Genomic DNA, 127,715 nt, shown 5'->3' on the forward strand with positions numbered 1-127,715 from the left:
CGTATGAAAGAGCCCTGAGGGTGCCCACCCACTACCGTTTTTTTCCCGCTGCAATTTCGTTACTTTTTTCCCCCCAGATGTCTATGGGACTTACGATTTTAACATTAGAAAGTCCCATAGACATCTGGGGAAAAAAAGGCAGCGAAATTGCATCGGGAAAAAAACGGTAGAGGGTGGGCACCCTCAGGAGCGACTATGATGAGTGACTAGAGCGTAGGGCTCACTCACACGGACGGACGCAGTGAATGAAGACCATCGATTTCTATGGATTCATTCACATCCGCATATCTTGCAAAAAAATGCAGCATGTCTTATTTTGGCGCGCATTACGGACCAATCAGCCCACATGAATCATAATTGCCCATTGAAATCAATGGGAGCACTTGCGTAAAACAAATCCCAAATCCGCATGCGCCCGTCTGAATAACCCCCATAGGTGCTTTTACACGGAACGGTTCGCGTTAAAAAAAAAATCGCTGGATCGTTGGAATTTAAATGCTAAACACTAATTCCACGTAACATCATCATTGGCGCATTCGCTAATTGTTCGGTTTAATCACCATTCGTCCGGTCGTTCTCCGTCACCATTTATCGTTGCGTTTAAAATGATCGCCTGAGCGAAGCGGTAAACCGCGCCATCGTCTGCTCGTTCAGGCAAACACTTATCACTACATGTAAAGGACCCTCGGCTGCATTGTGCACCGGAGACTGAGGGAGTCGGAATATCACTCCCTGCTCCATCAGAGGCTGCTGCTCTGTGCTTCCCCCATGCTTTACACTGCAGCTCTGCTTGTTTAGTTCGGCTGCTCTAGAGATTCCATTAGTACATTACTGGTAGCATTACGGCATGTTACATTCATGGTATGGCAGTATTATCTGCGGTGCCATTATCTGAGCACATTGATGCTCTGTATCATTATACATTATATATCAGTGTAACATCTTGGCACTGTATGGCGCTATTATCCTGGCACCTCAGGGTATATTGTGGGCACTCTATTAACAGCGTATTGATCCTCTGTATCACAATATATTTTGGCACCGCATGGCGCTATTATTCTGGTCCTGTATTTGGAGTGCCGGGTGCAGACGGCTCCGCGCCCTTTACTTGTGCCGTGTTGTACAGTGTGCCCACCCCAGCAGCGGGTGACACATAATGGGGCCCCTGGTACATTCAGTGTGTCTCCAGCAATGTCTGACGTTCCACTAGCTATAATTAATCATGTGACGGCGCAGCGAGACACAGGTGCGTACCGTGTCCGATGTCACCGACCAGATCCATCCAGTCGTGTTCTGCGTAAATAATACTATTAGAAGCCTAACGGAAGGACAGCGAGCGGGCATCATTATAAGAGGGTCATTATAAGAGGGTCATTATAAGAGGGTCATTATAAGAGGGTCATTATACAGTGCAGCAGGTTATAAGATGGGTTACATTGTAACCGTATGATATACTGTCTGCTGAGCCGTGTATCTAATCCTATGCTGTGTGATACTGTCTGCTGAGCCGTGTATCTAATCCTATGCTGTGTGATACTGTCTGCTGAGCCGTGTATCTAATCCTATCATATGTGATACTGTCTGCTGAGCTGTGTATCTAATCCTATCCTGTGTGATACTGTCTGCTGAGCCGTGTATCTAATCCTATCATATGTGATACTGTCTGCTGAGCTGTGTATCTAATCCCATCATATGTGATACTGTCTGCTGAGCTGTGTATCTAATCCTACCATGTGTGATACTGTCTGCTGAGCCGTGTATCTAATCCTATCATATGTGATACTGTCTGCTGAGCTGTGTATCTAATCCTATCCTGTGTGATACTGTCTGCTGAGCCGTGTATCTAATCCTATCATATGTGATACTGTCTGCTGAGCTGTGTATCTAATCCCATCATATGTGATACTGTCGGCTGAGCTGTGTATCTAATCCTACCATGTGTGATACTGTCTGCTGAGCCGTGTATCTAATCCTATCCTGTGTGATACTGTCTGCTGAGCCGTGTATCTAATCCTATCCTGTGTGATACTGTCTGCTGAGCTGTATATCTAATCCTATCCTGTGTGATACTGTCTGCTGAGCACTGTATCTAATCCTACCCTGTGTGATACTGCCTGCTTAGCCGTGTATCTAATCCTATCCTGTGTGATACTGCCTGCTGAGCCGTGTATCTAATCCTATCCTGTGTGTATACTGTCTGCTGAGCTGTGTATCTAATCCTATCATGTGTGATACTGTTTGCTGAGCTGTGTATCTAATCCTATCATGTGTGATACTGTCTGCTGAGCTGTGTATCTAATCCTATCCTGTGTGATACTGTCTGCTGTCCCGTGTATCTAATCCTACCATGTGTGATACTGACTGCTGAGCCGCTGTATCTAATCCTATCCTGTGTGATACTGTCTGCTGAGCCGTGTATCTAATCCTATCCTGTGTGATACTGTCTGCTGAGCTGTGTATCTAATCCTACCATGTGTGATACTGCCTGCTGAGCCGTGTATCTAATCTTATCCTGTATGATACTGCCTGCTGAGCCGTGTATCTAATCCTATCCTGTGTGATACTGTCTGCTGAGCCGTGTATCTAATCCTATCCTGTGTGATACTGTCTGCTGAGCTGTGTATCTAATCCTATCCTGTGTGATACTGTCTGCTGAGCCGTGTATCTAATCCTATCATGTGTGATACTGTCTGCTGAGCTGTGTATCTAATCCTATCATGTGTGATACTGTCTGCAGAGCCGTGCATCTAATCTTATCATGTGTGATACTGCCTGCAGAGCCGTGTATCTAATCCTATCCTGTGTGATACTGCCTGCTGAGCTGTGTATCTAATCCTATCCTGTGTGATACTGTCTGCTGAGCCGTGTATCTAATCCTATCATGTATCACAGAATGTAGATCTGCGCCACCACACATAAATCCGAAATAACAAAATGGGGAGTTTTTTACTCACCTGGTGCAAAGCGGGATCCCCACGTTTGGGAAAATAACCCGCTTGCACCGATGATCCCCGTTCGCCTGTAGAACTATAGATGTTCCTTTTTGCAGGATAAGCAGAAATCCTCAAACAAGGAGATGCAGAAGTAGGAAAAACCCCAATGGGTATTGCACCAACAATGGGGGAGAGAGCAATAAAGAACAAACAAAAACTCCTTCTGCGCTCTTTCTTCGGGGTCTTGCGGTCCGAAAAGGGAAACTACCAGGTCTCCGCAATGTGCAGCAAAGTATATTTAATTGTACGAATTGTACACAAAAAAACATAAAAGGTTTTGCAACGCGTTTCGGCACTATTATCAGCGCCTTTTTCAAGCATCATGTGTGATACTGCCTGCAGAGCCGTGTATCTAATCCTATCCTGTGTGATACTGCCTGTTGAGCTATGTATCTAATCCTATCCTGTGTGATACTGTCTGCTGAGCCGTGTATCTAATCCTATCATGTCTGATACTGTCTGCTGAGCCGTGTATCTAATCCTACCATGTGTGATACTGTCTGCTGAGCCTTGTATCTAATCCTATCCTGTGTGATACTGTCTGCTGAGCCGTGTATCTAACCCTATCCTGTGTGATACTGTCTGCTGAGCCGTGTATCTAATCCTATCCTGTGTGATACTGTCTGCTGAGCCGTGTATCTAATCCTATCCTGTGTGATACTGTCTGCTGAGCTGTGTATCTAATCCTATCCTGTGTGATACGGTCTGCTGAGCTGCTGTATCTAATCCTAACATGTGTGATATTGTCTGCTGAGCAGTGTATTTAATCCTATCCTGTGTGATACTGCCTGCTGAGCTGTGTATCTAATCCCATCCTGTGTGATACTGTCTGACGAGCTGTGTATCTAATCCTATCCTGTGTGATACTGTCTGCTGAGCTGTGTATCTAATCCTATCATGTGTGATACTGCCTGCTGAGCCATGTATCTAATCCTATAATGTGTGATACTGTCTGCTGATCCATGTATCTAATCCTATAGTGTGTGATACTGTCTGCTGATCCATGTATCTAATCCTATCCTGTGTGATACTGTCCGCTGAGCCGTGTATCTAATCCTATCCTGTGTGATACTGCCTGCTGAGCCGTGTATCTAATCCTATCTTGTGTGATACTGTCTGCTGAGCTGCTGTATCTAATCCCTTCATGTGTGATACTGTCTGCTGAGCCGTGTATCTAATCCTATCCTGTGTGATACTGTCTGCTGAGCTGTGTATCTAATCCTATCCTGTGTGATACTGTCTGCTGAGCTGTGTATCTAATCCTATCCTGTGTGATTCTGTCTGCTGAGCCGTGTATCTAATCCTATCCTGTGTGATACTGTCTGCTGAGCCGTGTATCTAATCCTATCCTGTGTGATACTGTCCGCTGAGCCGTGTATCTAATCCTATCCTGTGTGATACTGTCTGCTGAGCTGTGTATCTAATCCTATCCTGTGTGATACTGCCTGCTGAGCCGTGTATCTAATCCTATCCTGTGTGATACTGTCTGCTGACCTGTGTATCTAATCCTATCCTGTGTGATATTGTCTGCTGACCCGTGTATCTAATCTTATCCCGTGTGATACTGTCTGCTGAGCCGTGTATCTAATCCTATCCTGTGTGATACTGTCTGCTGAGCTGTGTATCTAATCCTATCCTGTGTGATACGGTCTGCTGAGCTGCTGTATCTAATCCTAACATGTGTGATATTGTCTGCTGAGCTGTGTATTTAATCCCATCCTGTGTGATACTGCCTGCTGAGCTGTGTATCTAATCTTATCCTGTGTGATACTGTCTGACGAGCTGTGTATCTAATCCTATCCTGTGTGATACTGTCTGCTGAGCTGTGTATCTAATCCTATCATGTGTGATACTGCCTGCTGAGCCATGTATCTAATCCTATAATGTGTGATACTGTCTGCTGATCCATGTATCTAATCCTATAGTGTGTGATACTGTCTGCTGATCCATGTGTCTAATCCTATCCTGTGTGATACTGTCCGCTGAGCCGTGTATCTAATCCTATCCTGTGTGATACTGCCTGCTGAGCCGTGTATCTAATCCTATCTTGTGTGATACTGTCTGCTGAGCTGCTGTATCTAATCCCTTCATGTGTGATACTGTCTGCTGAGCCGTGTATCTAATCCTATCCTGTGTGATACTGTCTGCTGAGCTGTGTATCTAATCCTATCCTGTGTGATACTGTCTGCTGAGCTGTGTATCTAATCCTATCCTGTGTGATTCTGTCTGCTGAGCCGTGTATCTAATCCTATCCTGTGTGATACTGTCTGCTGAGCCGTGTATCTAATCCTATCCTGTGTGATACTGTCCGCTGAGCCGTGTATCTAATCCTATCCTGTGTGATACTGTCTGCTGAGCTGTGTATCTAATCCTATCCTGTGTGATACTGCCTGCTGAGCCGTGTATCTAATCCTATCCTGTGTGATACTGTCTGCTGACCTGTGTATCTAATCCTATCCTGTGTGATATTGTCTGCTGACCCGTGTATCTAATCTTATCCCGTGTGATACTGTCTGCTGAGCCGTGTATCTAATCCTATCCTGTGTGATACTGTTTGCTGACCCGTATATCTAATCCTATCATGTGTGATACTGTCTGCTGAGCCGTGTATCTAATCCTATCCTGTGTGATACTGTTTGCTGAGCTGTGTATCTAATCTTATCCCGTGTGATACTGTCTGCTGAGCTGTGTATCTAATCCTATAATGTGTGATACTGTCTGCTGATCCATGTATCTAATCCTATAGTGTGTGATACTGTCTGCTGATCCATGTATCTAATCCTATCCTGTGTGATACTGTCCGCTGAGCTGTGTATCTAATCCTATCCTGTGTGATACTGCCTGCTGAGCTGTGTATCTAATCCTATCCTGTGTGATACTGTCTGCTGACCTGTGTATCTAATCCTATCCTGTGTGATATTGTCTGCTGATCCATGTATCTAATCCTATCCTGTGTGATACTGTCCGCTGAGCTGTGTATCTAATCCTATCCTCTGTGATACTGTCTGCTGAGCTGTGTATCTAATTCTATCCTGTGTGATACTGTCTGCTGACCTGTGTATCTAATCCTATCCTGTGTGATATTGTCTGCTGACCCGTGTATCTAATCTTATCCCGTGTGATACTGTCCGCTGAGCCGTGTATCTAATCCTATCATGTGTGATACTGTCTGCTGAGCCATGTATCTAATCCTATCCTGTGTGATACTGTCTGCTGAGCTGTGTATCTAATCTTATCCCGTGTGATACTGTCTGCTGAGCCCTGTATCTAATCTTATTCCGTGTGATACTGTCTGCTGAGCCGTGTATCTAATCCTATCCTGTGTGATACTGTTTGCTGACCCGTGTATCTAATCCTATTCTGTGTGATGCTGTCTGCTGAGCCGTGTATCTAATCCTATCCTGTGTGATACTGTCTGCTGAGCCGTGTATCTAATCCTATTCTGTGTGATACTGTCTGCTGAGCCATGTATCTAATCCTATCCTGTGTGATACTGTCTGCTGAGCCGTGTATCTAATCTTACCATGTGTGATACTGTCTGTTATATAGTGTCAGCGTTAGAGGGACACTAAACAAAGTGAAGTTTCTTCCCGGCCTGATGAGATGTGAAGGGTTTGCTGACCCCCCAAGTTAGCGGTGGGCGGAGCTGTGACTACCTCCAAGGTTTCCTTTATTCATTCGTTTGCCACTGCCAGAATGTAATGAACCGTAATGAACGGGGTGCAGTGAGGCTTTAGTTCCCCCGGCCGGCTCCACACGGGGGTATTAGAAGCCATTGATGTCAGGGGGGTCATTCACATTTCTGTATTTTGAGCGCCTGCTGTATCCTTCTGCGTATTTGCACTCCACAGGTCCCCATAGAAGTCAATGGGGGTGCGTAAATGTACACTGAGAGGGATGCGGGAAGCACTGCGAACACATCAGTAATCAGCCATTCAATCGGTTTGTTTGTTTGCGGCTCGCAGGTGAATGCGCCTTCCTGGGGCAAAGAGTACAGGGAACTATACAAAAGAGCGTTGTTCATTCCGCAAGACCGCCGCGCTCCGGACTACTACTCTCAGCTGCTTCATGGCGTCTGAAGGGTTGTTCCTACGAAGCAGTAAGGAGCAGCGGATGTCTTGTGAGAAGCTTCGTGGATCTGAATTACGGATCAAGAATGCATTTAAGGATGATATTAGGAATGAATGACCGTAATGGCGTCTGTCTGTATGAATGGCGGCTGCATCCGGCTGTGGATGATAGGTGGAGTTGTCCTTTAAGCTATACCTGTTCCTAGAAGCCGGGCATTGGTGTTCTCATCTGTTTTCTCCCTTGTGATACTTGCTGACCTGGTAAGCAGATGTCCCGGAGCCGCTCATCAGCAACGTACAGGACATGGCGGTCCAGCGAAACGGGATTCCAGGAACGGCGTCCTCTCATCTAACACCGCGCCCACGGTGATACCAGAGAATAAAACCTGGCAGCATCAACTACGGATATCTGTATGTGGGGTGAAGGGTGGCATGTCATTCATGCCAGGGAATGTAGAGTGGTTCACTGATATTGTATCACACATGAAAGGCTTAGATACAGAGGCTCATTACATAGTATCACACATGATGGGATCAGATACACACCTCAGCAGACAGTATCACACATAATAAAATTAGATACATGGCTCAGCAGACAGTATCACACAGGACAGGATTAGATACACAGCTCAGCTGGCAGTATCACACAGGACAGGATTAGATACACAGCTCGTCAGACAGTATCACACATGATGGGATTAGATACATAGCTCAGTAGATAGTATCACACAGGATAGAATTAGATACACGGCTCAGCAGACAGTATCACACAGGACAGGATTAGATACACGGCTCAGCTGACAGTACCACACATGATAGGATTAGATACACAGCTCAGAAGACAGTATCACACAGGATAGGATTAGATACACAGCTCAGCAGACTATCACACAGGATAGGATTAGATACACGGCTCGGCAGACAATATCACACATGATAGGATTAGATACACAGCTCAGCAGGTTGTATCACACAGGACAGGATTAGATACAGAGCTCAGCAGACAGTATCACACAGGATAGGATTAGATACACGGCTCAGCGGAGAGTATCACACAGGATAGGATTAGATGCACAACTCAGCAGACAGTATCACACAGGATAGGATTAGATACAGCAGCTCATCAGACAGTATAGCACATGATGGGATTAGATACACAGCTCAGTAGACAGTATCACACAGGATAGGATTAGATACACGGCTCAGCAGACAGTATCAGACATGATAGGATTAGATACACGGCTCAGCAGACAGTATCAGACATGATAGGATTAGATACACAGCTCAGCTGACAGTAGCACACAGAATAGGATTAGATACACAGCTCAGCAGACAGTATCACACAGAATAGGATTAGATACACAGCGCAGCAGACAGTATCACACAGAATAGGATTAGATACACGGCTCAGCAGACAGTATCACACATGATAGGATTAGATACACAGCTCAGCAGACAGCATCACACAGGATAGGATTAGATACACAGCTCAGCAGACAGTATCACACAGGATAGGATTAGATACACAGCTCAGCAGACAGTATCACACATGACAGGCTTAGATACACAGCTCAGCAGACAGTATCACCCAGAATAGGATTAGATACACGGCTAAGCAGACAGTATCACACAGGATAGGATTATATACACGGCTCGGCAGACAGTATCACACATGCTAGGCTTAGATACATCACTTATACTGGACAAGGTCAGTAGGCTATCATTTTTATTTGTAAACTAGTAGTGCAGCGGATCGTTGAGTAAACAAGACACACATATTGTATGGAAGCATGGAATGGACCCCGACGCCGTCCTTCATGGGGTCTCCTGACGCGTTATTTCTGGCAGTGGAATTGGTCGTTCTGTTGGATGTTGCCAGTTGGTGTAATACCCCTTTAAGACTTATAGACGTCCAGGGATTTGGTTTCTACTTGTTCCCTTATAGCCTCCATCCGGGGGCAGAGTGGCAGTGATGTGGGGGTACACGGGCCGCGGTGCCACTCAGAGTGGCAGTAGCTCAACAGTAGGCAGTAGGTCTGATGGCTCCACCGTGAGCACCAGATAGGGGCCCACTGCCGATCCTGTACTCTACGGCCCTCTAGTGTCCGGGTCCTGTACTTCCAAGGGACCGTAGGAGCTACAATGCCGCCCTGTGCTGCTCCCTCCTGCCAATTCCATTATACTCTAGGACATTTCCTGGCACCCTGGATTACCAGAATACCACTAGCTCTACATAATGTACATTTCATCATCATCATCATCATCATCTCCTTTCCCTCTTGGACTTTGCCCCGTTTTATACCCAATGGCACAAGGCGTGGCATCTGTCCAGTTAATATTAGGTGCTAACGAAGCACATTCCAGTCAGTTAGAGACTGGCGGTTAATGGGCCACTTGTACAGTCTGCAGCGCCCGCCAAGCGAATGTAAGACTGCGAGTTTTCTGATCCCCTCCATATAATCCCCCGGATCCTGGTATCGCGCAGCCTTCACCCACTGGATCCGCCTACAACATGGCTGCCACATGGGTGGTCACCAGGAAGGATTCCTCTAGTGGATTGTGACCCCAAAATGTCACGGCTCTTTAATGGGGGTCTTCCCAGGAGCCATGCACCATCATCATCGCCCTCTTCAGCTGCTCATAGCTCACGAACATGACGATATTCCAGGAGCCAAGTCTGAGAAATGCCGGGACGAACCTGCGGAAAGGAACCCCAAAATTAAAAGACAATTCACCCCTGAAATCTTCCATATAGTCAGTTCTGTTTCTGTGTTTCAATATAGAGGAAAGCCAGGGCAACCGGATCATGAGGCGATCTGAGCCTGCTGCCTCAGGTGGCTGTCTGCAGGACCTCAGAGGCGGCGGCCGTCTGCAGGACCTCAGAGGGGGCGGCCGTCTGCAGGACCTCAGTGGGGGCGGCCGTCTGCAGGACCTCAGAGGCGGTGCGCGTGTGCAGGACATCAGAGGCGGCGGTCGTCTGCAGGACCTCAGAGGCGGCAGCCGTCTGCAGGACCTCTGAGGCGGCGGCCGTCTGCAGGATCTCAGAGGCGGCGGCCGTCTGCAGGACCTCAGAGGCGGGGGCCGTCTGCAGGACCTCAGAGGCAGGGGCCGTCTGCAGGACCTCAGAGGCGGGGGCCGTCTGCAGGACCTCAGAGGCGGGGGCCGTCTGCAGGACCTCAGAGGCGGCGGCCGTCTGCAGGACCTCTGAGGCGGCGGCCGTCTGCAGGATCTCAGAGGCGGCGGCCGTCTGCAGGACCTCAGAGGCGGCGGCCGTCTGCAGGATCTCAGAGGCGGCGGTGGGTTGCTGTTCGGCTGGGAATTATTTTTTAACGGCCATATTAGAGGCCGGTAAAAAGTAATATTTCACTCTACCTGCGAACTGGCTGGGCAGCAACCTGACAAGCATTCAACTCACTCTGACTGCAACGGCCGCTACTGTAGTCAGAATGTGACCCCTGACCTCTTCCCCCTTGCATCTGCGTTCCTGCATGCAGTCACCAGCCTGAATGCAGTGTAGATGCCCGGAGGGGATTAGGGGAAAGGTCGGAAATCACATTCTGGGACCACTATTATTAATGGAGCCACCATGGCGGTCACTATTACTACTAGGGCCACTATGGTGGTCACTATTACTACTAGGGTCACTATTACTACTGAGGCTACTATAGGGGTTACTATTACTACTAGGGCCACTATGGGGGGGGTCACTATTACTTCTGGAGCCACTATGGGAACCTCTATTACTACTGAGGCCCCCAACAGGGTCACTATAACTAATGGGACCATTAACCCCTTCCCTCACCATGACATAAGGGTACGTAATGATCTCGCGCTATCCAGCAGCGGGAGCTGTCTGTCAGTCATAGCTGGCCTCCCGCTGCAGCAGGGGTACATCGGAGATGCGCCCTCCGCTGTTAACCCCTTCCCTGCCGCAATCTATGTAGATCGCGGCATGGGAAGTGTTCACAGAGGGAGTGCACTCCCTCTGTGAAGTTGCCGGGCTCTCGCGATATAATCTCAGAGAGCCCGTCTGGTTGCCATGGCAACAGGATGCCAGATACCGGCGTCCTGTGTTGCAAGAGTCTATAATGGCTGTATAAGCGATAAGGCATGGCAGGACAGAAGTCCTGCAATGCCTTATCCCAGTGATCATCAGTGCTGTGCTTTAAGTCCCCCCAGAGGGACACAAATTGTGTAAAAAAAGATAATAAAAATGTAAAAAAAGGAAAAATGTAAAAAAACCCTTTTTTTTATGCTTTTTCTCATATTAGCATAAAAAAATGTAAAAAAAAAATAGCACATATTTGGTATCGACGTGTCCGTAACGACGCGTACAATAAGTTGCACATGCCTTTTATTCTGCACGGCAAAAAGCGCAAAGTAAAACGCTAAAAAACAGAGGCAAAATGCTAATTTTTAGCATTTTGCCTCCCAAAAAATGCAATAAAAGTGATCAAAGTCGTATATTCCCCAAAATGGTACCAATAAAAACTACAACTCGTCTGGCAAAAAATAAGCCCTCAAAGAGCTCCGTCTATTGTAAAATAAAAAAGTTACAGGACTTTGAATGCAGCGATTTAGAAAAAAAAGTAATTTCCAAAAAAAGGGTTTTTACTGCAGAAAAAGGGAAAAACCTAAAAAAAATGTAAGAATTTTGGTATCGTTGTAATTGTACCGACCCACAGAAAAAATGGATTGTGTAATTTATACTGCATGATTAACGCTGTAAAAAAAAACTAAAAATACTCCAAAAATTTATGGCAGAATTGATGCATTTTCTCTTCCTGTTATCATAAAAAAATAATAACAGTTTTACAATACAGTCAATGTACCCCAAAAATACTGATAAAAACTGCAGTTCGCCGCGCAAAAAACAAGCCCTTTAATGTCCGCGTCAACGGAAAAATGGAGATGAAAATCCGCCAAAAATCATTGCGTCCTTAAGCCCAATATAGGCCCTTAAGGGGTTAACTGGGTCTCCATTAATATTGTTGCTACTAATGGAGCACTTACTGTTTGGGTTACTATTACTCTGTGACTTCAGACAAGTCTCAATGGTTCAGATTTATGTTGGGTATCTTGTGCATTGGCGCATTAAATGCCTGTAAAAATGAGTGTTTTGGGCTTTTTTGTTTGTTTTTGCGCCATTTAACACATTGCCTTAGGCAGTATGAAGGCTTGGGGCAATCTTAAGTTAAATGACAACTTTTCATGTCATTTGTGCATCATGTAACCTTGCAGCCCAATGAAGTCGTGTTAAGTTAGCATGAGGTGCAGTCTTGCTGTTCCTATGATGCAACTACTGAATAGTGCCAGATCCTCTGCAATAGTTCGAGGAGGCTCACAGCACTGGCAGCTCATCCATTTTGCAGAGCAGCCTTAGGATGGCATTGCATAATTGCGCAATTTGCCCCTGGAGTTTAATTATGTGCTGATCCATTATTACAGCTTACCCCTTGTAAAATGCCAGGCTGCCCTCGTTAAACAGCATGGTGAAGGCACAGTTCAATGCATTCTTGTACTGCCCAGCTGAAGAGTTCATGTACCGAGTCTTCACCACATCCACTGGAGAGGCCACGATTGTTGTACAGAAGCCGGCGCCAAACGCAGCCACAAAATGACACGGCAGATTATCTGCAAATGATTCATCATATAGCAAGGGCTCAGTAATATTTCAATATTATCCTTCTACACCTCAATGCTAGACAAACCGATGGGTACAACCTGAGCTACAACTGACTGACTACTGAGTGACACCTACAGTTGGAGGAAGGTAATACACAGCAGAAAACTAAAATATTTATATATATACCCATAATTTCTGAATTATGAGTCTACTAGACATTAGATACTAGAATATAGCTACTATAATACTGCTCCCTATGTACTAGAATATAACTGCTATAATACTGCTCCTATGTACAAGAATATAACTACTATAATACTGCCCCCTATGTACAAGAATATAGCTACTATAATACTGCCCCCTATGTACTAGAATATAACTGCTATAATACTGCTCCTATGTACAAGAATATAACTACTATAATACTGCCCCCTATGTACTAGAATATAACTGCTACAATACTGCTCCTATGTACAAGAATATAACTACTATAATACTGCCCCCTATGTACAAGAATATAACTACTATAATACTGCCCCCTATGTACTAGAATATAACTGCTACAATACTGCTCCTATGTACAAGAATATAACTACTATAATACTGCCCCCTATGTACAAGAATATAGCTACTATAATACTGCCCCCTATGTACTAGAATATAACTGCTATAATACTGCTCCTATGTACAAGAATATAACTACTATAATACTGCCCCCTATGTACTAGAATATAACTGCTACAATACTGCTCCTATGTACAAGAATATAACTACTATAATACTGCCCCCTATGTACAAGAATATAACTACTATAATACTGCTCCCTATGTACAAGAATATAACTACTATAATACTGCCTCCTATGTACAAGAATATAACTACTATAATACTGCCTCCTATGTACAAGAATATAACTACTATAATACTGCCTCCTATGTACAAGAATATAACTACTATAATACTGCTCCCTATGTACTAGAATATAACTGCTATAATACTGCTCCAATGTACAAGAATATAACTACTATAATACTGCTCCCTATGTACAAGAATATAACCACTATAATACTGCCCCCTATGTACAAGAATATAACTACTATAATACTGCCCCCTATGTACAAGAATATAACTACTATAATACTGCCCCCTATGTACAAGAATATAGCTACTATAATACTGCCCCCTATGTACTAGAATATAACTGCTATAATACTGCTCCAATGTACAAGAATATAACTACAATAATACTGCCCCCCATGTACAAGAATATAACTACTATAATACTGCCCCCTATGTACAAGAATATAACTACTATAATACTGCCCCCTATGTACAAGAATATAACTACTATAATACTGCCCCCTATGTACAAGAATATAAATACTATAATACTGCCCCCTATGTACTAGAATATAACTGCTACAATACTGCTCCTATGTACAAGAATATAACTACTATAATACTGCCCCCTATGTACAAGAATATAACTACTATAATACTGCTCCCTATGTACAAGAATATAGCTACTATAATACTGCCCCCTATGTACTAGAATATAACTGCTATAATACTGCTCCAATGTACAAGAATATAACTACTATAATACTGCCCCCTATGTACAAGAATATAACTACTATAATACTGCCCCCTATGTACAAGAATATAGCTACTATAATACTGCCCCCTATGTACTAGAATATAACTGCTATAATACTGCTCCAATGTACAAGAATATAACTACTATAATACTGCCCCCATGTACAAGAATATAACTACTATAATACTGCCCCCTATGTACTAGAATATAACTGCTACAATACTGCTCCTATGTACAAGAATATAACTACTATAATACTGCCCCCTATGTACAAGAATATAACTACTATATTACTGCTCCCTATGTACAAGAATATAGCTACTATAATACTGCCCCCTATGTACTAGAATATAACTGCTATAATACTGCTCCAATGTACAAGAATATAACTACTATAATACTGCCCCCTATGTACAAGAATATAACTACTATAATACTGCCCCCTATGTACAAGAATATAGCTACTATAATACTGCCCCCTATGTACAAGAATATAACTACTATATTACTGCTCCCTATGTACAAGAATATAGCTACTATAATACTGCCCCCTATGTACTAGAATATAACTGCTACAATACTGCTCCTATGTACAAGAATATAACTACTATAATACTGCCCCCTATGTACAAGAATATAACTACTATAATACTGCCCCCTATGTACTAGAATATAACTGCTATAATACTGCTCCAATGTACAAGAATATAACTACTATAATACTGCCCCCTATGTACAAGAATATAACTACTATAATACTGCCCCCTATGTACAAGAATATAGCTACTATAATACTGCCCCCTATGTACTAGAATATAACTGCTATAATACTGCTCCAATGTACAAGAATATAACTACTATAATACTGCCCCCCATGTACAAGAATATAACTACTATAATACTGCCCCCTATGTACAAGAATATAACTACTATAATACTGCCCCCTATGTACAAGAATATAACTACTATAATACTGCCCCCTATGTGCAAGAATATAGCTACTATAATACTGCCCCCCTATGTACAAGAATATAACTACTATAATACTGCCCCCTATGTACAAGAATATAACTACTATAATACTGCCCCCTATGTACAAGAATATAGCTACTATAATACTGCCCCCTATGTACAAGAATATAACTACTATAACACTGCCCCCTATGTACAAGAATATAACTACTATAATACTGCCTCCTATGTACAAGAATAGAACTACTATAATACTGCCCCCTATGTACAAGAATATAACTACTATAATACTGCCTCCTATGTACAAGAATATAACTGCTATAATACTGCCTCCTATGTACAAGAATATAACTACTATAATACTGCCCCCTATGTACAAGAATATAACTACTATAATACTGCCTCCTATGTACAAGAATATAACTGCTATAACACTGCCCCCTATGTACAAGAATATAACTACTATAATACTGCCCCTATGTACTAGAATATAACTACTATAATACTGCCGCCTATGTACAAGAATATAACTACTATAATACTGCCCCCTATGTACAAGAATATAACTACTATAATACTGCCTCCTATGTACAAGAATATAACTACTATAATACTGCCTCCTATGTACAAGAATATATCTCCTATAATACTGCCCCCTATGTACAAGAATATAACTACTATAATACTGCCCCCTATGTGCAAGAATATAACTACTATGATACTGCCCCCTATGTACAAGAATATAACTACTATAATACTGCCTCCTATGTACAAGAATATAACTACTATAATACTGCCTCCTATGTACAAGAATATAACTACTATAATACTGCCCCTATGTACAAGAATATAACTACTATAATACTGCCTCCTATGTACAAGAATATAACTACTATAATACTGCCCCCTATGTACAAGAATATAACTACTATAATACTGCCTACTATGTACAAGAATATAACTACTATATTACTGCCTCCTATGTACAAGAATATAACTACTATAATACTGCTCCCTATGTACAAGAATATAACTACTATAATACTGCTCCCTATGTACAAGAATATAACTACTATAATACTGCCCCCCTGTGTACAAGAATATAACTACTATAATACTGGCACTATGTACAAGAATATAACTACTATAATACTGCTCCCTATGTACAAGAATATAACTACTATAATACTGCTCCCTATGTACAAGAATATAACTACTATAATACTGCCTCCTATGTACAAGAATATAACTACTATAATACTGCCCTCTATGTACAAGAATATAACTACTATAATACTGCTCCCTATGTACAAGAATATAAATACTATAATACTGATCCCTATGTACAAGAATATAACTACTATAATACTGCCCCTATGTACAAGAATATAACTACCATAATACTGTCCCCTATGTACAAGAATATAACTACTGTAATACTGCCCCCTATGTACAAGAATATAACTACTATAATACTGCCCCCTATGTACAAGAATATAACTACTATAATACTGCCCCCTCTGTGTTGTTGTTGTAGGTTGCGGCCAGGTGTAGGTGCACATGTTATCCTCTGCCTTATCTTGAGTACTTCTGCAGTGTACAGGTGAGTGCAGCAGAACTATACGTCTGTTATCACTGTTTATTTGTATCATGTAGTGTTTAGGTAGATAGTAGGTTCCAATGTCCTCACCTGTCATTAGGTGGCGGGTAAGGATGGCTTCCTTGATCAGGTCGTAGGTGACTAGTTCTGCGCAGTTTACAATGGCGTTGCGGGTGATATTGGGTATGGTCCCTGTGTAGAGGAGAAGAATGTTAATGTCCAGTTATAATCGGAATAGACTGAAGTTATAAAATGTATCTCCTGCATAAATGTTATGGTTGCACAGCGCTCCCTGGTGGTCATATATATGTGAAAATGTTGGAAAGTTTAGTTTGTAGAATGCGGAAAGTGGGTTCAGGATCATTGACCTTAGCAGCTGGGCTTCCCACCTTTCCACAGTCCTCGGACTCCTTCCTGTTTGGCAATGGTCTTGTAGGCGTCCACTGTCCCGTTGTACCTTCTGTTACCATCTATGACTCTGACGTCAGCCTGGAACCTCACTTTCACCACGTCCGTTGGCTGGGCGCAGGTGACGGCCAGGGCTCCGGTTGTGGATCCGGCGAGAAGGCGGCACACGATCCCGGAATCTACAAGGGGAAGAATACATTACTTCTTACAGGAAAGGCACTGTGATGACACCATTATGGCTGTACTGTGATGTCACTATTATGGAGGCACTGTGGTGTCACTAATATGGGTATACTGTCATGTTACTCTTATGGGTGTGCTGTGATGTCACTATTATGGGTGTACTGTGATGTCACTCTTATGAAGACACTGTGTTGTCACTATTATGGGAGTACTGTGATGTCGCTGTAATAAAGGCACTGTGATGTTACTGCTATGGGTGTACTATGATGTCACTCTTATGGGTGTACTGTCATGTTACTATTATGGGTGTGCTGTGATGTCACTAATATGGGTGTACTGTCATGTTACTATTATGGGTGTGCTGTGATGTCACTATTATAGGTGTACTGTGATGTTACTAATATGGGTGTACTGTGATGTCACTGCTATGGCTGTACTATGATGTCACTATTATGGATGTACTGTGATGTCACTCTTATGAAGGTACTGTGATGTCACCATTATGGATGTACTATGATGTCACTATTATGAAGGCACTGTGATGTCACTAATATGGGTGTACTGTCATGTTACTATTATGGGTGTGCTGTGATGTCACTAATATGGGTGTACTGTGATGTCACTAATATGGGTGTACTGTGATGTCACTATTATGAAGGCACTATGATGTCACTAATATGGGTGTACTATCATGTTACTATTATGGGTGTGCTGTGATGTCACTAATATGGGTGTACTATCATATTACTAATATGGGTGTGCTGTGATGTCACTAATATGGGTGTACTGTCATGTTACTATTATGGATGTACTGTGATGTCACTAATATGGGTGTACTGTGATGTTACTAATATGGGTGTGCTGTGATGTCACTGCTATGGCTGTACTATGATGTCACTATTATGGATGTACTGTGATGTCACTAATATGGGTGTACTGTCATGTTACTGATATGGGTGTGCTGTGATGTCACTGCTATGGCTGTACTATGATGTCACTGTTATGGATGTACTGTGGTGTCACTGTAATTTTACTAATGCTACTCACTTTCTGACTGACGGCAGTAGAACTGCTTCACTGAGTCGTACATCCCAATACGGATAGAAGCGAACGTCATCTGTCGCTGCAGCCCCGCCACCAGCCCGTTGTAGAGACTGGCCGCCCCCTCCATCCTCACCATGGTGGAGATAGTCCCCATCACACCCTTGTACTGGACGACTCGGACGCTGGACTCGGCCAGACCCTCCCCTTGGATCTGCAGATAGGACAGGGTGAAGACTTTTGCACATATTGACCCCCCCCAACCTGGTGATCCGTGCGCCATAGACCTTAGTCACTTACCTGCAGTCTGACTTTCGCTGTGTCTAGCGGGAAGGTGACTAAATCTGCGATGCAGGCCGCCGTCCCAGCACCCACAAATTTCACCGTCAACGTGGGGGGAACCTCTGAAGGCTTCAGTCCGACCATCTTTGTAGTAGTCTTGTGGTTGTCGCCTAGCGATACGCTTCACCCCGTTACCAGCGAACCCGAGGAACGTGATACAGTGGCAGGGCTAAATCCACGTGTGAATCTGCGGAAACATATGGAGCAACACAGAGCTTACATTACTGTGTTACTTAAGGGGGCATTCCAAGCGAAAACTATTGAAGACCTGCTAAAGGGTACGCCATCAATAGCTCGGACCCCCACGATCAGCTGCTGCTTCGGCTGGCTGAATGCTCAGTACGCCACCTGCTCAGCAGTGGCCGGGTTTGGTATTACAGTTGTCTTCTATTAAAGTGAATGGAAAACAGATGAATCACCAAACCGGACCATGGATGGAGGGACGGCGTTTTGAGCCTACCCACCATTCGCAGTAGCTTTTCATTTTCCGATTGGCGGCAGACCCTAAACCGCAGACCCCCTGATCAGCTATTGATGCCCTATCCTAAGGGCATCAATATTTTTTGTACCCCTTTAATCACAGGAGCTGGGTATCTGTGCCAGACTATCAGAGTTTCCACACTGTTGGATGCCGGATTAAAGGAACTCTACTCAGTGTGTATAAAGCGATGTCATGGTGTAACAGTAATCCCCGGCACGGATGACTCCGCCGCTTTCACAATTCTTCATATTACTTCCCTTTTATATAGTCGCTTCCTGTTGAGTCATGAAAAATCACAGTAATGTTTTCCGGATCTTTCTTACTGACAAGATCACGATCCCCCCTGCGTGGGGCTCAGACGTTCCCTGCGCGGGGCTCAGACGTTCCCTGCGCCGGGCTCAGACGTTCCCTGCGCCGGGCTCAGACGTTCCCTGCGCCGGGCTCAGGCGTTCCCTGCGCCGGGCTCAGGCGTTCCCTGCGTGGGGCTCAGACGTTCCCTGCGCCGGTCTCAGACGTTCTCCGCCGAGTCAGACCGGAAGCCGCTACTCCGACCCCTGTGTAGTGGCCGATGCTTGTAACTGCAAGTGCGGCTCTTATTGAAATCAATGGGACACCATCCTGCAATTACAAATGCAGTTACCATTGATTTCCATGAGAGCTGCTCCTGCAATTATGATCGCCGGCCACTACACAAGGGTCGGAGCAGCGGCTTCCGCTTGGACCTCGGTGCACCCCGATGGGCATTGCCTGGATAACCCCTTACTGACTGCATTTACTTTCATGGGTCCGACTTCTATCAGTTTGCAAACTCAGACTAAACTTATCTGTGCCAAGTTATAAAGTTATCCCCCATCCACAGGATATCCGCAGGACATGAGATAACCTTATGATTGCTGGGGATACGACCGCTGGGACCCCCAGCGATGCCAAGAATGGGGGTCCGGTCAGTCTCTAAGTGCAGAGTCGCTGCAGGAAGGGTCTGCTTTGTGGTCTCTATATTTAGGGGTCTGCCTGTCCCGTCTTTCCAGGAGCCCCCGGGAGTTTAGTGGGGAGTTGGCGAGCATGTGATCTAACTGTAATAACGGCGCACACACGGCACGGCGCTCCAGCAGACTCTTGAACGTCAAATCATCCCATTTATGCAGTTCAGAATTTCACTTTCAGGTCTGCAGGAAAGCTGGGTGACAAACAAGATGGCCCCCAGCGGCGGTCCAGGAGCGAGTACAGACGGGCAGGAATATGGGTGAAGGGTGAGACTTGTTGACTCTTATATAAGCACCGAGTGCCAAGACATATGACCTTACCCGAGTGTGCTGATCACTAAGTAATGGGTAATGGGATCCGCAGCCTTCAGCCCTGCCAAGTCAGACCTGCGGTCACGTCCCGGCGCTGACCCGACATCCCATGAGCTGACCGACACCAGAATATCACAGAACTTATCCTCATGTGAAAAGAAATTTCCTCAAAATCGCCTCCACCCTCTTGTCCGGAGTGTCAGTCATCACTGCCGTTCTAGAATTCTATTCAGAAACCAGCAATTTTAGGATGAACAGTGAGACCTTCCATCCCCGTATATCCAGCTCCGTGATTGTAATCGGAGTGTTGGTCCTCTACATCAGACCTTACGGTTCGGTCACACGGAGCACTGCGTCAAATTTAATGTCAAAACCTGCACTGTCGGGCGGATTTTGAGCCGGATCCCCAGCGGACCGCAGCCCTTCAATAGGAGGGTGAAAACTGCTGCGGATCTGCGTGAGAAGGCGCGTGTGTATTTGTGGATTGAACAGTTTTTTTGCACCATCAAGGCGTTCGAAACAAAGACGCACCGGCTGAAATGGCCAATTAGTCTAATTGCGCAGCATATCACGCATCTCCTAGCGTATTTTGTGCACTTTTGCACATACTCCACTGACGTCTATGGGGACTTTTGGAGTGGAGGAAAATAGAGCGCGCTGCATTTTTCACGTATTTTCCCCACCCCCCGCCCGGGGCGGCCTCCGTACACCCATACAATAATAAATGATATAACATAACATACGATTTGATATGATACAATGTGATACAGGACATCATATAATATAGAAAATCTGTAATATAATGAAATCAGGCGTAGATCCGGTCCGAAAATAATGAAAAATAACAAAACACATTTTTCCAAAAATAGTAATTTTGTATAAATTTACCTAAGATAAAAAAAACAACTGTCTAATCGTATCTTCGCCACGAGTAGAGTGTTTATACCGGGAACTGAAAGTATTACAGAATGTGGAAAAAAACCTTAAAAATAATAATGAAAAATGCAAAAAAACATCCAAACAAATGACTACATAAAAATACAAACTTATTGAAGAAAAGCCGAAAAAAACATTCAATTTGAAAAAAAAAAAAAATTCAGATGAACCAATCAAAAAAATGTGCTTTTTAGTCAATATTTTCCATGCAGATAAACGACTTGCGGAGATACATTTATTATAGAAGTTCTGAAAATATATATATTTAATTCAAGTAATTACATTTGGGGTATATCGGGGGGCTGGAGGCCTCGCTTAGATTGTCAGCTCTTGTGCACAGCCTTCCTTTTGCTTAGTAGATTGTCATTACCTGCGGTCCCGGCTCCCGGTTGCCCCTCAGTGCGTCCCTCCAGGCTCGGAGTCCAGTGTTTACGGAGAGGAGCGGGACCGCAGCTTTTATATTTTGGGCACAGCAGCCTCATCTGGTTACAGGGATAGAACCCAGGGATCACTTGTCCCCAGTGTAAATCACTGAGCATGACACAGATCACAACACCCGGAGCTCCGGCCTCGTCACACCGACACTCATGTAGTGCACAACGCTGTATCATGTGTACTCAAGGCACATTCCATGCCCCATAGGGGGCGACAGTAGCTGGGGGATTATTCTGGAGTCCGGCCCAGTAATATGAGATGTAGAGCAGAAGGTGTCTGGGAAAGCTGGGTGACAACATCTGTAGGAGATGTATTGGTAGTAATAACAGTTGGAACATTTGGGTTGGGGAGGAGGGGACACTATTATTTCCTTTTTTCGCTCTGGGGTTCAGCACCGCAGGGACGGCACAAATGAATGTCTTCCCTGCATTCCCATATATACAGATAAGAGTAATCCCCTTACAGGGGCATGTGCGAGTCATTGCTGCCATCACTGAACCACCAATGTCTTCACTGCCCTCTACCTGCCCATGTCCTGGTGGTCCGCACATGAATGGAGTGGAGGATGCGCATGTGGGCTTCTGCTTCATTAAATTCATTGACCGTGCCAGAGATTGGTAAGCACTCGAACTCGGCAATTTCTGGCACTATTGCTGAAATAGATGAAGGGAAAGTACACATTCGAGTCCTCTGCTCTATTCACATGGGGACTGCTGGGACCCCTGTAAGGAACTAACCCTAAAGGGTTAAGATTGCCTTAGGGATAAGACACCTGAGGTTCCAATGTCCTCTGGTGGCCAGTATGAAAAATTGTGCAAATTATCTCCCATGTGCTGTGCTTTGATTGGCTGTCAGGAGGTCACCTGTTTGGAAGGTCCTAGAAAGAAGGAGGAAAAGAGTAGGGAATGAGAAGAGAGCCCAAGGTGATGTGCAGAGGCCTGGAGGCGCTGGCTGTCAAAGGAGACTTGAGGCCAGTGTGGTGACTGCAGCTTCTTCTGGAAAAGGTGTCTGAGGAGGACAGAGACTGCTTGCTGCCTGCGGAGACACTGTGCTACACCCCAACCTGGAGAGGTATCACAACTGCTATATGCATTCTGGAAACTGTGGTAGAGAAATGCTCCTCAATCTGGATTAGCCAAAGTCAGTAGAAGTCATACAACATACGTAAGTGAGGCCGGCCTCAAGCTGACTGTAAGTATGCACACCGTTAGGGACACAGACAAATGACTAAAAGGAATATTGCGAAGGACTTGAGCTCTTTTGGAGCTCGTAGTGATGAGCTGATATAGGGCACAGGGACACAAGCCTACACAATCACACATATTAGGGTTGAATGCTGCGTCGCATGTGGACTGCGTTGCTAGTATTAGAGTGTTAACCCCTTAAAGTACACATTCTTCAATTTACAGCCTTTTTGATGCAGTTATCTGCATTTTTGTTGTTTTGTACTGTGAACACACATTAATAATCCTCTGATAACAGTCCTAGCTGTAGTTAGCGGTAGGACAATCTACGGTGGACGGTTCATGTTATAATAACCGTGTTTATTTTTGTTTCTTTGTTTGCAAATAACTATTGTTCCTTGTGGTTACTCCATCTGCTGCATCATACCCTGATTCTACGCCGTGATACCACCCCTGAGACACCCCGCAGCAGTTGGACCCCCACCGATCACAAAGCTATCCCCAGTCCTCCGGATAGCTATAGATACCTTTAGATATTGGCACAACGCCTACAACAAGTCATATTACGCCCCTAAGGGCCCTCTAACATGTACGAACGTCCCTGAGTTCACCCTTAACAAACAGTAGAATGTTCTGAGTGCCCTTTAAACAAGTAATGAAATGCCACGAATGCCCACTTAATGTGTGATAATGATCCCCTGTGTGCCCTGTAGATCACATGCCTAGAGCGGGCCGGGGCCTACAACACAGAGGATGGCACCTGCAGCTGCAAGTGGCGCTTGCATGGGGACCCGGGACACTGGGCCAGAGGTCTGGATGCCCGCTGCTACCAATACAAGATGGGGGGGGGGGGGGGGGGGGGGGGAATCCATAGGATGGGGATTCTAAAAATGTTTCACCTCATCTGTCAGGTTTAACCTCTCGCTGACCGGACTATTTTGTGCCTTAAGAAGCAGGCGGTTTTCATTCTCGCATTGCAAGAGCCACAACTCGCTGACAGCCGGAGCCTCTGTGGGACGGGCTGTGTCTGCCGCACTCTGGGGTCCAGATAATGTGTTGTATGACTTCTATTACACTTTTTGGGGGGTGAGGTAGGCCCCCCCTCCCCCCCCATATAGTCCGCCATTGTTTTGGGGTTTGCTTTAACACCGTTCTTATCTGTTTAGCGCGATTCCTGCGACACCGAGTTTATAGAGATGGTTTTACTAGTTTAGCACAAAAAACATATTTTTAAAGCTAACCAACCCCCTGCATCGCAGCGTTCTAAGACCCAGAACATTGTTGTTCCCGGCGGCGGAGCGCTGGGGGGTCGTTGTCTGCGGTACGGGCTGTAGGCGTCATTAGTGCCGGTTTGCGGTATATGGGGCCGCTGGTTGGTATTTATTGTGTTTTTCTGGGTGGTGAACGAAAGAAAAATAACAATTCTGGAGTCTTCTGTCGGGCTTCCTGCTGCCATGGGAGCCCATTGGTGGTCTGCGACTGCACTGCGGGGTGCTGATGGGTAACAGCAGGAGCCCCCTCCGCTGCCATCTGCTTCATGCTGCAGTTGCTATTGATTCTGGCATGTAAGGGGTTAAACTAAAAAGGGATCCAAGGTTTCTCCATTCCTGGCAGTTAGAGCAGGAGCCCCGCTGTCAGTAGTCAGCTAAGCCACCGCCTAAGGCCTCTTTCACACGAGTGTTGTTACGCGACTAAGGCCGACTGTTCACGGGCGATGCGGATGCAACCCGGGAGCAGGAGCCGCTGGCGAATCTCTGACGGTCAGCCCTATCTAATAGATAGGCTGACCGCGGAGAATCGGGGCAATTCGCAGCATGCTGCGAATTGCCAGTCGCAAGCGGAGAACCACTATGATCCTCTGCTCGTGGACTGGTGCCGGCGCTTTCCATAGCTATGCTATAGGAAGCGTCAGACGGTGTGATTGGCTGGTGGTTTGCCGCCTTCGAATAAACTGCCGTGGATGTGGCGCCTAACTTAAAATCACGACCATCAAAAGCATTCATTCAGATGGGTGAATATTAGCCGCGGTAAACGTCCGTCCGGCCGATGATTTGACGCGGCAGGATAAGTTCGGTCTTGCCCTATCTATCGGCTACGATCAGCTGGCGGCTCCCATAGGCTTCTATGGGAGCTGCCGGCAAGGGAGGGGGAGGCAGTTTAGCAGCGGCTAGCGCTAGTAGACCATGTCAGCCGGCTCTATTGGATTGTACAAGATTTCTCCCGGCTGAAGGTATTCTGGGCTGCGGTGTTTATACGCGGCACCCGGCCGTGTGAATGGATGAGAAAACGCAAATTTTAGACTTGGTCGCGGCTCTTTCTCGTCCATGTGTTTTTCGTCCATGATGCGCATTGCCCGTCCGAAAGAGGCCTTGGAAAGATGTGTGTGCAGGTGTGAAGCCCAGTAGTGACCGTCACTAAGGGGTTAAAGCTTTCTAGGTATATCTGTTCCTGAGGACGCTGGATAACAACCAGTATGGCCGCCGTTACGGTCGCCCCGGGGGTCGTGACTCTAGAGTCCTGAAATATACAGGGGTGTTCAGGGGGGGCGCTCTTTCACATTTCTCTCCAGCACTGTAAGGGTTATTATCCCATTTTTCCTTTACGTTGCGGACTTCTCATTCCCAGAAGAGCAAACACATCATTCTCGCTAAGTAATTGGCGCGCCCTGTGAGTGGCCGGAGGCGTGGGGGCCGGTGGAGGGCCGCTCCTGGTGACGTATACAGCACTGTGCAGAGGAGAAATCATCATAGGCTTAGATACAGCGGATATACACAAGCAGTGTCCCACATTAGAGGCTTAGATACAGCTGATACACACAGGCAGTATCACACATAGGAGGCTTAGATACAGCTGATACACACAGGCAGTATCACACATAGAAGGCTTAGATACAGCGGATACACACAGGCAGTATCACACATAGAAGGCTTAGATACAGCTGATACACACAGGCAGTATCACACATAGTAGGCTTAGATACAGCGGATACACACAGGCAGTATCACACATAGTAGGCTTAGATACAGCTGATACACACAGGCAGTATCACATATAGCAGGCCTAGATACGCAGTCCCTGCTGGTGATTACTGGGATGTGGTGATTTACAGTCGGGCGGTCTAGTCTATATAGATGTCACCGTTCTCTCAACGACTGGCCAACAACTTTGCGGAGAGGTGAGGCGTGTGCCTCCCGCTGAATGCTGATTGGCTCCTGCCTTTTTTGAACATTTTGCCCTGGCACTCATTGGTTCCCGATAACACATAATACACGCGGGTGACCCTCGACCTCCCTGCTGGTCTTTGATAGAATACATGCCGCTGCCGCCCCGCACTGGCTTGGCCTTCGACGGAATACCCGCAGTAGTGAGCGTCCAAGACCGCTCCCATGTATTTATGTGGGTTCAGTGAAAGAGGCAACCAATCAGTGGAGGGGTTGAAATTTCAACTACAGACTCATCAAAGACCCCCACGCCCCCAACAATATGTTCAGCAATCACGAAACAAGTGAACACCAATCTCTCCGTAAAAGTACATAAACAACAATCATTCTACACTTTAGCGACTACTTCGAGCGACTACGCAGGCAGTAGTTGTCTCATGGGAAGCCACCCTTACTTAAAAATCTCCTTCTGTTTTGTGTACACAGCTCCTATGCAGATCTGTCTGTCTCCATGGTTACAGACTACAAGCAAATCCTGTGTAGTCTGATCCTGCAGTCATGTGTTACTCCCATCCCTCTTTTACCGTCTGTAGGTTATGAATAAGAGGGGTTCCGGGTGTAACTACTGTATAGGGGGTGTGCCTGACAGATATGGATATTAATGGCACATACACTACTTGGTGATGGGTCCTCCTACAGATATAGCATTGGAGGGGCAGATACAAGGATCAGACTACACAGGGCTTGTTTGTAGTTGTAACCTTACTGCATGCTACAGGGAGCTATCACAAACAGTCTTACTGCATGAACACGGTACCAGAACCAAGCTTCTTGTGTAGATGAGATACCAGAACCAAGCTTTTTTTGCACAGATTTTGTAGCTTTCGGAACCTCTGTTGTTGAATCCCATTAAAGTACAAGATAAAATACTACAGCATGCGGTGCTATTCAGTCCTGTAAGATGCCAGAAACCGAACAGATACCAGTATATTCAACAGAGGGCATTGGGCATCATTCAGTTCTGCCATATGATGGCTCAGTCGGGCACTGGGTGCTGTTCACCTGCTGTGTAACGAAGCAGGAAAACGGAAGCTAAAAGGGTTGATGTGAGCAAAACCTTACTGCATAGATATGGAACGAGAACCAAGCATATTGCATAGATACAGTACCAGAACCGAGCTTACTGCATAGATACAGTACCAGAACAAAGATTAGAAGCATTTTTCAAGTTGCAGGTGAATCTCAAGAAAAATCTTTGTGCCCACATACAGGGGATGCCCACATGCCTGAAACCGATGTATTATAATCACCCACTGAGGTTTACACCCAAAACTGGAGATTTTTGACCCCTTAGTGATGGCCGATACGGGTGTTTTTACTGACTTCCTAATGCGTTTTAAACCTGCACAGACATCTTTTTAAGTCGGTTGTTTGGCTGACTACTGCTCTAACTGCCAGATACCTGCACCCGCAGCAGCTGTGATACCTGCATCCCCTGGAGCAGTGATACCTGCATCCCCTGGAGCAGTGATACCTGCATCCCCTGGAGCAGTGATACCTGCATCCCCTGGAGCAGTGATACCTGCATCCCCTGGAGCAGTGATACCTGCATCCCCTGGAGCAGTGATACCTGCATCCCCTGGAGCAGTGATACCTGCATCCCCTGCAGCAGTGATACCTGCATCCCCTGCAGCAGTGATACCTGCATCCCCTGCAGCAGTGATATCTGCACCCCCTGTAGCAGTGATATTTGCATCCCCTGCAGCAGTGATATCTGCACCCCCTGTAGCAGTGATACCTGCACCCCCTGCAGCAGTGATATCTGCACCCCCTGTAGCAGTGATATTTGCATCCCCTGTAGCAGTGATATCTGCACCCCCTGCAGCAGTGATACCTGCACCCCCTGCAGCAGTGATATCTGCACCCCCTGTAGCAGTGATATTTGCATCCCCTGCAGCAGTGATACCTGCATCCCCTGCAGCAGTGATACCTGCATCCCCTGCAGCAGTGATATCTGCACCCCCTGTAGCAAAGATATCTGCACCCCCTGTAGCAGTGATACCTGCATCCCCTGTAGCAGTGATACCTGCACCCCCTGTAGCAGCGATACCTGCACCCCATGTAGCAAAGATATCTGCACCCCCTGTAGCAAAGATATCTGCACCCCCTGTGGCAAAGATATCTGCACCCCCTGTGGCAGAGATATCTGCACCCCCTGCAGCAGTGATATCTGCACCCCCTGCAGCAGTGATATCTGCACCCCCTGCAGCAGTGATATCTGCACCCCCTGCAGCAGTGATACCTGCGCCCCCTTCAGCAATGATACCTGCATCCCCTGTAGCAGTGATACCTGCACCCCCTGTAGCAGTGATATTTGCATCCCCTGCAGCAGTGATATCTGCACCCCCTGTAGCAGTGATACCTGCACCCCCTGCAGCAGTGATATCTGCACCCCCTGTAGCAGTGATATTTGCATCCCCTGTAGCAGTGATATCTGCATCCCCTGGAGCAGTGATATCTGCATCCCCTGGAGCAGTGATACCTGCATCCCCTGCAGCAGTGATACCTGCATCCCCTGCAGCAGTGATACCTGCATCCCCTGCAGCAGTGATATCTGCACCCCCTGTAGCAAAGATATCTGCACCCCCTGTAGCAAAGATATCTGCACCCCCTGTAGCAGTGATACCTGCACCCCCTGTAGCAGCGATACCTGCACCCCCTGTAGCAGCGATACCTGCACCCCCTGTAGCAAAGATATCTGCACCCCCTGTAGCAAAGATATCTGCACCCCCTGCGGCAGAGATATCTGCACCCCCTGCAGCAGTGATATCTGCACCCCCTGCAGCAGTGATATCTGCACCCCCTGCAGCAGTGATATCTGCACCCCCTTCAGCAGTGATATCTGCACCACCTGTTGCAGTGATACCTGCACCCCCGTGAGCAGTCATATCTGCACCCCCTTCAGCACTGATACCTGCACCCCCTTCAGCAGTGATACCTGCAGCCCCTGCAGCAGTGATACCTGCATCCCCTTCAGCAATGATACCTGCATCCCCTGTAGCAGTGATACCTGCACCCCCTGTAGCAGTGATACCTGCACCCCCTGCAGCAGTGATATCTGCATCCCCTGTAGCAGTGATATATGCACCCCCTTCAGCAGTGATATCTGCATCCCCTGCAGCAGTGATATCTGCATCCCCTGTAGCAGTGATATCTGCACCCCCTGCAACAGTGATATCTGCATCCCCTGTAGCAGTGATATCTACATCCCCTGCAGCAGTGATACCTGCACCCCCTGCAGCAGCGATATCTGCATCCCCTGCAGCAGCGATATCTGCATCCCCTGTAGCAGTGATATCTACATCCCCTGCAGCAATGATACCTGCCCCCCCTGTAGCAGTGATATCTGCATCCCCTGCAGCAGTGATACCTGCACCCCCTGCAGCAGCGATATCTGCATCCCCTGCAGCAGTGATATCTGCATCCCCTGTAGCAGTGATATATGCATCCCCTGCAGCAGTGATTCCTGCATCCCCTGCAGCAGTGATATCTGCATCCCCTGTAGCAGTGATATCTGCGCCCCCTGCAACAGTGATATCTGCATCCCCTGTAGCAGTGATATCTGCACCCCCTGCAACAGTGATATCTGCATCCCCTGTAGCAGTGATATCTGCACCCCCTGCAACAGTGATATCTGCACCCCCTGCATCAGCGATATCTGCATCCCCTTCAGCAGTGATATCTGCATCCCCTGTAGCAGTGATATCTGCATCCCCTGCAGACCTGATCTATGGGATTACTATTCATGCACTTCCATCCAATCCATTACTCTAATCTATCAATACATTTGTAAGGACTGTAATCAGACATTACGGAGAACTCACGTTCCTGGAGGAGCGGCGGTGGATGACATCAGCCCTGACATCGTGTGCGTCCGTCTTATATAGGACACCACGCTGCAGAAATGGGTAAATCTGCATTGGAGAGATAAGAGCTGCTGAGTCACATCCATCAGAAGAGAGAGGACGGTCCCCAGCGAGAACTGCTGCAAGTTTCAAATAAAGTTTGTGCTTCAATTCCTCACTGCTTTCAAGATCTCTGCTTCCTGTCAGCGAATAAGAACATTCATTGTGTATATTTACAGGCTGACAGCCCGCCCGGACGTCATCCTCCTCGCTCGCAGCAGACATCATGCTAAACATCAGAGCGCACTGCAAGCCGCAATAAATTCTGCAGCAAAGTCTGCAGCGACCTGCAGTTTGATGCAGAATTGAAAATGGCTTCAAACCTGCCGGCAATTCTGCATCATAGTCCACAGTTAGAGCTGCAGATTTAGGTGTGGGATTTCACAGCATCCTGCGGTGTAAGGGCGGACACCCACTGGGGTTTTTTTCTCTTGTGCTGTGAGAGCAAGTGAAAACACTCGCAGCGCAAGAAAAACGCTGTGATATCGCCAGTGTTATCAATGGGGCCAGCGGCAGCAGCGGCGCCACATTGAAAACCTAGGGAGGAGACCGCGGACTTCTGTCACAGCTGTGGCAGGAGTTTCCTTCATCCCCGCGGGCATCGGGGGGGCTAAGCGCTGGTTGTAATTGGCTGAGCGCTCAGCCAATCAGCACAGCCCTTTGAGGAGGCGGGGATTTAAAAATGCTGCTGAAAGTGCTGGACAGCAGTGCAGGGGAGCCAGCCGGAGTAAAGTTTGTTTCTGTTTTTTTAACCAGCTAGGGATGATTTTTAGTAAAGGGCTTATATTTCAAGCCTTTCCCCGAAAATCATGCTGTGGGGGTTGCCACAAAACCACCGCTTTCAATGGGGCCGGCGCCAGCAGTGACAACCCTTTGAAAGCAATGGGATAGCATCCTCGGCTTCTGTCACAACTGTCACAGCTGTCACAGAAGTCCGCGATATTCTCCCTGTTTTCAATGGGGTTAGCGCTGCTGCCGCTGGCCCTGTTGAAAACACTGGCGATATCACAGCGTTTTTCTTGCACTGCGAGGCGAGTGTTTTCACAGGGTAAGAGAAAAAAAAAAGAAACGCCAGTGGGTGTGCGGCCTCATTCTGTCCTGCGTGAACAGTCCCATAATAGGACCAGCAGATGTGTGAGCTGGGTAGGGTCAGGCAGGTTTTCACTCTCCATCTAAATACTGAATGTTCCCATTTACTGACAGCAAACAGAGATCTTGAAAATCGTGAAGAAATTGAAGCACAAGGGAAGCAATAGAAACACACAAAATCACATTGACTGCGTCTATATGCGCCGCGAATATGCAGGTTTTATGTGTATTTCGCACACATTCACTGCAAGAGCCTATTGGTCCAGATAGAACTGGCTGCGAGTCTCTTCATGCGGTTGCATGTAATGTGATAAAATGTGCTTGTGTGCATGAAAAACGTTCCATTCGTTATAGCGGTAAACAACCGCATTGCATCTCATGACATACAAGTGCGATGGGATCTTTATGGTTCCCGTAGGGAATATTGGGCAAAGTCACCCCAAAAAAAAAGAGAGACACCATGAAGAATGAACCCATTTAATCTCCTGGTTTCTTCTCCGATGCGATTTCTGCACTTCTCACAATCTGACAATTCGGACTTTACATCAGTACTTTCACCCCGCTGCTGGTTTTGGCTCATATACGGCTGTGTGAGGGCGAACACCCACTTGTGGTTTTTAATGCTGCGTTTTTTTACCACGGTTGTCCATGGAACTTCCTAAAGCTAAAAGCGCCTCGCAGGTTTGTGTTCTGCGATTTTTGTGCGTTTTTAACATCAGAAAGTCCCGTTGACAACTGTGTGAAAAACACAAGTGTGCCGGAGCCCCGAAGGGGAGCCCTGAAGTGTCACTGAAGTTCAGCGGTGTTCTTCCACGGCGGCTCCTCGCTGCGGATGAGCTGAACCGCACACGAGAGCGATTATGGTTCAGGGGGTGACGGGGAATGTGGTTGGGGGAGGCAGTGACTCAGCATGTGAAATACTTTCCATCTGCCAATCCGAAGCCTCCTCATGGGAGGTGTGTGCCCCCTCCGTACCAGGTGTGCCTGCTGCGCCCGTTGTACCCCTGCTGGGAGATCTGTTATGCTTTTTGTAAAAAAAACAACCAACCAACCCCACCCCTCCCCCCGTCCTGCAGTTCCATCTCAGCAGATCTGTAGATGATGAGAGTTGTGGTGATTAGATGGACAGTCTTGTCACCGGAGGCCCTAAAAGTGGTTCCCCCCTTGGCCTATAAGAGGCTCTCGGAGGCCCCTTGTGTGTAGTGACCTCTTCTTCCGCTTGTAGAGCTTGTTGGCCACTGGACGCCTCTACTACACAGAGAAGAGATTTCACCCCGTTACCAGAGGGGGGCGCATTATTGGGATGTGAGAAGCTGAAGGGTCGTATCGACGAATTGTCCCCCACCGGGCCATTCTGACCAGACTGTTAGGAGGTGTTGGGACCAGTGGATGTGTGAGGGCACACAAGGTGACCGGGCTCAGGATGCCCCCTACAGGCCACCAGTAGAGAGGAGCATCTGACCAGACTGTTAGGAGCTGTTGGGACCAGTGGATGGGGGCACACAAGGTGACCAGGCTCAGGACGCCCCCTACAGACCACCAGTAGAGAGGAGCATCTGACCAGACTGTTAGGGGGTGTTGGGACCAGTGGATGGGGGCACACAAGGTGACCGGGCTCAGGATGCCCCCTACAGGCCACCAGTAGAGGAGCGTCTGACCAGACTGTTAGGGGGTGTTGGGAGCAGTGGATGTGTGAGGGCGCACAAGGTGACCGGGCTCAGGACGCCCCCTACAGGCCACCAGTAGAGAAGAGTGTCTGACCAGACTGTTAGGGGGTGTTGGGACCAGTGGATGGGGGCACACATGGCGACCGGGCTCAGGACGCCCCCTACAGACCACCAGTAGAGAGGAGCATCTGACCAGACTGTTAGGAGGTGTTGGGACCAGTGGATGTGTGAGGGCACACAAGGTGACCGGGCTCAGGACGCCCCCTACAGACCATCAGTAGAGAGGAGCATCTGACCAGACTGTTAAGTGGTGTTGAGACCAGTGAATGTGTGAGGGCACACAAGGTGACCGGGCTCAGGACGCCCCCTACAGACCACCAGTAGAGAGGAGCATCTGACCAGACTGTTAGGAGGTGTTGGGACCAGTGGATGTGTGAGGGCACAGGTAGTGCTAGACGGAGTTGTAGCAACCAATCAGGTTGTTGCTTTCAGTTCCCAAAGTGCCTCTGAGAAGGCTGGAATCTGATTGGTTGCAGCTTTACTGGTACAAGGTCTCTGGTTGCTACGGGCAACCCCCCCCACACACACACACACACAAAAAAAAAGGCAGGAATGACCAATTAAAGTTTTTTTTACCACTGTATCCTGCCAAAATGTGTAAAAACACCGTGACCGCGCTCGTCAACTGCATATTTGCCACGTTTTTTACGATTTTGGTCAATAACCCAGAACTAAATAGAGCTCGCTGCGTTCTTTCACGTATGTATAAACGCGCACATTTGAATGAGCCAGTGCAAACTAACGGTGTTCGCATTATGCGTGTAAACCGCACACAAGGTCGCTTTCACGTTTGCGTTGGAACCTTCGGAGATTCCGTCGCAGATCCGGCACAAAATAGCAGAAGAAATAAAGCTGCATGCCGGACTTCATCATCCGGTAAAATGCCGCTGAAAGGAAAGCGAACAGACGCCATTATAGTCGGCGCAGGCCGTTCGCCGCTGTTCGGTTGTCATAAGACGGATCTGTGGGGATTCCCCTGGCTTCCCTTTCCCAAACAGAAGAAACACGGAACCCCAAACGCAGGTGTGAAAGCACCCCAATACGGGCTAAAAATGAATGACCCTAACGGGCGAGCCCCTGCCATGCCCCCATTACTGGAATGCCAGCCTTGCCCGCCTGCGGCCAGAACTGAAAGTTCACATCTATAAGTGGGAGAAAGGTCGCGGCGAGGCTCGTCCCGGGACACGGAGCAGGTGGTCTTCCTGGCAGCGGACCCCGGAGCTCACACTCCCCACTTACCAGGGACTTATTTACTAACAAGTCTTGAAGGTCAGCGACCGGCAGCGGCCAATCAGCTGTGGGAATATGGTGTTCCATAACTCACATGTGGGAATTAAAGCGACGGTTCACCCTTAGAGGAGCCTAGATGGCCATCGCCATGTGGAGTAATATCACCCTCTTCTTCCTCTCTCCTAATGTTCTGCCTGTGTCAGTCTGCACTGTATTTCTTGCATTCTGTTCATGAACCAGACAGTTTAGGATGAATAATATTATAGACCTTGTCCAAAAACATCAGCGCTGGCACTGCAGGGTGTGAGAACGACCATCCTGGGGGATCATCCTGGGCTGCGTTTGGCACATGCAGCAGAGCTCAGTTGGCGCAATGTGCTGTGATGCCACCCTGTGCGCCCCGACACACAGGAAAATAGAAAACCTTGTAAGGACGCAGCCGGATTATCTGCTGCCTGGTGTAGCCGCACACTAGACGCCGCCAATCCACGGACGCGGGTGATCACTGATCGGCAAACTTTTATTCCAAACTTTTGTGAAAATGTAATAAATTAGACAAAATCAGCGGAAAAAATAAATTATTTATCTATAAATATCTATAATACAAAAGCGGAGATTATATGTACAACATGAGGCGGTGAGCTGCAGGGGGCGCCGCTGAGGGAGGCGCATCACCACCAGCACAGAGCTCGCAGGCCAAGGACTGCCTGGGATTCTCAGAGTTTGTTCACACGGCATTCCTCGCCAAAATACGCGCTGCAGTGATTTGTAATGGCGAACCGCGCCCCGGTCTGGACGATGCATTTTTCCCAGCATGTATGTAACACACGCGTCATGGAAATTAAAGGGACGGCGCGCCTTTTTTGTTTTCTGTCGGTTTTTGCCATACAATTCAATGGGACTTCAAAATACGCATCAAATTATGCGTCAAATGCAAAAACCGCACCTTAAACCGGAGCGAGAGCGTGGGGTGTATGTGGGGTCACACGGCCGGTCCGACGGGGCGGACAAAATCTGCACAAAACACGCTCGGGTTTCAGGCGCATCTTTTGCAGTTGATGAATAATCTGAAGTCCTATTGATTTCTATTGAACAAAAACGAAGCGAGACGTCGCAGCGCCCCATTACAGATCAATGAGACTCATATCGAGAACACGTGCCAAAATACAGCGTGTGAACCTACTCTAATGGTTGCCTTATATAATGTGCATTATACTCCGGAGCTGCATTCACTATTCTGGAGGCTTCAGAGCTGGAATCTGCCAGCATCACTGTCTGAGGATTTGCATTCTGGGAGTTGTGTCTTTCCACCAATCTCCTGCTGGAGGGAAAACTGTATTATAGGATCTCCAACAAACTTGCTGATTGTTTCCAATAACTAGCAGTATTGTGATTGCAGCTCTGGAGTATAATACAGCACTCCTTTTTATGAATCCAGTCCTCTGAAGGGGAGAGAGTGCTTCACACTGAGAGCATCTGTCCTCCCTCCGGAGGTCTAGGTCAGCTGTGAACTACAAGTCACAGCACAGCCATGCGAGCACTGCTAGCTCTGGAGAGGAAGAAGGCGCCGGCTGAGGAGATCCGTAGACGTCGCCCTCATTTCTTAGAAGAAAACTGTGCCGCAAAGATCCTTGCAATTCGATTCACCTCGGCCGGCGGCAGCTCACCACTAACCACCCTGTGTGTGCGGTGCGGGCGGCGGCGGTGAGGGATTCCTCTAGGGGCTCCGGTGTCTTCATCCTGGAAACAGAAAGATAAGCAATGAATAACGTCACTTTCACACAAAGCGGAATTTGCGTTCTGCCCCCCCCAAGTGTCAGCGTGTCATTATCCCGTCCCCCAAGTGTCAGGGTGTCATTATCCCGTCCCCCAAGTGTCAGGGTGTCATTATCCCGTCCCCCTAGTGTCAGCGTGTCATTATCCCGTCCCCCAAGTGTCAGCGTGTCATTATCCCGTCCCCCAAGTATCAGCGTGTCATTATCCCGTCCCCCAAGTATCAGCGTGTGATTATCCCGTCCCCCAAGTGTCAGCGTGTCATTATCCCGTCCCCCAAGTGTCAGCGTGTCATTATCCCGTCCCCCAAGTATCAGCGTGTCATTATCCCGTCCCCCAAGTATCAGCGTGTGATTATCCCGTCCCCCCAAGTGTCAGCGTGTCATTATCCCGTCCCCCAAGTGTCAGCGTGTCATTATCCTGTCCCCCACGTGTCAGCGTGTCATTATCCCGTCCCCCATGTGTCAGCGTGTCATTATCCCGCCCCCCAAGTGTCAGCGTGTCATTATCCCGTCCCCAAGTATCAGCGTGTCATTATCCCGTCCCCCAAGTGTCAGCGTGTCTTTATCCCGTCTCCCCAAGTGTCAGCGTGTCATTATCCCGTCCCCCACGTGTCAGCGTGTCATTATCCCGTCCCCCAAGTGTCAGCGTGTCATTATCCCGCCCCCCAAGTGTCAGCGTGTCATTATCCCGTCCCCCAAGTATCAGCGTGTCATTATCCCGTCCCCCAAGTGTCAGCGTGTCATTATCCCGTCCCCCAAGTGTCAGCGTGTCATTATCCCGTCCCCCAAGTATCAGCATGTCATTATCCCGTCCCCCTAAGTGTCAGCGTGTCATTATCCCGTCCAAGTGTCAGCGTGTCATTATCCCGTCCCCCACGTGTCAGCGTGTCATTATCCCGTCCCCCAAGTATCAGTGTGTCATTATCCCATCCCCCACATGACAGCGTGTCATTATCCCGTCCCCCACATGACAGCGTGTCATTATCCCGTCCCCCACGTGACAGCGTGTCATTATCCCGTCCCCCACGTGTCAGCGTATCATTATCCCGTCCCCCAAGTATCAGCGTGTCATTATCCCGTCCCCCAAGTATCAGCGTGTGATTATCCCGTCCCCCCAAGTGTCAGTGTGTCATTATCCCGTCCCCCAAGTGTCAGCGTGTCATTATCCCGTCCCCCAAGTGTCAGCGTGTCATTATCCCGTCCCCCAAGTGTCAGCGTGTCATTATCCTGTCCCCCACGTGTCAGCGTGTCATTATCCCGTCCCCCATGTGTCAGCGTGTCATTATCCCGCCCCCCAAGTGTCAGCGTGTCATTATCCCGTCCCCCAAGTATCAGCGTGTCATTATCCCGTCCCCCAAGTGTCAGCGTGTCTTTATCCCGTCTCCCCAAGTGTCAGCGTGTCATTATCCCGTCCCCCACGTGTCAGCGTGTCATTATCCCGTCCCCCAAGTGTCAGCGTGTCATTATCCCGCCCCCCCAAGTGTCAGCGTGTCATTATCCCGTCCCCCAAGTATCAGCGTGTCATTATCCCGTCCCCCAAGTGTCAGCGTGTCATTATCCCGTCCCCCAAGTGTCAGCGTGTCATTATCCCGTCCCCCAAGTATCAGCATGTCATTATCCCGTCCCCCCAAGTGTCAGCGTGTCATTATCCCGTCCAAGTGTCAGCGTGTCATTATCCCGTCCCCCACGTGTCAGCGTGTCATTATCCCGTCCCCCAAGTATCAGTGTGTCATTATCCCATCCCCCACATGACAGCGTGTCATTATCCCGTCCCCCACATGACAGCGTGTCATTATCCCGTCCCCCACGTGACAGCGTGTCATTATCCCGTCCCCCACGTGTCAGCGTGTCATTATCCCGTCCCCCACGTGACAGCGTGGCATTATCCCGTCCCCCAAGTGACAGCGTGTCATTATCCCGTCCCCGAAGAGACAGCGTGTCATTATTCCACCCCCCAGTCTGATTGCCATTAGGGAGTCGGGAAGGAATTTTTTCCCCAAAAGGGCTAATTGTTTTCTGGCCTTGGGGTTTTTGCCTTCCTCTGGATCAACAAAGTAGGATAGACAGGCTGGACTAGATGGACAATGGCTTCATTCAGCCTTACATACTATGTTACTATGTAAGTGTCAGCGTGTCATTATCCCGTCCCCCAAGTGATAGCGTGTCATTATCCCGTCCCCCAAGTGTCAGCGTGTCATCATCCCGTCCCCCAAGTGTCAGCGTGTCATTATCCCGTCCCCGTGTCAGCGTGTCATTATCCCATCCCCCCCAAGTGTCAGCGTGTCATTATCCCGTCCCAAGTGTCAGCGTGTCATTATCCCGTCCACGAAGTGTCAGCGTGTAATTATCCCGTCCCCCAAGTGTCAGCGTGTCATTATCCCGTCCCCCACGTGACAGCGTGTCATTATCCCGTCCCCCACGTGACAGCGTGTCATTATCCCGTCCCCCACGTGTCAGCGTGTCATTATCCCGTCCCCCACGTGTCAGCGTGTCATTATCCCGTCCCCCAAGTGACAGCGTGTCATTATCCCGCCCTCCCCCAAGTGTCAGCGTGTCATTATCCCGTCCCCCACGTGTCAGCGTGTCATTATCCCGTCCCCCACGTGACAGTGTGTCATTATCCCGTCCCCCACGTGTCAGCGTGTCATTATCCCGTCCCCCACGTGTCAGCGTGTCATTATCCCGTCCCCCAAGTGACAGCGTGTCATTACCCCGTCCCCCAAGTGTCAGTGTGTCATTATCCCGTCCCCCAAGTGATAGCGTGTCATTATCCCATCCCCCAAGTGTCGGCGTGTCATTATCCCGTCCCCCAAGTGACAGCGTGTCATTATCCCGCCCTCCCCCAAGTGTCAGCGTGTCATTATCCCGTCCCCCACGTGTCAGCGTGTCATTATCCCGTCCCCCACGTGACAGCGTGTCATTATCCCGTCCCCCAAGTGTCAGCGTGTCATTATCCCGTCCCCCACGTGTCAGCGTGTCATTATCCCGTCCCCCAAGTGTCAGCGTGTCATTATCCCGTCCCCCACGTGACAGCGTGTCATTATCCCGTCCCCCAAGTGTCAGCGTGTCATTATCCCGTCCCCCCCAAGTGTCAGCGTGTCATTATCCCGTCCCCCCAAGTGTCAGCGTGTCATTATCCCGTCCCCCCAAGTGTCAGCGTGTCATTATCCCGTCCCCCAAGTGTCAGCGTGTCATCATCCCGTCCCCCCAAGTGTCAGCGTATCATCCCGTCCCCCCAAGTGTCAGCGTGTCATTATCCCGTCCCCCACGTGTCAGCGTGTCATTATCCCGTCCCCCAAGTGTCAGCGTGTCATTATCCCGTCCCCCAAGTGTCAGCGTGTCATTATCCCGTCCCCCACGTGACAGCGTGTCATTATCCCGTCCCCCACGTGACAGCGTGTCATTATCCCGTCCCCCACGTGTCAGCGTGTCATTATCCCGTCCCCCAAGTATCAGCGTGTGATTATCCCGTCCCCCCAAGTGTCAGCGTGTCATTATCCCGTCCCCCACGTGACAGCGTGGCATTATCCCGTCCCCCAAGTGACAGCGTGTCATTATCCTGTCCCCCAAGTATCAGCGTGGCATTATCCCGTCCCCCACGTGACAGCGTGTCATTATCCCGTCCCCCAAGTGACAGCGTGTCATTATCCCGTCCCCCAAGTGACAGCGTGTCATTATCCCGTCCCCCAAGAGACAGCGTGTCATTATCCCGTCCCCCAAGTATCAGCGTGTCATTATCCCGTCCCCCAAGTGTCAGCGTTTCCCCATAGCCCCCGTCCCCCAAGTGTCAGCGTGTCATTATCCCGTCCCCCAAGTATCAGCGTGTCATTATCCCGTCCCCCAAGTGTCAGTGTGTCATTATCCCGTCCCCCAAGTATCAGCGTGTCATTATCCCGTCCCCCAAGTGTCAGCGTGTCATTATCCCGTCCCCCAAGTGTCAGCGTTTCCCCATAGCCCCCGTCCCCCAAGTGTCAGCGTGTTATTATCCCGTCCCCCAAGTATCAGCGTGTCATTATCCCGTCCCCCAAGTATCAGTGTGTCATTATCCTGTCCCCCAAGTATCAGCGTGTCATTATCCCGTCCCCCAAGTGACAGCGTGTCATTATCCCGTCCCCCAAGAGACAGCGTGTCATTATCCCGTCCCCCAAGTATCAGCGTGTCATTATCCCGTCCCCCAAGTGTCAGCGTGTCATTATCCCATCCCCCAAGTGTCAGCGTTTCCCCATAGCCCCCGTCCCCCAAGTGTCAGCGTGTTATTATCCCGTCCCCCAAGTATCAGCGTGTCATTATCCCGTCCCCCAAGTGTCAGTGTGTCATTATCCCGTCCCCCAAGTATCAGCGTGTCATTATCCCGTCCCCCAAGTGTCAGCGTTTCCCCATAGCCCCCGTCCCCCAAGTGTCAGCGTGTTATTATCCCGTCCCCCAAGTGTCAGTGTGTCATTATCCCGTCCCCCAAGTATCAGCGTGTCATTATCCCGTCCCCCAAGTGTCAGCGTGTCATTATCCCGTCCCCCAAGTATCAGCGTGTCATTATCCCATCCCCCAAGTGTCAGCGTTTCCCCATAGCCCCCGTCCCCCAAGTGTCAGCGTGGTATTATCCCGTCCCCCAAGTATCAGCGTGTCATTATCCCGTCCCCCAAGTGTCAGCGTGTCATTATCCCGTCCCCCAAGTATCAGCGTGTCATTATCCCGTCCCCCAAGTGTCAGCGTGTCATTATCCCGTCCCCCAAGTATCAGCGTGTCATTATCCCGTCCCCCAAGTGTCAGCGTTTCCCCATAGCCCCCGTCCCCCAAGTGTCAGCGTGTTATTATCCCGTCCCCCAAGTATCAGCGTGTCATTATCCCGTCCCCCAAGTATCAGTGTGTCATTATCCTGTCCCCCAAGTATCAGCGTGTCATTATCCCGTCCCCCAAGTGACAGCGTGTCATTATCCCGTCCCCCAAGAGACAGCGTGTCATTATCCCGTCCCCCAAGTATCAGCGTGTCATTATCCCGTCCCCCAAGTGTCAGCGTGTCATTATCCCATCCCCCAAGTGTCAGCGTTTCCCCATAGCCCCCGTCCCCCAAGTGTCAGCGTGTTATTATCCCGTCCCCCAAGTATCAGCGTGTCATTATCCCGTCCCCCAAGTGTCAGTGTGTCATTATCCCGTCCCCCAAGTATCAGCGTGTCATTATCCCGTCCCCCAAGTGTCAGCGTTTCCCCATAGCCCCCGTCCCCCAAGTGTCAGCGTGTTATTATCCCGTCCCCCAAGTGTCAGTGTGTCATTATCCCGTCCCCCAAGTATCAGCGTGTCATTATCCCGTCCCCCAAGTGTCAGCGTGTCATTATCCCGTCCCCCAAGTATCAGCGTGTCATTATCCCATCCCCCAAGTGTCAGCGTTTCCCCATAGCCCCCGTCCCCCAAGTGTCAGCGTGGTATTATCCCGTCCCCCAAGTGTCAGCGTGTCATTATCCCGTCCCCCAAGTATCAGCGTGTCATTATCCCGTCCCCCAAGTGTCAGCGTTTCCCCATAGCCCCCGTCCCCCAAGTGTCAGCGTGTTATTATCCCGTCCCCCAAGTGTCAGTGTGTCATTATCCCGTCCCCCAAGTGTCAGGGTGTCATTATCCCGTCCCTCAAGTGTCAGCGTGTTATTATCCCGTCCCCCAAGTGTCAGTGTGTCATTATCCCGTCCCCCAAGTGTCAGCGTGTCATTATCCCGTCCCCCAAGTGTCAGCGTGTCATTATCCCGTCCCCCAAGTGTCAGCGTTTCCCCATAGCCCCCGTCCCCCAAGTGTCAGCGTGTTATTATCCCGTCCCCCAAGTGTCAGCGTGTCATTATCCCGTCCCCCAAGAGTCAGCGTGTCCCCATAGCCCCCGTCCCCCTGCGTCGCGGTGGTGAGGGGGTTAAGCAGCTGTCGTTGAGTAATGTTCCTATCAGCAGCCACTTGGCCAAATCTGCAGCTAATTTCAGCAGTGACTGGTTTCGCTCGTCAGCCGGACTGAACCAGATCCAGATTACCAGACGTGACCTTTGTACACAGTGTCCTCCGGAGCGAACGGGAAATCCGAGGACGGCGCTGTGTCATCGATAACAGATGATGCGACTGCAGATCGGACCGGGAGCCCCGCAGGGCGGCTGCAGTTTATGGAATCGTCATGAAGGCTACAGCCTACCGCCATTTACAGCAGTCTGCGCCCCTCTGACTCCACATCCGGGCACAAACTCTTACAAATGGCGGCTGGTTTCCCCGCTGTGATAAATGGCGCATTTGGTCCGTTGGTTGTAATAACACCCTTATAAGGCCGCCTGCACACGAGCGGGTCGGATCCGTCAGCGAGAATTCTCGCCGCGGGACCCGGCCCGAGAGCCTGCAGGGACGAGCGCGTACTCACCCGCGCCTGGCGGACCCAGCTCTTTCATGTGCCGGCTGCCGCGCAGCCAGCGCATGCGCAGACCGGAGCCGGCGGCCGGGTGAGTGCGAGCCCCGCACAAAAATAGGACATGTCGCGGTTTGTTTGCCGCGCGAGATTTCGCGTGACCAAACCGCGGCCGTCTGCATAGGAGTGCGTATTGTAATGCACTCCTATGCAAACTTTCAGCGGCGGAAATCCACGCATTCCAGATTCCGCTAGCGGATTTTCACGCGCGTATGGTACCTAAATGTGCTTGCGGATAGGTGCGGATGCGTGAAAAATCACACACGGATATGTTGCGGAAAAAAACGCGCAGAAAAACCAGCAGCCGCCCCTTATTGTAAACCCAACCCCTAGAGAACTGCCCATTCCTTGGAAAACAGCTTAAAAACCAACACCCAGACTCCGTTTTGTCCCTCTTGCTTGTGCGAGCGCCGTTAAATTATTGATGTCTTTGTGGGCATGGGTGATCCATGTAACTTTATTTCAGTCACTGCAAAAAAATTCACAAGAGGAATTCATTACTACAGATTTTGCATTCTTACATCCTGCATTGGCAAGAAATACTACCTCTCTCCCTCTACACATTTGCCTGTGAAGCTCTGTGCTGTGTGTTGGGACGCCTCCTACCATGCCTACTTCCTGTAGTCATAGCAACCAGTGACTCCATCCGCAGCTGCACTGCGGATGTACTGCGTGAAAAAACGCACCCATTCACTTGTATTGAAGGCTTCACGCGCAGAATCCGACCCAAATTAGAACAGGTCACAGATTTTTTCACGCGCGTGAAAAAACGCGATACACATCCGTCCGTCTGGGGACAACTGCGGATCCTCATAGGAGTGTATTGGCTGCGGTCTGGGGCAGATAGGCTGCCTGCACACGGGCGGATTTCCCGCTGGATTTCTGCCGCTGAAAGTTTGCATAGGAGTGCATTACAATACGCACTCCTATGCAGACGGCCGCGGTTTGGCCGCGCGAGATTTCACGCGGCAAACAAACCGCGGCATGTCCTATTTTTGTGCGGGGCACGCACTCACCCGGCTGCCGGCTCCGGCCTGCACATGCGCCGGCTGCGCGGCAGCCGGCACATGAAAGAGCCGGGGCCGCCGGGCGCAGGTGAGTACGCGCTCATCCCTGCAGGCTCTCGGGTCGGGTCCCGCGGCGAGAATTCTCGCTGCCAGATCCGACCCGCCCGTGTGCAGGCGGCCTAAGTCAGAGGAATCCGCCAGCAGTCGAGGGGCGCACGGAGTTTTGCGAGGTCCTTGAGTTTTCCCCCGGCCATCTTGTGTGACCCTGCAGTGAATACCGCGAGGGATACGTTGTACCGGCGTATTTCTGGCCCATATAACCTACATATTTTTGCGCTTGTTACGCGGACAGCAGACGCCCGGAGAGCGGCGCGGCAGATGGGTGTTATTTACGTACACAAAAACAAAACCTGCGGCTCTCTGTGGGCCCGGAGCGCGGCATCGCCCGTTAGTCTGAGGGATCAGGTGAAACCTCCAGGAAATAAACAAGTTTCTTCGTCTTCATCGCGGTTTTACGTGTCGGCAGGAAACTTTATGTGCGTGAAGAAAGCAGCCGGCGTACAAACCGAGCAGTAAGAGCGCTGCGTATTTCATGGACCGACACGGCACTGGCCGTGTGAATGAGCCCCAGCGCCATATGTAGATGGACATTACGCTGTTACCATCTCCTTCCTTCTGCTCTGCCCAAGTGGTGTCAGTCCTCACGGTAGTTCTAGCATTCTATTCATAGACCAGGATGAACAGCACTACATGCCTCAACCACACTGGTCAGCGCTGTACAAACAGACTGGAACTACATTATATGGGGGTCTAGCTCTGACTCCAGAGGAAAGGGTTAACCCCATACAGCGAGGGCGCAGATACAGGCGCAGATACGGGCGCAGCTCTCCTTTTGTTTCCTGTAAAGTCGCTTCTCAGAAACAAAAGCCAGGAACCGAACCAGCTGTTTGTGATGCGAGCGGCAGGAGCGTTCCCAGCCGTGACCCTGAGCGCCGCCAAACTCGGCTCCGCGCATCCCATGCTGTTCGCTTCCCATACCGGCTCCACGGTCATACGTGTTTACTGCATTCCTGGATCAGGCACTGCCGTGGGCACACCTGCTGGCGGGGAGGGTGGGAACAGTGCTGAGCCTCCGCTGCTGCCAAGGACCTGCTTAGGGGAGTCCAAACTTCTCACAGCCAAGGCAAGAGGATGACCCCCAGATGCCAGGTGGGCACTGCGTAAGGGGTACGCAGTACATACCATAAGTATCTTCTATTCCTCTTCTTGCTGGCAGTGAATGGGGGTCGGCACAACCTCTGCTTGCTGGCAGTGAATGGGGGGTCGGCACAACCTCTGCTTGCTGGCAGTGAATGGGGGGGGGGGGGTCGGCACAACCTCTGCTTGCTGGCAGTGAGTGGGGGGGGGGGGGGGTCGGCACAACCTCTGCTTGCTGGCAGTGAATGGGGGGGTCGGCACAACCTCTGCTTGCTGGCAGTGAATGGGGGGGGGGTCAGCACAACCTCTGCTTGCTGACAATGAATGGGGGGTCAGCACAACCTCTGCTTGCTGGCAGTGAATGGGTGGGGGGGTCGGCACAACCTCGGCTTGCTGGCAGTGAATGGGGGGGGGGGTCAGCACAACCTCTGCTTGCTGGCAGTGAATGGCGGGTCAGCACAACCTCTGCTTGCTGGCAGTGAATGGCGGGTCAGCACAACCTCTGCTTGCTGGCAGTGAATGGGGGGGGGGGCAGCACAACCTCTGCTTGCTGGCAGTGAATGGGGGGGGGGCAGCACAACCTCTGCTTGCTGGCAGTGAATGGGGGGGGGGCAGCACCACCTCTGCTTGCAGGCAGTGAATGAAGGTCACCACAACCTCTGCTTGCTGTCAGTGAATGAGGGTCAGCACAACAGCTGCTTGCTGTCAGTGAATGAGGGTCATTACACTTCTGCTTGCTGTCAGTGAATGAGGGTCATTACAACCTCTGCTTGCAGCTGTGACAGCCCACTGGGGGATTCCTTCAGGCCCGCAGTGATGCGAGGGTGTTCCTATGTGAATACGCCTCACATCTAGAGGTTCCCACATGGATGGTCGTGATTCACACCCGATATCGCCCCCGCCAGCAGGAAGAACTAAGGCCATAACATAGAACTGTGACCCGACCGTCACTCAATGTATCAAACGCAAAGTTTATGATTTTGCAGCGGTGAGGTCACAAATCTAATGACCCCAAAATCATCCACCGCCGGTAACGCAGAGGGGGCAAAGGGCGGGGCAAGAGGATGCCTGGCGGCTGCTTTATGTTGGATGTTCTCGTCATTTATTTTTTTTCACAAGTAAGACTTGTGGCAAAGCCACAATAAACCCCTCCGAAGTCTACGAGAAGATGGCAGACCTCTGCATTACACCATAATTAGGCTTCATTTATACCAGATTGGACGCCGGCCCTTTAAGATAAACGCAGACGTTATTAATAAATGGGTGGAGGTTGTGGCGGAGTGTCACTGTACGACGCTATGCCCACTCCTGACAGCGGGTATAGGGCAGCCGTCCAGTCACCGTCACCACCTCATCCTCCACGGGGCGACATTTTCTACTGAACTCTCGCTTCTAGTTTCCTCTTCTTACGGGCTGCTGTGTGGCGGCCGGCGCTGCAGACGCAGATTATAAGAACAGGATCGCCCCTGCAGGCGCTCCGCAGCATCGCGCTCCCCACGACCAGCGGCGTCATTGTGTGGCCATAGAAAGGCCATCAGAAAGGCTGGATGCTGATTGGCTGTTGGAGTACGCTCGCACTACGGATTCCTGTTTTTGCAGTACTACACGCGGCGCGGTTGTGGTTCTGCACGTGGAGTAGCCACATTCAATAGGGCTAATCTGCGTGCAACTAGCCAACACGGATGCCACGTTAATAAGTGACATGCGCCATACAATAGCCACGCAGGAGCGCCGTGTGGAGCAAACACTTTTGGTGGGAAGTTTATTTTGCATATAGCACTGGTGCCACCTAGTGGCCACAAACAGTGCTGCAAATAAAGTATGAAGTGGCGTTTATGCCGGGTCTGTGGCTGCAGGGGGTCCGGTGTCTACGGGGTCTGACTGTTCCTTTCCCTGGTATGGGATATACTAAAGCCGCAGCCTCCCGGTCTCGTATCCGTGGGTCGTATACTTGTGTATTAGTATAGCGGTACGTTCTGATCAGTGTCACTATGACAACACTTGCTGGACCCCAGCGGCCGGCTCTGTGTGTACACGGCTCTGGGGCCCCTTCAGCTCCTATCTGCTGTAGGTTTGATTTTCAGGCGCAGACATTCATAAAGACTCGCGCACCTCCTGCTAAAGTTGCGCCTGTTACCCCCCGACTTCACGTTCAGCGCAGGATACGGCGGTCTCGCTACATCTGGGCTCTTCTCTGCTTCATGATCACATTGAAGCTTGCGGCTTTTACAGGGCTGATAAGTCGTGAGCGATTAGACGACACGCACCTTCAGAGCCGAGGGGGCGGCTGGAGAAAGGCTCAGGACCCGCATGGAAGCCTCCAAGTCCTCCGGGGGAAGGAAGAAGTTGGGAAGACGCACCGGATCCGAGCTGGAAATGGGAAGGTTAAGGAGAAGAGCAGCGCAGGAGGAGGAGCCGCCAGAATGAGGATATGGAGACGGATTCCAGCTACGGTCAAAGGGGTCAGAAAAACATGGCTGCCTTCTTCCAAACACAGCGCCGCCCTTGTCCATGGGGTACCAGAGTCAATGGGAGCTGAGCTGCAATACCAGACACAACCCATAGACAAGGGTGGCGCTGTGCTTGGAAGAAAGCAGCCATGCTTTTCTAATTCTGGACAATCCCTTTAACCCCTTAATGACGTGCCCCCTTTTTCCCCTTCATTTTTGGTTTTTCATCCCCACTTTTAAGCAATCGCATGTCTTAGCTTTCCATCTGAGGTGTATTTTTCCACGGTTTTATTTAATGTACCGCATAATATTCGGAAAAAATGTAGGCATTTCTAAGTGGAGAAAAATGTTGTGAAAATCCCCCAAAAACCACAATTCTGCCATCTTTGGGGTTGGCTTGTTTCCAGCGTACACACTGCAGCGACAATAGCATAACCTTATCCTGCGGCGGTACGATTACGGCGGCGCCACATTTAGAGAGTTTGGTTTGCGGCGCTACTTTAAAAATCTATATTTTCTGCCTCCGTAACTTTATCGTTCCGTCGCCATAGCTGTGTGGGATGTGGGGCGTCCTGCAGGGTCTATGGGGGTTACAGAAGACTTTTTGGACACTTTTCATTAAAGGGGTTGTCTCATGAAAGCATGTGGGTCTATACACTTCTGTATGGCCATATTAATGCACTTTGTAATATACATTGTGCATTAATTATGAGCCATACAGAAGTTATTCACTTACCTGCTCCGTTGCTGGCGTCCTCGTCTCCATGGATCCGTCTAAAATCGCCTCTTCTGGCGATTTTAGACGCGCTTGCGCAGTCCGGTCTTCTCCCTTCTCTTGGGTCTCGGCACGAGCGGAGCTCTGGCTCCGCCCCCTTCTACGCGTCATCGCGTAGCACCGCCCCATCACATGTGCCGATTCCAGCCAATCAGGAGGCTGGAATCGGCAATGGACCTCACAGTGAAGATCCCGGCGGCCATCTTACTAAGGTAAGTAAGAAGAAGGAAGAAGTCGCCGCAGCGCGGGGATTCGGGTAAGTACTACCCAGTTTTTTTTTTTAACACATGCATTGGGTTTGTCTCGCGCCGAACGGGGGGCCTATTGAATAAAAAAAAAACCCGTTTCGGCGTGAGACAACTCCTTTAAGTTTTTCTTGGAGCCCGGTGACCAATTCTGACATTATGTATTTTTTTAGTGGGATAAATAAGGTCACTTTGATTGGACTTCGCGGACGCGGCGATACCAAATCCGTACGTTTTGGGGTTATTTATTTTAATTATAAATATGTGAAAAGGGGACCTGAACCTGCAATCGTTTGATCGCTTCAGAATTGCAATGTATGGTATTTCTGCAGGCATTCTATTAGGACAGTCCACAGGCACATCTTAATAGGTAGAGATACATGGTGGCCCTGGGCTGCCATCACACCATCTCATCGAAGACGGCTATTAGAGATGAAGCTAATAGCGAAGGCCAATCAGAGTATTTATATGGCGCTATCAGAGATGATGTCAGGTTTAAGAGCTGCGATTGACCTGATTGGAGAACGTATGGAGCAGGATCGGCTCCCGTTCTATACAAACCCCGCTCAGATGAAAGGCCTATGCAAAACCTTGGGTAATCCAACACGGACTGGTTGCTACGGACTTTATTCCTGAACATGCTATAAAGATGAGTGGTTACTACCGTGTTTCCCCGTAAATAAGACACTGTCTTATTTTTTTTTTTGCCCGGAGCAGCGTCCTCCTCATCTTACAGATGCCTTCTGCTGGCGACGGGGCTTTGAATACCCCGCCTCTAGCAAAGCGAGCGCTGTGATTGGCTAATCAAGCGCTGGTAGCCAATCACAGACGGCGCTCGATTAGCCAATCACAGCGCTTGCTTTGCTAGAGGCGGAGTAGTTAAAGCCCAGTCGCCAGCAGAAGGCAGCTGTGAGACAGAGGAGGACGCCCGACACCGCGGACCATGTGAGTATTGATTTTTTGGGGGGTGGGGGGCAACCAAGATAGGACCTATTTTCGGGGAGTCCTTATATTTCAAGCCTGCCCCAAAACCCCAATAGGTCTTACTATTGGGGTAGGATCTATCTTCGGGGAAACACAGTAGGAAGTGAATCCCTAGCAACCAGCTAGACTGTCTCTGCTACCGGCAGTTGGATTCACTAATCCTGATGTGTCTGAGAAGAACCTCTTTGACAGGAACTGTAGCCCTAACTCCTATCAGATGAGAGGAAAGGATACAGTAAGTGAGCGCTCGGCTCGCCTCGGTGCGCTGATGGATCGGGCACCCCCTCTTCTTCTGATGTGCCCGGGTGGGTAGAGTCACTTTGGGACCTCCTCTCCTCCTCAGCAGCTTGGTCCTCAGATTCCTCATCCGGTACAAGAGTGTCATCGGCCTCCAGCTCCGCTGAGGTTATCGGTTCCTCCCCTCTCCTTTGGTCAGTGCCTTCATCCTCGCGGTGGTTGGCGCTCGTGCTTCTGTCTGTAGTAAATGCTTGTAAAGCCCGAGTGGGCTCCAGCTCTTGTGCCTCAGTGTCGCCCTCAGCACAGCTCGGGACTCGGAGGTCTTCACCTGGACTCTGGGATTCACAGGATCCATCGGAGCTGAGGGCAATGGACTGATCAACCTTATATACCCCCTGGGAGAGCAGATGATGGTCCTCGGGGTGATCCACTGCAGACGTCCGATCTGTTCTTGGGTTGTGTTCTAGGTCATCGGGCTCGGACATCATGCTGGACCAGGGGCTCGTCCTGTCCGTCAGGGTGGTGATTTCATTAAGAGTTCGGGGCTCAATGACGTTTTCCTCGTACTCCTCCTCGCTGCTAGCATGGAAATCGTGTCCCAGGAAAAAGCTGCCTTCTCCCAGCGGAGGATCCGACGCATCCTCCATGTTGTCCTCTCTAGGAGGGGGAGATCCAGCTGCGGAGAACAGCGGTGTGTCCGCTCTGTGGTGGTCACTGCCATCATCTGTCTGGTGACACAGGACCTGCTCACGCTCCACAGCCCGGGCCGGAGCCGGTTCCTGAACTCCTGAGTCTGTGTGCTGGACGTGACTTGTAACATCACTCCTGCTGCTGGTAGGGGGTCCTTGAAAGAGACGATTTTCCTGAAGACCTGGAGGAAAAAAATAAACTGAGGATCAGGAAAAAAAAAAAAACAACATCTCATGCGACGCCATGACAGATCGCAGAACATTCATCCATTAAAGTAGAGACAACGTATCAATCAGATCTACCAATGTTTTTTGGTTGAGTCCAATCTTTAACTGATGAGGGAGTTGCGGTGCACGTGCAAGGCACTCTATACTGCTGATGATGGGGGGGGACGTACAAGGCATTCTTTACGGCTGATAAGGGAGTTGCGGTGCACGTACAAGGCACTCTATACTGCTGATGAGGGAGTGGTGGTGCATGTACAAGGCACTCTATACTGCTGAGGGAGTGGTGGTGCATGTACAAGGCACTCTATACTGCTGATGATGGGGGGGGGGGCACGTACAAGGCATTCTATACGGCTGATGAGGGAGTAGCGGTGCACGTGCAAGGCACTCTATACTACCGATGAGGGAGTGGCGGTGCACGTGCAAGGCACTCTATACTACCAATGAGGGAGTGGCGGTGCACGTGCAAGGCACTCTATACTACCAATGAGGGAGTGGCGGTGCACGTGCAAGGCACTCTATACTACCAATGAGGGAGTGGCGGTGCACGTGCAAGGCACTCTATACTACCAATGAGGGAGTGGTGGTGCACGTGCAAGGCACTCTATACTACCAATGAGGGAGTGGTGGTGCACGTGCAAGGCACTCTATACTACCAATGAGGGAGTGGTGGTGCACGTGCAAGGCACTCTATACTACCAATGAGGGAGTGGTGGTGCACGTGCAAGGCACTCTATACTACCAATGAGGCAGTGGTGGTGCACGTGCAAGGCACTCTATACTACCAATGAGGGAGTGGTGGTGCACGTGCAAGGCACGCTATACTGCCAATGAGGGAGTTGTGGTGCATGTACAAGACACTCTATACTGCTGATGAGGGAGTTGTGGTGCATGTCAAGGCACTCTATACTGTTGATGATGGGGGGGGGGGGGGAATGCAGGTACAAGGCACTCTATACTGCTGATGAGGGAGTAGCGGTGCACATGCAAGGCACTCTATACTACCAATGAGGGAGTGGCGGTGCACGTGCAAGGCACGCTATACTGCCAATGAGGGAGTGGTGGTGCACGTGCAAGGCACTCTATACTACCAATGAGGGAGTGGTGGTGCACGTGCAAGGCACTCTATACTACCAATGAGGGAGTGGTGGTGCACGTGCAAGGCACGCTATACTACCAATGAGGCAGTGGTGGTGCACGTGCAAGGCACTCTATACTACCAATGAGGGAGTGGTGGTGCACGTGCAAGGCACGCTATACTGCTGATGAGGGAGTTGTGGTGCATGTACAAGGCACTCTATACTGCTGATGATGGGGGGGGGGTGGTGCAGGTACAAAGCACTCTATACTGCCAATGAGGGAGTGGTGGTGCACGTGCAAGGCACTCTATACTACCAATGAGGGAGTGGTGGTGCACGTGCAAGGCACTCTATACTACCAATGAGGGAGTGGTGGTGCACGTGCAAGGCACTCTATACTACCAATGAGGCAGTGGTGGTGCACGTGCAAGGCACTCTATACTACCAATGAGGGAGTGGTGGTGCACGTGCAAGGCACGCTATACTGCCAATGAGGGAGTTGTGGTGCATGTACAAGACACTCTATACTGCTGATGAGGGAGTTGTGGTGCATGTCAAGGCACTCTATACTGTTGATGATGGGGGGGGGGGGAATGCAGGTACAAGGCACTCTATACTGCTGATGAGGGAGTAGCGGTGCACATGCAAGGCACTCTATACTACCAATGAGGGAGTGGCGGTGCACGTGCAAGGCACGCTATACTGCCAATGAGGGAGTGGTGGTGCACGTGCAAGGCACTCTATACTACCAATGAGGGAGTGGTGGTGCACGTGCAAGGCACTCTATACTACCAATGAGGGAGTGGTGGTGCACGTGCAAGGCACGCTATACTGCCAATGAGGGAGTTGTGGTGCATGTACAAGGCACTCTATACTGCTGATGAGGGAGTTGTGGTGCATGTACAAGGCACTCTATACTGCTGATGATGGGGGGGGGGTGGTGCAGGTACAAAGCACTCTATACTGCCAATGAGGGAGTGGCGGTGCACGTACAAGGCGCTCTATACTGCTGATGAGGAGTGGCGGTGCAGGTACAAGGCACTCTATACTACCAATGAGGGAGTGGCGGTGCACATGCAAGGCACTCTATACTACCAATGAGGGAGTGGCGGTGCAGGTACAAGGCACTCTATACTGCTGATGAGGAGTGATGGTGCATGTGTAGGGGACTCTTCTTACCGCTGATGAGGTTGCTGACTTGGGACACTAGTAGATTGGACTTTGTGAGCAGCAGATGAGTGTCGATCTCTTCGGAGTTCGGATGTTTTGACCCCACGCTCTGCAGTGACGCTCCCTCCGCTGGTTCTTTGCTTGACAAACTCCGGTACAACTTCTGGTTGAAATACTTCTGAATATCATCCAGCTCACTCAGATTTTTCCTGAGTAGGAAGGAACATTCCTAATTTGTTACAACTAATCACTGTATGTCCAGAAGCCCAGCAACTCGCTAATAGAGTACGGCCCAGATTTACTCTGATAGTCCCATGTGGGGTCCGACTGACTGCGATACGGAGGACCTCGCATGGGAACAGAAAACATTAATGTTTCACTTGACTGATGGTCCAAATTTGAAACATTGCTGCATGCCCAATCTTTGAGTGAGTCTCATACGAGAATAAGCCATGTAATGTGTGATGTGTGGGACATAGATGGAGCGTCCGTGTGCTGTGCCATGTGAATCTCTGTGAATGCGGCCGAAGACTCCCTGGTTCTACAGCCCAGGAGTTGGGACCAACGCTGGTCCCATCAACCGATTACTGATGCTGCAGATGTCAATGGGCAAAATCCGCATGCGAAATTCCTAATGCGTTTCTGCATGGATCCGCGTGAAGGTGTGACTTGTACCTTCTTCTTGTGGATCCGCATGGAAATGAGCCAAGAAGTTCTGCCTGAGAATTTTGCCCACTGAAATGCAAAATAGCCACAAATTTACAAGCGATTTCTGCTGCAGAATCTGAGGTGTGAACGCACCCCCTAAGGCCAACTTCACACGGGTGAGCGCAATATCAGGCCATGAATCGCTGCCCGTTATCCCGCTCTCAATCATGTGAATTCCTTTGGATACGATACATTTTTATATCAAAACCGCCTTGCATCACTTCGGGGAAGACGCTATCCTCCCTCGCGGCTGTCAGCTGTGGCGGAAGATTGCAGAGTTTCTCCCATCGCTGGCACCTAGCATGTGGCGCAATGCTGCCGCCGGCCCCATTGGAAACAATGGGGCTGTGAAGTGAGAGAACGCACAAAGATAGAATATGCCACGATTTGTTTCCTGCATCGCATGGCAGTGTCAAGCAGGATAACATCACTCATGTGTATGACCCCATTCAAAAGAATGGGGCTCTCATTCATGCGAGATTTGTACGTTGCACAAATGTCGCACGATTTTCTCGCCCGTGTGAAGGCGGCCGTAGTGTTTGCTGCAGATCGGCAACATGCGTACAGATTTCATCCCGTCAATTTGAGTTCAATTTAAAGGGTGAAACCTGCGGAGGATCTGCACCAAAATCTGCACCAAAATCCACAGGAAATCTGCTACACGTGAACCCGGCCTCGGGGCGCCGTCACAGCGCACAAACGCTTCAGAACGTCCAAGGCAAATTCTTCTGTGAAAGCTTCAGAGTCTGTTACTGTTAACCAGCATTTCCGACCACGATGTGCGAAGGCGAGGAAGGAACGACCACGTCGCTCACATTGCTCCTCCAGCGTGGCTCCCATTATATCCTCACCTAAGCGCAGGCAGAAGAGAGCTGCGCGAGGACTGCGACGGAGCGTCCGTGTGTTCTGCGCTCAGAGACTGCTGGACTGACTCTGGGAAGCGACGCATCGTCTCCGTATGATCATCGGGTTGTCCGGATGGAAAGATATTCTCCCTACAGAAAAAAATTAAGCCATAAACACATGGATGACAGAGAAAACACGGAGCGACATGGAGGCTTCCTGCTAGTCGGGAGAGGCCGGTTAACCGTGATATCTGCTTGCATAAGATTACAGGCCCAAAGCCTGCGCTGCACTACGGAGACGGTCTAGTATCCTCTGGTATTTGTACAAGACATTGGCACCGGATCCTGTAAGTCGCTTGGTGCGGCCTCCGTGGATCGGATGAGATCTGGGATGAGAAGTCGTCCCTTCATCTCTCGGTCCCTGAGCAGTTCCTGCAGTGCGGCCGGCGCATTAACCTGCTGGTAGGGGGCGCTGCCATTACGGAATCCCGCTGCCATGAAGGGGGATGTGTCTGTATAATAGGTAGATGGTACATGGTACATCCACATGATGCTAGCGCCTAAGTACCAAGCAGCATATTGCCTACCACACTGCCCCCTGCTGGCTTGTCGTCCTCCCATCCTGTTGTCATCCCTTCCCCAAGTAAGAGACGCACCCGGCCGTCTGCATGATGTAACACGTGATTCATCAGAGCAGATGCTTTCTTCTATTGCTCCATTTCTGATGTTCATGTGCCCATTGTAGGACCTTTCGGTGGTCACATTAGCACTCCTGCCCACTCTGTGGCTCCGCCGTCCCATACACAGCGAGCTGTGATGTCCTGTGTGATCGGACATCTTCCTATCATCACCAGCAGGCTCCGTATCAGTAATTTGTCCTACAGTCGCTCCTCTGTGGGATCGGACGAGACGGGCGGCCTTCACCCCCCTCCACACACCAGTGGGCCGTGGGCACCCATCACCCAGTTGTCCTTCCTTGGAGTACGTTTGGTAGGTACTAACCTCCAAATACTAGGAACACCCCACAAGACCGGCCAATCTGGGAAGCTTGGACCCCGTTGTCTTCTCCCATTTTTCTGATTCCGCTGATCACTTACTGCCTCATATCCGCCCTGACCGGCGCCATCATCACCAGATAATCCCTCATTCACGTCACCCTTATATGTTATGGCTGATCGCTGCACGTGTAAGTGGCCATTAATTTTACCTTCTACTGGCTTCTCGTTGCAGGTCAGTAACATCCGCCGTGTGGGGAGGAGGAAACGCTGAGAACGAACCGAACAAAGCAGGACTGGAGCGATAGAGAGAAGACGGATGTGAGGTCACCTGGGAAAGGAAAACAGAAAACAAGACTATATTAGGAGCAGTGCAGATACTGAAGGTTCCCATTATAAGCCTGATGAGCGCTGCTCTGGGAGCAGATACTGAACTATTTCCAGTGATAGCCTGATGAGCGCTGCTCTGGGAGTAGATACTGAAGGTTCCCAGTGATAGTCTGATGAGCGCTGCTCTGGGAGCAGATACTAAACTGTTCCCAGTGATAGCCCGATGAGCGCTGCTCTAGGAGCAGATACTAAACTGTTCCCAGTGATAGCCCGATGAGCGCTGCTCTAGGAGCAGATACTAAACTGTTCCCAGTGATAGCCCGATGAGCGCTGCTCTAGGAGCAGATACTGAGCTGTTCCCAGTGATGGCCTGATGAGCGCTGCTCTGGGAGCAGATACTGAACTATTTCCAGTGATAGCCTGATGAGCGCTGCTCTGGGAGCAGATACTGAACTGTTCCCAGTGATAGCATAAGCGCTGCTCTGGGAGCAGATACTGAACTGTTCCCATTGATAGTCTGATGAGCACTGCTCTGGGAGTAGATACTGAAGGTTCCCAGAGATAGATGGGCGCTGCTCTGGGAGCAGATACTGAAGGTTTCCAGTGATAGTCTGATGAGCGCTGCTCTGGGAGCAGATACTGAACTGTTCCCATTAATAGCCTGATGAGCGCTGCTCTGGGAGCAGATACTAAACTGTTCCCAGTGATAGTCTGATGAGCGCTGCTCAGGGAGTAGATACTGAACTATTTCCAGTGATAGCCTCATAAGCGCTGCTCTGGGAGCAGATACTAAAGGTTCCCAGTGATAACCTGATGAGTGCTGCTCAGGGAGTAGATACTGAAGGTTCCCAGAGATAGCCTGATGAGCGCTGCTCTGGGAGCAGATACTGAACTATTTTCAGTGATAGCCTGATAAGCGCTGCTCTGGGAGCAGATACTGAAGGTTCCCAGTGATAGCTTAATGAGCGCTGCTCTGGTAGCAGATACTGAACTGTTTCCAGTGATAGCCTGATGAGCGCTGCTCTGGGAGCAGGTACTGAACTGTTTCCAGTGACAGCCTGATGAGCGATGCTCTGGGAGCAGATACTGAAGGTTCCCAGTGATAGCTTAATGAGCGCTGCTCTGGGAGCAGATACTGAACTATTTCCAGTGATAGCCTGATGAGCGCTGCTCTGGGAGCAGGTACTGAACTGTTTCCAGTGACAGCCTGATGAGCGCTGCTCTGGGAGCAGATACTTATGCTGCTAGCATTTATCAGATGCACTTAAAATACCCCTCTGTAGTAGTGACCCAGACAAGGCTGCTCTATGGCTTTCCTGCTGAAGGTGACCCACTATGCTATATCTATATATAAAGCCCATGAGCTTTCTAGAGAAACCAATGGGCAGGTGTTACTTAATGGGGTTTCCAGGGAGCGCCCGCTGGCAGTGCCGGGGTACACCAGTGTCAGACCCTGCTGTATCCCAGCGCTGACAGCCGACGCTGCCTGGAAACACCCTTTGTGACGCGGCCTGTTTTGCATCTAAGGATGAGGCGATTTTTTGAGGATTTTCTTTTCTACTTTTCAAAAGCCACAAGTTCTTCCTGTTCCGTCGGCGCGGCCGGATGAGGAGCTGCAGGTTGTATTGGTACCCATTCCTGGTACATATAACGGATGAGGAGCTGCAGGTTGTATCGGTACCCATTCCTGGTACATATAACGGATGAGGAGCTGCAGGCTTTATTGGTACCCATTCCTGGTACATATAACGGATGAGGAGCTGCAGGTTGTATTGGTACCCATTCCTGGTACATATAACGGATGAGGAGCTGCAGGTTTTATTGGTACCCATTCCTGGTACATATAACGGATGAGGAGCTGCAGGTTGTATTGGTACCCATTCCTGGTACATATAACGGATGAGGAGCTGCAGGCTTTAGTGGTACCCATTCCTGGTACATATAACGGATGAGGAGCTGCAGGTTGTATTGGTACCCATTCCTGGTACATATAACGGATGAGGAGCTGCAGGTTGTATTGGTACCCATTCCTGGTACATAGAACGGATGAGGAGCTGCAGGTTGTATCGGTACCCATTCCTAGTACATATAACGGATGAGGAGCTGCAGGTTGTATTGGTACCCATTCCTGGTACATATAACGGATGAGGAGCTGCAGGCTTTAGTGGTACCCATTCCTGGTACATAGAACGGATGAGGAGCTGCAGGTTGTATCGGTACCCATTCCTAGTACATATAACGGATGAGGAGCTGCAGGTTGTATTGGTACCCATTCCTGGTACATATAACGGATGAGGAGCTGCAGGCTTTATTGGTACCCATTCCTGGTACATATAACGGATGAGGAGCTGCAGGTTGTATTGGTACCCATTCCTGGTACATAGAATGGATGAGGAGCTGCAGGTTGTATTGGTACCCATTCCTGGTACATATAACGGATGAGGAGCTGCAGGCTTTATTGGTACCCATTCCTGGTACATATAACGGATGAGGAGCTGCAGGCTTTATTGGTACCCATTCCTGGTACATATAACAGATGAGGAGCTGCAGGTTGTATTGGTACCCATTCCTGGTACATAGAACGGATGAGGAGCTGCAGGTTGTATTGGTACCCATTCCAGGTACATATAACAGATGAGGAGCTGCAGGTTGTATTGGTACCCATTTCTGGTACATATAACGGATGAGGAGCTGCAGGCTTTATTGGTACCCATTCCTGGTACATATAACGGATGAGGAGCTGCAGGTTGTATTGGTACCCATTCCTGGTACATAGAACGGATGAGGAGCTGCAGGTTGTATTGGTACCCATTCCTGGTACATATAACGGATGAGGAGCTGCAGGCTTTATTGGTACCCATTCCTGGTACATATAACGGATGAGGAGCTGCAGGCTTTATTGGTACCCATTCCTGGTACATATAACGGATGAGGAGCTGCAGGCTTTATTGGTACCCATTCCTGGTACATATAACGGATGAGGAGCTGCAGGTTTTATTGGTACCCATTCCTGGTACATATAACGGATGAGGAGCTGCAGGCTTTATTGGTACCCATTCCTGGTACATATAACGGATGAGGAGCTGCAGGCTTTATTGGTACCCATTCCTGGTACATATAACAGATGAGGAGCTGCAGGTTGTATTGGTACCCATTCCTGGTACATAGAACGGATGAGGAGCTGCAGGTTGTATTGGTACCCATTCCTGGTACATATAACGGATGAGGAGCTGCAGGCTTTATTGGTACCCATTCCTGGTACATATAACGGATGAGGAGCTGCAGGTTTTATTGGTACCCATTCCTGGTACATATAACGGATGAGGAGCTGCAGGCTTTATTGGTACCCATTCCTGGTACATATAACGGATGAGGAGCTGCAGGCTTTATTGGTACCCATTCCTGGTACATATAACAGATGAGGAGCTGCAGGTTGTATTGGTACCCATTCCTGGTACATAGAACGGATGAGGAGCTGCAGGCTTTATTGGTACCCATTCCTGGTACATATAACGGATGAGGAGCTGCAGGCTTTATTGGTACCCATTCCTGGTACATATAACGGATGAGGAGCTGCAGGCTTTATTGGTACCCATTCCTGGTACATATAACGGATGAGGAGCTGCAGGCTTTATTGGTACCCATTCCTGGTACATATAACGGATGAGGAGCTGCAGGCTTTATTGGTACCCATTCCTGGTACATATAACAGATGAGGAGCTGCAGGTTGTATTGGTACCCATTCCTGGTACATAGAACGGATGAGGAGCTGCAGGTTGTATTGGTACCCATTCCTGGTACATATAACGGATGAGGAGCTGCAGGCTTTATTGGTACCCATTCCTGGTACATATAACGGATGAGGAGCTGCAGGCTTTATTGGTACCCATTCCTGGTACATATAACGGATGAGGAGCTGCAGGTTGTATTGGTACCCATTCCTGGTACATATAACGGATGAGGAGCTGCAGGTTGTATTGGTACCCATTCCTGGTACATATAACGGATGAGGAGCTGCAGGTTGTATCGGTACCCATTCCTGGTACATAGAACGGATGAGGAGCTGCAGGCTTTATTGGTACCCATTCCTGGTACATATAACGGATGAGGAGCTGCAGGTTGTATTGGTACCCATTCCTGGTACATATAACGGATGAGGAGCTGCAGGTTGTATTGATACCCATTCCTGGTACATATAACGGATGAGGAGCTGCAGGTTGTATTGGTACCCATTCCTGGTACATATAACGGATGAGGAGCTGCAGGTTGTATTGGTACCCATTCCTGGTACATATAACGGATGAGGAGCTGCAGGTTGTATCGGTACCCATTCCTGGTACATAGAACGGATGAGGAGCTGCAGGCTTTATTGGTACCCATTCCTGGTACATATAACGGATGAGGAGCTGCAGGTTGTATTGGTACCCATTCCTGGTACATATAACGGATGAGGAGCTGCAGGTTGTATTGGTACCCATTCCTGGTACATAGAACGTGTTGTAGAACTTGTATAACATTTTATTGTGGGGCAAGGAGAAAAACCCCGACACTTCTGCCCTGTTTATGTCTATCAGCGTTGGTCCTGCAGCATAAATGACAGGATCCTTTCCCTATGCGGGTCGGTACGACTAGGACACCAAAATTATATATTTTCAGGTTTTTCCACTTTTGCACAATTAAAACTCTTTTTATGGGTATTTTTTTACTGCCTCGCTGCATTCAAGGGTCCAGAACTTTTTTTTACATTTTTCCATTGATGGCGTTCTGTTATTTGCGCGGCGAGCTCTAGTTTTAATTGGTACCATTTTCGGATTCATGTGGCCTTTTTCATCACTTCTATTGTTTTTTCTGTGGGGGTGGGGTGCTAAAAAAAAAAAAGCCTTATGGCTCCATTTTTTAGCGTTTTCCTTCCCAGCGTTTCCCATGCAGGATAAGAAGTGTGTTCAGCTTATTGTACGGTTTGTTATGAATGTAAAGATACCAAAACCTGTTGGGTTTTTTTCAACAAAGAGGAGAAAGTGCAGAAATTTGTTTGTTTTTTTTAATTACTTTTTCTAAATGTATCTTTTTTTTACCTTTGTGTGTCCCTGGGAACCTAGGATTGCCATAAGAATACATTAGAGTACTTCTGTGGGCCACGGCAGACCTGGATGCCGTTGTCTGGTGTACACTTGCCACAGCAACTCATTGGCCCTCCGATTACATAGCGGAGGCCTGAGGACGTCACAGAAGCAGCGACCTACCTCTGTGAACCCGCAGCATGCAAGGGGTTAACAGCAGGGATCTGTGTTCTCACAGATTTGAGCGGGAGGCCGGTAGTCAGTCCCAGGCGGCTCCTACTGCGGATGGCACCGTGTTAAAAGGCCTTTTCCAGGACTATTATTACTGATGACATATAGGCCATTCATATCAGATCCGTGGGGTCTGACTCTTGGTACCCCCGCCCCTCCATCGTCTGACTAAAGCAGCTAACCAAATGTAGAGCGTTAAGCCTGGTAAAACAATGAACGGGACGATGTTCTAGTTGGTCCTAAAGATGACTGGTGGGATTGAGATCTGAGCCTTGGGCCAGTGAAGTCTGCAGACGTTCTCTTCCCCCACACGATGTGCCGTATGACATGGTGCTCGGTCATGTTGGTGGAGACACGGAGCTGTACCCATGTGTTACCACGGGGTAGGTGATGCCACATTGTCCGGGATGTCTCTGGGCCCATTGGCATTAAGGATGGACTTAACTAAAACCAATAGCCCTAGTTCTTCCTGGCAGAACCCCCCACCCCATAACGGAACCTCCTCCAAACTTCACTGTTGGGACGATGCCGTCACGTAGAAACCGCTCTCCACGGGGAGAGGAAGTTGTTGGAGGCAACTTGAAACAACTGTTAGAAGTCCAAGTGTCAGACATCTTGTGATTTATGTTACACCTTCCCCTTTTCTAAGAATGTTATGATCATGGTAACCCATCAAAAGCTGCTGCAGAGCCTTAAAGGGACACTAGGGGTGTTCACACAGCAGAATGCATGGTGGAAAAGGCAGAAGAGCCATAGACAGCTTTACCTCCACTGAGATCAATGAGGGCGCTGCCTCCTATTCTACCTCCAAACCCAACCTCATCTATAAGCAACTGGAGTTTAAAGGCATTTCTAGGCAAATACTATTGATGACCCGTCCCCAGGATAAGGTATCAATAGTTGATTGTCAGCTCATTGTCAGTGCAGCGGGGCCAGACATCATCAGGGATCAAAGGCAGAATATCAGAGAGCTTCACTTCCATTGAAGTCAATGCGAGCGCTGCCTCCGATTCCACTTATGCGTCTGACCCCCGGTGTCGGAGGCAGCGCTCACACTGACGTCAATGGAAGTGAAGCTCTCTGATACTTCTGCCTTTGATCCCCGATGACGTCTGGCCTCGCTGCACTCACAATGGGCTGGACGATCAACGATTGATACCTTATCCCAAGGAGGGGTCAGTACTAACTCTACAGGTTTTTGGGTTTTTTTTAATTAAAAATTGGTATGAAACTTAAAAGTTTTTAAAAAATTGAATAGTTTTGATATTTTTTTAATTTACTAATATTTTAAAGAACTGCATTAATCTTATTTTTAGTTTTTTTTTTTCCAGTCCTCAAAGGGGAAATGAACTGCGATCATTTGATGCAGGCATTCTATTAAAGGGGCGTTCCCATCTGGGCTTTTCATTACTGTGATAGGTAAAGCCGGCCCTCCGTTTCAGACCACGTGTTGGAATCAGCAGAGCGCTCAGCGCAGCGCTGTTACCGTAGCTCTCATCGAAGTGAATGCCGTGCTACGCCACTTCCATAGAGTTTATTCACTTCAATGGGAGCTACATAAATAGTGCTGCGCTGAAGTGCTCAGGTTACGTGTAGCTAGCGGCCAGGTGGCTTCCCATCACGAATATGAAAACCCAAGATGACAATACAGGCCACAGGCAGAAATACATGACAACCCTGGGGCCTTCGCAAGGCCGATCAGTTATCATCAGTTGTGGCTGCGTCCAAGCCTGCTCTATACAATAACACCCAACACCTGCCATACATGTACGATGATGTTAGGAAGGGGTTAATGGAAGATCCTGGAAACCCCATTAGTCAGATCTCACAAACCTCAGGTTGTCTTGGTGAGGCCTCCTTCCTCAGCCGCTTCTCCTCTTTCAGGTGCGAGATGTTCTCCAGAGGGGTGACGGACACTTTGATCTGACCCTGGCACTGCCCAGTGAAGTCACCGATATTGTACCATCCACACACCGACTGAAAGCCGGAGAGTAGTGGCGAGAGGTCCACCGCGGCGAAGCCCAGGACGCGCTCCGCATCTGCAAGAAACCAGAGACATTTTTACAAGCCATATAGAAATTCCTTAATTCTAGGCAGCAGGGGCAAATTGTGATGCCGCACAGCGACAGGCCAAGGAGGATGCTGGTGTGCTAAGAAGCGGGCAGAGGGAGGATGCCCTGGACTGGGTGCTGTGGGTGGTTTCCCTGGCTTAACAGCATATATGTGGGAAGGTTGTTGGCAGAGGCTGATGAGTGCAATGAGAGTGCAAGGTGGCGTTCAGTAGTCGTGGCAAACTGGGGCCTTCTGCAAGCTTGCCATGGCCGATTGCCTGCGGCACATCTTGATAGACTTCCTGTCAAAATGCAGTATAATGTAATATTATGGTATTGCATTATATTCTATGAGCCATCAAGCGATAGTCAAACTACGGAGACTAAAAAAAAATGTAAAAAAGTAAGTCCAATTTGTGGAGAGCAGGTTCCCTTGGATGTAAGATGGAGGCGTAAAACAAAGTTAAGACGAGATCTTCATTGATGTGCAAGGCAGAACTCACCATAGGTAACAAGGAGGAAACGTGACCGAGGACCATCAAGCCCTGACGTAGGACGGTGAAGGGAGATTTGGCCAACAAGGCTGCGAGTTCAGAAGTCCTGCAGACGGAAGCGATTGCCACCGAAATAGCTACCTTTCAGGACAAAAGACGAGCTGGGATGTTACACAAGGCCTCGAAGGGGTGAGACTGCAGCGCCTCCAGTACCAGATTGAGGTCCCACGGTGGGACAACAGAGCGGTATGGAGGGATGGCATATGCGACCCCCTGTAGAAAGGTATGACGGCCGACTTTGAAGCCAGGGGGCACTGGAAAAGAATGCGCAATGCCAATACCTGATCCTTCAGGGAACTAAGGCTCAAGCCCATGTCTAGACCCTCCTAGAGGAAGGACAGAGGGCGGGATAGCAAAAAGCGCATAGGATATCGAAAATGTGTTGTTTGCACCAGAGGTAAAGTCTTCAGGCACGATAGTAAACCCAGGAAGAGGAGGGATTTCTAGCATTCATCCTAGTTTGAATGATGGGTTCTGCAAACACATGGGCTCTCAGGGCTGTGGCTTTAACCGCCATGCCATTAACCCCTTTAATGGCATGCTCGGAAAATCTCCGGGGCTTGCTGCACTGACCATGCAGTTAAACCCCAGAAGATTTCCGTGGACAGCTCTAATGCTGAAATGACTTATTTAAAAAAACCTACCCTTTGAGGCATGGCATGGTAATCATAAACCTGCCACTGAAGGGGTTAAACAAAGGGAGGTCAGACTCTGGTGGAAAAGCGGTCCCTGAAAGAGATAGTCTTGAGGAGGAAGGCACCACGGAGGTCGACGAGATCCATGTACCACAGACATTGAGGCCAGTCTGGTGTAATGAGAATCACCAGCAGTTAACTCCATCTTGATCTTCTTGAGAAGCGGTGGTATGAGTAGAAAGGGCATCCACTGTTCGAGCCCGGGGGTCCTGAGACCTGGACATGAAGGTTGGGGGTTTGCAGTTGATTCTGGATGCCATCAGATCCAGTTGACCACATTTTCGACAAAATGCTTGGAACACAAGGGGATGTAACTCCCTATCCCTCGGGCTATCTGTTTGTCTTCTCAGGAAATCTGTTATCCAATTGTCCACACCTGGTACGTGGACTGCCAAGAGCGCTGAAAGGTGATCCTCGGCCCATATCCGAAGGATATTCATTGCTTCTGGCTACTTTGTTGCAGGACCCACGTAGTGATTTATGTATGCAACGGTCTACACCTTGTCTGTTTGGACCTGAACTGGGAGACGTGTTATCAGGGGTACGTAGCGTTGAAGTGACAGTAGAACGGCCCGAAGTTCCAACACGTTTGTTGGAAGAGCAGACTCTATACTGCCCTGTGCTGCGAGTTTCTGCAGTGTACTCCCCCAGATGAGTAGGCTGACGTCCATGGCGAGTACTTGCCAGCGCAGAGTCAAAAAAGTGTGAACTGTGGGAGTCCAGCCACCACAGAAGAGAGTGTTGAAGCTGTCTAAGTAGGTGGATCTCTGGATAGAGAGAGTCCATGGATTTATCCCAACGAGAGAGAATGGCGCACTGGAGAGGCCGGTCATAAAACTGGAATCACCTTGAAGAGTGAAACCATTGGCCCCAGTACTCTCATGCAGTGACAAATGGTCACAGGAGTTTAAGATTGCAGGGAACGCATCTGCACCTAAAAGAGGTGTATTCTCTGTGGCGGGAGTAGGACCCGGGCACGTGCCGTATGAGAGAACCAGAAAGTCCAGATGTTGTGATGGTGAGCGGGAGGACTTGGGGTAATTGATGATCCACACAAATTGGGAAAGAGTATCCACAGTGATATGGAAACTCTTCAGATTGTCCGACTGAGTTAGAGGCTTCACCAAAATGTCCTCGACATAGGGAATGGCCAATATACCCTTGGAGTGGAGGAGAGCCATCACTGATGTGAGAACCTTTGTGAAGACCCAGGGTGCGGTGGCTAGGCCACATGGAAGGGGCATGAATTGGTAGTGTTCTAAGCGGCTGGCAAAGCGTAGGAATGGCTGATGCACTTGACAGATTGGGATATAAAGATAGGAAACCTTGATGCCAATCGATGACATAAACTCCCCGGGTTCCATAGTCTCGATGACGGACCTCAACGACTCCATGCAGAAGTGTTGAACTTGATGGATTTAAATCCTTCAAATCCATAGTGGGTCTGGCAGTGCTGCACTTCTTCGGTACTGTGATTGGAATAGAACCCCTTGAAGCGCTCTAAGGAAGGAACAGGGACCATTACACCCTGAGAGGATAGAACACATATCGCCTGAGCCAAAGTGTTGTTCTGCAGCTAAAAAAGCAATCTGAAGGACGGACGGAAAATTCGATGGAGTAGCCAAAAGAGAATACCTCCCCAACCCCAGCATCGGAGACGCAAGCAAGCCAGGTCTTGGGAATAGGGAAAGTCGTACCGCCAGCTGGAAGGTTTGGATGGGAGCCACCCTTCATGCGGAGACTTTGTTAAGGGTAGACTTGGAGGATTGTGACCAGGGACACCAAGCAGGACGCAGTTTAAAGGAGGGCCTATGGTTTTGGTCCGGTGAGGATTTCTGATTACTAGAGGTACGATAAATGGAGCAGCAAATGGAGCAACACTGAGACCTTTTCTTCTGTGCAGATTTCACACGCCTGGATTTGTACTGTGGTGGGCTCAGAAATAATCTCGTCTAGTCTGGCGCCAAGGAGGCGTAAGCCAATGAAAAGAAGAGAGGAGAGGTCGGCCTCCTACGGACACTGAGCTAAAACTGGTAAGCTTGGTGCCTGCAGGAGGGGTATAGCTAGTATAGCTGCATGTAACTCACTTACCTGCTTTGTGCCACACCTTGAACACTAAGGTCTGCTGCGGGTCCAGGAGGAGGTCCTTGCTCAATCTACAGACACAAAGAAGAACGTCAGAAACCTTTCCTCTGTACAGGTCATAACTCCGGGTTCTAGAAGCTGCCACAAGAAACGTCCCCCACGGTGAGAATCGAGGTAGATTTCACACTCAGCAGATTTACTACTGAAGAAACCCAATCTATCCGGGCGCACGGCGTGGTTTCTGCGGCGGGCGCACGGCGTGGTTTCTGCGGCAGCTGCACGGACTTCTGCAAGTCCTACTAAAGTGCATAGAGAAATAGCAAGAAGTTTTTGCAGCCAACTTGCAGTGTGTGAATTCATTATTTACAGCATCGATGTCGGACCGTGCAGCAGAACCGACAGCATCTATTTTCCAAAAGGCTCCACTCCTGACCAAGCATCGAGTTAAAGGGAACCTGCCATGTCATGCAGGCGGCAGGGTGGCCGAATAGCTCTGCAGCTCCCGCTGGCTTCATCGCCGCTTTTCTTCACATTCGACCCCATTTGCCTGAACAGGCTTTCTTAGTTCCAGCTCCCAGAGCTGTGAATCTGTCAAATGGGCGGTCCCCACCGCTATTTCTCAATGGGTGACATCACCCTCTGACAGCGAGTGCAGGGAACCGCCCACTTGACAGACCCACAGTGCTGAGAGTTGAATCTAAGAAGAGCCAATACAGGTGAAAGGGAGCGAGTATGAAAAAACCCCTACAGTATAAACAGTTTTATGGTGCGGGCCCCACTGTCTTCATGACATGACAGGCCTGTTAAGTTTTACCAAAGCCCTTGAGGGTAGTACAATCTTATAACGCGGCCTCGGAGCAGAAAAGCTTCTGGATCCGCTGCAAGATGGCGGGAAAAAACGGAGATCTTGAAAATGGTAACAAACAGACACAAAAGTATATTGGAAAGTTTACGAAATTTTCATTAAAAGGGGTTTTAAAAGACTATAAAAATGCTTTAGGAGCAACTAATGGTGCAAACGAAGAAATAGGCCACATTCGCCCCCTTAAAGGGGTTTTCCAGAACTGAACTACTGGTGACCTGTGCTCAGGATAAGTCATCAATAGCGGATTGGTGGGAATCAATTGCTCAGAGCCCCCAGCAATCAGCTGTCATCGGCTCCGCTGCCAGCAGGGAGGCAGCAAAAGCTGACAGCTCTGTCTGTATTGCAGGCACTGCTCCCATTAAATTTACTGCAATACCAACCTAGGCAGCTGCAATGTATGGAGGAGCGGTCAGCAGATCTCCAGAGGAGCGGATCCCCACTATCTTTACTGATTACCTATCTTGAGCACAGCCCATCAATATTTCATTCCCATGAAACCCCTTTAAGTCCCCCAATCAGCACAGTTCTGGTCCTCACTGCTCTAATTCCATAGACGCTGCAGCAGTCGGTGCCGTTCACAGTATATATAACTGCTCAGCCAACGTGACCGCCATAGCTGGGACCAAGATGCCGATGCTGGATGGTGAGCCACTTAAAGGCAAGTATGGCTTATCTCTTTATTTTCCACTATTCTTTACCCCCATAACATGTATGTACCTACCTTACTTGCTGCTGGAAGTCCCACACTGGGGAGTCTGTGCTGTCCACCACTGGGGTACTTACAGGGCTTGTAGTACCGGCCACGGGGAAGGACACACAACAGCTGGGGACGGGCACGGCTCGCTCCGTCAGGGGGCTGCCTGCAATTACATTTCCATGAGTAGTTTTTTCAGCTTCTGCCAGAGGTCAAGCAGTTTCTGTTCTTTATATGGGCGAGCGAGAAACTCAGACGGTTATTGAACTTGTAAACTTGCGATTTTCCCTGCGACCGCAATGCGTTTTGCGAGGTGATTTTCAAATGCGTGAAAATTGCATATGGTTTCAATAAGAAAAAATAAATAGAATGCGTCGCCGTAGCGTACAGACGCGATATTATTGTCTACCATAGAAAATAACGGGCGATATTGCCCCAAAAAATAGGGCATGCTGGGATTTTTCTCTGTCTTGTAAACCCACAGAACTTGCGTGTTTTTATCACCCATGTAAAGGCGGCCTAAGGGCTCATTCACATGGGCGCTTAAAGGGGTTGTCCCGCGCCGAAACGGGTTTGTTTTTTTTTTTCAATAGCCCCCCCGTTCGGCACGAGACAAACCCCATGCAGGGGTTTAAAAAAAAAAACCAGATAGTACTTACCCGAATCCCCGCGCTCCGGTGACTTCTTACTTACCTTGCGAAGATGGCCGCCGGGATCTTCATCCACGGTGGACCGCAGGTCTTCTCCCATGGTGCACCGTGGGCTCTGTGCGTTCCATTGCCGATTCCAGCCTCCTGATTGGCTGGAATCGGCACATGTGATGGGGCGGAGCTACGAGGAGCAGCTCTCTGGCACGAGCGGCCCCATTCAGAAGGGAGAAGACCGGACTGCGCAAGCGCGTCTAATCGGGAGATTAGACGCTGAAATTAGACGGCACCATGGAGACGGGGACGCCAGCAACGGAGCAGGTAAGTGAATAACTTCTGTATGGCTCATAATTAATGCACGATGTACATTACAAAGTGCATTAATATGGCCATACAGAAGTGCTGAACCCCACTTGCTTTCGCGGGACAACCCCTTTAATACGGAGTGCTGAGTCCCCGCTGATTTGCATCGGGGCATTCAGACCCGTTATTTACGCAGCAGGTCCTATTCTGCTTAGTGTTACAGACTGCAGTAGCCCATTGAAGTCAACAGGGATGCGTAAATCCGCAGTGAATATGCTTTATACATGACTACTCACTGCATATTTATGCAGGAAATCAATGGACCTGCTAGCAGTTTTTTTTTTTTTTTTTTTAGAAACCGCATTAATACGTGCGCAAAAAAGAAGACAAACAAGGTCAGATACACAGGGAATACATAGTGCATCAGTCCGTGAAACTGAGGTGTATTCACAGACTGAAAACTGTGCACACCGGTGTGAGCGAGCCTTAAAGGGGCTCGGTCTTAAAAAATAAAGATACTCTACTCCCCTATTCCTCCCCGGCAGTCTCATTACCAGATCTTCTCCTGGCTCCTGCAGTCCCGGGGGTCACCACCCCACCTCCAGCTGGCTGATTCTTCTGCTTCCTGTGACATTCTGTACATTCACAGGCAGTCTCCTTCCTGACCGGCAATGTACACTACCTCACTAATTCACAGTCTGACAGGGAGTGCCGAGCTATTGCAGAGACCGCTCATGCCCGCTGTCTCTGCAATAGATTAGCTTTCCTTCCTAGCCAGTAATGCTACATCACAGAGATGTAGAGAACATTGCCGAGCAGGAAGAATGCGAGGAATGCTGGCTTCATAACAAGCAAAGGATCCGGACGGCTTGCGGTGAGGAGTCCCAGGGGACTGGAGAGGATCAGCGGGGAGTAAGTAGACTGCCTGGGAGGAATAGGCAAGTATAGATTTTTTTTCTTAATGCCAGAACCCCTTTAAGTGTAATTCATCCTAGAGGATGCGTTCACAAGTAGCTGACGTGCAGCAGATTTTGGTGTGGTTTCCTGTAGATGTTTCCGGCTGTGGTGTGAACGTCCCCTTATGGTCGGTACCTTTCAGGCTGAGATGCATGGCCCGTTCCACCACTATGTTCACGGGGAAGGTGTTCTCCAGATCGATGGCCGCTGACTCTCTGGCAGGACCTCCCGATGGTTTATCGGTTTGCTCTTTCCTGTTAGACTGACTGCGATCATCTTGTTTCCCATCAGGACAATCTTCAGAGACATCCAGTGCCTCCGGATCCTCAGAAAGACTCTCTTCTTTCTCCAGAGCAGTCTGCTCTCTGGCCCTTGTGGACGGGTGATAAGCAGAACTCAAGCAGAGGTGAACTCTCACTGCTGCCCCCCACAGGTTGGGCACATTGTGTTTGAAGAGAGGATAAACGCCTGAAACAGAAGGAAGAATCAGCAACTAACATGGTGGCTTTTAACTCTTTGACTGCTCCTTCGCAGACTTGAATGGGGCTGTGACAACTTTTTCGCGCCTTCACAATATTATATCAAACCCCAGAGGTTCCCCTTATTATCTATTAAAAGTCTCAGTACAGGGTTCTCCAATCCAAATGACATGAACGGAAACTTCACCTGCAATTCCATGCCTGGCCACTACAGCGAGAACAGAGCTGTCTGCTTCCTGCAGAAATAAGCTTAGTACATGACACACCCGCCCCAAGAAGATCTGATCGGCAAAGACCCTGGGCACCGAACCCCCCTGATCTAACATTTATCCCAAGGGTGGGCCATCAATAGTTTATAAGTGGACAATCCTTATAAGGCCTCATTCATATTAACCTTAGGGGTTCCAACCTGGACAAATAGCGCAACATGCTGTGCTGCTCTGTCCAGGAAAATGCTGGATAGCTGGAATGAAAGCAAAATGGACCCAACTATAGTTAATGGGATGTGCTCACGCTATTCGGTTCTGTCTTAAGATGGATCTATTCGGCTACTGGATCCTGATCTCTTGCTGCCGTAACGGAGCAGAAAAACAGAAACCACACTGCTAATTTGAAAGAAGCCTTACGAACAATTAGGCACAATTTTACGCACAGGTTGGTGACACACCGGCGGATTTTAGCCACGTTTTTGCAGTTACGTGAATGACGACAGCTGAGGCCAGTGATTGGCTGAGTAGTTACGTGAATCATGACTGCTGGGGCCAGTGATTGGCTGAGAAGTTACGTGAATGATGACTACTGAGGCCAGTGATTGGCTGAGCAGTTACGTGAATGATGACTGCTGAGGCCAGTGATTGGCTGAGCAGTTACGTGAATCATGACTGCTGGGGCCAGTGATTGGCTGAGTAGTTACATGAATGATGACTGCTGGGGCCAGTGATTGGCTGAGTAGTTACGTGAATGATGACTGCTGGGGCCAGTGATTGGCTGAGTAGTTACGTGAATGATGACTGCTGGGGCCAGTGATTAGCTGAGTAGTTACGTGAATCATGACTGCTGGGGCCAGTGATTTGCTGAGTAGTTAGATGAATGATGACTGCTGGGGCCAGTGATTGAGTAGTTACGTGAATCATGACTGCTGGGGCCAGTGATTGGCTGAGCAGTTACGTGAATCATGACTGCTGGGGCCAGTGATTGGCTGAGCAGTTACGTGAATCATGACTGCTGGGGCCAGTGATTGGCTGAGCAGTTACGTGAATCATGACTGCTGGGGCCAGTGATTGGCTGAGTAGTTACGTGAATCATGACTGCTGGGGCCAGTGATTGGCTGAGCAGTTACGTGAATCATGACTGCTGGGGCCAGTGATTGGCTGAGCAGTTAGATGAATGATGACTGCTGGGGCCAGTGATTGGCTGAGCAGTTACGTGAATCATGACTGCTGGGGCCAGTGATTGGCTGAGCAGTTACGTGAATCATGACTGCTGGGGCCAGTGATTGGCTGAGCAGTTACGTGAATCATGACTGCTGGGGCCAGTGATTGGCTGAGTAGTTACGTGAATGATGACTGCTGGGGCCAGTGATTGGCTGAGTAGTTACGTGAATGATGACTGCTGGGGCCAGTGATTGGCTGAGTAGTTAGGTGAATGATGACTGCTGGGGCCAGTGATTGGCTGAGTAGTTACGTGAATGATGACTGCTGGGGCCAGTGATTGGCTGAGTAGTTACGTGAATGATGACTGCTGGGGCCAGTGATTGGCTGAGTAGTTACGTGAATGATGACTGCTGGGGCCAGTAATTGGCTGAGTAGTTACGTGAATGATGACTGCTGGGGCCAGTGATTGGCTGAGCAGTTACGTGAATGATGACTGCTGGGGCCAGTGACTGGCTGAGTAGTTACGTGAATCATGACTGCTGGGGCCAGTGATTGGCTGAGTAGTTACGTGAATGATGACTGCTGGGGCCAGTGATTGGCTGAGTAGTTACGTGAATGATGACTGCTGGGGCCAGTGATTGGCTGAGTATTACGTGAATGATGACTGCTGGGGCCAGTAATTGGCTGAGTAGTTACGTGAATGATGACTGCTGGGGCCAGTGATTGGCTGAGCAGTTACGTGAATGATGACTGCTGGGGCCAGTGACTGGCTGAGCAGTTACGTGAATGATGACTGCTGGGGCCAGTGATTGGCTGAGCAGTTACGTGAATCATGACTGCTGGGGCCAGTGATTGGCTGAGCAGTTACGTGAATCATGACTGCTGGGGCCAGTGATTGGCTGAGTATTACGTGAATGATGACTGGCACGTGACGACTGCCGTTGTTAATCAGATTGGCAGAGACCAGAGCCGCGGCATTGGGCACAGGAGGCCACCGCAGAGTCAAGTATGGCTTTCTTCTATATTTTACACTGTTATATATTCCCTGTGTTTTTGCTTTTTTTAAATCTTGGAAAACCCCTTTAAATGGGTATTCTGGGATTACGATATTGATGACCTATCCTATGGAGAAGTCATCAGTATAAGATCGGTGGGTGTTCTGCTCTGGACCCCCATAGATCAGCTTTCTGAAGAGGAAGTAGCGCTCGGGCGTACCACCAAGGCCTCTTCTCAAGCATGTGACATCCCGTTCATTGGTCACATGGCCTGAGAGCAGCTTAGTTCCATTCAAGTGAATGAGATTAAGCTGCTATACCAGGTACTACCGCTATATAATGTACAGTACTGTGCCTGGCATGTACCACACAAGCACCCCAGCCACTTCAATCAGATGATTGGTAGGGGTCCCAAGCTGCCACACCCCACTGATCTTACATTGATCACCTATCCTGAGGAGAAGCTCATCAATATCTTGGTGTTGGAAAACCCCTTTAAAAAAAAAAAACAGACAAGATCTCCTAATTCTGCAGAGTTCCCAAGTTAGTACATATCTCCAAGTGAAATGCAGACCCCAGACCAAGACTTCATATTAATCCAGCTGCCCAGGCATATTTACCAGTGTGGAACCACTGATGGTCAGATGGAACCCTCGTCAGGGAGCCAATGAAGCGACAGGGGTGTGTGCAATTTGTGAAGACCTCAAGGTATCCACTTACCACTAACTGAGAGGGTTCGTGAGGAGTTCTCCGACAGGCCAGTAAGGTCCACATAGGCACATCCAAGAAGACGGTCGGTGTCCTGTGGTCTTGGCCCGCTGGTGTCCTTCCCATAGGAGCGCCAGATCTGAACCTCCAGCTTCTCCTCCCGTAGATACCACACGAGTGGCTGGTGTTTCATCAGCTCCACAGTCCTCGTCTGCTCGAACACAACAGTCGCCCGCTGGCCATCTTCGGATAAGGCTGGCCTCTTTAATGGAGAGCAGACAACTTCTTTATCGTACATCCGGTACCGCAGGTAGCAGTAAGTGCTTTTGTGGAGGTGCTTGTGACCCGCCATAAGCAGGCAGTGCAACGGAAGCCAGACCTTGGGGATAGTAACCGAGAGGTTGACCAAGTCATCCTTCTGGCTCTCGTCTTCATCATCCTCATCTTCGGTCCAGCCCAGACCTCGGGCGACCTCCAGGACACGTTCTCTGTCTGCGTGATGAGAAAAGCTAACAGAAAGCTCCAGACCTCCTACAACGTTGTCCAAGACCCCTGCCGTAGCGAGGAGCAGAGAGTCGTCGGAAGCCATGACTGAGTGCCAGCCAGAAATCCCTAGGAGAGGAGACAGAAGTGTAAGGAGGGACCTGCTCCAACTACTGGGGAGCGCGGCATACCTTGTGTGTAAACATGTCACTAGCCTGTAGCGCCGTGGCTGAATTGGTAGGTTTTATGTAATCGAATATGCGGATTTCAAAAATCAATATGAAAAAAATTCTCCAAAAAACGGAACCCCTCCCTAAATGACCGGAAAAATTCAGTTTTTTTCACTATTTATTCGTTAAAGTTTCTTTTCGCGTTGATTGCTTCTATTGGTGGGTTTATGACTGCGGTGAGGAGTGAATGGTTTTTGTACGTACAGAAATATAAATAATAGGGTTGTGATTTTTCATGTTTTTTGGTTTTAATTAATAATAAATAAATATGTTTTCTTTTATTTTGGGCATAAAATAAATAAATAAAATATGAAAATTATTGATAAAAAATGATTTTTCGTTTTTTTCAAGTGTAAATAGGGAGGGGGGGGGGTCCGGTTTTCAGCGAATTTTCTCGTCTTGATTTTTGAGATCAGCATACTCCATTACATACAACCTGAAATGTGCCTTCCAGTCAGACCAAAAAGGCCTCCGACCCTACAGACTAATGACCACCATGCGGATCACGAGCGACAATTCGGTTCACTCGTCGCTACTTGCTTTATTTTAGCTGACCTAAAAGTAGTCTCTGGTTGATTAATTATCATCTGGTGCAAAAACAGGTAATTGTTTTTGTTCAACAACTAGGCAGCAGCTTTGCAGGGAGGGGGGCGCGGTTACAACATGTACCTCCCACCGAAAAGCTGATTGGTTCCTGTTATTTTAGCTCCCTCCCCCAACAGTTTAGGACGCGCTCAGTTCGTTCTGCAGGAAAAGGACATTACAGTTTTGTATAGACTGATTTGTCCTACTTCACAAGGCGGAACGCAGCTCCGGGTCCATCAGTGCTACCAACATGGCTTTAACCCCTTCCCGCTTCAGGGCGTAAGTTTGGTACAGGGTACTTCCCGCAACAGGACGTAAACTTACGTCCTGGAGATAGCGCGGGATCACATATGATCCCGCGCTATCCCGCAGCAGGAGCTGGCTGTCAGTCACAGTCAGCGTCCCGCTGCAACAGCGAGGGGGGGGGGGGCATTGGAGATGCGCCACCCCCGCTGTTAATCCCTTCCCTGCCGCGATCTAAGTAGATCGTGGCAGGGAAAGAGTTAACAGAGGGAGCGTGCTCCCTCTGTGCCTCCGGCCAGCTCTCGCGATAACATCGCGAGAGCCCGGCCTGTCACTATGGTAACAGGATGCCAGACACTGGCGTCCTGTATTGCCTATGCCTATGATCGCTGTATAAAGCGATAAGGGCAGCGATCATCAGGGCTGTGGTCAAAGTCCCCCAGGAGGACACAAATGTTGTAAAAAAAACAAAGATTAAAAAAACGAATTAAAAAAAATGTAAAAAAAAAACATTTTATGCTTTTTCTCAGATTAGCATAAAAAAAATAAATAAAACCCCACATATTTGGTATTGTCGCGTCCGTAACGACGCGTACAATAAAATGCACATGCTTTTGACTGAGCACGGAAAAAAAACGCAAAAAAAAAACTGAGGTAAAATGCTAATTTTTAGCATTTTGCCTTTCTAAAAACGCAATAAAAGTGATCAAAAAAGCTGTATGTACCCCAAAATGGTACCAGTAAAAACTACAGCTCGTCTCTCAAATAATAAGCCCTCACAGAGCCCCCTACATCAAAAAATAAAAAAGATTTCCAAAAAAAGGGGTTTTATTGCAGAAAAGTGGGAAAACCTAAAAAAAAATGTAAGAATTTTGGTATCGTTGTAACCGTACCGGTCCGCAGAAAAAAAATGGAATGTCTCATTTATGCTGCATGATTAATGATGTAAAAAAAAAAAATAAAAAAAAATCTATGGCAGAATTGATGAGTTTTCTCTCCCTGTTATCATAAAAAAAAAAAAACGTTTTACAATATAGTCTATGTACCCAAAAGTGGCACCGATAAAAACTACAGTTCGCCACGCAAAAAACAAGCCCTCATACGGCCGCGTCGACGGAAAAATAAAAAAAGTTATGACTTTTGATAAATGGAGAAGAAAATCCGCCAAAAATTGTTGCGTCCTTAAGCCCAAAATAGGCCATGTCATGAAGGGGTTAAGAGGACACCAAAAGTGAGATTATTGGCTTTAAAATGACATGTAAAAAAGTGGAGCTACGTCTGAAGAGCGGCCGGGAAAACTGGATTTATTGAGCAGAAAGAGGGGGGGGGGGGGATAGCGGAAGAAGATCTTTGACCCCCCATTTCTCTCCCTGTCCCAGGGGAGCGGTGACCTGCATTTTTGTTCATGTTATCATCCCCCTCCAACAAGAAGAGAGCATATAAGTGTCACGTATGGGTCCTTTTTTAACCCCTCAAATGCGGCAGTAATTTGTGACCGTGGCATCTAAACATTTTTACAGTTAAAAAAAGTAAACTTTCTTCCCTTTACACAAGGCTTTAAATATTGAAAAAGGAAAAAAAAAAAAAAAAACCCCAAACCACACAATTGGTATCGCCACATCCACAACCTGGACTATAAAATATTACAATATTTATCGAGCGCTGTAAATGCCATTGAGAAAAAAAAAGAAAAGAAGAGAATTACAAAATGTGACATTTTTGGGAGGGTTTTTCCAAATTTAAAGGGGTTTTCCAGTGAAATACCATTGATGACCTATCATCAGGATAGGTCATCAATAGCTGGTCGGCCGGGGTCTGCCACTCAGGACCCCGACTATCAGTTGATCGGACACATGCTGTCAGCGCCTCAATAACACAAAGGTTGAAATGGAAGCCTCAATCCGTCTAGTGGCCGGCGAGGAGGCTTCTGTTCCGACCTTTATGCATTTAAAATGGAAGCCTCTGCACCGGCCTCCCAAGTAGTGGCCAGTGCTTGTTACTGCAGGCACGGCTCCCATCGATTTCAATGAGAGCCGTGCCTGCAGTTACAAGCGCCGGCCACTATACGGAGGTCAGCGAAGAGGCTTCCCACTCTAACCTCTGCGCTATTGCGGCGCTGATAGCATGCGTCCACTCAGCTGATTGGTCGCGGTCCCGAGCGGCAGACCCCGGGCAATCAACTATGATAGGTCATAAATAGTATTTCACTGGAAAACCCCTTTCATGTGAGGGTTGAGGGGTTACACATTTTTCCCTCCCACTCATTGGTTCCTGAAGGCACACAATGCTGGAGTGATCCTCATCTGAACCGTCCCGGCTGATCTTTGAAACAACACGTTGCGCTGCTGCCGCCTCTTGCTGGTTTGGCCTTCGAGGGAACATTCGCAGCAGTGACCTTCACTCATAAGTTGCTCGCAAGTATTTATGGGCGTTTAGTGAACTCGGCAACCAATGAGCGTTGGGGAAAGGTTGAAATTTCAAATACAGACCCGCCAAAGACCCCCGCGCCCCCAACTAGTCAACAAACAATATATCGGCTCGTAAAAAGGCCCCAACAATTCGTTCAGCAATCACTAAATTGTGCGCACCACCGCCGCTCGTACGCTTAGGGACTACTGAGTGACTATTGAGACAAGAGCTGTCCTGTATAAAACCTACGCTTGTGGATCTAGACGAGGCGATTGTAGTGACACTTAATCACAGATTACCCGATCTCTTGGTAAGCAGGTCTCTGGTGGGGATTCTCACCACTCCCAGCAGATGGTCCTGCGATGGCAAAGCTCTGCTCGTACCGGCTGTAGAGAAAGGAGACCATCAGCGTTCATCTACTGTAATGTTATTTGCATTTGCAATATAAAAAACAGAGACGAGTAAAAAAAAAAAAGGTGATAAAGAGGTTCATTTCCCGCAATATACACTGACCGCCCCTTTATTAGACCCCGGCCCTCTCACGATTGGGGCTTCCCTGTAGGGACATTCTCCCCGTGACCCCGGAGCATAAAGTCACATGACAAATTTTCCGTGGATCAGTTTCAGTGTGAATCCACATTAGATGGGAAAATCCAGCAATCTGAGCGACTTCCAACAAGGCCGGGTCATCAGTGCTAGACTACCCGGTACCAGGCTTTCACCACAACCGCAGGGGGATCTTTTCGTGTAACGGTGTGGAGAGTATACCGAAAATGGCGCAATTGAGGAAAACATCCAGCGAAAGGGGATCCTGCAGACGGAAACAACTCATCACTGAAAGGGGTCGGAGGAGGATGTCAGGAATCGTTCTGACCAACAGGCTGCACAGTCAGCTGAATACAACGCTGGAGCTCCAACTAACGTGTCCGAACGCACAACTCGCCGTTCCTCCGCACGGATGGTATAACAGCAGATACCCAGTTCCAGCGCCATTGTGTCTAAGTGGAACAAAAAGACGAGACTCCATTGGGCAAAAGAGCGCAAAAAATTTTGAGCAGCGGAAAACAGATATTTTTGGTATAACTTACCGTAAAATCTCTTTCTCGTCGCGTTCATTGGGGGCCACAGCCTAGACCATGGGATATAGCCACTGCCCTAGGAGGCGACACTAAGCAAAAAAGTGTTAGCTCCTCCCCACCTGGCTATATCCCCCCTGCAGGCACTCAGCTAATTAGTCTGTCTGCAAGCAGTAGGAAGCAAGTGGGAGTAAAATTATACATACTGTTTTATATATATACCAAAAAACAAACTTTTGGCACAATTTTCTGCCAAACCATGACCGAAGAACAGAAAGTTCCAGCAACCGCCTAAATAAACAAGGGGTGAGTGCTGTGGCCCCCAATGAACGCGACGAGAAAGAGATTTTACGGTAAGTTATACCAAAAATATCTGTTTCTCGTCCGTATCATTGGGGGCCACAGCCTAGACCATGGGATGTCCACAAGCAGTCCCGAGAACAATATATTGGGTGGGCATTCAAAGTTCGGCTGTGCGGTCAACGACCGCCGCCTGCAAGATCTTCCGGCCAAGAGCGGTGTCAGATGATGCAGCTGTGTGGACCTTATAAAATTTTGAGAACGTATGTAAGGAAGTCCAGGTGGCTGCCTTACACACCTGAAGGGCTGAGGCTCCGTGACGGACTGCCCAGGAAGCCCCTACCGCCCGTGTGGAGTGGGCCGTAACCCGAAATGGCGACGAGCGCCCTGAGGTGCGCCTCTGTTATCAGGGACCTTATCCATTTGGATCGGGTGACTTTTGAGGCTGCCAAGCCCCTTCGGGTCCCCTCCGGAATAACGAAGAGGGTGTCGGTCCTACGAAACTCCTTTGTTCTTTTCACATAGATCCTCAGCGCCCTTACTACGTCCAGGTGGTGCAGCATTTTTTCCTTTTTGTGTACTGGATCTGGACAAAAAGAAGGCAAGACAATTTCTTCATTAATATGAAACTGCGATACTACCTTTGGTAGAAACTCGGGTGATGGCCTCAGCACCACTTTGTCCTGGTGGACGGTCATATATGGCGCCTGTATAGACAAAGCCGCCAGCTCCGAGACCCTACGGATTGACGTAATGGCGACGAGGAATACCACCTTCCAGGTCAGTAGTCGCATAGAAATTTCCTTCAGCGGCTCAAACGGCTGGTCCGTCATAGTGTCCAACACGAGATTAAGGTCCCAAGTTTGGACCGGGGGTTTAAACGGGGGTGTCGTATGGGCAACTCCTTGCAGGAATGTACGTACTGCCATCCTCTTTGCGATTGGCTTTTGGAACAGTACCGTTAATGCCAACACCTGTCCCCTCAACGAACCTACCCTGAATCCTACTTCGAGGCCCGATTGTAGGTATGCAAGAATTCTGGCCACTGAGAATTGCATCGGTTGTACCCGTCTCTCCTCACACCAGGTGAAGAAGCGCTTCCAGACTCTATAATAAATTGCCGATGAGGCTGGTTTTCTGGCCCGTATCAGTGTCTGAATAACCTTCTCCGAATAACCTTTCCTCCTCAACACCTCGGTCTCAACGGCCAGGCCGTCAAATGTAGAGACTTGGAATTCGGGTGTAGAAAAGGCCCCTGGGATAGCAGGTCTCTTTGCTCTGGAGGATGCCACGGTGTGTCGAACAGCATTTCTATGATGGTCGCGTACCAGCTTCTTCTCGGCCAGTCTGGCGCTATTAATATCGCTGGTCGCCCTTCCTGCTTGACTTTCCCGAGGATCCTCGGTATGAGAGGGATTGGTGGAAATACGTATAGGAGCTTGTACTCCCCCCACAAAATGGTCAGCGCATCCGTTGCCGCTGCCTGTGGATCCCGCGCTCGGGACACAAATGGGCGTAGCTTGTAATTTAGTCGGGAGGCCATGAGGTCCACGTCTGGTGTGCCCCATTTCAGGCATATCATCCGAAATACTTCTGGGTGCAGCCCCCATTTGCCGGGATCCACTGTTTCCCGGCTTAGGTAATCCGCCACCCAGTTTTCTATTCCGGGAATGTAGACTGCGGAAATCGAGCTCAGATGCTTCTCCGCCCACGTTAGTATGCCTGCCACCTCGCTCATTACCGACGCGCTCCGTGTTCCCCCTTGTCGGTTGACATAGGCCACCGCTGTGGTGTTGTCCGTCTGGACGCGTACATTTTTTCTCTTGAGATTGGGCCCGAAGTGTCGGAGAGTCAGGTAGATGGCCCGCAACTCTAGGATGTTTATATGTAGCCTTGTCTCTCTTTGAGACCACACTCCTTGAACAGACCGGTCCCCTAGTGTTCCGCCCCAACCTGAAAGGCTGGCGTCCGTCGTCATTACTGTCCAACGACTTGGGCCCAAGGGCCGTCCCGCCTGAAGCCTCCCAGGTTCCAGCCACCACTTCAGTGACCTTTGGACTTGAGGGGTTATCTGGATTCGCTGTTCCAGGGTTATCTGGGACCCATTCCAGCGTGACAATATCAAGTGTTGTAGTTTCCTCGACCGGAACTGGGCGAACGGAACCGCCTCGAATGCTGCCACCATCTGGCCCAGGATAGCCATGCAGTGTCTGAGGGTTAGCGGTTTCCCTTGTATTAGGGACCGGACCCCCTGCCGGAGCTTGTCTACCTTTGCTTGGGGTAGCAGGACCCGGTGCTGGCTGGTATCGAATATCATGCCCAAAAACTCCAAGCGTTGTGTCGGTATTAGGCATGATTTTTCGCGGTTCACTATCCAGACGAATTCTTCTAGAATCTTCATCATGACGTGTACGCTTTTGATGTTGCCGTCCCATGACGGTGCCTTTATTAGTATATCGTCCAGGTATGGAATGGCTGATATACCTTCCGCATGGAGTAGCGCCATCACTGCTGCTAGTACCTTCGTAAAGACCCTTGGAGAGGTAGACAGGCCGAATGGCAGCGCCGTAAACTGAAAATGCCTTCCCTGTGTTTCGAAACGAAGGAATTTTTGATGTGTTTCCCAAATCGGGATATGGAGATAAGCGTCCTTGATATCTATCGAGGACAGAAATTCGCCCGGTTGCATGGAGGTTATCACGGACTTGATTGACTCCATCCGGAAATATTTTGTTCTGATGAATTGGTTCAACCTCCTTAAATCCAGAACCGGCCTCACTCTGCCGTCCTTTTTGGGTACAAGAAAAAGATTCGAATAGAACCCTTGCCTCTCTTGTGCCCCCAATACCGGTTTCACAACCCCCTGTGCCAGAAGGTTCTGCACCGCCTGCTGTAGGTTGGCTACTCCTTCCGGGGTGGTAGGCACTCCGGACCTGCAGAATGAACTCCGCGGGAGAGTCGTGAATTCGATTGCGTACCCGGATGTCACAATTTCCTGCACCCACTTGTCGCTCACGCGCCTCCCCCATGTCTCCCGAAATTGGGAGAGCCTGCCCCCCACCCTGGTGACACTGGGTGGGGGCAGCATCTCATGCCGCGCTCTTTGATCCCGCCGTTTTAGATGTTCCGGGTCGGGATCGCCATGTTTGTCTTGTTTTGAAAGAGGGGCCCCTCTTTGCGTCCGTCGGGGTTCTTGTAGACTGGGACCACTGCCCTGACCCTGGACGGGATGAAAAACGCCGAAAGGATCTAAAAAACGGTTTCCTTTTTAGTGGAACCTTCTCCTTTCTTGCCGGCATTTGTGGTAACGACGTGCTCTTGCCGCCTGTGGCGTCCTTTATCATGTCATCCAGTTTAGGTACAAACAGCCTGTTTCCTTCGAATGGCAATTTTGTTAAGGCCATCTTGGATGCTGTATCTGCTGACCAGCTTTTCAGCCAGAGAGTTCTCCTTGCCGCAACCGATGCAGCGGATGCCCGGGCAACGAACTTGGCTGCGTCTAGTTCTGCTGCGCATACAAACTTGCTTGCCTGTATGACGTTGTCTGTCAGTTCGAGCAACTCACTCGGTGGAGCGCCTGCTACAATGTCTCTCCGTAGCTGCTTGGCCCAGGCTATGGACGCCTTGCTGACCCATGCGGCCGCAAAAATCAGCTGTAAGGCGGTGCCTGTGGCTTGAAACACGGTTTTTGCCAATGTATCCAGCTTCCTGTCTTGAGGATTAGCCAGCATTGCTACCTCGGCTGTTGGCAGTGCTGTGCTTCTAGACAGTCGTGACACTGGCGGGTCAACTACCGGAGGTACCGCCCAACCCTTTTTCAGGCCCCCTGGGAATGGATATGTAATTTCCCAAGTCTTCCCGGGTTGCCTAAATTTTTTATCCGGGTTCTGCCACTCCTTGTTAAGGACCTCCGCAAAATCCGGATGGTCTGGGAAGACCTGTCGTGATCTCTTCTGCCGTCTAAATGTCACCGCGGAAGGAGGCGTCTCCACTGGTTCCTCCATTACTTGGAGGGTTTCTCTTATGGAAATTACCAGGCCGTCCATTAGGCTGGCTAGGCGCGACACCTGTTCCTCGTCTAGTTCCGAAACTGACGAGCCTGCAGAGTGGTTGTAGTCTTCAGACCCACTGCCCTCGCCTGCCGTTTGGGCCGTGTCCTGGGACGCCCATGAGCAAGACGCTCGAGGGGACTCATGGCGAGCCCGGGCTGGTCTCGCAGAATACCGGGACCGTGAAGAGTGCCTTGATCTATGGTAAGTATGCACGGACGCCCTAGACCCATGAGAGTCCCTGGATCGTCTGGACTTTGAGGGTCTAGACGACCTCCTGGTGTGGCGCGATCTACGGGGAGTGTCCTCGCTGCTAGGGGACCTCCTTCTTTTGCGTGCCCTCCCTCGCGCATATTCCGAGGAGGACGCGTCTGAGCTGGGCTCTAACCGGCGTAAAATCGCCGCAGAGGATGTGGCCAAGCCAGAAACGGCAGCGGCCAGGGACCTTGCCCATTGGGGTTCGGGCCCTGGCTCCACAGGGGCGGCGGGGGGCATCGGGGTCCCTGGAGCTGCGCGTGCCGCGGCACATCTAGCGCAGCGGGGGTCGACTTGACCGCAAGCAAACTTAACGCTGCAGGTAGTGCAAGCGTAATGCTTCACCCTCCCCTTGGCCGGGCTGGAACCCTCTGATCTAGGGTCAGACATGGCAAAAGAAAACAACTTCCAGGTAGCGGGTAAGCTAATTACCGTTACAGGAATGCCTGCAGGGGGGACGGGGAGGGCGAGGGGAGAACAACCCGAAGTGCTGCCTTGGGCAGGGCTTACCCGGTCTAGCAGCTGTTTCCGCGGTTCCCCCGGTCCAGCTGGAGCCTCTGGTCCTGACGCTTGGATGCTGTCGGGAGTCGACGCGGGTCCACCACACGATCTCGCAGCGTTGGTGACCCGGCAGGTGCTGTGGCAGGGACTGCTGCGGCGTTGTTACAGCTGCTGGTGCCCGAGACAGGAGGTGCTGCTGCTGTCCGGGTGCTTTCTCCGTAGCAGAAAGGAATTGCAGAAAGGAATTGCAGGGCTGAATGGCTGGACGGATGTGCTGCTGTGCGCTCAGAGAGCTGCGAGTGCAGACAGAACGAGGTGTCAGCTGCTGAGAGCGGCCAGTCCGCCGTCTGGCTGGCCCTTTTAAACTTGCCACGGTCGGAGGGGGCGTGGCCTGCCCCGGAAGCGCGGCCGTGACCCGGAAGTGACGTTTCCGGCCGTGACGACGGCGCTCTGCCCCCCGGAGCGCCGCGCCCGGAAGTGGCCTGCCGGCCGGCGCCCCGGCGTCCTGCAACATGCCTCGCTTCTATCCCTGCTCGGGAGAGCTGCCGCTGCTGCTGCCGTCCTGAAGCTCCATAAGGTACCCTGCGTCCGCTGCTGCCGCCAGTATGGAGTCCCCAAACGGAATGTTGCCGCCGCCGCTGTCAGTGTGAAGTCCCAATGGGGCGTCTGTCCGGGAGCCACAGCCTGTCCGTGCGCCGACCGCTCCAGCAGTGCTGCCCCCTACGCGTCACCGTCAGACAGTGCGCTACTCCAGGGAGGGGGAGCCCTATGGCTGGCGGGTAACCGACTCAGATGCGCATTGCATAGTCGGGCCCCTTTTTCTTCTCTGGGTGAGACGCCGCAGTAGTGGTGGAGACACCCCCTGCCTGCGTCTCCCCCGGGAGGCCAGTAGAGCCAGGGAAAAGCCCCGACTCCCCGCGAATAGCTCTTTCCACGTCTGCCTCCTAGCAGACACTAAGCTAAAGACTAATTAGCTGAGTGCCTGCAGGGGGGATATAGCCAGGTGGGGAGGAGCTAACACTTTTTTGCTTAGTGTCGCCTCCTAGGGCAGTGGCTATATCCCATGGTCTAGGCTGTGGCCCCCAATGATACGGACGAGAAAACATGAATCCTGATTTCTGCTGCCCTGCGCTGATGGCAGATAAGATTTTGGTGCAAGCAGCATGAATCGCTGACCCCTTCCTGTCAGCTGGTCAGAACATGTCAGCACCTCCATCTAATCTGCAGCAGCTTCCTGTCCGCACGGGCCGAGATTCCTAGTGGAATCTACACCGCAATGAATTCCTGCGGTTCTGAAGGCCAAAGGTGTGGGGGTCTGATAAAGGGGACATTTCGTGTATAGGGAACCATTCTGCTCTTGCTGTAAAAGAAATCAACCCTTCATGCACGGATTACTGCTGAACTTGTGCTGGCAGCCAAGCTGGAGACATTGATCATAAGCAAAAGGAAAATAAGCGGCGGCGGCAGCCGAAGCCACTGATTAGACATAAATTGGATTTCAGACAACCGCAGACTCCAAAAGGCAATACGCAGAGCCAATGATTAGAATGGACCTAAGAGTCACCGAAACTGACGACAACAAATACTGAGTGAAGATAGTTACTGGGATAGTAAGTGGAAGTACTTGGGGTCTCTTACCGGGCGTCATGCTCTGGTGATGGATGGAGAAGACTATCTGAGATGAGTGGAGGGTCTCCGCCAGGCTGCAGGCTTCTCCGCTGCTCCTCTGTGTCACCAGATTACAGGGAAACTCGGAGTGATGGTCGAACTCCGGGCAGAAACTGCGAGCGATTGTACGGGTGTTGCGAACCTCAATTTCCGGCAAGAAAGCTGGGCGAATAATGATGAAGGCGTTCACCCCGACGTCTGCGCTGTACTGAAACGAAGGGTCCTGCTCTGCCAGAACTCTGCAACAGAACATAAGGCAAATGAGCTCCAACGACTGAAGCCGCGGGTCTAGTACAGGTCCTTGGGAGAGGCGTACCTGGCAGCAGCCTGCAGCCCGGACGCCCTGTGGATCTGCACAGATATGGAGGCCATGCGAGTCGCCAACATCTCCACCGGGTTTCTGACGGAGCGTCTATAAGTCACGTTTACGTTCAGTAAACCTGGGAACAAGGCGATGTCACCCGTTACTGGATGGCTTTGCATTACAGATGTACTTGTATGGTGAGAATAGCTGCTTCTTACCTGAAGAGGGTGGAGGAGTGTCTGCAGAGGTCTCCGTCACTGGGGTCAGCGGTAGGCAGAACGCCTGGATTCCCAGTTCATCTCGATGGTGCATGGTCACCATGGCACACAGGCGGGACAGCGGGAGAAGTGCTTTGGCCACAATCTGGTCCCTGACATTGGGGTAATAATACCTGGAAGAGACATTACCGGTAAAACTCTTCTACAACCCCTTGGGCCCAATGTCCTCGGGTGGATTTCATTGAATCCACACGGGTCTCCCTGTGAGGGTATATGTATATATTGCCATATGTTTTTATGCTTTTATACCTGTATGCAAGTTCTATTCAATGCTAAAATGAGAAAAACTTATATGTCGCCTTACATCAGATATTCCAAAGGTTTGCAAGGCTGAGAGAGATGTGTCCAGAAATTCAGAGATGATACAGAACCGAACACGAAGGCCGCGTACTTGGCTGTTTTCCCAGAAGCGCCATATCTAGATAACGACTGTTCAACTACGTATATAACTTTCACTGTCTCAGGCCGGAAATCCGGACTTCCCATATATGGTTATGCGGTGAATTTGAGCCAATGAGCCCATCACCCATTCCTAGTGATGAGACCAAAGGGTATAAGATCCCATGTAATCTGTAATAAAGTGCACAGTCATGTCCCCGTGTGAGGAACTATACCAGACCTCCGTGTGTGGTGTCTCTTCTTTACCGCCGGCAGCGGGGCATTGGGGTGGGTCTGATTGGTGCTGTACGCAAAATTTTCCCTGACATCCCCTGTGGGAGATCCACAGCTCTAGCCACCCATAGAGAAGCACTGGGCATCCGCAGATCATTTAGGAAGGTGGGGTTGCAGATTTTTCCGTGTGGATGATCTGCAGTTCATTCACGTGCATCCATGCGGAAAAAATCTGCAATTTGCGATCTCCCGCGAGAAAATTTTAATCTTAAGACGAAACGCAGTGCATCCGCTGCAGAAATCCGCATTAAATATCAGTGCGTGCCGCAGGCATGAGGCCTTAAAGAACTGTGAGAGATACAGCCGTCAATGCTTACTGTAGCATCTAAGCAGCTGGGAAGGACGGATACCCTCCAGTGACCTCTACACAAAACAATTGTGGGGTGCTGATGAGCCTCGTGAGTCTCCCAGGGTCACCATTTATCTCAGCCTATTAAAGGGGTATCCTGGGCTGTTTAAATTGATGAGCTATCCTCTAGATAGGTCATCAGTAGTTGATGGATGGGGATCTGCCGCTTGGGGCCCATGTCTATAAGCTGATCGTGGGGCCCACAATGTCGTCATCAGTGGTCACAGCAGGCAGTGGGAGTGCAGGCTTCGCTTCCATTGAGATCAGTGTGAGTGCCTTGCTTCTTCTACACTTAATAATAATAATAATAATAATAATCTTTATTTGTATGGCGCCAACTTATTCCGCTTTCAGGCATGGATAAATGTAAAACAATACAACAATTACAATGTGAGGTACATTGGGTTAGACACAAATGGGTTGAGGGTGGTACAGCAGGTGCAGGGGGTGGGGAACACAGGCAATAGGAAATATTATGTACAGATCATTTATCAGAAGGCAAACAGGGTGGAGCACCATGGGGAGGGGCGAGGGACTAGGTCAGGAGATTTGGTATGCTTCCCTGAAGAGGTGCGTTTTTAAGGCACGTCTGAAATTTCGTGCATCGGGAATTGTCCGGATGCCTTGGGGTAGAGCGTTCCAGAGGATGGGTGCAGCTCTGGTGAAGTCCTGTAGGCGAGCATGAGAGGTTCATATTACAGGGGTGTTTAGTCTGAGGGTGTTAGCCGATCGAAGTGAGCGGGCAGGGTGGTATACTGACAGTAGGGAGGCGATGTATGGTGGCGCAGCGCCATGCAGAGCTTTGTGAGTGAGGTAGAGGAGTTTACATTTAGTTCTGCAGCGGATGGGCAGCCAATGCAGCGACTGGCATAATGCAGAGGCGTCTGAGTAACGACTGGATAGAAAAATGAGTCTAGCTGCTGCATTTAGTATGGATTGGAGCGGAGCGAGTCTAGTGCGGGGGAGGCCAATGAGTAGCGAGTTACAGTAGTCAAGCCGGGAGTGGATGAGGGCAACCACGAGCGTCTTTAGCGTGTCCGTGGTTAGGAACGGACGTATCTTAGCAATATTTTTGAGGTGCATGTGGCATGTTTGAGCCAGGAATTGGATATGGGGGGCAAAGGAGAGGTCAGAGTCCAGTGTGACCCCAAGGCATCGGGCATGCCGTCTGGGGGTTATGATGGTGCCAGACACTGGAATGGAGATGTTGAGGGGAGGTCGGTTAGAAGGTGGAAAGACAAGGAGGTCAGTTTTAGAGAGGTTTAGTTTGAGAAAAAGGGAGGACATAGTGTTAGAGACAGCGGACAGACAGTCGGTGATATTTTGGAGGAATGGTCCAGAGATCTCACGAGAGGAGGCGTATAGTTGGGTGTCGTCAGCATAGAGATGGTATTGGAGGCCGAATCTGTGGATGGTTTGTCCAATTGGGGCAGTATAGATAGAGAAAAGAAGGGGACCAAGGACCGAGCCCTGGGGTACCCCGACAGCGAGAGGAAGTGGAGCAGAGATAGAACCAGCAAAGGAAACACTGAAAGAGCTGTCAGAGAGGTAGGAAGAGAACCAGGAGGGAGCAGTGTCCTTTAGACCAATAGAGCGGAGCATAGTGAGAAGGAGATTATGGTCGACAGTGTCAAATGCAGCAGACAGGTCAAGGAGGATTAGTAGGGAGTAATCACCTCTAGACTTTGCAGTCATCGGGTCATTTGTTACTTTTCTAAGGGCAGTTTCGGTCGAGTGTAGAGAGCGGAAACCAGACTGGAGGGGGTCGAGGAGTGAGTTGTCAGAGAGAAAGCGAGTAAGGCGGGAGTAGACCAGGCGTTCCAGTAATTTGGAGATAAAGGGGAGGTTTGAGACGGGTCGGTAGTTGGCAGCATTAGTCGGGTCCAGGGTTGGTTTTTTAAGCAGAGGGGATATAATGGAGTGTTTGAATGAGGAGGGAAAAGTGTCAGAGGTTAGGGAGAGGTTGCAGATTGTGGTAAGGTGAGTAATGAGAGCTGGGGAAAGGGAGCGGAGGAGGTGAGAGGGTCGCTAGTGCAGGTGGTGGGGCGGGCAGCGGAAAGGAGCCTGGAGACTTCTTCCTCTGTCGTTGGTTCTAGCGTAGATAGTGAGTAGGTGCTGGGTGCAGTGCTGATGAAACTGGGATCGGGGCTAACCATACATTTCCTGCTTCCCTTATGGTGAAGACAACAAGTCCTGTCCTGGCCATAAAAAAGCAGGAAGCGTAGAAAGCAATTGACAGGGGTCCCGAACGGCAGACCCCTGTCCATCAAGTATGGATGACCTATTCACAGGACAGGTCATCAGTTCAAAAAGCCTGGAATACCCCTTTAAGGTCTACAGAGGTCTTATAAAAGTCCTCTATAGGGACAAAAAAAAAAGTAAAAATAAAAGTATGATAAAAATCTAAATATTAGAAAAATAAAAATATTAAAAAGTTCAAAAGATGCCCCTTTTCCCAGTTTATAAGATGAAAAAAAAATCAAAACAAAAAACTTAAGCCCAGTTTAGACACAACGATTATCGCTCAAAAGAGGTCTTTCGAGCGACTTTTGAGTGATTACTGTTCTGTGCCTTTACAGGGCAAGGTGATCGCTCAAACGCTGAACAATCACTTTGCGCTCCGAGCGGAAGGTGCAGAAGACAAGCGGGGCGCTTTTTTCTGCATCCAGCTGTTCCCTGCTCGGACGCCTGGCTGTTATACAGCCGAGCGGGGTATGCAGAATACAGCTGGACCGCTCTGTTCTTCATACCCCGCCTGTCTTCATGGAGTGGGATACAGCTGAAAGAATAGTATCAGCTGTATCCCGCTGTGACAACGATCAGCAACTGGTTAACAGAAACTGCCCGATGTCAGCGCAGTTACAAACAAAAGACGGCTTTGAGCGATTTTTGAGCAAGAATCGTTGTGTCTAAATCAGCCTTTACACCTTGTAGATTGCGCACGTTTGGAAGTGAGCCAGCACCATCCCACAACGGGAGTCGGCTGTGACCAATAGCTGGCCTCCTGCTGCAACAGTGGGGATCAGTGAGAACAGAAATGCCCATTATTAACCTACATGCCATTAACAATGTACACTGTGAACCTTTCATATGCCACGGTCAATACCGATTGTGAAATGTCAGGGGTTAACAGTAGGGAATGATGATCTCACCAATCCCCGCTGTTGCAGAGGGAGGCCGGCTGTCTGTGTCAGTCACAGCCGGCTCCCATTGCAGATAGCGTGGCCTCATAGGATGCAACTGTATGCCCACTTGTGGGACCCCCTGTTCACCCAGGGCCTAAAGATATGCCCTAGGGCGGAAAGGGGTTAACTATCGATCATTTTATATGCATCTTACCGGCACCAGATTTCAAAGGCCATCCCTCCTCCCGCAGAGAGTCCTTGCGTGGAGAATGCGCTGAGCAGCAGCCTCTGAACCGGAGTATCTGATGGAGCAACCAAGGAATGGCTCTGCCGATCATTGAAGACCGGATCTGGTACACAGAGGGTGGTGGCCGTACGAACAGGCTTCAGACTCAGGCCTGAAATAAGCAGGGAGGGAAGCGTTTACAGAGCAGGAACTACTTTGTATAAGACGCCTCGGCACTGATGTAACCGCCACGTTGCGCCGCTCATACCTCGTTCTGGCAGCTCTGACCTAGGACTACTTGCTCTGGAACGTGCTGGGAAGAAATACTGTACGAAGCAGTCGGCTTCGCCCCACACTGTGGACTGCAGAGGAGCGAGACCTTTCACGTCTTCCACATGTACCTCAAACACATGATCGGTGCTGCTCTCCGACAGCCGGGACACCTGGAAGCACGGAAACCAAAGACCCCACAGTCAATACCTGAGCAACATATCAGAATGCAGCCAGCATAGTGAGAGATCAATCCAGCTTACCTCTACGGAAGACTGTGGTGGGTCCAGGAAATGCGCCGGTCTGTCGATTTGCACCGCAGCGGTTCCCTCCTCGTTCTTCAATCTCTGCAACGCCACCACTTGGTCTCCGGACCCCATGGCAAGCAGGACCTTCAGCTGCCCACGCTCACCACCACTGAACATGTCAATGACTGGCACAAAGCTGTCCACGGCAACTACTGGATATTGTGCTTGCAGCAGAAGACGGCTAATTTTTGGGTCACTGCAAAAAGTAAAAGTCATTAGTTCGACGGACACCAAAGTCATTCTTCATTAACCCTTTAGTGACCACCAATATGTCTTTTCACAGCAATCATTAATAGGCTTTAAACCTGCACATAAATCTCTTATGGACGACTACTGACAGCCAGGCTTCTGCTGCAATTGTCCGGAATGGAGAAAGCTCAAAGCCTGGTAGTTTAACCACTTACATGCCACAAACAACAGCAACTGCAGCATGTAAAAGGATGATGGGATGGAGAGAAAAGCTCCTTCTGTCACCTATCGGCACCCCGCAATGCGATCACAGAGTAACAATGGGCTCCCACGGCAGCCAAAGGTCTAACAAAGGCCTCCATGTCGGTTACGTGGCTCAGCCAGAGTGTGATAGGCTGAGGTCATAAGCTTAGTAGAGTGCGGTACATAAGAATGCAGTGTACTATCCCAGTGATTGAACAGTTCCCATCTGCAAGCCCTCCCGAGGGATTAAAAAAACAGCATTGAAAAAAATCCTATAAAAATAAAAAGATAAATAAAACTTTTTTCCCCATAAAAACGTTTTTAAATGGATAAACCAGCAAATTGTTTTTAAAAAGCGCAGCACATAATCGGTATTACCGCATTCAGAACAACTCAGTCTATCAAAATATTTGGTTGTTTATCTCACTTGGTGAATGACCTAAAAACAATATTAAGAACCAACGCCCAAATTGCCAATTTTCTTTCATTTGTCTCCCAAAACGCAATTAAAAAAACAATCCAAAAATCACACGTATCCCGAACTAGTAGCAATAAAAACTACACAGAGCTCTATTGATAGAAAAACAAAAATCCCCCGGGTCTTAGAACGTGGAAATGCAGCCAATTGTTCTTTAAAAGTGTGTTTTTATTGTGTAAAAGTAGTGGGGAAAAAAATACAACCCCCCCCCCCCAAAAAAAAATCAATAAACTTGGTGTCACAGTAATAGTGATGATCACAGATAAGAAAGCCATCATGTTATAGTTACCAAATGATGAATGTTGTAAAAACAACCCAATGGTGGAGCTTCCTGGGGGCTTCTGTCTCTCGCCCCCAAAAATGCAATAAAAATTATAAAACATCTCGCCCCACAAAAAGCGAGCCCTCGTACGGCCGTCAACAAGTTATGGTTCTTGCAATGTGACTATGTAAATCGATGTGTCCTTAAAGGGGTTGTCTCACGCCGAAACGGGTTTTTTTTTTAATTCAATAGGCCCCCCGTTCGGCGCGAGACAAACACAAGGGATGGGTTAAAAAAAAAGTTTATTACTTACCCGAATCCCCGCGCTGCGGCGACTTCTTTCTTCCTTTACCAAGATGGCCGCCGGGATCTTCACCCACGATGCACCGCGGGTCTTCTCCCATGGTGCACCGTGGGCTCTGTGCGGTCCATTGCCGATTCCAGCCTCCTGATTGGCTGGAATTGGCACACGTGACGGGACGGAGCTACGAGGACCAGCTCTCCGGCACGAGCGGCCCCATTCACCAGGGAGAAGACCGGACTGCGCAAGCGCGTCTAAAAACGCCAGAAGACAGCGAATTTAGATGGATCCATGGCGACAGGGACGCTAGCAACGGAGCAGGTAAGTGAATAACTTCTGTATGGCTCATAATTAATGCACGATGTACATTACAAAGTGCATTAATATGGCCATACAGAAGTGCTGAACCCCACTTGATTTCACGAGACAACCCCTTTAAGACTCAAAATAGTCTAGTCACTTAGGGGTTAAATCACAAAAAAAAAACGAAGAAAGAAAAACATTTTAACGGGGTTGTGCCAAGATTTAAAGGGGTTCTGACCCGAATCAGGTTTTTCTGCTTTAGCAGCCATTGTTAACGGACACAGGGAACCCGCGATCAATGGCATGCTAAAGCATACAAATCTTACACTTATCCTTTTTCCTGTTGTCATCGGGGGGTGTCATCTCCCAGCAGGCTCCTCTTCTTCCTCCGACGAGCCGCCCCCCTCCGGGAATCCGCGCATGTGCAGTGGAGAGGTGCCCTCTGACAGGAGTCAGGACGGGCCGCCTCTCCACTGCACATGAGCAGCACTCGTGAGTTCAACCAGGACGGACGGGTCGCCCCCAGCAAGCACTCCTTGTGACGTGGCGCCTGTCCGTTCACCTCGGAAGTGGCTGACGGACGGAGCAGAGCAGGAAGCAGTCATTTTGACAGCTCCAGCTCTGCTTCTGGAAGCCACAGAAGGAGATGCCCGACGGAGGGGACATGCCTGGCGATCGGTCCTGGCCAGGCAAGGCAAGTAAAACATTTTTTTCTTCATGTCAGAACCCTTTAAAGTTGTCCCCTACGAATGATAGGTCGTAACATCTGATCATTGGGGGTCTAACTGCTGGGACCCCCCACCAATCTCAAGAGCATAGAGTCCTGTGCCCCCTGGTGAACTGAGCGGCGGTTGAGCCAGGGGCCACAGGAGCTGCTCCATTCATTTCAATGGGCCTGTCAAAGATTGCAGAAAACATATACTCTGCTATTAGTGGCAGTTCACTGAAATGTATGGAGTAGCAGAAAGCATGACAGTTCGCTGCTCCATTCTTTCAGATACCTTGGGGACCCTCGTTCTCATGGCGGGCGGTCAGGAAGTTATTCCTTATCCTGTTACCTGAAGGACATGTAGAACTGATGCAGCGACAGCTTGGCCAGTCCCAGGAGCCGGTCTGCACTCGGCCCGGGAACTTTATTCCAGACTTCAATGATCATAACGTTATTCTTCATTCTTCCGAGGAGTCGAGTGGTCAGCGTGACGGGAGCCACCTGTAGGACAAGTACATAAAGAGTTAACACCGCAGCAGCTAAAACACAGTATTATTGCACAGCGCCCCCTTCAGGTCACAGCCCAGAATCTGTACTACAGTGTGAAGACCCCGCAAAACAGCTCCCCATATCTCACCTTCCTGCACCCTGTGAGTGCAACGTGGAAGAAAGGAGCTGCAATTTGCCTTAATTTATACCTGTAGATGTGTATTTTGGACGCAGCGTACAGGAGTTACTTGTGTAACCCGCAGATTTGGGGTCGTTTTCCTTCTTTTATTGGGTCCTGTAAAAGCAGCCTTTCTTCCTCCAAGCATGTGCAGTGTGGGGCCCTATCTGTGTAATCAATCAGATGTCTCCCCCTGATCCTCCCAGCTCCCTCCTCCCCGCAGCTGCATCCCGCCTCTGCTCCCCGCAGCTGCATCCCGCCTCTCCTCCCCGCAGCTGCATCGCGCCTCTCCTCCCCGCAGCTGCATCGCGCCTCTCCTCCCCGCAGCTGCATCGCGCCTCTCCTCCCCGCAGCTGCATCGCGCCTCTCCTCCCCGCAGCTGCATCGCGCCTCTCCTCCCCGCAGCTGCATCGCGCCTCTCCTCCCCGCAGCTGCATCGCGCCTCTCCTCCCCGCAGCTGCATCCCGCCTCTCCTCCCCGCAGCTGCATCCCGCCTCTCCTCCCCGCAGCTGCATCCCGTCTCTCCCCCCCGTCTTGTTTTTATTGGCTTCACTAAAAAGATTTTTGGGAGAGCAAGGCTGCATGTCCACAGGTGATGATCCTGTGTGAACCTTTCCATAGCGTTGCTAAGGAAAGTGCTGCATCGGCGTCCACGAGCGGAGAATCATAGCGATCTAAATCATGGCATGCCGCGATTCTCTGTGGTGAGCCTATCTGTCAGATAGGCTCACTTCTGAGACCTGTCAGCGCTCCCCCCTCGTCAGAAAATCACTGGCGATATTCCATCCATCCAGCCCAAGAAGCTGAAAAAAAAGGGAAAGGGGAACTGCAGAATGCTGGAAGTTGTGTAAGATGACACCTTCCCCAAATAAGACGAATTACAAAAATTGTATACTATACACTAGCCGCTTTATTACACCCCCCGGCCCTCTCACAGAGGCATTGTGTCTAAGAGAAACAAAAATATGAGACTCCAGCGGGCAAAAGAGCGCAAAACTTGTATCACTGAGCAGCGGAAAACATCTCCTGGTCAGATGGATCCAGATTTCTGTTGCTGATGGGAAGGCAGAATTTGGCACAAGCAGCATGAATCGCTGACCCCTTTCTGTCAGCAGGTCAGAATATGTCAGCACCGCCATCTAATCTGCGGCAACTACAAGAAGCTTCCTGTCCGCAGGGGCCGGTATTCCTGCAGAATGATGTAATCACTGAGTGGAATCTGCGCCGTGATGAATTGCTGCAGTTTTGAAGGCCAAAGGAGTCCAACGCTACTAGATGGGGGCTGATCAAGCGGCGTGTTGTGTATATTCACACGTACTAGTAATTATTAGGAAATTACAGTACCAGTGTTCCTGGTGGCTCAATGTGCCACACAACTCTGCTACATGGTACATGCATTATGATCCTCACACATCACACACACAGCAGCATGATTACCACACAAGAAAAACACAGCGGATCTCGTTGGTGGCGGTGGTAGGTCAGTGTCTTCTGTCAGGACTTCTCATTTTGTTATTTTTGTCCTCCCTTTCCAAGAGCCCTAACTGTGTTGTTCTTCTGTGGGTCAGACTCTGTGTTTTATATATGTTGTAGGACCTCCAATGATGTAACCAGGGGGCGGAGCGATGACATCACCATGAGGTGGGGCATAAGAATCAAACACACACATACATACTCACAGACAAGTGATCCTTAGTAGTTTGATTAGTAAACAAAAGGAAGATATAAATAGAAGTCGGTGACTTAATTTACTCCTTCTTTAGAGGAAACAAAAGACAGCAGCAATTACCTGTGAGAACTTGAAGAGCGGCCGGCTGCTGCCCCACACTATGGCGGAGCGGGTGGCTTCCTGGGTAGAGAACAGCTTGCAGTTCAGATATGGGTTATAGACGGAGGACTGCTGGGGGGCGCACAGTAGGCCCTTGCCTTCAGGCACCATGAGGAGAACGTGCAGTAATAAACCGTTCTCCACTTCAGTCTCTTGCTGGGACGGCGCCCCTTGTGGTGGCTCCATCTGTTGGAGGACATGTTCTTTAGCAGGTGGGACTGAGGACACCAGCTCTGTGTGCGGCTCTGAGGAGTCTTCTACGTACGACTGATCTTCAGGTGGTCTGACGCTCTCGTTAGGCCTGGATGCGTCCTGCGCTCTTAGAGACGACTTCTCTGGGAGGTTTGAGAACTCTCTGCTATCTCCGGCAATGGCTACCGACACCTGACAGGGGAGATGGAGAGAATCTGTAACCGCCTGATCAGTAGATCGAACAATTTGTACCAACAGAAAACATAAATGGCAGATTGATTATCACTATCCTAGCTTCACACAACATACCCCACACGCAGGCTTTAAAGCAGCGCTTTCCCAGCAGAAATCTCGCTTTTTTTTGCTGCTGCAAAACTGAGATTTCCGCCGGGATTCCGCCCTGTAAGGACCAGCCTTAGCAGGTCTTGCTAGACATTACTTTTCCTCATGCCTGGTGCACTTTACACTAAAATAACAGAGCAAGCTACTAATAAAACCAGTGTATTTTACGCCTCCACTTAGCCACACCCCCTTTTCTAGAAACTTTTGAAAATTGTCCAGGGAGGCATAAAATGGCCTAAAATACAAATTTAATATACTGTAAAACATACTGAGAAAATTCTAAAAATGTCTAATTGGGGCAAAATGGAAAAAGACGTATTTGCACTATACAACGACACACCACAGGCGCCGTACATGTAAGGCGCACATTGGGAAGGGGTTAATGGGAAAATCCCCTTTAAATAAAGATTACAATATACACTTGGAAACACAACTTATCTCCTCTTACTCGGTACATCAGACATTACCTTCAGGGGCCCGACATCCTCTAATTCCCGCTGTTTCTCCAAGCAGTGCACTGGAAGGGACTGCGACACGGAGAGATCCTGAGAGCGGAGAACATCGCGAAGGGACAGAACGGCCGAGCCGAGGAGTCCGGGCTGGAGGGACAGGCAAGATGCATTTAGTCTAAGTCTAAAGCTGAAGTAAGACGCACCAAGCTCAGGAAGGAAGCGTTGACCTCACCTTCTTCTGGGTGCTCTTCCTCATGAAGAGTCGGAAGGTGAGGCCGGTGTTCCACCAGTGCTGGATCATCGGTCCGTGGAACAAGATGGGGAACACAAATCTCTGCTGGAACTTCACAACTGTAGAAAAGACAGGAAAGACGACTTGAGATAACGTATAAAGGAAGGTGAATCTTTAGTGTAAGTTGCTCTTCAGCTGCAGCAAAGCATGCAGGGGATTGGTGCCTCCCAGGGTGCAGACTATTACTCTACAGTGTCACGGAATCTCTTCTATACCCCCTTTAAATCAGGTCTGACCCATTATGCACCCTAAAACTAAAGCTGTTGATCCCTATGGGCTGGGGTAAAGGACTCTTCACTTACAGGCGTCTGTCCGGATGCAGGGTCAAGTGTCAGTGATTGGCTGCAGTGCTGTGAGACCGTCAGGATGTGCACCAGGAATCGAAGACCGGCGTGGGGACCGGCCACCGGAGGAGCGTCAGGAGAGTAGGACTGCTTTTACATTACTACACTACCAGGACCTGCTTCTTTCCTCCCCAGATAACTTTCTTTAATGTTACTGGTGGGATTGTTTGTATAAAACGACCTCATAGGTGATCATTAGCTTAACGCCTTCGTGACCTCCTCCTACTGGCTATACCCCTCCTGCAGACAGCAGGAGAACCACAAATGAAACCATGACGTTAGATAGTACATGACGTACTATGTAAGACTCAGGGAAGACTGAAGATCCCCGCTGAGACAGCCAGCGATAATGGCTCCTGTGACTTTACGCATGAACGAGCATCGCTCAGTGAATGGCGACGAAGCAGATGAGGATCGTACCGGCCCACCCACCTCCATTCACAATAAACAGGCAGTCATTCAGAAGTGATAACTGCCTGTTCACACAGGCCGATCCATTGGTCAGTTTTCTGCGTGCACAAATTGAATGGGAAGCGAATGAATTCTCATTCGTCGTTCATTCGGGGCATGTACTGATGACATATATGTATCTGGTTTGTCTTATGCAGAATTGACGGGATCAGGAGAATGGTAAGTCACCAGGGAAACATGCCAGGAATGAGTTTGGCCACCTTGGATGATGTGATACCGGTAAAGGGGAAGAGCGCCCTCTCTGGTTGGGAGCCCAGTGGAACTGAGTGGTAGGTACCAAATGGTATACTTACAATATCTGGTGTCTGGCAAGGGAGAGAGGGATGGTAATGGCATTGACCACAGAGACCCATGCGGCCTCTAGTCCTACCCATTCTAGGGAATTACCACCATAACTGATATGGAGGCAGAATAAGGTCCATTATACCCTGGGGACATCGGGGCGGAGGGAAATCTAGACTTGATGCTGATGAATTATGAAAATAAATTGTGATTGGCCCCCTGAGGGAATCGGCAGATCCCTAACTGGGGGCTTTACCATGTGCTGGGGCTGTGAAGGAGGGGAAGCAAGCAAGACAGTTCGACCCAAGGAAGTCTCGTCTCCAGCCCTTGGCCTGTGAAGGCATGAAACCCAAGGCCAAAATTAGATAGTGTGGCCCAGCAAAGTTGTTGGGTGCTGCTCAAAGCCATGAGAAAGCCCTTCACGATTTAGAAGTCAGGAGAGGCCAGGAGTCTTATCCCACAACACTGGTGTATGCTAGTAGAGGAGGGGGCTGGTCACGTCCCTGGACTAGAGTTGTTGCAATGGGCGGGCTGAAAAGGAAGGCCAGGGACTATTGGCAGGAGACCAAGGGTTATAACGATGGGTCACCCTAGAGAGAAAAAAAGAACTTAATGAGGCGAACCGCGGAGGGGGGGGGGGGGGCATTACCTGACAACAAGAGAAAAAAACTCAAAAGGAGTGTGGAGTGGATGGGAAGGTGACAAGGTGGCATGGGGGTGAGGGGCGATGGCGCTATACTTAACCATAGCAAGTTACTGCCCTCCTCCTGACCCTCTTCACTTCGGCTCCCCCTGCGCACCAGTAGGGTCACTTCCTCAGTGACTGTCACTTAAAGGTGAGAGGACGCTGGAATTGGGGGAGCAGCGGGAGCCTCAGGTGACCCCATGGCTGGCGGGAAGCAGAGCAGTTAGAGGTACTCTATTCCACTGTGTCTTCTTGGAGCAGCACTGTGTCAGATGCAGCACTATCTGCCCTCCACTTCTCCGCAGAGAAGATCTGCGCCTCCTACGGATATGGAGCTAGAACAGACTAGCTCAGTGCTTGCAGGAGGGGAACAGCTAGTAGGAAGAGCTAGTGTTTTTTTGCTTATTGTCTGCCCCCTAGTGGCAGTAGCTACACCCCGAAGTCTCCTTGTGTGCCCCAATGACAATGATGAGATAAACCATGTCAGGATTACTCGGATGTGTAAAACCTTTGCAGAGTGATGCCAGATTCCATACTTTGCCCTGATCAATAAGGTATAAAGAGGCCCGGCGTTAGGAGTACAGTCAGGGGAGCAGGACCATTCACCTCCATTTATGATCTTGCTGGACACCAGGCGGGTTATTTCCGTGGCTGTTAATTCTCCCAGTTTGTTCTTGGACGACACCGGAAAATGGAATTCCACAAAAAAAGTTCTGCCGGAAGAAAAATACAGGACATTACCGAATGCAACGCAGATGAGGAGGCTTGTAGGGGGTTATAGCTTAGGTGTGCCGAACAGAATAAAAAGTTTACCCCCATCTCACTAGTCCGGTTTCAGAGCCTACTGGGAGCTTACTGTGCCTCGTTCCCCCCACCTCTGAGCAGTGAGGAGCAGATTGAATGAGTGTGGATTGCACAGGGGCCCCGGCTCTCCATTCATTATCAATGCGACTGCTGGAGCCAAGCAGCAAGCCCCATGAATGAAACGCCAACCGGGCATGCTCATTCATTCTGTCGTCACTGCAGGGAGAGAAGCAACTTCGCAGTGACAGGCAAATGGGAACACCGGTCCCTCACTCTCCAGATTGGCGAGAGTGTCAGCAGTGAGACCCCCATTGATCAGCAAGTTATCCTGTGGACAACCTGTGATTTGGTCCAACTCTTTTAAGGCCATATTAAAGGACGTGAGTTCTGGCCCTACTACATCTACGAAGCTCTGAGTTTGGGTTGGCAGCTCCCCCCAGTGGGGCCGGGACACTCGTGTGACACCGACCTGAAGGACAAGACATTCTATACATCCAACTAAAGTCAGGAAACGGGAGCATACAACCATTGCAATCCCTCAATAACCCCTTGGAGCACCGGCACGTTCACCGGCTGATGACAGCCCTATATAACACTTATGTAGCACTATATGGGGACGTCTTCCGCTCTTTAAGGGCACAGCTTTTTCGTTTTTGCATCACTGTGATTTCTCCGTTGCAGTAGCAGGATGACGGATTGTTCTTTGTGGGATCAGTGGTATTTTTCGGGGAACATATTAAAAATATAGACTTTGCGATTTTTTGGGAGGAGGAATGGAAAAAGAAAGGAATTCTGCAATTGCTTTTGGGTTTCATTTCAACTGTGTTCCCCATGCGGTGTGAGGCGATGGCCACATAGCAACATTGGTCGCGACACACATCACGCTGTCAAGGACCAATGTACTGCCATGTACACTGTAACCTACCTTATGTGAATGTGGTCATGTTGTTAACAATTGTGCCAGACTGTACGTCGCAGCCAAAGTCACGGTGTAGTCGTTCTGTAATAGACGTAACTATATTCCGTGGGTTGATGCAATACAAAGTTAATAAGTTTATGTTGTTTTTTCCCCCCTATAAGGCTTTAGTACTTTTGCTTTACTCTTAGTTGCTTGTTCACTGTGCAGGGCAAGTAATGTGCTTGCTTTATAGGTCTTTTATTGAGCTTTTTACATATTTTCTTATAGTCCTACTGAGGGACTTGACCATAAAATCATTTATATACTATCCAGCAATACTTCTGGATTGCAGTGTATTAAGCAGAGCAGACCTAAGAACTTAATCCTCAATTCCAGCCATTGTAGCAGGATGTCTGCTTTTGGTTACAGCTGGAATCCGTTCCAATCTCCATGCCGTACACTTATGGCACTTTGTACAATGTGCGTAGCTGCAGCGCCAGGAATGTACAGTAACAGTTGCCAAAGGCATAAAACAACTTCCTCTTCTGTATAATTCCTATTAGGGTGAAGATCTTCTGCTGATCTCTCCTCTTTGGTGATAAGACTTACCGTTTGATGGCGGAGGCCGGTCGCGGTGGTTTCCCCTTGCTGCTCATCACCTGGGTGCTCTCTGGTTTGATCTTTAAAGATTCCACAATGACCCGCGCTGCGTGCATACGACCCAAAAGTGTAAGACGGTCCAGACTCAAGTCAATCGCTTTGCATCTTGTTTCAGTTTTACCGGATCGCTCTGGAGATCTGCTTTTTCTTTTGAATGACAACATTTGACAATATTTAGTTTTGTTACTTAAAGGGACCCGTTCACGTCTCCCACAATAAGTTATGGCGCTGTTAGGGGACGTGATCAGGAGGAGGGCGATGTATTTTTTATGCTCCCCTGCTCCCGCAGTCCAGCTGTGTCCCGCTCTGAAGTCTATGCGCAGCACAAAAATCTGACTCCTAATTGTACAGTTTCAGAGGGCGACACCGCTAGATCGCCGGTAAACATACATACACCAACCGGCTCCATGCACATCCCCTAACGGCACCGTTACAGATTATGGTGCTTGGGTATGTGGCAGGCTCCCTTTCCATTTAGTACCTCAGGGGTCTTAGCTTCCCTTCAAACACTTAACAGAGCGGGAGTACTATAATGCAACAAACCAGGAAGCACATGACCCGCTTACATTGATTCCCCCTGGATATGTTATAGACGTTAATGCTGGGGGTCTGGATACTGGGACCCTCAGCATTTCCTAAGACGACGCCAACATTGATCTTGGCCATCAACAAAGAAGTCACATTGAATTGAAGTGGGAGTAAAGTAAGCTTCAGGACAAATTTAAGGGGGTGTCCACCTTCACACTATTGATGACCAATCATCAGGATAGGTCATAAATAGTTGATCTGCAGGGGTCGGCCGTTTAGGACCCCAGGTTAGCTGTTCTTCTAGTGGCAGTTGTATGGTGAAGGAAGTAGATGGCTCCGTATACACTGCAGCAGGCCGAGTTGGTAATGCAGGCACTATTCTCATTGAATTCAATACCTGCAACATAAACCCAAGGTGCTGCAATGTATCTGGAGCTACCTGCTTCCAGCTCAGTACACAGTGACTGACGCAGGGAGAACAGCTGACAGTCCAGGGTCCCAAGTGGCGGACCCCAGCTCATCAACTTATCATCACCTATCCTCAATAGCACAGCAGTGGACCCCTTTAAGGATACGAAGGGGGGATTTACATATACAGGCACTGCTACTAGTGAAAGAGAAATTACCTGGAGGAGACCTTCAATGATGACGGTTCCTCTGCCTCACAAGGAGCTGCTTTAGACTCCTCCAAACTTTCATATTTCACAGTTTTAGTTTTCTTTCTTCTTGATTCAGCATCACCTCCATCATCACTCGAGCCATCATCCAACTGCTGCAAAAAGGGAAAAAAGTGCCCTTTTAGAAGCCATATTGCCACATTATATATCTTATACACTTTAGTGTTTAACCCCTAAGTGACAGGGCCTAGATTTCACGATTTTGGGGGATTTGTATCTTTTCAAAAGCCGTAACACTTTTATTCCCCCCCCCCCCCCCCCCACGGCCGTATGAGGGTTGTTTTTTGTGTGGTGAGCTGTAGTTTTTATGGGTACCATTTTTTGGGTGCATATAACATTTTATATAAAACTTTTATTGATTTTTATGGGACGGCAGGGGAGAAAAACAATCACTTTTCCACTCTTTTTGGGTTAATTTTTTTACAGTGTTAATTATTCAGATTGGTGTGATTTAGACAACACCAAAAATATATATTTTTTAGATGTTTCCTCTTTTGCACAATAAAAACACTTTTCATCGCTGCCTTCAAAGTCCCATAACTTTATTTATCCATGGACAGAGCTCTGGGGGGGGCTTGTTGTTTGCGAGACGAGCTGCAGTTTTATTGGAACCATTTTAGGGCACATATGGTTTTTTGTTTATCTTCTACTGCATTTTTGGGAGGGGAAAAAAAAAAACACTTTGGCTCCTTTTTTTTTGATAAATCAAACTTTTGTTTGGGCACAATTATTTACAGAATGTAGATAGTTGCTGCGATAAGATATCTATAAAGTGAGGGAAGTCCCATATTAACTCCTCAAACTATTTACTATTCAAGCCTCCATGTCAAGTCTCATCTGTTCCCCACTTTTTTTTTTTTTAATAAAGTTTGCCGTTCAGGATAAGAAGGGAGTTCAATTTATAGATGCGACAAAACCAAAATGTGCTTTATTTTATTTTTTCAAACAAAGACGGTCAAGTGTGCAAGGAAACATTTTATTTTACTATGTCTTATTTTATTTATTTTTTGCCATGGCAGACCCAGTCGCCATTATCTGGCGATCGGTTGATGACAATCCATCAGGCTTCTGTGATTACATGACGTAGGGCTGATGACATCACAGTGGGAACATCCTCCCTCTGTGAATCCTTTATATGCTGGGATCAACACTGATCGCAGCAATAAGGTCTTAACAGCTTGGATCGGTGTTCTCACACCTCCCCAGTGTAGCATCGGTCACAGCCGGCTCCCGCTCTGGATGGTATGGGCTCACCTTCTGAGCCCGTACTATTCATAAGGCGTAAATGCACATTCATTCACAGAACTTTTTCTCACCCATGACGTACATTTACGCCCTGCAGCAGAAGGGGTTAATATATCATAAGACAAGTACATGGCAGCTTCTCAGCCCTCACCGGTGTCTTGTAGAACAGATTCTCCAGGAGGCTCTGGTCGTAGAGGGGATCGTTAAGTTCGCTTTCATTGTAGAAATCACTTCCTGCAATGGACTCGGGGGGTGAGCCGGTCCCATCCCAGAAGTGGCTAACGGATACCGGGGAGCTGACAATCAACAAGACAGGAGCTTTAGGCCAGATGTAGTTTGTCATTAAAGTCTTTGAAACAAATAAATAAAATGGAGGCTGTTTATTGCAACCAATCATTAACCAACTCTAAAGTGGATTTCACACTGAAAGCTGCGACCTGATTGGTTACTATATATTACACATCAACCTTTGCCTGCGCCGGACAGACCAGGGTACTAGTGCCCACCAGTGAAAACATCCTGAGGGTGTCCTGTACTGATACATGTTAATATCACCCGATCCCCGCATTCTCCATACACATGAATGTTTGTGTGCGGCCCGGGTCCCACTGAGGTTTATGGAGAAGACAGCAGGTGAGAATTGGTGGACCCCCATTCATCCGATAGGTGAGCATTGCTAAGGTGGCATATCTTGTCACATGTAACAGGCACAGCATGGCCAAAATACGCGCCAACATGCAGTTTTATCTTAAACAAGCAGTTGTCAAACTGACTTTTAATGTCTGTGCGGTTTTGCAGATGAGCAGCAGTTTCACCTTCACAACTCTGCGGCCATTACCAGTCAGTGTGAGGACCATGTGAACAGTAACAGCCAATGCCAGCGTGGTTTGTGTGTAACCTCACCCCTAAGAAGCTCTGTGGGCTCTCAGCTGCCTGTAGCTGGGAGTTATAGTTCCCTATGGAGGGGAAAGGGATGACCGGGACCTGAAAATGAATTGCCTAGTAAGAGGGGGTGCACATACTTTTTTTTTTTAGTAGTAGCCTGCTGCCTGACCTTGGCTTCAGATTGCTTCTGTCTTGCGGTCCCCTCAGTCTCTGCGTAGCCCAGCCTTAGACTAGCGGTCCGCCCAGCTCTATGAGCCAGTAATGTATGATCACTCAATGCCAGGCAGCAGCGTTATCAAGACGGGAGAATACTGGCTGCTCTGTCAGAGCACCTAGATGTCATCTCAGCCAATGCCGCTATAGAAATAGATAAACCTCCTAGCTTATTATATGTATAGATTGGCTGAGATGCTGCTTATCTGTATGTAATGCAGGTGGGTGGGTGGGGTGTCCACTCCTGCTGAGGGCCCACCGGCGATTTCACCTGTTCCCCTGTGGGCCGGTCCATGCCTGGCACCAATAGTCATCGATAAGGTCCAGGTGACCTCATGTCAGGTAACTTATGGACAAACCGCCTCTTACCTGCCCAGCAGCAGCTCTATGGCCCGGGTCTCGTTGGTCTTCTCTGGCTCAGGAAGTGTGCGGACGCCACTTGGCATGATCACGCTGCCGCTTGGGAAAGATTTGTGGCCGTTGAGGAGGTTCTGATCAGTATCTGTTGTGAGACTCTCAGGAGCTGCCCTGGAGGGGGAACAGAAAGGTAGACGAGATTAAAAGGAGGCTACCTACCTGCTCTAGTCAGTAGGAGCCTATGGCGCTCACACTTTCTAACAGCTAGTGCCCTAATCTTGTGGCTATAAGCAGCTCGACGTACGAGCCGAAAAGGAAACCGAGCGAGCCTTATGCAGCTGTGGCCAAAAGTTTGGAGACGGACACAAATTTTGGTTTTGACAGTTTTTAAAGTTTACCTTTATTGACAAATACATGAAGTTTCGGTAAAGACCCCATATTTCCAGTGTTGGCCCTTATTTTCCAGCCTTCTACCCTTCCCCCGACAGGCTGGATATCTTCTTCTGATGACCCCCGCCCTCCTCACTATTTCTCAGTTTGTCTGCTTCTTGAGGATTGGCCACAGGTTCTCAGTGGGATCTGATCCGGGGGAGGGGGGGGGGGGGGGGGTTTCCAGCCACAGACCCTCAATGTCTTGTTCAGCGAGTGGCTTAGTGCTGACTTCTGTCTTGTGACTCGGTGACTATCACGCTGCAGGGAGCGGTTATGGCCGGGACAGGTGGACAGGGGGTCCCTACATCAGCCCTCTCCCATGTCCCTACCTGCTAGGCCCCAGGGCGACAACTGGGCGATGGTCCCTGCGCTGCACTAGGGAAGGGACCCCATGAAAAAAGGGACAAGGAGACCGGCAGGTGGGTACCGCGTAGCAAACAAGCAAAAAGAGAGAAGTCAGGAAACAGGCCGGGTCAAACCAGAAAGGCACGAGCGCAGAACAGAAGGACAAACCAAAGACAGAGTCGGAATAGAAGCCGAAGTCAGAACACAAGTAGTCAGGTCAAACAATGTGGGTGTAGGCAGATGGAGTCAGAACCACACACTGGCAACGAGTGTCTGGCCCTGCCAGGTATATAAGCAGAACTCCCCACCCAGAGGGGCGGGGAGAAGTCACATGACACCAGGGGGAAATCACAAGGTCGCCTCCCACCAGGGGCACGTACTGACCAGAGGGCCGCGCCGACGACCAGCGGACAGGCACGCCCGCGCACTGACCAGAGCGGGGGAACCCTGGACACGGCCGTCAGGCCGGGCCACCCGCAGCTCTAGGACGAGCGTTCCACCTCAACCAGACACTGGCGCCCCTAGTGGAAACACCATCTCTAACAGAAGCATTGATCATCCTGGATGGTCGGGAGAAGCCGCTGCTGGAGGAGGTTTAGATCCCATCGTTTATTTATGGCGGTGGTCTTAGGCCGTGAGTGAGCCCCCTCTCTGGGATGAAAAGCTACCCCCGCAGGACTGGTCTTAGGATGCCTTACTGTTGGTGGGACACAGGACTCATGGTAGCGCTCAAAAGCAACGGGAAAACCTCTCCTGGTCAGATGGATCCAGATTTCTATGGCTGATAGGAGGTCAGAATTCGGCGCAAGCAGCATGAATCACTGACCACTTCCTGTCAGCTAGTCAGAACAGGTCAGCACCTCCATCTAATCTGCAGAAATTACAAGAAGCTTCCTGTCCGCAGGGGCCGATATTCCTGCTGAACAATGTAATAACTCAGTGAACTCTACTTTGCCGCACTGAAGGCCAAAGGAGACCAACGCGCTACTAGATGGGGTAGCCAGTATAGTCCACTTAAAGGCGTGCGGTGCCATGACAGAAGTCTCTTGATACATTGTGTTGGGTTGAAATAGCTACAAGTTAGTCACCTGAGGTACTGGAAGCCGTAAGGTCCTTTATTTAAAACAGGGTCCGGAATAGATTCTGCATCGAGGTCCATCTCAGGGTCTAATCGCAGAGCTGACTCAACCATAGCGTCCCTCAGTTTGCTGCCCTGATCTAACAGAGCTGAAAAACAGAAAGAGACATGTTGTATCACCCGAGAACATAATGCCATCATTTCTGACAATCAGTAAGACCCGGATTACAGCGAAGGCTGAGGAACCGCATGAAGAGCAACTCAATAAAAGAGAAACACATTGGGTCTCATTTCTCTAAGTAGTCTAACACTAAGACGGTCCTTGCTGCCCATGGTGACCAATCAGAATGCAGCTTTTCAAGTCTGAACTGCGGTGGTAAAATGAAAGCAGCTGTGTGATTGGTTACTAAGGGCAGCAGACATATATGGTCTGATAAATGATTCTGTGCTGATCCCGCATTGCAGGCTGCATTATATGTCGCCTAATATGTGCTGTGTGCATAGTGTGTAATATACATACAGATACACACACAATGTATGTGGTCTCTAACCTGTTAGCAGGTCCCTGGCTGCAGGTGCAGGGGCCACAGTGGACAGGCCCTTGGATGGATCAGCTGCCCTGTCCTGTGCTGTATGGATGACGGATGTTTTGTTCTTAGAGGGGAGGCTCTGTAACGTGTGATCGTCTTCATCCTGGGATCCTATGATCAGCCCTCTATTAGGTTCGGTGTTCTCCTTGAAGTATAAGTGGTCTCTGCCCCTAGAACGCCATAAAGAAGTCAGTGCAAGTAGGACCATGGATTGTAAGAACTGCGGCGTGAGACTTAGGGCCAAGTTACACAGCTGTATGTTTTGGAAATGTACTATCCATGGATTCCAGAGACAGCACATGGCCCCCACTACGGCCTATGAGGCATTTCAAACAGCTGATTTTGTACATGACGATGGCGCCGATTGTGGCTGTTAACCATTTACATGCCCCTATCAATTGTGACAGTGGCATTTAACTGTCTTGATTGGTGTTCAGAAGTCCCAAACAGCACCCCTGCGATGAGATTGCAAGGTGCCTTCTGAAGGTGTCCAGGGCAGCCATTACAGATTGCTTATCAAGACATGCCTAAAGAAATAAAATGCAAAAATGGATTAAGAAAAAAGTTTTATTAGAGAAAAATAAAAAGGTAATTAAAGTTTTTAAAGAAGCCTTCTCCCAGGATCTATACTGAAGCCCGGTCTATTAAAGAAATGCATTACTTATCAGTAAAAAAATACTTGACGCCAGAATTGAGCTTTTTTTTTTTGTCACCCTCTCTCAAAAACAAAATTTTATAAAATGCGAGTAAAAAGTTGTGTGAACTCCAAAATGACACCCAAAAACGATTCTTCACCTTATTGAAGGAAAGATAAAAAAGTTATGGTGGCAGAAAGTATAATATATATATTTATTTATAAGATTATTAAGAAAACTGTAGATCAATATATCAGTTAATTAATTTTTGCTATTAGATTGCAGACTAGGAAGCTATAGCTGCTGCTAGTATAAGTAGTGAAGGGGTTAACCGTAAGCATTTCTATATACCTGGTGTATAGAACAGAGAGTCCCTCAGACCCCCTCCCTTCTCACTGACATAATAAAGGTTTCTTTGTATGTTATAGTAACACCTTAGAAGATGGATCTTATGTTAATCATTTAGTTGTATCCCATCATGTATTCTTATTACTTTGGGGGTATGTACTTTTCCTGTGATGTCATTTATGATATATAAACCACATACAACTTTGAAGACATTACAAATCATGTGATGCTGCATCATCAGGCTGGTGTGATTTCCTCCTGAGGGCCCTGTGCTTCTACACGGGATCTGGGATCGTCTTCTTCTTGGTAAACTAATAAAAATTCGCCTTACAAAAAGATTTTATTTTTTAAAAGTAGTAAAGCAAAAAAAAATAATTTGGTTTTGTTGTAATCGCACTAATCCACGGAATAAGGTTATCATGTCATTTTTGTGGCAGCGTGTAGACCAAAAAGCAATACCCCCACAAAGATGGCAAACTGGGGCTTTTTTCCATTTCACTCCAAGCAATTTTTTTCAGCATACTGTATGGTACATAAAATACAACTCGTCCCGCAAAAGACAGCAGCCCTCAGACGGAAAAAAGTGTAGAATAAAGGGCAGCTTCATTAAGGGGTTAAAATCCGTGGCAAATTATAGTCTTCATATACGATGTTTTTGCAGTCTTCTTTGTAGGACTTGAAAAACCGCCAACAAAAACGGTTGTAAAAAAATACCACAAAATTCATGGCAGTTTTTTTTTTTTACAAGTGTAATGGGAATTAAATAAACAGTCGAGTAGATTGCTGACCCACTGCTCGTCTTTGCTGTTGTCAGTGAGAACGAGCAGTGTGCTGGTGAGTAACAAGTCCCTTTTCTGTGGATTGTGGGAAGACCCTTTTAATGGAGCTGTGCCAAGAACACTAACCCTGCTCGTATGCTCTATTAGAGTCCCACCTGGGACCCCGAACAGAAAACTGCTCAGTATGAGTGGATCTCCAGGCTGCCATCCTGTAATACTAAATTTCTCCTACAACTGCTGCAAGGAAAATGTGTAGCTGGCCGAGGGGGATCTGGGGTGATCCACTGTTAGCCCCAGGGACTGCAATCTCGGAAGGGTTGGGTGTCTTCGCACACACACACGATGCACGTTTCAAGTGTTTTTATGGCTTTTGTCTTTTGTATATGGACTGACAACACAGTACCTGGGTGCGGGGACTCTGCTGCTCTCGGACTCTGCTCTGTGGCCTGCAGAGAGTTTGCTGGGCCGCAATGGTTGCACCTTAGGTGGGTGCACTGATGGAGCAGCATCCTGGCTCATGTCAGAGTTGAGAATGGAACCGCTGTCGTCATACGTGTCACTCAGAGGCTCCAGAGCCACAGACACCTGGGAAGAGAGACACAACTTTACCACCGGCTGGTAGAACGCAAAGTTCGCCATCATTTACAACAAATATCAGGTCATCACCTGCAGCTCTCCCAGCTTCTCTGATCTAGGCGAGACGACCGTGAAGAAACCGCTGAGTGGATGCGTCGAGGAGAGTCTCGAGATATCATCGATCTGAGCGCGACCGATAGGCAGGTGGTCAAGTTTGGTGAGGACGTCCAATACGAGAGCCCCCATATCTGCAGAGGATGAAGATACAATGATGCATATGAGACAGTGGCTTCTCTATAAAGGGTCGATGAGAGTGCTAACCCACTGTCCATTAATCACAAACTACTGTATAGCCTATGGAGAGAAGCCGTAACCTCGTCTTCTCCAGGTGCAGTCTGGCCACTTACCTGTGAGGTAGGAGGTGAGCTGTTTGGCTCCACAGTGCACGGCGTAGCGGGTTGTGGTTCTGACCTCCTTCTGTTCCGTCTGTGATGTGTCCCGGGGATGGAAAATGGTCCCACCGGTCGTCTCTCCCCACCATCGTATTCTTACAAGTACAGTCCGGGGGGGTCTGGGAACCGTCCACAGGATCTTACTGATGGTCACCCTCAAAAAGCAGCGGAGCTGACCCTGTACGAGTGGCGGCAGCGAGGTGGACGGAGGGACGTCTGTGGTCCCTGAAAGACAAGGAAGATCAGAAAGTTGCATCGTGTGAGCGCATAAAAGCCCATAGCCACCATCCTTCTTCTGCCTCCATATTACACTGGCACTATCTTTATCCTCCCCTGATACAACGCGTCCTCCTCCATATTACATCGTCGGCGTCCTCCTCCCTCCACATTATATCAACATCATCATCCTCTTCCTTCCATGTTCCAGTTGTTGTCCTCCTCCTCCCTCCCTATAACACTGATATGGTCCTCCTGCCCGCCACCCCCACCTCCCCCACATCTTCCAACCCCCCCACATCTTCCAACCCCCCCACATCTTCCAACCCCCCATATACACCCTTTGTCAAAAAAGTCAATCATCTAAAAGGAGATGTAACTGCATGCAGATCTGTAAATGATGAGAGTTGTGGGGGTTAGAAGGAACGGTCTTAGAGAAAATATGCCTCATCAGCAGCACTTTAAAGAATCCCCAAAAGGGTGGGACACGACTGATGCAACAGCCAGCGGGACGGGGATCCAGTCCCAGAAACTCAGTGAAAAAGATCACATGGCAGCTGCAAAAAATCCAGATGAGTTTATTCTCCCATAAGCAATACAAATAGTGCAGCGAGCTCGATAAGACCAAACCCCTGGCCGAAACGTCGCTGCACTATTTGTATTGTTTAGATGAAGGGTCACCGGAGGCCCTAACAGTGGTTCCCCCCTCGGCCTATAAAAGGGCTCTCGGAGTCCCCTTGTGTGCAGTGACCTCTTCTTCCGCTTCTGTAGAGCTTGTTGGCCACTAGACGCCTCTACGACGGAGAGAAGAGATTCCACCCCGTTACCAGAGGGGGGCGCATTATTGGGATGTGAGAAGCTGGAGGGTCGTATCGACGAATTGTCCCCCACCGGGCCGTTCTGACCAGACTGTTAGGGGTGTCAGGACCAGTGGATGGGGGCACACAAGGTGACCGGGCTCAGGACGCCCCCTACAGACCACCAGTAGAGAGGAGCGTCTGACCAGACTGTTAGGAGGTGTTGGGACCAGTGAATGTGTGAGAACACACAAGGTGACCGGGCTCAGGACGCCCCCTACAGACCACCAGTAGAGAGGAGTGTCTGACCAGACTGTTAGGAGGTGTTGGGACCAGTGGATGGGGGCACACAAGGTGACCGGGCTCAGGACGCCCCCTACAGACCAGCAGTAGAGAGGAGCGTCTGACCAGACTGTTAGGGGGTGTTGGGATCAGTGGATGGGGGCACACAAGGTGATTGGGCTCAGGACGCCTCCTACAGACCACCAGTAGAGAGGAGCGTCTGACCAGACTGTTTGGGGGTGTTGGGACCAGTGGATGTGTGAGGGCACACAAGGTGACCGGGCTCAGGACGCCTCCTACAGACCACCAGTAGAGAGGACCGTCTGACCAGACTGTTAGGGGGTGTTAGGACCAGTGGATGGGGGCACACAAGGTGACCGGGCTCAGGATGCCCCCTGCAGACCACCAGTAGAGAGGAGCGTCTGACCAGACTGTTAGGGGGTGTTAGGACCAGTGGATGGGGGCACACAAGGTGACCGGGCTCAGGACCCCCGACAGACCACCAGTAGAGAGGAGCATCTGACCAGACTGTTAGATGTTGGGACCAGTGGATGGGGGCACACAAGGTGACCGGGCTCAGGACGCCCCCTACAGACCACCAGTAGAGAGGAGCATCTGACCAGACTGTTAGAAGGTGTTGGGACCAGTGGATGGGGGCACACAAGGTGACCGGGCTCAGGACGCCCCCTACAGACCACCAGTAGAGAGGAGTGTCTGACCAGACTGTTAGGAGGTGTTGGGACCAGTGGATGGGGGCACACAAGGTGACCAGGCTCAGGACGCCCCCTACAGACCAGCAGTAGAGAGGAGCATCTGACCAGACTGTTTGGGGGTGTTGGGACCAGTGGATGTGTGAGGGCACACAAGGTGACCGGGCTCAGGATGCCCCCTGCAGACCACCAGTAGAGAGGAGCGTCTGACCAGACTGTTAGATGTTGGGACCAGTAGATGGGGGCACACAAGGTGACCGGGCTCAGGACGCCCCCTACAGACCACCAGTAGAGAGGAGCGTCTGACCAGACTGTTATGGGTGTCGGGACCAGTGGATGTGTGAGGGCACACAAGGTGACCGGGCTCAGGACGCCCCCTGCAGACCACCAGTGGAGAGGAGCGTCTGACCAGACTGTTATGGGTGTCGGGACCAGTGGATGTGTGAGGGCACACAAGGTGACCGGGCTCAGGACGCCCCCTGCAGACCACCAGTGGAGAGGAGCGTCTGACCAGACTGTTAGGAGGTGCTGGGACCAGTGGATGGGGCACACAAGGTGACCGGGCTCAGGACGCCCCCTACAGACCACCAGTAGAGAGGAGCGTCTGACCAAACTGTTAGGGGTGTCGGGACCAGTGGATGGGGGCACACAAGGCGACCGGGCTCAGGACGCCCCCTACAGACCACCAGTAGAGAGGAGCGTCTGACCAGACTGTTAGAAGGTGTTGGGACCAGTGGATGGGGGGCACACAAGGTGACCGGGCTCAGGATGCCCCCTACAGACCACCAGTAGAGAGGAGAGTCTGACCAGACTGGTAGGAGGTGTTGAGACCAGTGGATGTGTGAGGGCACACAAGGTGACTGGGCTCAGGACGCCCCCTACAGACCACCAGTAGAGAGGATCGTCTGACCAGACTGTTAGGGGGTGTTGGGACCAGTGGATGGGGGCACACAAGGTGACCGGGCTCAGGACGCCCCCAACAGACCACCAGTAGAGAGGAGCGTCTGAGCAGACTGTTAGGGGGGGTTGGGACCAGTGGATGTGTGAGGGCACACAAGGTGACCGGGCTCAGGACGCCCCCTACAGGCCACCAGTAGAGAGGAGCGTCTGATCATCCAACAAGCACCAGCAACTCCAACTGTTCCGTTGTCGGACATCCAGAGACAGGGGGCGCCATCGTTACAGCCGTGTCTGACGGAACCATTTCCAGGCAATTGGCTGAAGGACATTTGGTCTCACAGCCCCCATTACACGTCCGGCCTCTGAGCGCCCCCTGCTGGTGTGATGGTCTGGGGGGCCGTCACATACGACAGTCGGTCCCCCTAGTAGTGGTACGAGGGACAACAGCTCAGCGATATGTTCAGGACGTCCTGCAGCCACATGTGTTCCTCTCATGGCGGCTTCCAGCAGGATAATGCTCGGCCGCACACAAGGGGGTCCCAGGAGCCCCCATAACATAGTAGAGCCTCCATACCCCCTTATCACATCGTGTATCCAAGCTAAAGGCGGTACAACACATATATCTCCCCTGCAGGTGATGGGTTCTGACACTGAGTGTGTGTGTGTATATACATATATACACTCCTAGGTGGGGGAGGGGTTCTGACACTGAGTGTGTGTGTGTATATACATATATACACTCCTAGGTGGGGGAGGGGTTCTGACACTGAGTGTGTGTGTGTGTGTATATATATATATATATATATATATATATATATACATATATACACTCCTAGGTGGGGGAGGGGTTCTGACACTGAGTGTACGTTACTCCGTCTGCCCGCCGTCTTCTCACCTCTCTTCCTTCTGCTCTCCAGCTTTCCGCCTTTCCCTCCCCGGTTCTTCATCCCGTCTCCCGGCTGTCACATCATTTTCCCCGCCGTCTCCGCCCGGAAGCTTCTCTTCCGTCTCCTGGCAACCATAGAATTGACACTTCCGCTTCCGTGCGCGGCGTCCAATCAGGAGAGAGCAAAACTGAACTCGCAGGGGCTGCTGGGAGTGACAGTTGGGACTTATCTGTCACGTGATCGATTAAGAATCATGTGGTATTGTGGGATTTGTAGTTCTCTGAAGGATGGTAGCCCGCACGCATATTACCAAAGGAGGCCTGAGTTCTCCTATGGGGCCGATTCAGCCAATCAGCTGGCTGGAATCGGCACCACGTGACACAGCGGCGTGCCCGCGCATTGCCGTGCACAGGATTGTGCTGCCTGAGTTCTCCTGTGCGGCCGATTCAGCCAACAGCGGCGTGCCCGCGCATTGCCGTGCACAGGATTGTGCTTTGCCCGCGCTTTCACATGCTCAGTGCCTTGCCATGCACTCGTGTGCACACAGGATTGTGCCTTGCCCGCGGTTTACATGCCACTCGTGTGTGTGCACAGACAGTTATTGATTTGGCAGGTATTTTTTGTGCTTTTTGGCAGGTTTTTTTTGTGCTTTTGCCAAAGGTGATTATTTCTTTTGCGCAAGTGGATTTGCCAGCGGAAGTTTTACATCTTTTGCGCAAGTGGATTTGCCAGCGGACGTTTTACACAGGACTACTAAAAGCCAAGGTAAGCTGCTGCATCTGCTCATTTAATTGCGCTCTTACTTCCCCTGCGCGCATTGGCGGAGAGGCGGCCAATTCTGCATGCCGCTGCATTGTCCACGAGCGCGATCCCCAGCATGCTGCCGCTGCATTGTCCACGAGCACGATCCCCAGCATGCCGCTGCATTGTCGCCGCGATCCCCAGCATGTCGCTGCATGCATTGTCACCGCTGCATTGTCCACGAGCGCGATCCCCAGCATGCCGCTGCATTGTCCACGAGCGCGATCCCCAGCATGCCACTGCATTGTCGCCGCGATCCCCAGCATGCCGCTGCATTGTCGCCGCGATCCCCAGCATGCCGCTGCATTGTCGCCGCGATCCCCAGCATGTCGCTGCATGCATTGTCACCGCTGCATTGTCCACGAGCGCGATCCCCAGCATGCCGCTGCATTGTCCACGAGCGCGATCCCCAGCATGCCGCTGCATTGTCCACGAGCGCGATCCCCAGCATGCCGCTGCATTGTCTCCGCGATCCCCAGCATGCCGCTGCATGCATTGTCGCCGCTGCATTGTCCACGAGCACGATCCCCAGCATGCCGCTGCATTGTCCACGAGCGCGATCCCCAGCATGCCGCTGCATTGTCCACGAGCGCGATCCCCAGCATGCCGCTGCATTGTCTCCGCGATCCCCAGCATGCCGCTGCATGCATTGTCGCCGCTGCATTGTCCACGAGCGCGATCCCCAGCATGCCGCTGCATTGTCTCCGCGATCCCCAGCATGTCGCTGCATGCATTGTCACCGCTGCATTGTCCACGAGCGCGATCCCCAGCATGCCGCTGCATTGTCCACGAGCGCGATCCCCAGCATGCCGCTGCATTGTCCACGAGCGCGATCCCCAGCATGCCGCTGCATTGTCCACGAGCGCGATCCCCAGCATGCCGCTGCATTGTCTCCGCGATCCCCAGCATGCCGCTGCATGCATTGTCGCCGCTGCATTGTCCACGAGCACGATCCCCAGCATGCCGCTGCATTGTCCACGAGCGCGATCCCCAGCATGCCGCTGCATTGTCCACGAGCGCGATCCCCAGCATGCCGCTGCATTGTCTCCGCGATCCCCAGCATGCCGCTGCATGCATTGTCGCCGCTGCATTGTCCACGAGCGCGATCCCCAGCATGCCGCTGCATTGTCTCCGCGATCCCCAGCATGCCGCTGCATGCATTGTCGCCGCTGCATTGTCCACGAGCACGATCCCCAGCATGCCGCTGCATTGTCCACGAGCGCGATCCCCAGCATGCTGCCGCTGCATTGTCCACGAGCACGATCCCCAGCATGCCGCTGCATTGTCGCCGCGATCCCCAGCATGTCGCTGCATGCATTGTCACCGCTGCATTGTCCACGAGCGCGATCCCCAGCATGCCGCTGCATTGTCCACGAGCGCGATCCCCAGCATGCCACTGCATTGTCGCCGCGATCCCCAGCATGCCGCTGCATTGTCGCCGCGATCCCCAGCATGCCGCTGCATTGTCGCCGCGATCCCCAGCATGTCGCTGCATGCATTGTCACCGCTGCATTGTCCACGAGCGCGATCCCCAGCATGCCGCTGCATTGTCCACGAGCGCGATCCCCAGCATGCCGCTGCATTGTCCACGAGCGCGATCCCCAGCATGCCGCTGCATTGTCTCCGCGATCCCCAGCATGTCGCTGCATGCATTGTCACCGCTGCATTGTCCACGAGCGCGATCCCCAGCATGCCGCTGCATTGTCCACGAGCGCGATCCCCAGCATGCCGCTGCATTGTCCACGAGCGCGATCCCCAGCATGCCGCTGCATTGTCCACGAGCGCGATCCCCAGCATGCCGCTGCATTGTCTCCGCGATCCCCAGCATGCCGCTGCATGCATTGTCGCCGCTGCATTGTCCACGAGCACGATCCCCAGCATGCCGCTGCATTGTCCACGAGCGCGATCCCCAGCATGCCGCTGCATTGTCCACGAGCGCGATCCCCAGCATGCCGCTGCATTGTCTCCGCGATCCCCAGCATGCCGCTGCATGCATTGTCGCCGCTGCATTGTCCACGAGCGCGATCCCCAGCATGCCGCTGCATTGTCTCCGCGATCCCCAGCATGCCGCTGCATGCATTGTCGCCGCTGCATTGTCCACGAGCACGATCCCCAGCATGCCGCTGCATTGTCCACGAGCGCGATCCCCAGCATGCCGCTGCATTGTCCACGAGCGCGATCCCCAGCATGCCGCTGCATTGTCCACGAGCGCGATCCCCAGCATGCCGCTGCATTGTCCACGAGCGCGATCCCCAGCATGCCGCTGCATTGTCTCCGCGATCCCCAGCATGCCGCTGCATGCATTGTCGCCGCTGCATTGTCCACGAGCACGATCCCCAGCATGCCGCTGCATTGTCCACGAGCGCGATCCCCAGCATGCCGCTGCATTGTCCACGAGCGCGATCCCCAGCATGCCGCTGCATTGTCTCCGCGATCCCCAGCATGCCGCTGCATGCATTGTCGCCGCTGCATTGTCCACGAGCGCGATCCCCAGCATGCCGCTGCATTGTCTCCGCGATCCCCAGCATGCCGCTGCATGCATTGTCGCCGCTGCATTGTCCACGAGCACGATCCCCAGCATGCCGCTGCATTGCTACGTGTGGAGACGTGGTTACCTGAGATTTGTGCGCTGTGCGCTGCTACGTGTGGAGACGCGGTTACCTGAGATTTGTGCGCTGTGCGCTGCTACGTGTGGAGACAACACCCAAGATTTGTGCGCTACGTGTGGTGAGTACGTCACCTGAGATTTGCGCGACGCCACCTGACGCCACCTGTCTTTTTTTGCAGATTTGTGCGCCTTATTGCAAAATAACGTGTGGAGAGGATCCTGACGTTTGGACACGTTTCGAGAAGAATTTCGCTTCGCTCGGACACCATCTGACATCACTCGGCGAGGTAAGCTGCTGCATCTGCCCAAATGTTCATCGCGTGCATCTGCTCATATGCGCATATTTGCAGGTGTTCGCTTGCATCTGCTTATATCCGCATACTTGGCGCATATTTGCAGGTGTTCGCTTGCATCTGCTGATATGCGCATATTTGCCGGTTTTCTCCTGCATCACCAGATATGTGCATTTTTGCTTGCATGTGGTGATATGCTCTCCGTTTTCCACAGGACGACTCGTGTGGAGAGGAACCTGACATTTGGCTGCGGTTTGTACAACGTACGGAACCGGAGATTGGCGTTTTAGGTGCTGATCTCACATTTGCCCCCCGCCTTTTGGAGAGGACGACTCTTCTGGAGAGGAATTTCGCTTTGCTAGGACACCACCTGACGTCACTCGGCGAGGTAAGCAGCTGCTGCATCTGCCAAATTTTTCATTGCTTGCATCTGCTCATGTGTACATGCATGCGTACATGCATGCATGCCTTGTGCGTGCCTGCCTGTATGCGTACAGGCATGCATGCCTTGTGCGTGCCTGCCTGTATGCGTACATGCGTGCCTGCATGCCTTGTGCGTGCCTGCCTGTATGCGTACATGCGTGCCTGCATGCCATGTGCGTGCATGCGTGCCTTGTGCGTACAGGCATGCGTACGTGCCTTGTGCGTACAGGCATGCGTACGTGCCTTGTGCGTACAGGCATGCGTACGTGCCTTGTGCGTACAGGCATGCGTACGTGCCTTGTGCGTACAGGCATGCGTACGTGCCTTGTGCGTACAGGCATGCGTACGTGCCTTGTGCGTACAGGCATGCGTACGTGCCTTGTGCGTACAGGCATGCGTACGTGCCTTGTGCGTACAGGCATGCGTACGTGCCTTGTGCGTACAGGCATGCGTACGTGCCTTGTGCGTACAGGCATGCGTACGTGCCTTGTGCGTACAGGCATGCGTACGTGCCTTGTGCGTACAGGCATGCGTACGTGCCTTGTGCGAACAGGCATGCGTACGTGCCTGTATGCGTACAGGCATGCGTACGTGCCTGTATGCGTACAGGCATGCGTACGTGCCTGTATGCGTACAGGCATGCGTACGTGCCTGTATGCGTACAGGCACGCGTGCCTGTATGCGTACATGCACGCGTGCCTGTATGCGTACAGGCACGCGTGCCTGTATGCGTACATGCACGCGTGCCTGTATGCGTACATGCACGCGTGCCTGTATGCGTACAGGCACGCGTGCCTGTATGCGTACATGCACGCGTGCCTGTATGCGTACATGCACGCGTGCCTGTATGCGTACATGCACGCGTGCCTGTATGCGTACATGCACGCGTGCCTGTATGCGTACATGCACGCGTGCCTTATGCGTACATGCACGCGTGCCTTATGCGTACATGCCTGTATGCGTACATGCATGCATGCCTTGTGCGTGCCTGCCTGTATGCGTGCATGCATGCCTTGTGCGTGCCTGCCTGTATGCGTACATGCATGCCATGTGCGTGCATGCATGCCTTGTGCGTGCATGCATGCCTGCATGCGCGCGTACATGCATGCGTACGTACGTGCGTGCATGCCTGTATGCGTACGTGCGTGCATGCCTTATCCTTGCATGCCTGTATGCGTACGTGCGTGCATGCCTTATCCTTGCATGCCTGTATGCGTACGTGCGTGCATGCCTTATCCTTGCATGCCTGTATGCGTACGTGCATGTATGTATGTATACATGCATGTATGCTCACCCACTTACTCAGCCACCCCCTCTCTCTCACACACACACTTGCTGTGTTAAATTCGTCTTATTGGCCGAAAAAGACATTCCATTAGATTTGAGCATTTAATTCCTCTTTTTAGCACACGTACAGGTGCCATCCCAATACTGCACCTAATCTGCACCAACTGAACAAACCTTCGGAGAAACAGACCAATTGTCCAAATAAGATGTCTTTATCTATTAAAGTAGGAGTGAAGAAAAGCAGGGACAGTGCAATAACTAGGAAAACCCACGGAATTAAGCCAATTGCAGGGATAATTTTTTTTTTTCTTCCTCGTTATAGGTCAGCTGATACGTTTTGGTCAGAATCTTGCACTGTGGTAACCGTTTCCGCTGCTCGCAACCACAGAGTTGAATCACCAGAGAGCCAGAAGTTCCCAGATGTTGGCTTAAAAGCTGGAAATGGCCCATCACCTGCTATGGAACTACATCATCAGGATCTGATGGAGCAGTACGATGAAGATGTCAGGTTGCATGTGATGCTGCTCACTGTCCCTCGTTAGTCGGTTCACAGTTTATACACTAAGCTATTTATCCCCTTAGAGAACAAGCCTGTTTGCGCCTTAGTCACAGACCGAAAATTTGGAACTTTACATGTGTCACTTGACATATCATAAGTCCGTAAAGGTTTTGCATATCCAAGTGACTGTGACATGGTTTTCTTCCCCTTGTTGTACTTCTGTTAGGTAGTAAAAAAGGACTGTTAAAAGTTGTGTATATTTATTAAAATTGCTACTTTGCACAATTTTGAATTTTCATTTTTTCACATTGTCAAATGTCATAAAATAAGTGCAAACATGCTGTACAAATCTCTGCGAACATATAGATTTCCATCTGTTCACTTTATTCTGGAAGCACGGTTTAAAACTTTTGTAAATTTATTTTTTCCATTTAGGAAACGTACAAATTTAACATTACTTTTCAGAATTTTGAGGAACACTTAGTTTTCCTCCACCAATCCAAGTTTGCAAAGGCTGCTAGGTGTCATAATTAAGGATGAGCGAGTATACTCGCTAAGGCACTACTCGTTCAAGTAATGTGCCTTAGACGAGTATCTCCCTGCTCGTCCATAAAGATTCGGGGACCGCTGCGGCTGACAGGTGAGTCGCAGGGGAGAGAGAGAGAGAGAGATCTCCCCTCCGTTCCTCCCCGCTCTCCCCCGCGGCAGCCCCCGAATCTTTAAGGACGAGCAGGGAGATACTCGTTTAAGGCACATTACTTGAGCGAGTAGTGCCTTAGTGAGTATACTCGCTCATCCTTAGTCATAATGATAGATACTTACAAATTACCACATTTTAAAAACTGCACCCCTTAATGTATTCTCTGAGAGGGTCAGGAGTATTTTGACCCCACATTTATTTTTAGGAATTAATGCAATTTAGGAGACCAAATAATATTTAATTTTTAGAAAAATGTCCTTTTCAAGACCTTTTTTTTTCTATATTGCACATCAAAAGGAGGATTGAACCTCCGAAATGGATACCCCTGTTTTGTCTCGTGTTCACAAGTATACACATTGTGGCCCTAATGTTATGTCTGTATGCACCACTGGGCCCAAAAAGAAAGGAGTAGTCAGTGGCTTTCTGAACAGACTGTTACAATCGTGTGAGCAGATAAAGCAGAGGGCCCACACGATCGTGACTAAAGGAGTGGTAGTCTAGTAGTATACACGCACACAGGGAACACAGGAGAGTCACACAGAATCCAGGCAACCAAGCCTGTGCTACAGGGGGGATGACAGTGGCCCTACCTAAGCGGGGACATCAGCCGAGTAAGAGGGCGGCCCAGCGATCTTAAGAACTGGGCCCTAGCAGATCCGAGGAGCCACACCACAGAACAGGAGTCATACACATGCCACATAACAGACACCGCCAACTGCATCAGGAGGAGGACAGGGCACACCGCCAACTGGAGCAGGAGCAGGACAGGGCACACCGCCAACTGCATCAGGAGCAGGACAGGGCACACCGCCAACTGCATCAGGAGGAGGACAGGGCACACCGCCAACTGCATCAGGAGGAGGACAGGGCACACCGCCAACTGCATCAGGAGCAGGACAGGGCACACCACCAACTGCAACATAGTCAAAACACGACAGACTCCACCCAATTCAGATTTTATAATTTATTGCTAGTGTGGATGTTACAACAAGGTTCATTCCGTTATCTAGACCAAAGGTGGCTGTGTTTATAGGTCTTTTCTGTTTACTGCATTGCAGTAAAATATTGCGCAGTTTTTCAGGATCCTGCGTCATAATTCTTTTTTTTTTTTTTTTAAACGTATTAAAAAAAAAAGGGAGTCACTGGGACAAAAAAAGTTCATAAAAAGAAGGGTTTCAAGATTGCTGAACGTCGAGGGTCTCTTCACTGTCCGCCAGCCTTCCCGTTCTCAAGGACGTCAGATCTGCAGGAAATGACGAGAAATCAGCACAACAGTCACATCCCACCATTATTACTGATTCCTAGATCCGCTCAACCCACTTACAATGACCACTACTCCCCCAACCAGATCAGAATAATTATACATGGATGCGTCTATGCATACATGCATGCGCCCGTCCATGCACACACGCGTCTATGCATGCCATATGCATACGTGCATGCCCCTATGCATGCACGCGCCTACGCATGCGCCTATGCATACACGCATGCGCCTATGCATCTATACACGCATGCGCCTATGCATCTATACACGCATGCGTCTATACACGCATGCGTCTATACACGCATGCGTCTATGCGTCTATACACGCATGCGTCTATGCGTCTATACACGCATGCGTCTATGCGTCTATACACGCATGCGTCTATGCGTTTATACACGCATGCGTCTATGCGTCTATACACGCATGCGTCTATGCATACATGCGTCCATGCATGCACGCGTCCATGCATGCGCCTATGCATACATGCGCCTATGCATACATGCAGGCATCTATACATACATGCATCTATACAGGCATGTATACAGGCATGTATGCATCTATACATACATGTATACAGTCATGCATGCATCTATACATACATGTATACAGTCATGCATGCATCTATACATACATGTATACAGTCATGCATGCATCTATACATGCATGCATCTATACATGCACGCATGCATAGATGCATTCATACATACATGCATGTACACACGCATGCCTGCATGTACATATGAGCAGATGCAAGCAATGAAAAATTTGGCAGATGCAGCAGCTGCTTACCTCGCCGAGTGACGTCAGGTGGTGTCCTAGCAAAGCGAAATTCCTCTCCAGAAGAGTCGTCCTCTCCAAAAGGCGGGGGGCAAATGTGAGATCAGCACCTAAAACGCCAATCTCCGGTTCCGTACGTTGTACAAACCGCAGCCAAATGTCAGGTTCCTCTCCACACGAGTCGTCCTGTGGAAAACGGAGAGCATATCACCACATGCAAGCAAAAACCTGCAAATATGCACATATCAGGTGATGCAGGAGAAAACCGGCAAATATGCGCATATCAGCAGATGCAAGCGAACACCTGCAAATATGCGCCAAGTATGCGGATATAAGCAGATGCAAACGAACACCTGCAAATATGCGCCAAATATGCGCATATCAGCAGATGCAAGCGAACACCTGCAAATATGCGCATATGAGCAGATGCACGCGATGAACATTTGGGCAGATGCAGCAGCTTACCTCGCCGAGTGATGTCAGATGGTGTCCGAGCGAAGCGAAATTCTTCTCGAAACGTGTCCAAACGTCAGGATCCTCTCCACACGTTATTTTGCAATAAGGCGCACAAATCTGCAAAAAAAGACAGGTGGCGTCAGGTGGCGTCGCGCAAATCTCAGGTGACGTACTCACCACACGTAGCGCACAAATCTTGGGTGTTGTCTCCACACGTAGCAGCGCACAGCGCACAAATCTCAGGTAACCGCGTCTCCACACGTAGCAGCGCACAGCGCACAAATCTCAGGTAACCACGTCTCCACACGTAGCAATGCAGCGGCATGCTGGGGATCGTGCTCGTGGACAATGCAGCGGCGACAATGCATGCAGCGGCATGCTGGGGATCGCGGAGACAATGCAGCGGCATGCTGGGGATCGCGCTCGTGGACAATGCAGCGGCGACAATGCATGCAGCGGCATGCTGGGGATCGCGGAGACAATGCAGCGGCATGCTGGGGATCGCGCTCGTGGACAATGCAGCGGCATGCTGGGGATCGTGCTCGTGGACAATGCAGCGGCGACAATGCATGCAGCGGCATGCTGGGGATCGCGGAGACAATGCAGCGGCATGCTGGGGATCGCGCTCGTGGACAATGCAGCGGCATGCTGGGGATCGCGCTCGTGGACAATGCAGCGGCATGCTGGGGATCGCGCTCGTGGACAATGCAGCGGCATGCTGGGGATCGCGCTCGTGGACAATGCAGCGGTGACAATGCATGCAGCGACATGCTGGGGATCGCGGAGACAATGCAGCGGCATGCTGGGGATCACGCTCGTGGACAATGCAGCGGCATGCTGGGGATCGCGCTCGTGGACAATGCAGCGGCATGCTGGGGATCGCGCTCGTGGACAATGCAGCGGTGACAATGCATGCAGCGACATGCTGGGGATCGCGGCGACAATGCAGCGGCATGCTGGGGATCGCGGCGACAATGCAGCGGCATGCTGGGGATCGCGGCGACAATGCAGTGGCATGCTGGGGATCGCGCTCGTGGACAATGCAGCGGCATGCTGGGGATCGCGCTCGTGGACAATGCAGCGGTGACAATGCATGCAGCAACATGCTGGGGATCGCGGCGACAATGCAGCGGCATGCTGGGGATCGTGCTCGTGGACAATGCAGCGGCATGCTGGGGATCGCGCTCGTGGACAATGCAGCGGCATGCTGGGGATCGCGCTCGTGGACAATGCAGCGGCATGCTGGGGATCGCGCTCGTGGACAATGCAGCGGCATGCTGGGGATCGCGCTCGTGGACAATGCAGCGGGCAGCGGCATGCTGGGGATCGCGGCGACAATGCAGCGGCATGCTGGGGATCGCGGCGACAATGCAGTGGCATGCTGGGGATCGCGCTCGTGGACAATGCAGCGGCATGCTGGGGATCGCGCTCGTGGACAATGCAGCGGTGACAATGCATGCAGCGACATGCTGGGGATCGCGGCGACAATGCAGCGGCATGCAGGGGATCGCGGCGACAATGCAGCGGCATGCTGGGGATCGTGCTCGTGGACAATGCAGCGGCATGCTGGGGATCGCGCTCGTGGACAATGCAGCGGCATGCTGGGGATCGCGCTCGTGGACAATGCAGCGGCATGCTGGGGATCGCGCTCGTGGACAATGCAGCGGGCAGCGGCATGCTGGGGATCGCGGCGACAATGCAGCGGCATGCTGGGGATCGCGGCGACAATGCAGTGGCATGCTGGGGATCGCGCTCGTGGACAATGCAGCGGCATGCTGGGGATCGCGCTCGTGGACAATGCAGCGGTGACAATGCATGCAGCGACATGCTGGGGATCGCGGCGACAATGCAGCGGCATGCAGGGGATCGCGGCGACAATGCAGCGGCATGCTGGGGATCGTGCTCGTGGACAATGCAGCGGCATGCTGGGGATCGCGCTCGTGGACAATGCAGCGGCATGCTGGGGATCGCGCTCGTGGACAATGCAGCGGCATGCAGAATTGGCCGCCTCTCCGCCAATGCGCGCAGGGGAAGTAAGAGCGCAATTAAATGAGCAGATGCAGCAGCTTACCTTGGCTTTTAGTAGTCCTGTGTAAAACGTCCGCTGGCAAATCCACTTGCGCAAAAGATGTAAAACTTCCGCTGGCAAATCCACTTGCGCAAAAGATGTAAAACTTCCGCTGGCAAATCCACTTGCGCAAAAGATGTAAAACTGCCGCTGGCAAATCCACTTGCGCAAAAGAAATAATCACCTTTGGCAAAAGCACAAAAAATACCTGCCAAAAAGCACAAAAAATACCTGCCAAATCAATAACTGTCTGTGCACACACACGAGTGGCATGTAAACCGCGGGCAAGGCACAATCCTGTGTGCACACGAGTGCATGGCAAGGCACTGAGCATGTGAAAGCGCGGGCAAAGCACAATCCTGTGCACGGCAATGCGCGGGCACGCCGCTGTTGGCTGAATCGGCCCCACAGGAGAACTCAGGCAGCACAATCCTGTGCACGGCAATGCGCGGGCACGCCGCTGTTGGCTGAATCGGCCGCACAGGAGAACTCAGGCAGCACAATCCTGTGCACGGCAATGCGCGGGCACGCCGCTGTGTCACGTGGTGCCGATTCCAGCCAGCTGATTGGCTGAATCGGCCCCATAGGAGAACTCAGGCCTCCTTTGGTAATATGCAGCCCGCACATAGCGGGTTCTCTGCGGCGGAGCTCTGGTGCTTCTGTCACAACTGCAAAGGCCATAGAGGGTGATAAGCCCAAGTGTCCCTGCAGACCCTCCTCCGTGTGCAGCCGCTCCTGTATACACCGCACTGCAGACCCTCCTCCGGCTGCTGGGTCCTGTATACTCTGCACTGCTGCACTGCAGCCAAACACCGGCTACTATATGGCTGTAGTACACGGCGCCTTCAGCCGCGGCGCAGATCACATGCCCAGCGGTCCCCGCATCGCCCCGCGTCTCCTAATCTACTGATCTTAATTGCGGACACAATTTGCCCCACCGGGCGCAGTGGGGGGCGCCGTCACCGAAATCCGTACCAAATTCCATGGATCTAAACGTGGATTTTGATGCAGAATTCACCCATTTTCAGGTCCGCTTCTACATCTACATTAGATACGCAGATTTTGTTACGGACATTTCAGGAAGACGTCAGATTCCGCTCGTGAGAACGCCCCATAACAGTCCGTGTCGGGGACGATGACCTATTTTCTGTAATCTGTGGGTTGCCACCAACATTGATGTCCATTAGGTTAGGAGATCGCAGGATTACACCGCAATCTGTGACCATGTGACTGGTATTGCAGTATAGCCCTAGGCTAATGGTTCTGCTTACAGTATAAAAAGCCCATCACCTTTAAGGGGTAACAGTCTCCCTAATTACTCTAATCCACTGAAGGTATGACATTCCCCCAAAACTCCTGAACCCACCGCAGCCATCAGTGCCTCCATCGGAGTATGAAGGAATTGTAGTGGCCTGTGTTACACTTGTTATGCGGGGTTAGAACAGTTTGGTCCGACGCTTGCAAAGCAGCGTATACCAGACTGAACTGACTTGTTAGCGGGGGCCTTGAGCGTTTCCTGGAGACCACATTAAGTCATTGTATCCACATCCCTTACTCCTATCACTGTAGGTAATCTACACACCCGTCACATCATGTATTCATCTGTCAGTATTAAACGTTTGTAAGGATTTGCTAGTTTTCCACTGCACTGCGGTGTAACTTAGGGTTTTGTCTCCTGTGATTGGACACTACACATTTCTTTGTTCTACTCTATTAATAAATATAACACTGAGCTGGTCCCTCAGGAAGGGCGCAGTGGTGACTTTACAGACAGTTGACGCCTCTTGCGATGACTGCTAACTAATTTGGACACAAGAGAGAACCCGGATCCCTGGAGCTTTACTGCCAATTCTAAATTTAAATGACTACAACAAGAGTTATTATATATATATATATATATACCGTCTCCCAGTATAATAAACATATTAGCACAAGCGGGGGTGATCTTTGCCCCCATCGCCGTACCCTGTACCTGCATGTAAGAATGCTCATCCCTCCAGAAATAATTATGTCAAGTTTTTTTTATTGATTTCCAGAAACACTTCGGGCAATTCAGACACGTGCGGCGCTGGGTGCGAGGATCTGTGAAGAAACTCCATAGACTGAGAACATTCACATGGCGGACATTTATCTGAAATGTCTAAAGTGTTTCTTGATAAAGATTTGACACCAAAGATCAGTGGGTGCAGAGTTTGACTTACACTTACATCAGGGTTGGGAATCACTCCTTGTGCTTCTAAGTTAAAGGGGTTTTCCAGGTGTAAACTATAGATGGCCAATCCTCAGGATAGGCCATCAATAGTAGATGGGCGGGCGTCTGTCGCTCAGGACCCCTGACGATCAGTATTTCACCTGGCTAGTGCGATAGTGTACTGACTGGGGGTCGTCATTTGGGACCCTCGACGATCAGCTGTTCACCAGGCTGCTGCATGCATATACTGAGCTGATATCTGCAGGAAGCAGACAGCTCCGTTCCCACTGCAGTGGCCAAGCTTGATATTACATATTCTATTCATTTTAATGAGAACTTGACCTGCAATACTAAGCCTGGCCACTGCAGTGGGAACAGAGCTGTCTGCTTCCTGAAGAAATCAACTCAGTATATGCATGCACCAGCCTGGCGAACAGCTGATCGGTGAGGGTCCCAAATGACGACCCCCATCAACCTTCTACTGGTGGCCATCAATAGTTTACAACTGGACAACTC

General features: G+C 50.0%; 2 protein-coding genes and 1 long non-coding RNA gene across 5 annotated transcripts; all 3 read right to left on the reverse strand.

Moving 5' to 3' along the window:
* Positions 1-8,774: 8,774 nt before the first annotated feature.
* On the reverse strand, positions 8,775-30,274 carry LOC136590062 (dicarboxylate carrier SLC25A8-like). The gene is made up of 7 exons (XM_066588344.1): positions 30,209-30,274; positions 18,791-19,019; positions 18,497-18,704; positions 17,248-17,445; positions 16,949-17,050; positions 12,517-12,697; positions 8,775-9,761 (listed from the first exon to the last, which is right to left on the reverse strand). The coding sequence occupies exons 2-7, from the start codon at positions 18,914-18,916 to the stop codon at positions 9,647-9,649; spliced, it is 930 nt and encodes a 309-aa protein (XP_066444441.1). The 5' UTR covers positions 18,917-19,019; positions 30,209-30,274; the 3' UTR covers positions 8,775-9,646.
* A 4,563-nt stretch (positions 30,275-34,837) lies between these two features.
* Positions 34,838-113,953, reverse strand: C2CD3 (C2 domain containing 3 centriole elongation regulator). Of its 2 annotated transcripts, none has more exons than XM_066588346.1 (33): positions 113,841-113,953; positions 109,996-110,265; positions 109,679-109,836; positions 109,416-109,597; positions 107,212-107,420; positions 106,671-106,809; positions 104,818-104,976; positions 103,502-103,646; positions 102,055-102,197; positions 100,850-101,047; positions 99,145-99,251; positions 96,697-96,815; positions 96,480-96,611; positions 95,440-95,862; positions 93,333-93,484; positions 90,454-90,694; positions 90,189-90,363; positions 89,909-90,092; positions 85,489-85,661; positions 85,283-85,406; positions 84,937-85,205; positions 77,417-77,503; positions 73,180-73,779; positions 69,748-70,080; positions 67,733-67,871; positions 66,153-66,217; positions 62,595-62,800; positions 55,353-55,471; positions 54,152-54,295; positions 52,602-52,801; positions 49,424-50,297; positions 47,003-47,105; positions 34,838-36,075 (listed from the first exon to the last, which is right to left on the reverse strand). In XM_066588346.1, the coding sequence occupies exons 1-33, from the start codon at positions 113,890-113,892 to the stop codon at positions 35,932-35,934; spliced, it is 6,768 nt and encodes a 2,255-aa protein (XP_066444443.1). In that variant the 5' UTR covers positions 113,893-113,953; the 3' UTR covers positions 34,838-35,931. The 2 variants fall into 2 exon arrangements, with proteins under 2 accessions (XP_066444443.1, XP_066444442.1); XM_066588345.1 differs by having other exon boundaries at positions 102,055-102,200.
* A 7,439-nt stretch (positions 113,954-121,392) lies between these two features.
* LOC136615057 (uncharacterized) lies at positions 121,393-125,528 on the reverse strand. Of its 2 annotated transcripts, XR_010790970.1 has the most exons (4): positions 125,012-125,528; positions 122,950-123,057; positions 122,497-122,670; positions 121,393-121,686 (listed from the first exon to the last, which is right to left on the reverse strand). It is a non-coding gene; the product is annotated as an uncharacterized lncRNA (long non-coding RNA). The 2 variants fall into 2 exon arrangements; XR_010790969.1 differs by lacking the exon at positions 125,012-125,528 and having other exon boundaries at positions 122,950-123,198.
* Positions 125,529-127,715: the final 2,187 nt, after the last annotated feature.

This window comes from Eleutherodactylus coqui, chromosome 1, assembly GCF_035609145.1.
Source record: "Eleutherodactylus coqui strain aEleCoq1 chromosome 1, aEleCoq1.hap1, whole genome shotgun sequence".
Lineage (NCBI taxonomy): Eukaryota > Metazoa > Chordata > Amphibia > Anura > Eleutherodactylidae > Eleutherodactylus > Eleutherodactylus coqui.

Bases quoted from the DNA above. Each gene is read 5' to 3' on its own strand.
- LOC136590062 (XM_066588344.1), bottom strand. From the start codon at position 18,916: ATGGTCGGACTGAAGCCTTCAGAGGTTCCCCCCACGTTGACGGTGAAA. The intron at 18,705-18,790 runs GTAAGTGACTAA...TCCTATCTGCAG, and splicing joins CAGCGAAAGTCAGACTGCAG to ATCCAAGGGGAGGGTCTGGC. The intron at 17,051-17,247 runs GTGGGAAGCCCA...TCCTCTACACAG, and splicing joins AGTCCGAGGACTGTGGAAAG to GGACCATACCCAATATCACC.
- C2CD3 (XM_066588345.1), bottom strand. From the start codon at position 113,892: ATGAAGAACCGGGGAGGGAAAGGCGGAAAGCTGGAGAGCAGAAGGAAG. The intron at 109,837-109,995 runs GTAAGTGGCCAG...CATCCTCTGCAG, and splicing joins GCTCACCTCCTACCTCACAG to ATATGGGGGCTCTCGTATTG. The intron at 73,780-77,416 runs GTAATCTGTGAT...CTCCTCTCCTAG, and splicing joins CCTGCTTACCAAGAGATCGG to GGATTTCTGGCTGGCACTCA.